General features: G+C 36.8%; 1 protein-coding gene across 1 annotated transcript; it reads left to right on the forward strand.

The window, feature by feature from the left end:
• The first annotated feature begins 28936 nt into the window (after nucleotides 1–28936).
• LOC121482448 (28S ribosomal protein S31, mitochondrial-like) lies at nucleotides 28937–90180 on the forward strand. The gene is made up of 2 exons (XM_041740370.1): nucleotides 28937–29142; nucleotides 89757–90180. Exons 1-2 carry the CDS (start codon nucleotides 28937–28939, stop codon nucleotides 90178–90180), a joined length of 630 nt encoding a protein of 209 aa, XP_041596304.1.
• The last annotated feature ends 53999 nt before the right edge of the window (nucleotides 90181–144179 follow it).

A 144179-nucleotide genomic window follows, 5' to 3' on the forward strand; every position in this document is an offset into this window, starting at 1 on the left:
ACGTGATCTCCCCTAGATCCTGGGGGTTCAGTGAGCAACACTAGAATCATCTGGACTGAGAATATGGGATTCATGAAATGAATCTCAAGAAATTTTGAACAAAGTTCTCTTTCAGTTAATCTGCTAAGTCTGGATATCTCCTTGCTTTTTAAAAGTTGTCTCATAAAAGATCTATTTCAGAAACGGGTAAAGCCTAGTATATTACATGTATCACTTCAGTACAGAGCAATAGCTTTTTTTGTTTCTCTTTGACTTATATCCTTTATAAGTCATAATGTTGGGAGAAATGGGTAGGTTTCTTTCTCCCTTCCCATCTCACCCCCTCTCTTCCTCAAGTAATGCCTTGAGAATATGTAATGTGAGTTTTAAAACTCTTATACTATACCTATATGAAATCAAATTGATAAGAAAAAATGAGGTCAAGATGGAGAAATAGATAAAAGCAGATAATACTATTATTTTTAATGCAGTAATATCCTAAACATTTCCTAATGGAAGATAATACACTCTGGATTCCAAGCATCCCATCAGACCAAAGAGGCCAAATAGTCACATGATTCAAAAGGTACAGATAGATGGTGGGATCCCTGGGTGGTTCAGCGGTTTAGCACCGGCCTTCAACCTAGGACATGATCCTGGGGTCCAGGGATCAAGTCCCACATCGGGCTCCCTGCATGGAGCCTGCTTCTCCCTCTGCCCGAGTTTCTGCCTCTCTCTCATGAATGAATAAATAAAATCTTAAGAATAAAAAAAAACAAGGTACAGATGGAGAGGAATCAAACAACTCCTCTGAAGAAATAGTTTTTTTCTGACTCTGAAACCATAGGTGTATTTCTTCTAAGAGTCTTCAGAGGGGAAAAAAGTGGAGGAATCATCATAGAAAGAACAACAAATAATGTAATGTACAATATTGTCAACATTCCTCTAGTAAATACAGCTATTAAATTTATAAAAATATTTGGTTTCAAGATTTCTACAATAAATGAAGCTACTGGGTTTAAAAAAACATTTTTTAGAAGCACACCAATACAAGTTAATATCATTTAATGAAATGTCATGTCTATAAAAACTGTCCTCAAGAGGGGTTAACAGAATACTGGTCAAAATCATAATAGTACTCATAAAGACTGCATTTTCTGCTCACATCTACTGTGAGCTATTGCAAATTTGTAACCATGGTAGTGATATTATCAGATTTGATTTTTGAAAAATTATTCCATTAGTTTTTAGAATAATGGATTAGGGTGTGACATTAGAGGTAAAGTCATAATTTTATTAGTCCAACCAGAAATGGAAATGGAGGAACTTTAGTAAGATATGCCTTTGTATACTCAATTTTATTCCCTCCGAAATGCTAACCTACTTCTTTCTGACTCCCTCTGGTTCTTCATACCTTGGTCTATATGTCAATTCATGTAGGATTTTCTCTAACTTTTATGCTTTCTCTCAAAAGCAAGATCCTTTAAAAAAAAAATGTTAGATCCTACTCCGATGTGACCCCCACCTCCTCTTGTCACATAGGAGTATATTTGGCTTATTGATTTTTCCTCCTAGAGGTTGTATCCATGATCTCTGTAAATATTAGCCCAGAGATGTAATACAGAATTATGAATCGATGAATGGACATACAAATGCATAAGAATGGAAGGTGTTAGCCATGTGGAAACCACCAGCCTGCCAGCTCCATAGATCACTGAATTTGAAAAGAGTGGCAAATCCCATAAGTGTCGTATATGGGTATCCTATTTGGAAAATATAAAAACATGGGAACAGTTTTAATAAACTAGACCTTCTAATCTTGTTTCTTTTAAACATCCCTTATCGAAAAAATGATTCAGAAAGTTGCTAGAAGGACAAAAATAACTTCACTGCACTTTAAGAAACCAGGTCATTTTTTAAAAAAGAGACTATCTATTGAACAATATTAGTGAAAGCAAAATGTTTCCCAGCAATGGAAAAAAAAAAAATCAAATTAACAGGGCATCTATTCCCAGATCTCCAAATCAAGCCCCTAGGCTTTTTTCCCCTACCAGTTCAACTAACAGTTCCTCTCAACCAAGAGGACTTTCTCCTATTAGTCTATGTATTTGAAAGCACAAGGCTTCATCTGACAGGATCACTCTTACAAGAGAATGAGTCAGGGGATCCCTGGGTGGCGCAGCGGTTTGGCGCCTGCCTTTGGCCCAGGGCGCGATCCTGGAGACCCGGGATCGAATCCCACGTCGGGCTCCCGGTGCATGGAGCCTGTTTCTCCCTCTGCCTGTGTCTCTGCCCCCCTCTCTCTCTCTCTCTCTCTCTCTGTGACTATCATAAGTAAATAAAAATTAAAAAAAAAATAAAAAAAAAAACAAGAGAATGAGTCAAAGTATAATTTTTTTAAAAAAGGTTATTACAAACTTTGTGTTTTCTGGGCAGCCCAGGTGGCTCAGCAGTTTAGCGCCGCCTTCAGTTCAGGGCCTGATCCTGGAGTCCCTGGATAGAGTCCCACATCGGGCTCCCTGCGTGGAGCCTGCTTCTCTCTCCGCCTGTCTCTGTCTCTGTCTCTCTCTCTCATGAATAAATAAAAAATAAAATTAAAAAACTTTGTGTTTTCTAATGTGTCCTTCAAATTTCCTTTCTTTAGGTTTTGGTGGTGATGGTGGTGGCATTTAAGGACATTTGGAAATGGCAATATAATATTCCACATAAATAATATAGCCAGATTGGCTCATGTACCTGCACAAGTGCCCAGGGTTGCATCACTTACAAAGGCTATTGATTTTAACAGCAAATTCAAGTGTCTTATACTTCAGAAGTGAAAAAAAAATATGACTGAGCAGGACTGCTATCCCCTTCTTAGAGACCACATTGATTAATCCCTGTCAACATTTATAGATTTCACCTTAAACTCTGCCGATTTTCCACAGCTATTAGATGCTAGGTCTTAAGAAGACAAAGAATGGGGAGACTTTGACATTGTCTTAAATTATGGTGACTCAGTTTGGATTTTAACCATTGTGTAAGAAACCGAAAAAAGGTGGATAAAAATGTCAAGAGAACTGGAGAACGTTTTTAATTAAAATTTCAGCACTATAGTACATAACCAAGATGTTCTAATATTTGAGAATTGTATGAAATGCTATATAAAAAAGTGCCATTGATATTATCATCTCTAAATTAGGAGACGAATAAGGACTTCCTGCAAAAAGCATTAATATATCTGTAGAAATAGATTATTTACCTCGTTACATAAGAAAGTTACTTTTTACAACCTAAATGTGTTTTACTTTTAACTTGTTAATTTGGTGTTTGCTAACTTTTCAATTTTAGAAATTAGATTTTTGGTTCCAGGTTAAATTTTTTTCTCTTTAGTAAACAAAACCAACTGCTGAAAAATTGTTGAAGCAATTATTTACTTAATACAATTAGATCCATAAACATTGCCATGAAAAATCTTGTCTCTCTCTCTGCTGGCTAAATCTTCCGTAAATTAAATTCTAAAAGCAGACAGAAAGACTTTCCATTTAGGGGCATGCTTTTGTTCGGTGCTTTAATTCTCATAAGAGAATGACAAGCCTACCTTTAGCTCTGTAGATTCCTAAAGGGCATGGGTCTGCCCCTGAGTGACATTACAGAGTAGCTGTGAGAGCTCCTCTGAGATTAACTTCAAATGCAATGCCATTTTTTAGAACTATATAAAGCCAAAACGAAGCACACAACATTTATGTAAGTTTGTCTGAAGCAGCCTCCCCTAAATATACTTGACCATGGAATTTTTTCTTTTGTAAGAAATATGCTTGGGGGCACAGTATGTACAAGAGTGGGCAGAGGATAGATGAGCCAACAAAGGAGGATGAAAAAAGGAACCAGGAAAGACGTCCCGAAAAAAGTGAAATAATGGAAAAATACAGAGGAGAAATTTCGAAGGAAGATGTTTTCAGGGGCCAAAGTTATATTCTTCCTTTTTCCTGACATCTGAGTTGTCCACACCATTCCTCCTCCAACATGGAAGGGAGGATAAGAAGAGGGACCCTATCCAAGAATGTGGTCATCTTCATCTTTAATTAAAATTTCTCATTGGAAAAATATAGTCTAACTTGTGCTCACAAACAGTAGCCATTCTTCTCTCTTGAGAAATGCAGTCATTTGAATTTAAGTCTGACTCATTTTGGGAGAAACAGAAGAAGGGATAGCATAAGTAACAGTTCCCTTTAGAAGCCAACAATAAAAATAACCTCACCGTTATATTACATACCTATGTGTTGCTAAACTGATTACGGATATTTTGCTAAGTATTTTACATGTGTTATCACATTTAGCCCTCAAAACAACTACATGAGAGAGATACTGTAACTCTTCTGTAAATATAGGAAACTACTTACTTAGGGTTAATAAAGCTGATAATAAAGAAAGTGGAGGAAACGTCATTCAAACATAGGTTATCTGACCCCAGAACATGTGGTCTTCTGGTTGTCTTCTCTCTATGTATTACCAAGGGTTTCTACCTGTACCAAGAGTTTTCAGAATGTTTTTCTTTGTATTTTCAATAGAGCTGATAAGAAAATCCACGTATATGTGTGCATGTATACACCTGCTCAATAAAAAGTTTTGTAGGGGATCCCTGGGTGGCGCAGCGGTTTGGCGCCTGCCTTTGGCCCAGGGCGCGATCCTGGAGACCTGGGATCGAATCCCACATCAGGCTCCCGGCGCATGGAGCCTGCTTCTCCCTCCGCCTGTGTCTCTGCCTCTCTCTTTCTCTCTGTATGACTATCATAAATAAATAAAATTAAAAAAAAAATTAAAAAAAAAAAAGTTTTGTGTGAAACAAGCCAGAGGTCAGAGTTCATAGATTACCTAAATCATATGCTCTCCAGCCCTAGATGGTCCTCTTTCAGTATTATAAATCAGGGATGTGCCACTCTTCCCACCCCACAATCTCCTTGTGTTCCAGGATTTTTTTGAACTAGCTTAATTGACCAAAAAGCCTTTTTGAAATTTTTCATATGCCTTCACCCCATGACTAAACTGAATTAAATATTCAAAAGGCACTTAAAAAAAAAAAAAAGCAGTTTTAACTCAATTTTTTTTGTGGATACAGACAAAACAAGAACCAAAGAGATGTGATAACATTTGCCCTTCTAATTCCCTTGTGGCAATGTCTAAAAAACGGTATCAACAACAGCAACGTCAACAACAACACAGTGATAGATTTTGAGTGTTTCCTATATTTCAGGCTCCATTCAATGGTCACGGTTCCAAGGAAGAATATTTTCCATCCTATCATTCTTTCTCAGATTGACGGGGACTGCTGGTGGGTGTGATATAACAGTGACCTGTTGGCCAGCTCAAGACTTCACTTTTTCTACATCTGTTCAACTCTGTTTTGTTTGTTTTGCTTTGATTTCTGCTCAAAGGCTACACCATGTGAGACAAGTTGCATCAGAAATGAAAATACACTTGCAATTCTCTTGTAGTTAACGGTTTTGTTCTCAGAACCAATAAATGATTCTTTTTCCTCATCTATATAAAATATATCATTTTACTGACACTAATGTTCCAAGGTCAGAATGCCCCAGGTGAAACATGTAATACTTATGTATCCATGTGGGTATATCCTATCTACAATGTGATTGTGATGCACAATGGGCTGTTTGTGATTTTTTTTTTGACATTTTATTTCTACTGTTTCATTAGATTTCTAGATTAATTGTGTATGAGCTTATTCACAAAACTCTATGAAGAACCTTAGGATCCAGTCTTGCTCAACTGGGACACGTGTCCTCTCTTTTGCCCCCAACCCCTTAAGACTCTAGGACAGACTTTAAATAATGGCAGAGTCTTGTTTCTCAGAGAACCACAGTTATTTGGGCAAAGGGGAAACCGGCAAAAGACGTAAGCTTGGTTTCAGGCACAAAAAAACCTGGGATCTTTCCCAAACAGCAATGCGAAGGGCAAGTATTGAGTCAGTTACCAGTTAGTATTTCCCAATGGGAAACAATAGTTCTCTTGGCTAAGGGTCCAGAAGTCTCTTCCCATATCTTACCATAGTTTATTACGTTTTGGATCAAATCTTTAAGGCTTTCTCTATTCATAAAAATCCAACACCATGATTTAAAAACTAAAAACTATCATTCTCTCAAAGTGATAACCACTGATCAAACTTCGGTAATACCAGATTCTATATGTCTACATGAGGAAGAATTAAGGGTTGCATGGAATAACAATAATTAAGGAACATACCCAAAGATAAGACCATCACACTTCATGTACAACCACCTGGTCACAGCTGGGCTAACTCTCATGTCCATAACTCTCCATTGACGAGATGAGGGACTTTTGAAAAAATATTACAGCTTCTATATTAAAAGCATGAAGTCAAATGCATATATCAGAAGTCACCAACCATCCATGTGTCCCTATAAAAGCTATTGAACCACTTTGTGTTTCAATTTTCGGGATTTTACCGGACTATTTGTTAGGGTTATTTTGAATATTAAAAATGAACACACACACACATAGCACTTGAAATAACACCAGGCTCAGGATGAGCATGCAATGAACGTCTGTGACTAGTGCTGCTGGTACCCTCAACTAACTGAACAATCTAAGACGGTATCGGATAGCACTTGACACTTTTCATGGACGTCTACATTTAATGGTTAATAATGTGATCAAAATGGTTCATGCCATTCAACTATTTTAGGTTAAGTGTTGCAATGTGCTATACTTCATGCTTTATTTATATTCCTTCAATATTGCTTAGCAGAAAACAGTTGCTACTTGCAACTCCCTTCACTTTTCTCTCCACAGTGTCTCTTTACTAGTTGTTGAATGACTGCCTTGGAGTCACTGCCTCCTTCTGACCCCGCAAAAGCACCCTACAGAATATCCACGTAGTATCTAGGTTAAAAGTTCTCTCGGTTTTCAGGCTCATGGAAGAGAAAATACCAATCAGGTATTAACCTTTCAGGGATTCATGGCACTTGAAGGTTATCTCATTTCTGTATTGCCAAATCCTTGGGATCATGAGCAATCTTCACATGCATGAAGTATTAATGTGGGCTTTAATACTTCAAATTACCTTAAACCACAAGTATTACATATGAATATATTTTGAAATCATTTAAAATACCATGGCAATAAATTCTGTAGCCCTCTTTTTTAAAAAAAAATTTTAAAAGACTATTTATTCATGAGAGACACAGAGAAAGAGAGGCAGAGACACAGACAGAGGGAGAAGCAGGCTCCATGCAGGGAGCCCGATGTGGGACTCGATCCCGGGACTCCAAGATCATGCCCTGAGCCAAAGGCACATGCTCAACCGCTGAGCCACCCAGGTGTCCCTCTGTAGCCCTCTTTATTGGAGATAACGTTTTCACAAAAATATATACTTTCTCAGCTACCCTTTACATTACTATAGTTATGACTTCTATTCAATCAGAAGCATTCGCTGGACTTGGGAAATATTAGGATTGTTGGAACAGGTATACAAAGAGAAACAGAGGATCAGCAGTCAGCTTTGGGAATCCAAAACTGACTTTGAGTTAAAAGCAGAAGAACCTTAAAAAAAAAAAAAGCAGAAGAACCTTAAAAGCTAGGTTTTATCAAGACAATAAAGGAATTTCTAAATTCATTTGGGTTCCATTAATATATTGAAAAACGGAATTTGAAAACCACATCATAGAGCAATCTCATATTTTGGAGAAGGTAACCCTTTTTCACTTAAATCCACTAAATCTGTGGATTTTGGAGAAGGTAACCCTTTTTCACTTAAATCCACTAAAATCTGTGGATTTTAGGTTCTATGGGCAAGAAGGAAGATACATTTGAGGGAAATCTAGGATATAAAGGAGTGGTAAGTCTGTCCTGCTTTCTCAGTCGTTTGTGAGAAGTAGAAAAGAAAGGTAGTGGGAAAGGTATGTTCAATCTACTCAGAACTCAGGGGAAACAGGCCAAGGGAGCACCTTAGGAACACCAAGATAAGTATGGGAAATCTTAAGAACAACAGGGGAAAAAGAGGTAGCCTTCCCTGGCAAAGCCTGTAGCAATCTGAAAGCCTTGGGTCTATCCAACAAGCCTCTCACCAGACCAAATTCAAAAACCTTCACAGTGATAGCACAGGGGTTATAAAGGGAGAAGACTAGACAAATGAGCCTGAAGCAGTTTACCTCTAAGGCAACTTTGGTTTCCTACAGCCTGGGTGTCTAAGTCCCCTTGTGAGAAGAGTCCGAGGGGCAAAGAGGGCCAGCAGACTGTAATGTAGACAAAGGGGCAATGCAGACAACAAGTGAGAGACATCATGGACCGATCACCCCAGATCTGGAACCTCTTTATTGAATGTAGTCACTAGGCCCAAAACTACAACAGATGAGTCACCGCGCATCGGAAAGCAGAGAAACCTACAGGAAAATAAACGAAAGCTAATTCCTCCTCTGCACTGCTGCTAGGAGAACCAGTCATCCATACTTCCATACACACAATCAATACAAGTTGCCCTTTTACCCCATGAGAGTAAGCTGAACCTCCCTAAATCCTCAGTTTCCTCACTGCAGAGAATCGGGAAAGGGAAGAGAAAATAGAAGACAGAAGCTTTGCTCAAATTACATTGATTTATAGCAAAGATAAAATTTAAATTGAAACACCAACGCGTTAATTTCCATTGGCAATTTTACATTTGTTCTTGAACCTGTGTGCACATGCGCACGTGGTCCTAAGAGGAATGGGCGGCTGAGGCGAAGACTGAACAATGATAGTATGGAAGGAAGAGTTTGCCACTGCTATCTGAAACAAACGAGCAAAAGCTGTATTTATTGCCAGTTAAGCAAGGTGGGCCTGTGTCAGTACCACACCATCTCCCTGTGCCCATCCACCATTTGACTACCCAGATGCCGTTATCAGAGGGTCTCAGGATTTTCTTCTGTCCTTGTCTGTCCCTCTGTCTCTCCATTCTCTGTGCCTGGGTGGGACTGTGGAGTTTGCTCACTGTTGCCTCCCCTCTCCCTGGTTTTGTTAATAAAATTTTGAAGAACCAAAAAAAAAAAAAAAAGCCAAAGTGATGATCTTTTATGGAGTTCAAAGCCAAAGCCAAGTGATGATCTTTTATGGAGTTCAGGGAAGCAAGAACTTCGGAGATTGGCAGGCCTCAGAAGCAGAGTATTTAGGCACGGGCTGAGCCTGATCTTTAGCCATGCTTCCATTATTACTGGAATGGGACTGTTGTTGATTAATAGCCTTTCAGAAGGGTGAGGTTATTACAGATTGGCTGGTTTTCAAAAGCCTATTTACTGGTCATCGATTCACTGAAACTTGTTTAATATGGGCTTTTGTCCACAGTTGTTAGTATGGCCAGAAAACAAGTCTTGTCCTAGGAAGAAAGTTCCTTTTGATTTTTGGTTCTTAAAATTCTCAGTAGAATAACCAACTATATTTCTGTGCCCTATCTGAGTACACAGTGTAAAACTGCAACTCTGCTTAGGAGAAATCGCTATTTTAATATAAATTACATTACAGGTTTGCAGGCAGTTTTTTCTTATAACCTTCTGTTCCCTAAAAACTCTGAAAAGTCAAGTGTCAAGAAAAACATCAAGCCTAAGCAATCCTGGAGAGGCTGGCCAACGATATATATAGCAATTTATTTTAGCATCAGGTATTTTTAAAACAATGGAGAAGTGAACAATGAAGATTTTATAAGATTAAATTAAAATAACCGGCCTGTATACAATTTTAAGAGGTTTATAAGACATAAAACAGCTTATTAGAGATTTAATCTTAAATTAAAACTGACTGGGAAAATATTAACCCCAATATTGAGAGAAACAATATCTTTATCATAGAAAAGTGATGATAAATATCAAGTCCTTTAAAAAATGAATAAAGAACATCACTTGATTCAAACAACATGAACATTTTTTTTTAAAAAAACATCAGAAAAAAAAAAAAAACATCAGAATTGGGACGCCTGGGTGGCTCAGTGGTTGAGCATCTGCTTTTGGATCAGGTCGTGATCCCGGGGTCCTGGGATCAAATCCCACATCAGGCTCTCAGCAGGGTGCCTGCTTCTCCCTCTGCCTGTGTCTCTGCCTCTCTCTCTCTCTCATGAGTAAATAAACCTTAAAAATAAAAAAATAAAAAAACATTAGAATAACTTCTCCTATGAAAGAATACTACCAGCCATGCAAATTATAATAGCCATCATCAGAGAAAATAGTTTCTTCCAATGTCACTCCATGAAAACGACAACTAAAAAGGTAACAGTTTTTTTTTTAATTTTTATTTATTTATGATAGTCACACACACAGAGAGAGAGGCAGAGACACAGGCGGAGGAAGAAGCAGGCTCCATGCACCGGGAGCCCGACGTGGGATTCGATCCCGGGTCTCCAGGATCGCGCCCTGGGCCAAAGACAGGCGCCAAACCGCTGCGCCACCCAGGGATCCCAGGTAACAGTTTTCTTAAGCAGCAGCTGGCAAACAAGTCAGCCTTGCTTACAGAAAGTGATCTCTCTGATCCTATTTGTGTGAGGTCTCTCTTTACAGTAGTCTCCAATTGGTACTGTAAGAAATTACCACATGGTGACTTATAACATCACAAGTTTATTGCCCAATATTCCACAGGTCATAGGTGGACACAGGTTTTACTGGGCTACAATGAAGGTGTTGGCAGGGCTTTGTTCCTTCTGCAGGCTCTAGGCAAGAATCCATTTCTTTGTCATTTCCAACTTCTAGAGGACACCATTATCACTAGCTCGAGGTTCTCTTCCTTCATCTCCAAAGCCGGGAGCATAGCACCTCTCCTGGCCTTTCTACCTACCATTCTCCATTCTCTCACTTTTCTTTCTCCCTTTGCACTTTTAAGGATCCTTGTGATTATATTGAGCACCTGTGGATAATTGCTCGATTATAAGGTCATAGGATTAGGGGAACCTGACTGGCTCAGTGGTTGAGCGTCTGCCTTCAGCTCAGGATGTGATCCCAGGTCCTGGGATCGGGTCCCGCATCAGGCTTCCCAGAGGAAGCCTGCTTCTCCCTCTGCCTGTGTCTCTGCCTCTCTCTCTGTGTCTCTCATAAATAAATAAATAAAATATTAAAAAAAAAAAAAGGTCATAGGATTAATTCCATCTGACAATCTAAATCTAATGCTCCTTTGCAATGTAAACAAATACATTCCCAGGTCTTGGGGATTAGGTCTTACACACCTTTGGGGGGGTGGTTTTTCTACCAACTACACCCTTTCTTGCCAACAAATACTATCCTGATCCCTATCAGAAAAGTGAGCAAGAGGGTAATTGAGCAAAATTAAATCTATCATCAGATTTTCGTTACTTGGTCATCAAACATCTGGAGAGGAGGGAGGTCTGTGACCAAAGTAGGAACTCACATAGTGGCAGTGAAATCCCTTCATGAGATTTCCATACTGGAGACTCAACCCGAACCTTTTAGAATGTAATCTAGGAGGTGTTGTGTTTCTAGTAAATTCTCTTTTGTTCTTTAATATAGTTCAAATTGGGTTTCCTTCCATGCAGAGTCTTCTGCATGATTTGCCTGAAAGTGACAGTATAGAATTCAGAATTCAGATACCAAGGGGAAAATTTTTTTTTAACCTGACTATCCAGCTCTTCAATTGGTACTACTGGAGAGTGATATGAACAATGATTTATTGTCTAATTTACTTTATTTTCTGAAAAAAAAAAGTGTGAAAACCTCAAGAAAGGAGTCATAATCTTATTTCTTAACTGAATACCCATCAGCAGCTAAAAAGCTGTGGCACTAGAGGGTAATAAATCAGCTTAATATGGTATTGACTAATGGTTTTGTAATTTTCAAAGTGCCTGTATTGTTCTAAATCTTGTTAGGATTTTACACCGCATTGGTATGATTTCTTTTTTGTAAAAAATAATATTCTCAAAACTTATTGGTGACCTTCCAATTTTGTTTTTTTGCTCAACTGAAACCATGGCAACCCGTGGATGGAGACTTTCATTTTTTGTCTGTGTTAAAGGGATCTCAATCTTCTAGGACTAACCTTCGTTCAGATAAAACTCACTTTACTACAGATATCTAATAGAATCGCATTTCCCTAAGCCTTGAATTAGATCCAAATACATTATTTTCCATATTTTAATATCATATAAATTTAAGTGGTTAAAAATATACAAGAAAGTGATTTCCTTCATTTTTTTCAAGTTTTCAACATGTTTTACAAAAGAAAATGACAATTTCTCTAACATGGCATATTATCTCTTTCCATAGTAAGCTACAAGAAGTAAAAATGGGTCCAAGTGAGTAAATTCTCTATTGTGGGTCATGATGTGGTTTAACTATAGTGTGAACCTGGGGATATTTTATGTGGATTACATATGAGTGTGCAGCAGCCTCTCAGTTACTCTAAAGCATAAAGGCTATTTGGTTTAAGTGTATAACTAATCTATGGGAAATACATTCAGAGTAGTATTTTAATAAAATGGTAATACTAGATGAAAAAATGGCATTATGATGTTGTAGATCGAGCCTCTGGTTGGGAATCCAGCTGTTTGGGATCTGCATAGATTTTGGTTATCTAGTCAAGAAATATTGATAGTGGGCTTGCTCTATGCTGGGCCCTTCACCACACACTGGAGTATAAATAGTAAAATCAACCAAAAAATCCTCAGTCTTCATAGAATCTAATGTGAGAAATAAAAAGCAACGACTATTAAAGGGAATGATATTTGGATACAATGAGGGAATAAAAGAGGTACAGAGATTTATATGTAGTTTGCATAAGGTCCCCCCACAAAAATGACCACATCCTATCTGCCAGAATCTGTGACTACATGCCCTTACATGGCCAAAGGGATTTGGCAGGTATAATTAAGGTAAGGATTCTGAGATGAGGGGGGTTATCTTGGACTTCCTTGGTGTGACCAGTGTAATCACAAGGGTCCTTATAAAAAACACAAAGGAAGGAGAGAGTCATAGACTGTAATGACTAAAGGAGGTCAGAGAGTAGAAAAGATGCTCAACAGGGGGCTTTGAAGGTGGTCAAGGAGCCATGAACCAAGGAATCTCTCTAGGCTTTAGAACTGGAAAAAGCAAGAAAACAGCTTCCCCCTTAGATCCTCCAGGAGGTACAAGGAGGGATCTGCTGACACCTTCATTTTAGCCCAGTGAGACCCCTGCTGGACTTCTGACCTCAAGAACTGGAAGGAAAAAAATGTGTTGTTTTAAGCCCTTAAGTTTGTAGTAACAAATGAGTACCACTGGTAAGCTCTTCCTAGAGTAAAAAGTAATCTTAGATATTATATGAAGAATTCTAAATGTAGACAATGGATTTTTAAGTGAACAAAATGAAAGTACATATACATATGTAATAATGTTCTAAATATTTCTTTTCTGCTTCTCAGTGATTCACTTTGATATGATCCTTTGGCTCTTCATTTTCCACATATGACCATCTTAATCTCCATTCATATTCAATTTGATTTATCTATTTGACAGAGAGAAAGAGACAGAGAGACAGAGACAGAGACAGAGAGAGAAAACAAAAGAGAGGACAAGCAGGGGGAGAGGGAGAAGCAGGCTCCTTGCTGAGCAGAGAGCCCAACACAGGACTGGATCCCAGGAACCTGGAATAATGACTTGAGTCAAAGGCAGACACTCAACCAACTGAGCCATCCGGGCACCCTCAGTGTACCTCTCAATATTCCAAAATTCCTCTCTTGCATCCTTACCAAGCCTTTGTAAATATATATGCATACACATACCCCTAAATACATATTTTAATGCTTTTCTATTCAGGGAACTTTTGTTTTTAGATTTTATTTATTCATGAGAGACAGAGAGAGAGCGAGAGGAGAGAGAGGCAGAGACACAGGCAGAGGGAGAGGCAAGCTCCATTCAGGGAGCCCGATGTGGGACTCGATCCCGGGACTCCAGGATCACGCCCTGGGCTGAAGGCAGACACTTAACCACTGAGCAACACAGGCGTCCCCCATTCAGAAAACTTATAGCAATACTCGCCAACATCTGCATTGGTAAGGACTTATATTTTCTTCCAGAATTTAAATTTTTTTTCTCTTTTCTCCTTTTCTGAGTTCAGTGATTTTCACTGAGTGAAGCCAACAAAAATACCTTGCTGAGTAGAGGAAGATCCAACAATGTAAAAAGAAAAATGGAAATGTCCTACATAATGCTTAACTAGTGTATATCTGGGAGCCCTCAAAGTACTTTCAAAATTATATTCTATAAGGACTATGCGTTAAGTGCCACATTTCAAAATTGAAATCCTTGGTAAATTGCTTTGGCTGATTTTTTTTAAAGAACTTTTGTATTCTATGTCCTGAAGAATCTCTTGATCTGAGTTTTTTTCTTTTTAAGATTTTATTTATTTATTAATGAGAGACACAGAGAGAGACGCAGAGACACAGGCAGAGGGAGAAGCAGGCTCTCCGCGGGGAGGCCGAAGCAGGACAAGATCCCTGGTGCTGGGATAATGCCCTGAGCCAAAGCCAGACACTCAACCACTGAGCTACCCAGGCATCCAGATCTGACAAGTTTTTAATCACACAGTCCAGGACCTGAATCTGAAAATCTCAAAAATGATTCCACCTAATGTGGCCAGTTCACACACACACACTCATGACACTGTCTATCAGATAAGTCTATGCATTAGAGTCACTTATGTGAAACAGGACGTTAAAAGAACCGTTTCCAAAAAATAAAAAATAAATTAAAAAAAGAACCATTTCCCCAAAAGAGCAACTTGACAATGTATTATGTATGAAACCCAGATGCCTCAGAGAAATCTCCTACAGAGATCACTCTGTAGTATCTCATCCAAGCAAAGAATTTCCTTCCTATACATGGGTTTAAAAGAATTTGTCTCAGGTAAAAGAAATGAGTATGTGATTCATTGCATTTGAATGCTATCGAGCAAATCGGACACTTGAGTAATTTGTTTCTTTCAATTCGGTAAAATGATAACAAAATTTTCAATGACCTCTTGAAAATAATAGAGAGAAAACTTTTCCCATTTAAGAAAAGAATACTTTTGAGGGCTCTGTGAATCCTTACAATATAAATGTCTTTTTTTTCCCCTCTCTTTGTCTCTGCCCTTTTATTGTTGCCACATTGTCAAGGTACACTGCTAACCAGAACAAAAAATTACTCTTAAAGTTTGAGGAGGGAATCTCTGGGTGGCTGAGTGGTTTAGCACCTGCCTTCAGCCCAGGGCGTGATCCTGGAGTCCAGCGATCTAGTCCCACATCGGGCTCCCTGCAAGGAGCCTGCTTCTCCCTCTGCCTGTGTGTGTGTGTGTGTGTCTCTGTGTCTCATGAATAAATAAATAAAATCTTAAAAAGTTTGAGGAAACATGTTTGGTGTTCACAATACAAACCTACCTCCTCACCTATGGAGAAACCTTCTACTAATTTGCGACATAGAGATAAATTAAGAGTTTATTACACCCACACTACCAATACATGGATAAAAGGTAAAACAACCAGTAAAACAAAAATTATTTCTAGTATTTGAGATGTGTAGAGATTTGATGCCACTTAATTTGTCCCAATGTGATAGATATTTTAAAAAATATTTTATTTATTTATTTTAGAGTGAGCAAGCACACACATGCAGCATGCAAGCAGGGGGAAGGTGGAGAGATGGGGAAAGGGGAAGGGTGAGGTACAAGCCAACTCTGTGCTGAGCACAGAGCCCAACACAGGGCTTAATCCAAGGACCCCAAGAACATGACCTGAGCTGAAACCAAGAGTCAGATGCTTAACCAACTGAGCGACCCAGGCACCCCAAGATGTCCTAGATATTTTAAACAACTGAAGTTTAGTCTTTCTCTTTCCTTTAAAAAACTAATAGGCACATTGAAAAGCACAGATCACTAATAAACTGGAATTTGTTGAAGATACTCCTACACAGAAAGAGAAAGTAAAATGACCATTTTGGCCAGTCATGTTTTAAAATTAAATCAAGTGTTAAAACCAATCTTGAAAAGGCTGCTGTGCCTAAATACAATAAATTGTGAAGCATTTGTGTGAGAAATATGCCATGCTTTTTTTGTTAAAAAAGCATTTTTAAATATTAAACAAATAGACACTCAAAGGCCTGTGACTTACTGCTGATATTTTCTAGGAGAAACTGATAGATTACTGCAGAATGCTAAGGAGCTGCTAGGCATCCTTAAAAACTAATTATTTTTTCAAATGTTGATGTGTGGCAGTTTTCCTAGATGGATTCTTAATTTGAATCCTACTCTTCATTTTTTTTAATTTAATAAAAATATTTTGCATTGCATCTGTCTTCTACTGGCAATATTTCCAGTTTGTACTGATTTTTGGCATATTTTCCCTCCTAATTGCCTTTCCGAATTCTACAGCATTATTATGCACTGATTTCAAATAAAAGTAAATGGTGATTAAACACTTTACACCCTGAAGAAAGGGAATTTGAAAGCCTTTCTGAAATGGAAGCAATCCTTGTAAACTCCATTAAAATATGAAAAAAAAAAAACCTTACTATTGGGCATTTTAAGAACGAAATTTATTCCCAGCATCTGTGATTGCAGTCTTCCTTAACTAAAAACTCTTGATTCATTTTTATAAAATGTTTGCCTTTGTGACATAAATTCTATATGATATTCATTATATTTCATTTCAAAATTTATGAAGGTAATTCCTGGGTATAGCATATTTATTTTATAACCACCAATGTGCAAATTCTATACTATTATTTCAAAAAGTTACAAATTTTTCAAAGTACCTATATGAACCCTTAGTTTTCCTTTGTTAACAAAAAGTAAATACCCTCAGCTGATTATCCAATGTCTCATAAAATTCTTATGTTACAGAAACTAGACCCAATAAACAGAGCAATTTATGATGAGGAGGCCCATAGCACCCTTTTTATTTTCTGTGAAGAAGAAATAAGCAAGAGTTGGTTCCCCAAGCAATTCCTTATTTATGTCAGAAACTTAAAAATTAACTGCTGGTTTTGAACTCATTGCCATGTATTTAAATCAATTAGGGAAGAATCAGAAGATCAAAGCAAATGTACTTAAGGTTACAAGTTAGGTTCAAAGATTTATTACTAGGACTTAAGTTTTCTATTAATTCAAGAATACTGTAATCAGAATTAGATTATCCTGGCCAACTGTGCCCTAATGGAACAGGTTTCTGATCCTAAAACTCTATGAAGAAAAAGGGAAGTGTCTATAAACATGCCACCATGACAGATTTGGCAATATATGAACTTGTCCTGTTAAATCTATGAAATTCGTCTTTATCTTTTCTTTCCACAATCCTGATCTCATAAAGTTTTCCTACTTAGTCTGACAAATCTTTTAGTCCATTTCACAAGGCCAAGTTTTAGTTTGAAAAACGTTTAACATAAATCTCTCTGGCTTTGGCAATTGAAGTAGTCAAATAGAGTAATTGAGTAGGTAGACAGACTTATAAATGTGTCCCTTCCAGGGAATTCAAAGTCTTGCCAAACATTCTGAGAATATTCCTAAAATGAGATCATAGGCCATAAGGAAAACCCTAATATAGTTCCAAATGCATATTTTGTACATTTATCACTATTGGAGTATAGTTCAATAAAACTAGAAATTATTTAAATTAAAATCAAAGTATCCTGGGGAGAACAGTGTTCTAAATACATTTTAGAACAAAGGGGAAATTAAAATAGAAATTTTGGACTATTTTGCATAGGTCAAAATGAGAAAATATACTCTGTGTGAAGAAATCTACTGAGGCTAAATTTGTACTCAAGAAAAAAAGTTAAAAGCTCTATGAATCTTGAGTTAGAAAGCAAAATAAGTGAAATGAATTCACTCCAAGAAGTTAGAAAAGCATCAATCAAATAAAAACAAGAAAATTAGGAGAGATAGCAAAGATATAATAAGATAAATTTATTAGAAGACAGAAACGTGACTTTTTAAAAAATACACGTAATTTTTTTTAATAAAGCAATATATTCATGATTGGCAAACTTTTTCTATGAAGGCCCATGGAGTAAGCATTTTTTAAGCTTTACAGGCCATTGGCCCTCTGTAGCAACTATTCAAATCTCTCTCATTGTAGCATGAAAGCAGTCATAGACAATATGTAAATGACTGGGTGTGACCATGTTCCAATTAAACATTATATAAAACAACCAACAGACAGGATTTGGTTTACTTGCATAGTTGCCTGACCTCAGAATTAAACCAATTTTCTTGGGACACCTGGGTGGCTCAGCAGTTGAGCCTCTGCCTTTGGCTCAGGGCATGATCCTGGAGTCCCAGGATCGAGTCCCACTTCGGGCTCCCTGCGAGGAGCCTGCTTCTCCTTCTGCCTATGTCTCTGCCTCTCTCTGTGTCTCTCATGAATAATAAAATCTTAAAAAAAATAAAATAAACCAATTTTCTCAACAAGGATCCCCATTAGTTTTTTTTTCTTTTTTCTTTGGAAAAGGACATATTGTCAAAAAGAAAAAGATCTGCAATCACTATCTGAATTCTAATTGTGATTAAATTACATTGGTATTTGAAGTTTGGAAAACTGATTCTAAATATAGTCTGAAGGAATAAAAGTGACATTAGCTTACATTTATGAAAAGATTATCTGACCAGCAGTAAGGACAGTGGTTAGCAGTGTCCAACTGATAGCTCTTTTAGGCTTCATCCTCAGTCTGTGAGTTGAGTTCACACTGTTCTTACATTACCCCTGGAAAATAATTAAGAAGTAGCTCTAAGGGATGCCTGGGTGGCTTAGTGGTTGGGTGTCTGCCTTCAGCTCAGGGCGTGATCCCGGGATCTGGGATTGAGTCTTGCTTCGGGCTTCTTCCATGGAGCCTGCTTCTCCCTTTGCCTGTGTTTCTGCCTCTTTCTCTCTCTCTCTAATAAATAAATGAAATCTTAAAAAAAAAAAAAAAAAGAAGCTCTAATTCCTATGTCTCTCCACTGCTGCCACCTTGTTCTTTTCTGACCTCATAACTATCTCTATATAAGAGGTCTTGAGTGACTCACTGAAATAAGAAAAACCAAGGCTTGTTCTATAGATGTCAGCAATTCTGGAAAGGGAGAATGGCTATACTAAAGGAACTCTCAGGAATGACTTTGAGAGCAGGGAGGGAAAATCTTCTCAATGGGTAGAACTTAAAACACACCTGGTCATTCACTTTACATCAAGGAAAAAGTGACCATATGTATTCACAGCTGATGGCAAATGGCCTCACCAGCTGATCAAGATCCCAGAAGGAGAAACAATGGGAAATTGGAGACAAAGTCTGGAATAATGGCATGTGGGTGGACAGGAAAGTGGGAATTAAATGAGACTATCTTTCTATCACTTGTTACTGTCCAGAAAGCAACCTCCATCTGAGTGGCACTAAACAACCAAATAGACAAAATGATTTAGCCAGTTGACATTAGCCAACCTTCACCGCTGGCAACACCATAACTGTCGTGACAGGTACACCAATGGAGTGGTCATGGCAAGCAGAGGTGGAGGGTAGTGAGGGCTCAATAACATGGCCCCCCTACTTACCCAGGCTAACCTAGCTGTTTCTGCCTTTAAATGCCAGCAAGAGAAACCAACAATGAGCCCCTGGTATGACTGTATTCCTCAGAGAGACTACTGAAACAACCAGAGGTATATTCATTCAGGTATAAACATCTATTCTAGGTATGAAATTTTATTTCTTGCCCACAGTGTCTCAGACAGCATCATTACTGGTAGCCATTGTTTTTAATCTTTTTAAAATTTTATTTGTTTAGTTTATACTGGTAGCCATTTAAATTACACTTTGGATATTTAGTAATATAAATAATGTGACAAAACATAATCCGATCCCATAATCATTGAACTATATATGTATGTGTATGGAAAAAATTGTCCCAAACAGATTACAGTGATGGTCTAGGTGATTGTTGTTTATATGAATTTTTCCTTCATTTTTTTTCTTCATACTACAGGCTGGTTTTTATGTAAGAAACATCAAATACCCTAATAAATATTTTTAAACTTAAAAATAACATTGTAAATCATTAGTTCTCAGTTAAACAGAGCATCAGTGTATACCATAAGATTCTGAATGTTCTGGGACGCCTGGGTGGCTCAGTGGCTGAGCGTCTGCCTTTGGCTCAGGGCATGATCCCAGGATCCGGGATCAAGTCCCACGTCGGGCTCCATGCATGGAACCTGCTTCTCCCTCTGTGTCTCTGCCTCTCTCTCTGTGTCTCTCGTGAATAAATAAATAAGACCTTTGGAAAAAAAAAAAAAGATTCTGAATGTTCCATCTCCTGTAACTGAACATCTTATTCTCCAAATTAAGTTGTGAATTTAATAGGAATCTCTGCACTGACCAGACTTAATTTTATTAGAACGTGTTGGATGTCATTTTTACATTTTCATTTGTAACTAGTACAGCCAATAGAGATGGAATGTGCAATGCAATAGCACTGGGTCTATTTGAAGGATTACTGCTAAATAAATAGGCAAGGGTGACATGTATAACTCCTCAAATTTTCTATAGAGCTATATATACTATAGAGCTATATATACAAGAGCTATACTATTAAATGAAAATTGACATTGCTTAAAAAAATAGTTCACATGTATTTTTTTTTTTTACCTTCTCTCAATCCTTTTCACAAAAGAAAGGGCTGGTGAAAAATAAAGCATTTTATCAATTGTATATAAAGTAAGCAATGCCAACAAACATATGTCCCGCGGGATCCATAGACTGCCTAACAGCTGTGAGATTCTGTGACTGTTATCTAAAAGCAACATTCAAAAGGCTCCTAGGGGACAAAAGAATATAGGATATGAATTGCTTGTTAGTATGTGTTTGTTGTAAGGGGTATGGTAAACCAAATACGAATTTCTTCTTTAGCAGCTTAACAACTAAATATGTTTGCTAATCAATGGCCAAAAACATTAGCATTTATTCACTCTTATATTGTTGCGATGAAAGGAATAGGTGTCATCTCATACCTATAAGTGTACATGTACAGCTCAAAACCAAAAGCGTATGCTTTGCATGATTTATCATTTCAATGTCTTTTTCTCTTCTCTTAACTGAGTTCATTTTAGAAAGATATAACTGAAATAACCATACACTCATCTTATTTTTATCTAAAACTCTAAAGCACGGTTAGAATAATGACGTGGATGGTTTTTATAAGTAGAAAAACAGACCAACTCTCCATTTCCAATAATCTGGTAAGTGCTTTCTCATTAAAGTGAATATATATAATTCAGATGACAGCACTAATATACCCTACCTGCCTCCATTATTTCATTATCGTGATGCAAGATAGTATTTCTCTTTCTTACTGACCTACCTTTTCCCCGACTAGATAAAATTACATAGATATATAGAGATAATAGTTTATTACTTTTGATTGGTGAAAAAAAAATCAAAATAATCTCAAGAAGCCTAAAAAAGAAATAAAAATCTGTAAACTCCCAGAATGCATATTCCGGTATTTACTCTTACTATCTAAAATCTAGAACATTTAATTTGTTCCAAATTTTATTCCTTTTTTATGAATTTCTATCACAGTATTTACAATATAATGCAAATATAATTTAATAAGTCTAAGTAATAGCCCCATTAAGGTCTGCCCACAAAGAGGTATTATAATTTTTTGGAAGAATGTCCTTATCTTTGCTACTAAACTTGATTATTAAAGGTTGAATTTTGCTAATTACCTTGCATGTCATCTCTCGGTAAACAATCATGATTATTTATTTGGTATACATTTATTCGGTATTAGTTTCTATAAATGGACATGATTTTTGGCAAACAAAAGACATGCTACTTCTTAAGGATTTTGATGCCTGATGGGAAAAAAATAAACACCCAGATATTTTTAAGAACTCGTTCCAGCAATGCATAGCAAGGTCTGTTACACAGCACTTTCAAGAGCCAGGTAGGAAGCTAATTAGTAATTTAACTTATTAATATAACTTAAATATTATTTGACAAAGTAATTTGCTACTCTTCCTTTCATTGGCATTTGATCACTAATATTTTTCATACACTTCAAGTTCTTTTAAAATTGTCAGAGCTTTTTGGTTTGCTGAGTTTCTGACTTTCCTATTTATAACACTGTAGCATACCTGTCACTTACATCAACTAATGAAGCCCTCCGAAGCCAACAGTCCTTATGAGATTTTTCTCTTCTATAACCTCAGGGTTACAGAATTTGAGAAGAAAATTTTTTTGTTCTTTTTAGCTTCGTATCAACTACTAAACAGATATGCTTCAGCAAGACACATACCACTTGATACCAGATGGAAAAATGACCATCCTGAGAGTGTGAATTAAGTTATAATTCCCAAACTTAGTTTGAATTACAGTCAACCAATTGTTCACTTACAGTAAGTTCAAGGCCTTGGTCAGTCAAGATGGCAAGAGTAGCTTCCCACCATTTCATGATAAGGCCATGGAAAAAGGCTGCACGCTGTACAAGGCTGAGCACCTAGGTGGTCATCAGGAACCCTAAATCTTGAATTGTCTCTACTGATAAAATACATGTGTTAGATCATGTAACTTTGAAAGTCTCCTTGCATAAATGAAATTCTATGTCCATAGTTGGAATAAATTAGAAATATGTTTTTACTCATTCCATAGGGTCTGTATAACTTACGAATTTGGAATATTTTAAATACAAACACCATTACATTGACAAAGTTTTAAAAAAAATCTTGCACTTTTAAGGATTTTTTTTAAAAAATAGCATGTTACTGATTAATCAACAAATATTTCAGTGTGTATTATTTGCCTACTGTACCATGCTTTGATTCTGTCATAGTAGAGGTCTATGGGCCATGACAAATGCAGGGGTCTAGGTCAATGATTCTCAGATTTTAATTTATACACAAATGAGGTGATCTTGCTAAAGTGCAGATTCTGATTCTCAGGTAGGGCCTGAGATTCTGCTGGTCTGACAATGTGGTGGGTGTGGGGTGTTGAGCTGGTCCTTTATTGCATATAATTTGAGTGATAATGTTTAAGGATACCTAGAACCAATACAACTTTATAAAAAGTATTTTACTTTTACCAGAGCATTTAGTAATGAAACAAAAGTCTGTACAGATATAAAATGGATGGATGCAATAATAACAGTTTTTAAACTTAAATATCCACATTATGTTTGAAATGTAAGAGCACTTTCAGTTTTAAAAGGGTTAGTGAATTATTTTTACTATTTTAAACCTGCAGAATAAACATCCTGCCATCCTCTGTGAGCTGGAGAAGTGCACCCAGTACACACCGGCCAGCTTCCTACTGAGCACAGCGCCTCTACCCAGCTTTCACTGCCTCCACGCATTTAGCCTTATAAAAGCCTGTACAAGCTATGGTCCATCTGCTTAGATTCATGAAGAGCGTTCACTTTGTTTCAGCCATACTAAAAAGGAACAATTTGTATTCTGATAAGACATCTCCATCAATGGTTTTCTGTTGTTAGTGTAGCTCAAGTATGGAGTATAAAGAAATTATAAACCTCTGTCGACTCCTCTGGGGGAATACCTGGACCTCATCCCAGACCTAGGCATGTCCTAGGCATAAATATTATTTTGAAGTTTTTTTTGTGGTTCAAATACAAAGCCAGGTTTTTAAGTCTCTATGCAAGAAGGAAAACACCTACTCTACCTCTCAAAGTAGACAATACGTATTAACTAGGGGTGCCTGGGTGGCTCAGGTCAGGATCTCAAGGGTCATGGAATCCAGTCCCATGTAGGGCGCAGCAGTTGTGGAGGGTCTGCTTGAGATTCTCTCACCCTCTCCCTCTCATCCTGCTCGCGTGCACATTCTGCCTGTCTCTAAAGGAAATATATTTTTAAAGAAAAGATGTATCAACCATACAGACAGAGGTATGAAGAGAAAGAAAGGAAAAAGGCCATCTAAACTCAACTTGGAAAAATAAATAAATAAATAAATAAATAAATAAATAAACAAACAAACAAACAAACAAACTTAACTTGGGGATTGGAAGGATCTGGGTGGCTCAGTGGTTGAGCATCTGACTTTGGCTCATGTCATGATCCCTGGGTCCTGAGATCAAGTCCAGCTTCAAGCTCCCTGTGGGGAGCCAGCTTCTCCCTCAGCCTATGTCTCTCATGGATAAATAAATGAAATCTAAAACAAAAAAGGAAAACTCCAACCCTCACACTTGGGGATTGCCCGATTTAGCAAGCTAAAATACAAGACACCTAAGTTTTAATTTCAGATAAACAATGCATTTTTTTAGACCCATGAAATATTTGACACTAATAGCACAATAACATCCATTGTTTATCTGAGATTGAAATTTAACTGGGTCTCTGGTATTCAACTGGCAAGCCTCCTCACCTTCACCTTGCTTGGGAAAAACATAGCTGAGAAATACTTAGGACAAAGTAGATCATTAGAGACTATTAGATAATTTATAACATTGATATTTAAAACCACTGCACTTAGGGGGAGGGGAAAAAAGGATTGATTCTTACAGTTAAGATTGTGGCAATAGCTTGACTGTTGGTACTAGTTTTAAAGTGCTGAGTTTTCATATTTTCACTTTGGGTAGGTTTTTTTTTTTTTTTTTTCCTCCCTGATATGATAGTTACATTGGTGTGAAGTTGAGAGCAGTCTCAGCCTGGGCTGCTGGCCAGATACCAAGGTAATGTTGGAACCCTGCTATGACCTTTTAACAGTAGTCTGAATCTGCCTTGTCGGAACATGGATTTGTAAAATGTTCTCCCGGACTTCTCACGAACCATGTTCCCAATCAATCTCTTCGGGCTGCATGACTCTCTTTGAAGAAACATCAAAGCACACGATGTGATTTGGATGACTTTGTGACTCAGAACCCATGATTCTATTCTCATCCACTTTATTACTATCTTTAGCAGGCCATACAGACCTAATAGAAATTGTTTGATTGTGAATCTGGTGAGACTATGACTGCTAGAGAGAGAAAATGTTATTATCCCATAAAGAATACGTACATGTTCAAGCAAAGAAGTCATGCTACATCATTGTTCTCCCTAACGTATAGCAATCTAGTACATGATGGAATATATACATAGGCATACATCAATTACTATAATAAAAGGTATAACTTCCAGAGATATAGGGTTTTTTTTTGTTTTTTTGTTTTTGTTTTTTGTTTTTTGTTTTACATTTCCTTAAGTCTCTTACACTGATAATTACAAAAGAATACACAGAAACTGGGCAGCCCAGGTGGCTCAGCAGTTTAGCGCCGCCTTCGGCCCAGGGCGTGACCTTGGAGACCCAGGATAGTATCCCACATGGGGCTCCCTGCATGGAGCCTGCTTCTCCCTCTGCCTGTGTCTCTGCCTCTCTCTCTCTCTCACTCTCTCTCTCTCTCTCTCATGAATAAACATTTTACAAAACTAAATAATATGCAAAAACTAAAATAAAAGGAAAAAAAAAAGCACAAGTACCTTTATTGAAGGCAGTTGGGGAAGTTCTAGAAATACTGCTACTTGACTACTCCTGGCCAAAGAGAAGTCCTAGTAAACTTTAATTAAAGCAGAAGAATAAATGGCCCAAGGACTCAGGATTGATTACTTCTGGTAAGGATTAACCTAGGAAACCTTTTTTTAGCAACATTTTTTTTATCAGACCTTGAAAAATAGTATTTTAGAGTTTAGATTAAAACAATAATTTCATGAGCAGAGCAGCTTAAAATTTTTTAAAAATTAAATGTAAAGATAATAGTATGTTCCTATTGAAAGGTCTGTAGTATAGGAACACCTTTAGATCTAAAAGAAGCCATTGGCTACCCTGATGCTTTAAAAGGCCCCACACGACATATATACACATAAAAATAAACTTGTTATATCACACCTGGGAGGCTGTGTTTACTCTGGGTTTAATGCTCAGTGCTAAAAGAAAAATTTACACACCTAAACATCTGTTCCCAATCAAAGAGGAAAACCCTTCCCCATATCTTGTCCTCAATAAAAAAAAATTTACAAATTTACTATATCCAAATGCCATAAAGGTTTAAAATTTGAGGTACTGCCAGCCAGTTTGAAAGATGAATATTGCTTCAGAGTTTGGAGAGAATTTGAGGGGCATAAGCATTTAAAGAAACTAATTTACTTCTTAAAATATTTCCATCAGCACGAATCCAGGCACATTATGCCTATTAAAATATAATCTCCCATTACGAGTTCCAAGTATCCATTTTTTGGTTCCTTTAATGTTTCAATTCATGGGTGCAGTTACCTATGAATTACAGTAGGATTTTCCAAAATTGCACATGGCAACAAAGGAATATTTTCCAATATTACAAAATCTGTTACCTTTAAATTTGTACAAAGGTAGCCTGAGATCCAACAGGATTTACACTGGCAAATGGACACTAAACACTAGAATTTCCAAAAGCTTATTTTGTCAATTTACTAGAAAATCACAATCCTAAAAATTAAGTTAAAACTGAACTTTAAATAACTTTCAAATAATTTTCATCACTTAACAAATTGTATTGTCTCGATTTTTCACCATAACAAAATGTATAATTGACATACAATATCATTTTCAGCTGAACAATACAGTGATTTGACCTTTGTATGCATTGCGAAATGGTGACCCTACTAGATCCAGCTACCATCTGTCACCATGTAAAATTCAGTATCAACTATATTCCTCATTCTGTATACTACATCCTGTTTTAAAATTGGAGTTTGTACTTGATCCCGTACACCCATTCCCACTCCAAACTTGCTCTCCTCTGTCAACCACCAACCTATTATTTGTATCTGTGAATCTGGGCTTTATTTATCGTTTGAGTCTATGAAAGTGAAATCATACAGTATTTGTCTCTCTGATTTACTTCACTTAGCATAAATCCTCAAAGGTCATTCATGCTGTTGCTAAAGTCCAGATTTCATGGTTTTTTTTTTTTTTTTTAAAGCTGAGTAGTATTCCATCGTGGGGTGTGTATACACATCTCTTTTTTTTTTTTTTTTTTTTTAAATTTTTTTATTTATTTATGATAGTCACAGAGAGAGAGAGAGAGGGGCAGAGACACAGGCGGAGGGAGAAGCAGGCTCCATGCACCGGGAGCCTGATGTGGGATTCGATCCTGGGTCTCCAGGATCGCGCCCTGGGCCAAAGGCAGGCGCCAAACCGCTGCGCCACCCAGGGATCCCTGTATACACATCTCTATCCATTCATCTACCGATGCGCATTTAAGTTGTATCCTATCTTAGATATTGTAAATAATACTGCATGAACATAGGGGTGCATTTATCTTCAAATTAGGGTTATTTTCTTCAAATAGAAACCCAGAAGCAGGATTGCTGGATCATACGAAGTTCTGTAATTTTTTTAGAAATCTTCATACTACTTTCCACAGTGCCTACACCAAATTTACATTCCCACCAACAGTGTGCGCAATGGATCACTTTTTTCTACATCCTCAACACTTGTTATTTTCTTTTTAATAGTCATTCTAATAGTAGTGAGGTGCTATGTCATCATGGCTCATGTGCCCTTGAGAAAAATGTGTATTCTGCAGTTGTTAGAATGTGCTGTATGGGTTAGGCCCATTTGCTCCAGCATTATTCAAATCTGCAGCTTCCTTATTGTTTTCTATTTCATGACCCTGAGATCCCAATTTAAGCCAAAACTGAGAAGCCAATGCTCAACTGCTCAACTGAGCCACCCAGGTACCGCTACAGTTTATGTTTTTGAGGTCACACTTTACATCTTTTCATTTTATCTATAGCTTCACTAGTCCTAGCTTTAATTTTATCTTTGACTTTTGGCCTCTTAATTTTGTGTTTTGGTGAACTCCTCTTTGGGTTCACCTTTTTAGGAACTCTCTTGGGCCTCTAGAACCTGGATGTCGATTTCCTTTTCTAGGTTAGAGAAGTTTTCAGATATGATCTTGCTCTTCTCCTTATGGGACCCCTTAATGTGAATATCATTTTGCTTGACATTGTCACACAGGTCCCCTAAGTTATCCTTTTTTTAGTTCTTTTTGCCTATGTCCATGTGAGTTCTATTGTTTTGTCTTCTAGTTCACTGAATTGCTCTGTATTATACAGTCTGTTGAACCCCTCTGCTGTATTTTGCAGTTCTACTTTTCTGCTCTGTCACTGCTGTTGGTGCTTACCTGTATATTCTATGGCTTCGTTGAAGTTCTCAATGGGCTGATCCAGTTTTCTCAAGACCTTGGTGAGGATCTTCATGACCATTACTTTGAACTCTTGATCAGATAGATTGCTTATCTTTACCATTAAAGTCTTTATTCTGAGATTTTGTCTTCCTCTTTTGTTTAAAACATACTTCTCTGGTTTCTTATTTTACTTTATTTCTATATATCTTAAGCAACACTGCTTCCTTTCCCAATCTTCAAGGTGTGGCGTTAGATAATGATCCTTCTCTTTCACCCTCGCCCTAGCCTCTTGGTTATTTCTTGAACCTTTGCGATGATCTAAACTACCTAATTTATTCTCAAGAAGGACCCATTGTTGAGGGGGCACCAAGACAGATCAGTGATCCAAGAGGAAGAATCTCCTTTAGCACCTAGTTTCAGGCTGATGGCAGTCAGGTGCTCAGGCAGCAGCTTTTAAAGTAAGCAAATATATAGACTATCCTTTAGGGCCACAATCCTGAACACTAACTAGCCTCCAACTGGGAGATCTGGAGGTATCCCCGTGAGAATTAGGGCACTAGGCAAGTGTATAAGGTTATTTCTGAAAGGTCTTGTTAAGCTGTAGCAAGGCCAATGGGGTGCACAATTTCTCTCACATTCCGTATCTGTGCAGTACCTTAGAGGTGATGACCTACCACGAATGGTCTTTTTGTTGTAGTCCCTCGGAGCTGAGGCCCACTAGGCACGGGTGAACAAAATGTTTCCCTTTATGTGGTCTGCCTGCAGCCAGGGGCTTCAGTGGGGCAGTTATAAAGTGTAGAGGGTCAGGGCGCACTCAGGGCCTCCAGAAGGCGGGAAATGAGGTATGGAAGCCTATGAGCTTCAGCAGCAGTGCTGTGTGACAGTGCCCTACCTGCATGAGCATGCAGGCCGCAGGATGGGCAAAGAAGGCTGTGACCACTCACACTTGCCAGCCCCATCCAGGGAGTGTGGAATCTCTGAACTGCCATGCTCAGGCCTCAGCAACACAGTAGGAAGGTGCCACACAGCCAACTCTGCTTCCCTTAACAGGTTAGATGGAGAGCACACAAACGGCCTCTGCCAATCCACAGAAAGCCCCATCTGTCCCTTGCACTCTAGCAGATGCCTAGGACCAGCAAATCAATCACACTTATATACAATCCAGGTGTTTTACAAACTGGTGCTTTTGCACAGGATTCCCAGGTGAGAGAGACAACACATGAGCACTTTAAAAGAAAACTTTTGAGGATCCCTGGGTGGCTCAGTGGTTGGCCCAGGGCACGATCCTGGAGTCCCGGGATCGAGTCCCACATCGGGCTCCAGCATGGAGCCTGCTTCTCCTTCTGCCTCTCTCTCTCTCTTTCTCTCTCTCTCTCTCTCATGTCTATCAGGAATAAATAAATAAAATCTTAAAAAAATAAAATAAAAAATAAAAGAAAACTTTCAGTTTCCTATACTACTTCGGGTCCCTTGGACATCAGCCCGGTTGTTTTCTAAGCCAGACGGAAGGGTTAGGGTACCTGATATGTGGCACCAAGTCCTAGCTCCTCTGGGAGAGATGACAGACTGTTGAGATTCTCCTTACTGTGAGACCCAGGGCCGGGGGTGGGGCTTTGGTGAGACTATGTCTCCGCCTCACTTACCTGTGTCAAAGTAGCCCTTTTATCTTTTGTTGTGGGATGCAGTTCATCTAGTTTTCAAAACTTTTTCAGAGAGAAATGATCCATAGGTAGCTCTAGGTCTCCTGTGTCCATGAGAGGAGGGGAGTTAATGATCTTATGCATCCACCCCAAACCATTCTGTCTTCTGAAGAGCTCCCCAGGGGTTCCTGGTCTTCTGATTTTAAATGAATATGATTACTTTTTGAAATAAAGACAACTTTTTATAAAAACTCACATGGAAAAGTAATTAGAATTTATCTATTTAACTTTAATTTTTGATGACTATATGCTCACACTATGTAAGCTTTGAATAAAATGTTTAATTCATCTTTTAGATCAATGCTCTCCATTAAAATTGTCTACTATGATGAAACTATTTTCTACCCACCTCATCCCATATAATACCTACCAGGGACATGTGGCTATTAAGTATTCATATGATTATTGTGGTTGATAACTATTCTTTAATTTGAATAATCATGTGTGATTAGTGGATACTGAATCAAGCAGTACAACTTTAGAGTATTACTTCCTACTCACACAAATTATGAAAATATTTTATGGTACATTAAATTAGTAATTTGCCAAAATAAACTCAGTAAACTTTTTCTTTTTTTTCAGAGATTTTATTTGAGAGCAAGGAGAGAAGAGAGCATGTACGAGTGTAGGGGGAGCGGCAGAGAGAGAAGTAAACTCCCCACTGAGCAGGGAGCCTGACACATAGTACTTGATCCCATGACCCTGGGATCATGACCTGAGCCAAAAGCAGACAGGTAGCCAGCCAACTGAGCCACCCAGGCACCCCAAAACATAATAAACGCTATAAAATAATTATATAATAATTATAACTCCAGAAGTCCCCATCTCATTTTCAGTACACCTAGAAATGTGTAAAATAATACTCAGTTACCCTTAACAGTTGGCCATTTTAAGTTTTATAAAAACATAACTTTGTACCTATTTTTCAATTTCACTGGTTTGAAAGCATATCAAAGTAGAAATAAAGTATATTTTATCTACTATATGGCTTAATTTACATTTTTTGAATACTTGAATACATGGCAAGTGGCCTTCCTTTTTTTCTCTTTCTTCTTCCTCGAATTAAGGAGGAAGATTAGATTGAAGGCATTGGGCAGCCCTGGGTGGCTCAGAGGTTCAGCTCCGCCTTCAGCCCAAGGCATGATCCTGGAGACCTGGGATCCAGTCCCATGTCAGGCTCCCTGCATGGAGCCTGCTTCTCCCTCTGCCTGTGTCTCTGCCTCTCTCTCTCTCTCTCTCTGTCTCTCATGAATAAATAAAATCTTTAAAAAAAAAAAAAAAAAGCAACCTAATGTACTTAAAAAAAAAAAAAAAGACTGAAGGCATTAATTAGATAAATACAGTTCTAGGCCACTACAGGCTTGAATAATATTTTAATAACAAGATTTGAAAGACTAGAGCTTTGTTGGAACCATGTTTTTTATAAAGCATGATCTGGTGTAGAACATGAAGGAAAGATCTAATAAAGATCAGACTAGAGAAGGAGCAGCAGCAGCAAGGTTCAAATATGAAATGCAAAAGGACCGAAATAGTGACAATATAAATGTGAATAAAAAAATAAAATACATCAAAATAAGATTTTACATGTTGTTCCTTAAAAAAAAAAATTATGAAGAGGTGCCTTGTTGGCTCAGTCAGGTAAGCCTTAATTCCTGCTCTTAGCTCAGGTCATGATCTCAGGGTCATGAGATGTGAAGTCTGCTTGCGATTCTCTCTCCCTGTCCCCTCATTTGCATGTATGCTAAAATTAATAAATAAAGTCTTTAAAAAAAACATGATGGAACCTCAACAGTATTGAAGAGAATGGTGTAAGAGGATAGCAACTGGAATTCTTTAAATCATCACTTTGGGTAAAGGCATGGCAAATGCCAAGAAAGTCCTTGAATAAACTTCTAGTTTCACTTTACAACTCTCTGGGAAACTAAGCATTATTGTTTGAATTCCTCGAGCATTCATTTTGTCATCTGCAATATGAGAACAATCACACACCTCAGTGGATAACTTTGAGAATCGAGAGATAGTGTGGGTGGAAGTGCTTACTGTAATCCTATGTACTGTGCAAAGTACAATAATACAAAATCATTTTTGTACTAATAATGGGAACTGTTAACCATTATATAATTCATCTTATGTTAAGGTTTTAATACTAATATAAATCATCCACTTAATTTTGTTTCATTAAAAATAAAAGCTAAACTCTTTTTAGATTCTAAGTCCATAATTCCTAAGGATTCCAAAACTAGGCAACCGTGGCTAGAAATATGACACATGATAAATTGTTCCAGAAAGAAAAACAGTAAGATTTGCAGTTTGTCATGCATTTATAAAGGCTATTATTTCAAGAAAGCAGGGTAATCCCATCGTTTCTATTCATACTCAGTTTAGGTAACTATTTGTCGTGGCCTAAATACTTAGCAACAAATGAGTGGGCAGCTCAGAAGACAGCGACAGAGAGAGAGTTAGAGAGAGATTTCTGAAGTTGCCCCACCTTTGAAGGTTCATTTCTTACAAATTAGTAAAATATAAGAAATTCTTAACTTTAATTCCCTTTAGGTCAAAATTAAACTATTGAGTCCAAATAATCAAACATGCAGAAGAAGCTAATTGAAAAATCAAATACCTGGGTTTAAAGTTTGAACTATTGCCAGAAATGACTTCTAGACATCATAGGGCTTACTTATGTTCATCTTCTTGATACACAGTATCCAGAATTATAAGTTATAAACTCTACTACAATTACATCAAAGACATGCTTTGTAAACAGCTTTTAAAATGCATCCTGACAAGCAGATAAAGTCGATAAATTTTAAGTATTTTTAATGCCGCATGCATCATCAGAAACTTTACCTACTTGCTTTTCCAACATACTATCTTAGGCTGTACATTTTAATAACTGAAAAAGCTCCCTAAAATCTAATTGTTAAAATCATTTTCAGCACTTTTAATAGCACCTGAAAGCTACTAGTTAATGATTATCTTCTATGTGCGAGATACATTAAATGCTTTATCAAAAAAAAAAAAAAAAGCAAAAGCAAAACCAAATGTTATTTAATGCTTGTAACAACCCTACATTATTTTTACCACCAAAAAAAATATTGAAACTTACATTTCAAATGACTTTAGAGATATGCACAGCTGAAAGTAATTTCAACACACAGCACATGCTCCCCACATCACCACTCAGCAGCCTTGTTCTGAGCCTGCTCACTTCAGGAACGAAGGGGGTATAGCAATCTACCACCTTCCTCCAAAATACACTTCACTACCAAAACTACTAGGAAGGCCATCAAAACTAAACTAGACATCCTCAAAATCCTTCTGTATGATAGTAACGAAAAGAATGCCAAGACCTTTAATCATTACTCACCATCACCAGGAATCCATCCCATCTTATGAGCATCTTTTGATATCACAAATTTACGACACCTTTCCAACTTTTAACCTTCTTTCATTCTGTTTCCCCCAGAAAACCTCCTCTTTTGTGAATATTCTTGCTCTGAGAGCACACATTCCACTGAGGATAATGCTCTCCACGTACTCTTCTCAAAAATGTGCTCTCCAGGCACTGGGCCTAGCATCATTGCTTTGTTTCTCATCACCACTCCCAGGCAATTGCATGGTTGCTTCCTATCTGCAGAAAGTTCAGCTTGAAAGCTAAGTACCACCTGCTATTCCTCTTTGATGCAGGCATCCATAAACCTCCAGGCTCTCCCCATTATTAACCAGATCTAGGGGCTAGCTCTCTCACATTCTCTCCAAAACCCCTTCTTTCCCAATTCCTGGTCATCTGTTTTCAAATAATTGCCCATGTACTTGCTGCTTCTTTCTTGTTAGTATGGATAAATGAGCTACATTCCTGGTTAAAACTAACACTTCCATTAGTGCTTAAGTTCATCTCTTATTTACTTACGGTCATTTCTTCTGCACTTCTCAACTTGCTATTATTCCTTTCTCTTAGTGTGAAATCGCTTCGATCACAGTGGAATTCACCTAGTGACATAAGTTCTCTTCTTTTTTCATATCATCTATTCTCACTTCTTATACTTCCTTTCCTTCAATTCTTTCTTAGTTCAGTGTCCAACAGGATATTCGGTTTAACAAAAACCTTTTTCTGACAAGGTCACATATATAACCTCAGCTTACTTACTGGCCAGTTCTCAGTTCTTAAATGACTGGACTTATTAGCAGCTTTTCACATCATGTTTGACACACTCCATTCTCAAACACCTCCTTCAAGTACACCTCTCACTCTGGGCTCTCCTACTGCCTCCTTCCTATGTCTAATTGTCTTTATTAATTCTTATCTTCCCTTCCTCTAGCTGATGGAGTGTCTTTGTACTTAGTCTTTTCATTACTTTGGTCTCCGTGCTAGGTAATCTCAAATAGACTCAGGCTGCTAACTTTCAAATTCATACATCCCTTGAATGTCGGACTCCTTGATTTAACTGTCTACTTGACATCTGAATTTGAATGTCTAATAGACATTTCAAACTTAACACGTTAAAAACTGAATAACCAATCTCCCCCTTCTTGGCAAACCTGTTCTTCCCATAGTCTTGTCATTTATTTCAGAATAGAAACAAAACCCGTACTCTGAACTACAAAGGTCTATGAGGTAGACCTCTGAGACACCCCTGACATTATATTCTACTACTCTGCTTTCACAGAGTCTACTCCAGCCAACTGGCCTTCATGCTAACTGTAAAAATATAAGAAAAATATTCAGCCCCTGACCTTGAGGCACTGGGCTGACACCACCAGGCCTCAATGCTACTACAAGCTGTCCTAATGCCAATTGAGGACAATTAGGCCTCAATATTAGGATAACTGGTGTGATGTTCACAGCTAAGCCATATTGTTTCCTTGATGACATCAATGGCACTATACAAAGTGCCAAGAATGTGGTCAATACTCAGTTGATATTAGCTGAATAAAGAGATTAAGTCAATAAATATCATAAACAAAGGCATATAATATGGATTTTTCTATTCTAATTACAGCATAGCTGAGATATATGGATGGTCCAAGTTGGAATAAGCCCAACTACACATGTCTGAGCATGTTTAGAGTAAATTTCTAATAATCATTATCTATTTCATTTAGCTTGCATTAACATCTTCTAATTATGTTAAAATTTGCTCTTCTCTGGTTATTTCATCTTCAAGAAGTATCTAGCTAACCACTGATTTGATCCTGTATCTACAAGAATAAGAGGATTTGATTTTGCTCTTAGGCTATGTTTCTTGTAATTTTGTTCCAACTTGAATTTAGCATCTTTTAACAAGATCAAGAGTAATTTTTCTCTCATTATGGTATCTATATTCATCCCAGCTTCATCTCTTGGTTGCAGGACGCCTGGGTGGCTCAGGGGTTGAGTGCCTGCCTTCGGCCCAAAGTGTGATCCTAGAGTCCCGGGATCGAGTCCCATATTGGGCGCCCCGAATGGAGCCTGCTTCTCCCTCTGCCTGTGTGTCTCTGCCTCTCTATGTGTCTCTCATGAATAAATAAATAAAATCTTAAAAACAAAACAAAACAAAACTCCTGGTTGCTATTAGTTGTCTACTTATACCACTAGCTCTAGATAAAGATTGAATATAGGGCTACATTGTATTTTTGATGATACGTTGAATTTAATTTTTCTCTCCCCCAGGGCTGTCACATTTGCTTGCTCCCTGTTTATTTTTTTTGACTTCCCAAACTTGTTATTTAGGGATATATGTAGGTAAACTAAGAACATAAGAAATCACATTGGTAAATATGTTTTTAATAATAAATTATATGTAATTCCTTTTCTAATGTATGAACGCGTGCTTAAGATTGGTATTAAATTTCAAATGTTAATTTATCTACTTCAATATTACATATTCACATTATGAATATCACATTATGATAAATATTAAACAATGAATATTAAATATTCCCATTTTAACACAGACCTTAATAGGTCTACGAATGAAGAACACAAATGTGTAACATTCATTAACTAAGATAGTTATACTTTGTGTAAGTAATTTTTAAAAACATTATCTGTTTGCAGGTTATTTCAATGGAGCATTATTTTTATTTAAATTTTTATTTAACTCATACTTTGTAAGGATGTATCATTTATTCTAAATACAGAATACCTGTAACTATATTTTTTAAACATCACATTCAGGGGGGAAAATGTGTGTTTATTTGCCTACATCTAAATGCAGCTACACTGTGAGTTTGCTTATAGAATATATACCATGAAGAACAGAATTTCTTATTAGTATTTTTTTAGAGAAATAGACTGAAAAATACCGATTTTAAGTTTATTAAATGATGGCACCACAGCTAGGTTTTTCATCCGTTAGATTCTCTAAAGCATCTTATCAAGTTCCCTTTGCCACCTTCAGGAATACCTTCATTTTTACCCCAACAGAATAGGGATAGTTCAATTTTTCAAATATTTTTAAAAGTGTCTCAATCTGATAAGGGGCATATTAAGTATTTACCACTAACATAACACTTAATCATGCTATATTGAACACTTCCTTACTAAACTTGAGAAAATGAGAGTATCTGCTCTTTGAGTTAACCCTGTTCAGAAGTCCCCTCACAGTCTCCGTGATCCATAGTTCTGCTTTCTGTGGTCAAGCTGTCCACAGTCAATAGAGGTCTGAAAGCAGATAATCCTCCTTCTCCCATATCATCAGGTCAGGAGTAGCCTAATTGTATGTCACCATTCTTCTGTCAGTCACCTCAGTCTCACTATGTGGTTATTTTATTATGTCACATCATCAGAGGAAGAGTGCAGAGGACAGATCAAAAATGATTTGAGGAGGGATCCCTGGGTGGTGCAGTGGTTTAGCGCCTGCCTTTGGCCCAGGGTGCGATCCTGGAGACCTGGGATCGAATCCCACGTCGGGCTCCTTGCATGGAGCCTGCTTCTCCCTCTGCCTATGTCTCTGCCCCTCTCTCTCTCTCTCTCTCTCTCTGTGTGACTATCATGAATAAATAAATAAAATCTTAAAAAAAATGATTTGAAGAGAAAAAGACCACATTCACAGAACTTTTATTACAGTGTATAGCTTGAATTATTCTATTTTCTTATTATTGTTAATTTTTCACTGTGCCTGATTTATAAAGTTATCACGGGCATGCACATTTAAGAATTTTTTAAAATTAAAAAAAAAAACCCACTATGTATGTTTTGGCACTATCCATGATTTCAGGCATCCACAGGAGGGCTTGGCATGTATTCCCCAAAGAGGAGGGATTACTATATTTTAAGTCCTGTCAAGTACAATTAGGCAAGAAAAATGTAATAAAAGGTATACGGTTTGTCACACAATAAGCAAAACTATCTTTATTGACAAACAACCTAATTGTCTATATGTAACATTCCTAAGAATCTTTAAAATCCTATTAGAATTAATAAATGAAATTTGTATACAAATATCAACTGTAATTGTTTATGAAAGGAAAACCTTGTATTTGAAATGACATAAAAATTTAGAGAATAAATTTGACAAAAGATCTACCACTCCTCTACCCTGATAAGAGAAAAGCTAGAGTGCTATACCCAAGTTCAAGTATTGGAGCACTTAATATTACTAAGATGTTCTTTCTAAATTGATATATAGATACAGCGCAACCCCAATCAGTATCTCAGCAGTCTTTATTGAAATATGTAAATGCAGGGGCACCTGGCTAGCTCAGTTAGTAGAATGAGCAACTCCCAACCTCAGAGTTGTGAGCTGGAGCCCCACTTTGGGCATGGAGTCTAGTTTAAAAAACAAAACAAATAAAAAACATGTAAATGGAAAAGACCTATCCTTGCCAGAACAATTTGGAATAAAAAGGCAAAATGGCAAGGCTCTTAATACTACATGATTTCAAGACTTACCATTAAGTTTCAGAAGTCCAGGCAGTGCAGTTTTTATAGGAAGTTATACAATTAGATCAATGGGACACAATTGAGTCCAGAAATAGACCTACACACTTATGATGAATTGATTTTCACAGAAGTGTTGAAGCAATTCAACAGGGAACAAAAAAATTCAACAAATGGTGATGCAGCAACTAAATATCCATCAGGAAGAACATGAGCCTCAATCTCTACTCACACACAAATTCAAGATGAATCATAAAGGTGAAAGCTAAAACTATAAAACTGCTAAGACACAACAATGAAAAATCTCTCCAATCTTGACAAAGGCAGGTATAGACAGACAATAAATGCACTAAACTTAAAAGAAAAATCTATAAATTGGACTTTGTCACAAGGAAAATATGCTTATCCAAAGACCATGAAGAAGAAAATAAAGGCAAGACACAAATCAAAACCAAGTATCTGCAATCCGTAGGTCACAAAGACCTTTTTTCCAGAATGTCTTAAGAAATCTTATATCTCAGAAGTCTGTTTTGTGAACACTCTTCACAAAATTAAAAAAAAAATGTTTTTGGACTTCAGTAATACAGCAATTTCCTTACCTGAATCATTGCAGAAATATTCTGGGAATGAGGCATGCTAATCAAATCTGTTCAGAAATACCTAGGAATACATCAAAGTAAAACACACTAAAAAAAAATCCAACCGAAAAACAAAGACAATAATCAAATAATAAAAATACTTGTTCTTTGAAGAAAAAAAGCATTATTTTATCAATGTTTTTTATGGTCTACTAACACATTCTTCTCATTTCCTTCTGCAGAGGGTCTGGGACAGGGGAAATTTCGGATCAAATAGAATTATAAAGTTATCAAGAACTATTCTCTAGTTATTCTCCCTTCCTCTGGCTCCTCTACACTTATTTACCAACTCTCAACATCAAAAATGATCTATTTACTTTTACCAAGAAATATCAATTTTCAGACTTGACATTTTAGGCTGGAACTTTTGGGGAAGGATTCCTTAGAAGAAAATATCAAAGTTTGTGGAAGACAATTTTCCCTAATTTCATCATACTTGACATTGACTCTCAAATGTAGAATATTGAAATTTCATTGAAATTTGTAATTCCGAACACCTATGATTGAAACAAGAGTCACAGAGCTACTTAATGACAATATTTCTTAGACTTTTTCAAAAATTACAAATTACAAGTATTAATGTTTGGATGTTTACATTCAACATGCAAAGTTTTAAAACCATCATGAATATGGTATTTAGCACATTTTCTCATTGATAAAATAAAAGATTGCATGTAATTAAAGGGGACAAGATTGCATGTTACGCATTTATACATATTTCCACAGCTGCAAATTTACAACTAACCTAAAAGGGCTGAAGTAAGTAATGAATATGTTACAGTGTCGTGGGTACTATTAACTGCTTAAATAAACTTTCTTGCAGAACATAGTTCATCACGGAGGGGAAATTGCTGGTACTATAATCCAAATTTAAGATGACAAGAACAATAGGAACAAAGAAAAAGTAAGTTTCAAATAAAATCTAAAGAATGGCATACAGAAAAAAATATTCTAAAAAATAGTGAAACACAGAAAAAGCAGAGCTTGGAATTTATGAAGCAATATTGTTTTGTTTTGTTTTTTTAAGATTTTATTTATTTTTTCATGAGAGACACACAGAGAGAGGCAGAGACACAGGCAGAGGGAGAAGCAGGCTCCGTGCAGGGAGCCCGACATTGGACTCGATCCCGGGACTCCAGGATCACCCCCTGGGCCAAAGGTGGCACCAAACCGCTGAGCCACCCAGGAATCCCTGCAGTATTCCTTATTAATTCATGACAACAATAAAGAGTAAAGTCTAAGGCAGCCCGGGCGGCTCAGCGCCGCCTCCAGCCCAGGGCCTGAACCTGGAGACCCTGGATCAAGTCCCACATCAGGCTCCCTGCATGGATCTGCTTCTCCCTCTGCCTCTCTGTGTGTCTCTCATGAATAAATAAACAAAATCTTAAAAAAAAAAAAAAAAGAAAGAGCAAAGTCTAGAATGATGAACTTAGGAAATCTATCCTTACCAGTTTGTTCTCTTAAAAGCACGAGAAAATAAATTTGATTTCAAAATGTCAAACCAACAAAAAATAGATCCTGGTCAAAACTCAATACAAAGTTATTATACGAAAAAAACCTAAGTACCAAAACAGTGTCGTATAAACACTTAATGAATACAAATGTATGCCCAGAAACTAGATTTTTAAAAAACAGTATTTAATTGTTTAAAGATTTTCTTTGAGAGCGAGACCCAGAACACAAGCAGGGAGGAAGGCAGAGGGAGAGGAAGAAGCAGGCTCCCTGCAATCCCAGGATCACCAGCCCAAGCCAAAGGCAGCTGCTTAAACAATTGAGCCAGCCATGCACCCCTGAAAAAAATAGTTTAAAATTGAAATATTAGTTCCTGGGCACCTGGGTGGCTCAATCAGTTAAGCAGCTACCTTCGGCTTGGGTCATGACCTCAGGGTCCTGGGATGGAGCCCCACATTGTCTTCCTGCTTAGTGGGGAAGTCTGCTCCTCCCTCCCCGTCTGCCCCTGCTCATGTTCTCTCTGGCTCACTCTAAATAAATAAATTCTTTAAAATATAATAAGTAAATAAAATTATTTTTGCAGCTGTGCTGAAATACAATTAACATATAACATTCTGTATATTTAAGGTATACTATGGGACATAATACACAGACATACCATGAAATGTATACCGTAATAAAGTTACTTAATCCATCCCCATGTATGATCACTGTTCTTTTGTATGTGATCAGAACATTTAAGATTTATTCTCTTGGGCAGCCCTGGTGGTGCAGCAGTTTAGTGCCACCTGCAGCCTGGGGCATGATCCTGGAGACCTGGGATCGAGTCCTGCGACAGGCTTCAGGCTCGCTCCCTCTCTCTCTCTATCTCTCTCTCTCCTCCCCCCCCCCCATGAATAAATAAAATCTTTTAAAAACAAAGATTTATTCTCTTAACAGTCAAGTACATGAGGTACCTCAATATTATTCAACCTGTTAAAGGGAATTTGTACCATTTGACTAACATCTCATTACCCACAAGCTCCCCCAGCCCCTAGCATCTACCCTTCTATATTGTTTTTTCTGAGTTCAGCTTTATTAGATTCCAAATGTAAATGAGATCATAGGGAATTTGCCTTGCTCTTACTCATTTCACTTAGCATAACGCCCTCAAGTTCTACTCTTTTTCTTCCAAATACCAGGATAGTGTTTTGTATGGCTAATATCTCATTGTACACACACACAGCATTTGCTTTATCCTTTCATATGTCATGGATACCTGGGCAGAGACTGTTGCCGTTATCTTGGCAACTGTGAAGAATGCCACAAATAAACAGGAGGGTGCAGATATCTTTTCCAGATACTGATTATATTCCCTTAAGGGTAAATATCCAGAAATGGGATTACTGGGTCCTACAATAGTTCTGACATCAATTTTTTGAGCAACCTGTGTACTGTTTTCCATAGTAGCAGCACCAATTTACATTCACACCAACAGTGCACAAGGGTTCCCTGTCTTCCACATCCTCGCCAACACACCTTATCTCTTCTCTTTTTGCTAAGGATCCTTCTAACAGGCTGGAAGCTGTATCTCATTGTGGTTTTGATTCGGAATTCTCAGGAAATCAGTGATGTTTCACCCCTTTTCATGTACCTGGTGGTCCTTTTCTTTGTAGGTCTTCTTTGGAAAGGGGCCCATACAGGTCCTCTGCCCATTTTTTTTTTAAATCAGATATGTTTTTAGTGTTCTTGATTTATAGGAGTCCTTTATTTATTTTGAGATTAACCCGTTATCAGACAGTTTGCAAATATCTCCTACTCTCCTATAGGCTGTTCATTTTGTTGAAGGTTTCTTTTGTGGCTTTTCAGTTTTATGTAGTCCCACTTGGGGTTCTTTTGCTTGGTCTCTTGGGCTCTGGGTGTCATATCTGAAACCCCGTCGCCAAAGCCAACATCAGGCAACTTTCCCCTACATTTTCTTTTTTTTCCCCTACATTTTCTTCTAATACTTTTATGCTTTCACATCTTTGGATCTGCTGCTCTACACTTCTTGTTCCCTATTCTGTCAAAAGCAGGGGGTTTCTTAAGATTGTAGGCCTTCGGGGGGGGGCACCTGGGTGGCTCAGCGGTTGAGCATCTGCCGCCAACTCAGGGCGTGATCCTTGGGTCCTGGGATCGAGTCCCACATCGGGTTCCCTGCATGGAGCCTGCTTCTCTCCCTCTGCCTGTGTCTCTGCCCCGCCCCCGCCATGTGTCTCATGAATAAATAATTTTTTTTAAAGGATTATAGGCCTTCACTCAATGTTGCAAAAATAAAATGCATGCTCACAGGCTTTTCCTTCAGCAGGGCTGAATTTCCAAGTTTATGTGCATTCTCTAGACCCCACAGATAGGGGCTAGCTGTGTGTGTGTGTGTGTGTGTCTGTGTGTGTGTGTGTGTGTGTCTGCACCTGCATGCCCACGTACTTGCTTGTGTGTTTACTAACCATCTGCAAAGTCTCACCATCACCACCCTTGTGGAGCTGTACAGGGAGCTGGCCATGAAGCGAGTGTATATGGTGATGAGGCACATTCCCAGCAGCTGGCAGGCCCATCTTCCTGATGGATTCCCTGAAGCAATTAGGAGGATCTGCCTCCCTTCTGTGTCTCTCAGAGCCCTGGCTGCTGTTCTCTCAGCTGCTTCCTGCGCCCCACTAGGGCACCTCTCCTCAGTGTTCTGGATGGGGCAGTAAAAACGTGGGCCTCTTGGGCAGAATTCCACACCACTGTGGAAGCCACATGCTTGCTCGTCACACACCCTCACTTCCTCTATGGGAGAAATCAAGGTCTGGGACTGGACTCTCGCCATAGAGCTGTGGAGCCTTGGAGTAGGGGTCATGTGGGTCAAGTGAAACAGTTCACTCTTATCCGCTTCAATTCATCTAATTTTGGTTTTGCTTTTCTCCAATGGTTGCTAGAACTTCTGTGCTGGATTCCCTCTCATCCATGAAGGATTGTAGGTTGGTGTTGTTGGCGGGGATAGTGGTGAAGACAATAGAAAATTCTTACCCTACCATTTCATCACTCACCTGAAGTTTTTTACCATCATGTCAGACGGTAAAGAACAACAGGAAGTAGAATTAGAAGAACTTGGTAACAAGGTGATTGGAGAAAAGGAAGATTTGACAAAAGAACCAGCATGACTAAGAATTATAACTAGAACAAAACTATTTCGGATCCAGAAACTAAAAGGGAAAGCAAATAAACACGAAAAATGATGTGTTATGGAAAAGAGTAGATGAAGAGGAACTTTTTGTTAATCACATGGAATTAAATGAAGGATAAAAATACATAGAAAAGTTATAGAGATGGAGAATATGTGATAAAGAATCAACACACATATAAGGTTCTATCCCTCCAAGTAAAGCAATCAAACAGAATACATTTTGGGGAGCCCGGGTGGCTCAGCGGTTTAGCACCGCCTTCAGCCCAGGGCGTGATGCTGGAGACCCGGGGTTCGAGTCCCATGTCAGTCTCCCTGAATGGAACCTGTGTCTCTGCCTCTCTCTGTCTCTCTGTCTCATGAATAGATAAATAACATCTTAAAAAGAATACATTTTAAATGCATTATGAAAGAAAAATTTCCTGAAATATAAAAAAACTCTCTCTATATATACTCCCAGATGCATGGGAAAAAGCTACACAACACATACATGAGGGGGGCAGGGACACAGGCAGAGGGAGAGAAGCAGGCTCCATGCATGGAGCCCAATGTGGGACTCAATCCCAGGACCCAGGGATCAACCAAAGGTATCAACACTCACATACATTTAGTACAACTTTAACAGGACTGTAAGAAAAAGGAAAAAAGTGAACATTTGGGAAAATGCAAAATTGCATATAAGGGGAAAATAATCAAATTGTTAATCAGATTTGCCAACAGTAATACTTCATGCCAGGGGCACCTAAGTGGCTCAGTTTAATGAACCTCTGCCGTCTGCTCAGGTCATGATCCAGGGGTCCTGGGATAAAGCCCAGCATCAGGCTCCTTGCTCAGTGAGGAGCCTGCTTCTCCCTCTCCCTCTGCAGCTCCCTCCCTACCTGCTTGTGCTTGTACCCATGCTCTCTCTCAAAATCTTTTTTAAAAATATTGCCAGAAGAGAAATGCCTAGTCATTATATGTTGATAAAGAAAATTTTAGCTAAGAATTTTATATCCAGCCAATAAGTAGTCAAGTGCTAGGCCAGAGGCGATCTTTTGCACATGCAAGACCTCAGCAAATATTTTACCATGAGACTTTACACCTAGTAACATTCCAGGGAATCCACCTTAGACCTGTGCAGTGACTAGAGAGATAGCAACTTCAACAGTGGTAATGAGAATTAAACATTACTATACTAAGCACCATAAGTTAGTTTTAAGGGTGATAATATATAAAAAAGCTGTGTGTTCTAGAAAAATAGACGGTCTCAAGTAAGAAAAATGGAGAATGGAGAAAGTACATGAAAAGTAAAATGAACTCGCAGATTGTCTTATAAGCATTAAATAAAAGAAATAGGACAGGCAGCCCTGGTGGCTCAGCGGCTTAGCACCGCCTACAGCCCAGAGCGTGATCCCGGGGACCCGGGATCAAGTCCCACATCGGGCTCCCTGCATGGAGCCTGTTTCTCCCTCTGCCTGTGTTTCTGCCTCTCTCTCTCTCTCTCTCTCTCTCTCTCTCCGCCTCTGTGTATCTCTTATGAATAAATAAAAAAGAAATAGGACTATTTCAAATCTGTTGCTAAGAGAAAGGGAAGAGATGAGGAAGAAGATATTAGCTGAAACTAATCTCATACTTGGGAACCAATAAATTACAGCCAAATAAAGAAGGGGCAAAGGAGACAATATTCATAAATGTAATCATTACTACAAAGATCCAAAGCTTTCCTAAATTCCAAAAGATCTGGCCAAGAGTCAGAGACACAAACATGGACAATTGTTAATGGGCTGTTTTCCCGTTAACACTGCTAAATCCAATAATAAGCTCAACGTAAGAGATAAATACATTCAGAAAACTAAAAAACTGTAAAGGATGGACATAAAAAGAAAAAGAATGTAGGGCAGCCCAAGTGGTGCAGCGGTTTGGCGCCGCCTGCAGCATGGGTTGTGATCCTGGAGATGCGGGATCGAGTCCCACATCGGGTTCCCTGCATGGAGCCTACTTCTCCCTCTGCCTGTGTCTCTGCCTCTCTCTCTCTCTGTGTCTATGAATAAATAAATAAAATCTTTAAAAAAAAAAAAAAGAAAAAGAATGTAGAGGTCAGGAGATTTTTCTCCCAATTTTCATTTTCCCATTAGAAATTGGGCATTCCATATATTGGTAAATTGAACTCCAGTAAAAAAAAAAATAAAGTGGATATAGGAAAATTAGGGGCGCCCAGCTGGCTCAGTCAGTGGAGCATGTGACTCTTGATCTGGGGGTTGTGAGTTCAAGCCCCACATTGGTATAGAGGTTACAAAAATAATACATACATACATACATACATACATACATACATACATAAGGCATTCCATAACATTGTGTACGGAAACCTAAAACTTCAGTCAGAAAAAAAAAAAAAAGAAAGAAAAAAAAATAAAAAAAAAATAAAACTTCAGTCAGAAAATACATTAAGACAATGAAAAATGCAATGATTCATTTAATATTGTTGGAATACATTGCTTCCAACATGGACATATAGAATTCTTTTAAATATCTTTTTTTTTTAAAAAAAAAAAAAAAATAATATTTTTTTTTTTTTTTTATGATAGTCACAGAGAGAGAGAGAGGCAGAGACACAGGCGGAGGGAGAAGCAGGCTCCATGCACCGGGAGCCTGACGTGGGATTCGATCCCGGGTCTCCAGGATCGCGCCCTGGGCCAAAGGCGGGCGCCAAACCGCTGCGCCACCCAGGGATCCCCGACATATAGAATTCTTGAAGGGCAGTCCTATCATTACTGTATTCTAGATTATCTCTCTTTTTAATGGCAATAAAGGGCCTACATACAATTTATTTTGATTCAAAAGCATTCTAGGGAAAACCTTTCATTAGTATCACAGCATCCATTTGCACTCCAAACACTAGTTAGTAATTGCCAAACTGTCACTGGGGTAGGGTTAAGGAAAGAGAGGACTAGAAATGAGAAATATCACGGGTAGTAATAACACAATATTTAAGAAGTTTATTTTAAAGACATCTTTTGAAAATGAATTTGCTTGTCTGATACGGCTTTAACAAATGGCAAACATATCAGTAAAATTCAAGTATTATTGAGAAACAGTAATTAATGCTTCTTTCTTACTCTTGAAGTTTTAACAATGCCATCTATCCCCAAACTTCCATCATAACATTTTGAGGAGGCTTAGGACTAAGAACCTATTCTCTTCAAGGTATTTTTAATTGTCATACCATTTTTTCAAATCTCCTATTAACCAAAATGTTTCACTTGCATTATAATTATTTCACAATATCTTCAAATTTTCAATGTGCCTGAAATTCTGTTTTAATTTACATCATATTAAAGCTTTTTGTCTTGTGAAGTTCTTCATCAGTGTTCTGAATTTCCTGTACTTTTAAATTTTGTCTTCCTCTGGGTTTAGCCATTTTTTTTTCAGCCCTTGTGTATCCAACCAAAATGATGAGCCCTCTGAAAACTTTTCTGTGACTCACTAGTCCTTTTCAGCAGATGGCATGGTTATTTAGGCTAGACAACTTGTCAAGGGGGCAAGGTAATTATTCTCGTAAGATTTTTTTTTCTAGAACAATAGTGTGTGTAAAATTAACATTGACTCATGCTGAAAAAAGGAAAATGAGCTGAACAAATTCTCATGAAACATAGCTATATTGAAATCATGAAAGTATCACAAAACACCCAGATGAACTGGAACATTCCATTGCCATTTTGTATTTTTGTTTGTTGTTAAACTCAAGGCCAATCTGGTACAAAAGCTAAAATCAAACATTCTCCTTTGCTCCTACTAAGGTTAGATGATCAATAAATTGGTTTTATAGAACTGATATAAATATTTTTCATTTATCTAATAAATAGATAATGGAGGCAAGGTTTCTATTGGAGCTAGGGTTGGAGAGGGGTTCAGGGTTAAGAGTTCTAACACCAAGCCAATCACTTGTTAGCTAGGTGAAATCAGGCCTTTGTGAGTCTCAGTTTTAGTCATAAAACTGAACTGATAATACTAAAAATACAGGGTTGTAAGTATAAGAGATAATATGCAAAATCATTATTTACCCACTAGCTCAAATAAATAAGCAAAAAAGGCAGAACACCTCAAGGAACATCAAAAGGAATATTCTGTTTTCTAGCAACAAAAGTGACTTCTACACACATTTTGACATATGCATTGCTGCATGACAGCAAAGAACACCAGCATTGGCCTGACAGCTTTCACTTTTGTATCTAGAAGCAGACTCCAGCTAAGCCAGATGATACCACTTTTTCCACTTGCCAGAGGGAAGCTATTCATTATCTCATAATCCAGCCATCTATATATACAGTGACCGTCATAGCAAAATCTCAAGGACTTTGAAGCATGTTCTTAAAACTATCTTTTTGTAAATGTAATTATATTGATGTCTCTCCCAGCATCTCATTACCCAGATCCTGACTATGCAAGCTGTTCATGTATTTGCTCCAGCTACCAACAGATAGAACTCAGCACTTACTGATTCTGACCTACCAAATTAAAAATAAACCAAAAACAAAAAAACTTGTCAAATAAAATGCTTAATGATCAATGTAGTATTTACTGATTTTATTAAAATTTTTCCCCCAGAGAGAATACGGAGTAGAGCTTTATGATGCCAATCACAGCATTGCATTCCAACTCCTCATCCTCCACGTTCTCCTCCAATCACAGTTCTTAGCAAACTGCAGCATCATCTGATTACAGGTGATATTCCCCTATGAGAGATTTTCACATTGACCACATTGAAAAGTAACTGCCTTTCTTACAAATGACTATAAAATGGTTTTCAGATTCCTTAAAGATGATCAACCTAACACCACACTATAGCGAACACCAAATATACTCTGGAATTGTAGTTATTCTCATAGTAAAGGGTTGTTAGATTGGAAAGAAATGATTTCCCCAGGGAACAGGAAGTGATGTTGTATCTGGTGAGAAACATCTTTAAAAACCCTTTCCCTAAGAGGGGTACCTGGGTGGTACAGTCAGTTAAGCATGTGACTCTTGATTTCAGCTCAGGTTGTGATCTCAGGGTCATGAAATTGAGTCTCACATCAGGCTCTGTGCTCAGTGAAGAGTCTGCTTGGAATTCTCTCTCCTTCCCCCTCTGTCCCTCCCTTTCGTGTTCCCTGGAGCTCTGCTCTCTAATAAATCTTAAAAATACCTGTCCCCTAGAGATGGCAATATTTGGTAGCTCCTAAGCAGTGGACTTCAGAGACAAAGCATGTCAGCACACCACTGAGGAGGCCTATTAATTCCTTACAGGTCTTATGGACTACAGAAAAGGTTGATATAAAACAGATGGGGAGTTGTGTGTGACAAAAATATCAGAGAAGCTTGTCTCAGTTTTGAGATCTTAAAAAGTAGTAGACTGTGATCCAATTGTTTAAAACCAGTCATGTTTTAAAAATGATCCTTGGGGAAAAAATGATCTTTGGGGTACCTGGCTAGCTCAGTCGGTAGAGTATGTGACAACCTCAGGGTTGTATATACCCCCATGATCATCAGAGATTACCTTAAAAATAAATAAATTAAAATGATCCTTAGCTTATTCTGACAAACTTCAGCTGGAAACTTGCAAGAAAGTACAGAAATGCAAAGCCAGAATGTAAATATGGCTACCATAACCTACATCAAGTAAGCACGAGGGCAGGGATTTGACTGTTTAGGGAGAAAAGTAAGTATAAACTATATAGATCAGACACAAAATTATTTTAATATTAATTTATAGCAATCTGTACTAAGAGTAACTCTTCAGATGTTTCCAGGAATGCTGGCATAAGAATAAAACGCACAAGCAATAGTCTATGAAAAAAAATTATCCAATGATATGACTGTTACTATCAATACACAAATGGCAGTCCATTGTTTTTAGATTTTACCTGGCTCTCATAGTTATCTTTGGATACTACTGCTATTCTTCACATTTGAGTAGATCAAAAAGTATTTCTAAAAAATACAACATAAATAATGGTGCTTCTCTTTTCTGGTCTTTGATGGAATTAGATTTATTGTGTCTAACCGAGAAAAAGTTCACCACCACCCTACGAATACCAACCCACCAAGGTCGGTCTCATCAGTGGCAGGTTTTGCTCAAATATATAAGAAGCTTTCTCCAGGTCAAAATACAACCACAGAATAAAAAATTAATTTTGATCTCAAAAACCTACATTTCTGAAGCTATTTCCAAACAAAGTGAGCATATTATTGGTTTCAATTAGAAAAACAAAACATTCACCTTCTATGGAGCATAAATTTAAACCTAAAGCAGGGATTCTATAAGTGTGTTCCCAGGACTCTTGGTGGTCCTTAAAACACTTGCAACTGCCTGCAAGCAAAACTATTTTCATAATAATATGGTGTCATTTGCCTTTTTTCCACACTTGTTCTCTCACAAGTATTACAGGGGAATTGTCCAGTAGTTCTAGGACATAGTCTTTTTCAACAGACACAGAAAAATGACAAAGTGACTCCATTCTACTAACGCCAGGAACAATTTCCTCTGAAAAGGACATGAAAAGTGGTTGAGCCGTTCCTTCACATCAACAACCCAGAGAAACAAAGGCCACATGGACGTGGGTAGGCTAACACCAGATTTCACCAAAAACCCTACCCCAGCTTAGGGCCCACGATTAAGAGGCTCTCACTAACTTAGAGTTTCTTTTTTTTTTTTTTTTTAGATTTTATTTATTTATTCATGAGAGACCCAGAGATAGAGTCAGAGACATAGGCAAAGGGAGAAGCAGGCTCCCTGCGAAGAGCCTGATGCAGAATTCGATCCCAGGACTCTGGGATCACACCCTGAGCCAAATGGAGATGCTCAGTCACTGAGCCACCCAGGTACTGCTAGAATTTCTTCTTGAGAAAAATATTTCTACCCCTTGTCAGACATCCCAACCTTTACGACTTTGAACCTGAGGGATGAGCCCCCCAAATAAATAGCTTTGAAACCAATGGGGCTCTTGTCCAAGAGACATAAGGATAGTAGGGATCTAAGAAACAGCTCTTCAAAGGCCAAGCTGACCCCAAGGCTCAGTGTTTGAAATGCGCAGGGACTTTATATGAAGTAAACTCCTAATCTTCAAGTGTCACTAAAGGGACAGGGACCTGCTGTCATATTCTTCTGGATGGAATCTGGTTTGGTGTCATTTCCATGCTGTCCCTCTGCCAAAACGTACAGAATGTTTTTCAATGTTTTTTTCTGAAAACAATTCAAGCTATTTAAAACACTTGCAGGAGGGTAACGCAGCATCATACTTCTAATTTTTATAATAGAAAATACAGTTTTTACCACAATATATGTTAGTTATATGTACATGTAATGGGTTTATTGTTCATGCATGTTTTATATTCTTTTCAGTTTTAACTTCTAATATGGTAATATTACATTGAACCCACATCAACATTTTTGGGATCTCCCATAATTTTTTTTAACAGTTTAAATGGTTTCCCTGAAACCAAAGTGTTTGGGGACCACCGATGTGAAGACCCGACTATTTCTATCTGTTCTTTATTTATCTCAAGAACCTGACCTAACAAATGCTTTCACAGTTCAAGGACTTTTGACCTTCTTTAAATAAATATGTAATTCTATTATTTTCAGAATGTGCCTTAGAAAATCTGATCCAAAACGAAAGTAGATATTGGAGTAGGTTCAATTAGCAGGAACATTTGTAATTTGCAATAATGGATCAAAAACTGAGAAATAACACCAAGAGAATCATTTCTGTCAAAGAAAAAAATGCTACCTAAGTTTAATTATTATCCTTAAACAGTTTTTATAGCATCTTACAATAATATTAAATATTTTTTATTCTTCATTTTTTAACCCATAAGGTTAAGCTTATGGACTTAAAAAAAAAACAGGTAATTTAAAAAATGTCAAAACAACGCTCTCCCTCCATGTGTTTCTCACTTTAGGATTATGAAAGAACCACTACATGACAACTACAACTCACCTCATTAATTATCTCATAAGATGGTCAAACAAAACATTGCATCTGGTGTTAAAGAATTGTGATGTATTTCTTCTTTTAAAATGAATTCTTTGGGAGAACTCAAATAAAAGCTAATTTTACCACCAAACTCTGACAAGACAGCTCAATCTTGTGCTGAAATTGCTGGCTCAGGGTTGGACTACTTCTGAGAAAAATCTGCCAATCAAGTTAAACTGTGGTGGTTTGTCAATCCTTGCCCACAAGCAATTAGAAGAAAATGACCTACAGCATTTCCATTTGTGCAGCGAGAATTTAAAGGCCTGTCTCCAAAGGTGAAAGGCTATTTTATTAAGCCATTGCTGACAGAAAAAAGAGACCCTCTTGATGAGGGTTCAACCCATAAATAACATCGTCCTGGCAATAAACAGTAGTAATTGTGCCTTGGAACTAAAAACGAATAGGGCAGACATCCTAAGTATAAAGGAACAAGCCTATATTACAGCAATTTGCTTTACACTATTTTTTTTTCCTCTTAAAATACCACTTTTGTAAGCCTCCCAAATTATGTAAAATTTGGTGTGTGAGTTTGGGCACTTGAGGGTTATGATAAAATAGAGTGAATATAAGTTGTTTGGGAAGTGAAAACTTCTTGTATATTTATTCTTTTTTTATATTTATTCTTAATACCAAATATGCTTGTTTAATTTTGTGATGAAATAAACAAAATTTACTACCTTGACCATTTTTACGTGCACTGTTTATTGGTATTAAGTACATTCATATTATTGTGCAACCATTACCACTACCTCTACAACACTGTCTCACAAAACCATAACTGTACCAATTAATACTCATTCTCTATGAACACCTACTCCCAGCCCCTGGCAACCACCATTCTGTTAAGACATGCATTTTTTTCCTCCAGATTCCACATATAAGTGAGATTATGCAATATTTGAATTTCTATGTCTGATTTCACTTAGCATCATGTCCAAAACGTCTAGCACATATCAAAGGCAGAACTTCCTCCTCCTTTATGCCTGAATATTCCACTGTGTTTATTTACGTACACACGTCCCCACCGTATTTTCTTTATCCACTCATCTGTGCATGGATACTAAGGTTGTTGCCTTATCTTTGGCTATTGTGAATAATACTGCCATGAACATGGGGGCACAGATCTCTTGGAGACAGTGATTTCATTTCCTGCAAAAACATACCCTGAAGGGGGATTACCTTATCACATGGTAGTGCTTTTAATTTTCTGAATGACCTCCGTACCGTTTTCCACAATGGTTATCCCAATTTACACTCCGACCAACAGAGTACAAGGTTCCCATTTTCCCCCATTCTTGCCAATATTTTTATCTAAGCCTTTTTATAATAGCCACTCTAAAAGGCAGGAGATGATTATCTCATTGTGGTCTTAACATGCATTTCTCTAACTAATAATGTTAAACATCTTTTCATGTAACTGCTTGCCATTTTTAGGTCTTCCTTGGAAAATTTTCTTCTCAGGTCCTTTGTCAATTTGATTGGGTGGTTTTTTGCTATTAAGTTGACCCTAATTTTTCCACCCAGTGTGATAGAGTTGGAACAATAGAGTTTCAAGATTCTCAAGACCTGGTCTATTAATACATGTCATCACCTTGAATATTAACACCTTTTCTCTTTGCAGAGGAAGAACAACAATGGACCTTATTACCTTAAAAATGGACATTCAGTGAGCATGTATGTATAATCAGTGAAAACCCATGCACATCATAGTACCTTTCTGGGGATCTGATTTAAGTGCGTAGAGGAAAGAATATTCTAACTACCCACTGTGATGGTTTTCTTACTTTATCATATCCCTCTTGTGTATAGGAGAAAAACGAAAACATGACTGAGAACAAGTGAACTATATAAACATAGGAGAAGATTATTGTGGCTGTTGGTAGTATCAACAGGTAGGAAACTATCAGGTGTTTAATCAAGGATTACAAGAGTTCAAATCCCACCTCCTTTATTTCCCTGCTTGATGATCAAGTTACTCAAGTTTTGTCAACTTCAGAATTTGCACCTGACCAGTAAGGATGACAATCATTACCTCGAAGCAGCCAATCTCAAGTGGGGGAAACTATTTCCTTAAAGGGACATTTGGCAACATCTGGACATTTTGGGTTTTCACAACTGGATGGATGGCTATTGGCATTTCATGGTAGAGAACAGGGTTGCTGCTAAACATCCTACATTGCACAGGATATCTTCCCCCCAAAACCAAATAATCTTGCCCAAATTGGCAGTAGCTTGGAGGTTAAGAAATCCTGCCTTAGTGGACCTACTGAAGACTCAAAAGAGATTCCCTACTTGAACACAACTAGCAAAGGATTTAGGACATGATCAGTGCCACCAATACTATTGTATCTCTTGTTAAATTCACCCTCCTTTGAGTACAAATGTATTACCTGCAGCCGTGACCTAAATTTGAATGTGCTGATCCTCCCATCTAGTTTATTAGCTAGATGTCCAATCCTTTCCCTGAGTTCTTCTACTCAATTCCAATGAAACCCCAAGAAGGCTTAAATGTGTTACATAAATACCTCTAGATTTCTTATATTCACTCCAGGTAAGATGGTTTTCCTTCTTGTCTACTGAGGCAGGGTGGGATAGGGGCAGAGAAAACCTATAGTGCTTTCTTCCATATTGAAACCCTCAGCCCACAACTCTGCCCATTCTTCACCCTATTATCTTCAAGTATACTGCCATTTCATTACAGGGAAAAATCTTAGTGACTGCAAAAATAAGCAGAAAGCTTAATAATTCTAAGTATTGGTAGATACGGGATTCAGGATGCTGCATTCATTACTGATGGTAGTATAGAATGACGCCATCTGACCTAGTAAAATGGAAGTATATGGATACTCTAAGAAGCAGTGATTCCACTCTAAGGTTAACAAGCATGATGGCGGGCAGCCCTGGTGGCTCAGTGGTTTAGCGCTGCCTTCAGCCCAGGGCCTGATCCTGGAGGCCCGGGATCGAGCCCCACGTCGGGCTCCCTGCATGGAGCCTGCTTCTCCCTCTGCCTGTGTCTCTGCCTCTCTCTCGCTCTGTGTCTCTCATGAATAAATAAAATCTTAAAAAAAAACACACACACTCACACACAAGCATGATGGCTTCCCTTGAATTGCTTTTGGTAGGGTCTGAGAATTGATAGAAGTTGGAGGTAATGAGGTATTATGATTGTCCATACCTAGAAGAGTCGATAGATAAAAAGTAACCATTCCATAACACTAAGTACATTGCACTAGTCAGGAACAATGAATTATGTCATAAGTACATGGCCAGACACTGAAATACAGTAGTTAAGAAAGTAACCCAAGGGGCACCTGGGTGGCTTAGTGGTTGAGCATCGGCCTTTAGCTCAGGGCGTGATCCTGGAGTCCCAGGATCCGGTCCCACATAGGGCTCCCTGCGAAGAGACTGCTTCTCCCTCTGCCTGTGTCTCTGCCTCTCTCTCTGTGTCTCTTATGAATAAATAAAATCTTTTAAAAAACAATAAAAAAAAACAATCAAAAACACCAGAATATATCACTCATATAAATTTAAGTTTCTTAAAATCAAGACCTTTTCTGGAAGCCTGGGTGGCTCAGCGGTTTAGCGCCTGCCTTCAGTCCAGGATGTGATTCTGGAGTCCCAGTCCTCCTTGGGCTCCCTGCATGGAGCCTGCTTCTCCCTCTGCCGCTCTCTCTCTCTGTGTCTCTCATGAATAAATAGATAAATTAAAAAATCTTTAAAAAAAACATTTTCTGAAAAATATAAAATATACATTATATTAGAATACATGTTCAAGAGCACCTGGCTGGCTCAGTGGGTAGAACACATGACTCAACCTCAGGGTTGTGAGTTCAGGCCCCACACTGGGCACAAAGGTTACTTGAAAAATAAATATTTTTAAAAAATGCACGTCCAGCTGTATAAAGAAAAAAAGAGTGGAATAAAGGGAAGAGAAAAAAAATCAAGGAAAGCAGGTAAGCAGGAACAAAAGGGTCTTAAACAGACTAATGGCAGTGTATTATTATAAACCTCTGGGTACAAAATTTAAATTTGCATTTAAGGTTAAAAAAAAGGTAAAACTTGTAGATCTTATAAATGATACAGAAAATAGGAATTCTAGGAAGGTGTTGGTGAAGAACTGCTTGAACCATACCCTAAAACATTTGACAGAATGAGATCAGTTAAAAATTGAAGAAAAGAAAAATTGACAAGGATTAAAAAAATGATAGGCACTTCAAAAAGAGTATTTGAATTTCAAAGAATCAAGAACTATCTGTGAGAAAAATCAATAAAGCCCTGAAATTACTTTCCCCAATGGCCCCATGATCAAGCCGTGGATGCTAGGAGGTTGGGGAAATCAACACATGATTTATCCAGGTTTACTCTAAGATTTGCTATAATTTAATATTTTTAAGAATGAGGTAAACTTGAGTTCCTTTTAAGAATAATAAGATTTTCTTTTATTCTCTCTCTCTCCCTCAGACCTTAAGAATATATTTTTGAAATAACTTAATATAAAACTTTTAGTCTAGATTTTAATAGGATTTTTTGTAGATTTTTGCCCATTTATGATTATCCAATACTAATGAACACCTGTACTGCTCCCTACTTCCATTCTTCTGTCATTGGACTCTGCTGCAACCATCAAGACCACCAACATCATTTTCCTTTCATCTCTAGTGAGAAAATGCTTTCTGTTTCATATGTCCAGACCTTTCAGTGAAGAAGCCTACAGTTGAGCTATTTGAGACCATACAAATAGAGATCTTTCAGGCCTCTTTCATCTGCTTCCTAGAATTCCCAGCCATGCTGGGGAGCATCCTGAGCAGGAGAGAGAGTGTGGGCCAAATGGCCATGCCTGAGTTCGGATTCCTGTCTTTCATCTATTTCCTCCTAACCCTCGCATTCCAATAGTTCTGTGATGCAACTAATGCATTTAGCCCATTGACCCCATCATATCTCAGTGCTCTTCACCATTTTGTGTGCTTACTTTATCATTTACTTAATTTGTTGCCTGCTAAAAAAAAAATGAACTCTCAAAATCTTAACTCAAATTCTTTTTTTTTTTTTTAAAGATTTTATTTATTCATGAGAGACACACAGAGAGAGAGGCAGAGACACAGGCAGAGGGAGAAGCAGGCTCCATGCAGGGAGCCCAATGTGGGACTCGATCCCGGGTCTCCAGGATCAGGCCCTCGGGTAAAGGCAGCGCTAAACCGCTGAGCCACCCAGGCTTGCCCTCTTAACTCAAATTCTGCACTCACCAGACAAAATACTAGCCCTAATCAAATACATCTTTTGTCTAATCATGCTTGCTCACAAGCAGGTGTATGACAGAAAAATATGAAGAACCAATCCCACTTTAACTGTATGACCACAACTCCCAAAAGATCTTCTAAATTCCTGGTGAATCTACTATACTTTTGGACAAATTGCTTTCTTATTCTTTGAGAAGATTATTTTATACCTTCCCCTGACTCCCTCTTTCCCCCCTAGTCATCATGCTTTACACAGCCAGCGAGTTGACTTCTCATCCAAATAAAAAAAAATGGAGAGAATCTCCTTATTTCCACTATAGATGTTCTAACTTACCAACATCTGTAAACACATTTCCTGCCTTCCCTTATTCAAACATTTGACCTGTACGAAGGGCTGATAGATCAACTCCTCCACTACACAGCCCATTCCACTCCCTTCTGACTCTTCAAGGGCTTTGCCTGCCTCTCTTGCACAATTTTTCTGCTCCACTACATCACTTCCATCATCACAAAGGCATGTTGTCATTTTTCCCGATCTTAAGATTTAAAAAAGCAACTGTCCTTGACTACTGATTTCCCCATTTCTGTGATTCCTTAACAAAAAATCCTTGAATATGTTGATACCATCTTGATTCATTTTAGAATATTTTCCTACGCCTTTACCAAAGAAGTGGCAAAGTTATTACTTTAAAAGGTTAATACAGGGGATCCCTGGGTGGCTCAGCAGTTTGTGCCTGCCTTCGGCCCAGGGCGTGATCCTGGGGCCCCGGGATCGAGTCCCACATCGGGTTCCCTGCATGGAGCCTGTGTCTCTCTCTGCCTCTCCCTCCCTCCCTCCCTCCCTCCCTCTCTCTCTGTGTGTGTGTATGTGTGTGTCTTTCATGAATAAATAAATAAAATCTTTTTAAAAAAAGTTAATACAAAGTTAAAATGGCAAAATCTTACTTAAAACTTCTACTTCTAGCTATGACAATGGAGCTTGCTTAAGTTCAAACATCTTACTAAGAACAATTACCAAATGTCAATAAATTTAAGAAAACTCTATTTGAAGAAATCAGAGAGTTACCGTGATGTCCAGGATTTGTCAACCAAGATTCAATAGAAAAGGGAACCACACTGCTTTTTCCCTTGAGGCATGTAAAACTTCCCAAGCAACCAGACAAGCCAGTGGTGGGAGTGGGGGTAGGGCAGCCAGCTGGCTCAGTCAGTAGTGAAGGGACTCCTGATCTTGGGGTTGTAATTTAAAAACCCAAACTGGGTATACAGATTACTTAAGAAAATAAATTAAAAAAAAAAAAACAGAAAATAAAGGGCAAGCTGAATAGTGCAAAGGACGTATTATGGCTGAGAAGTTGAGCATAGCTACACCAAGTTACATACAGCTCAGGAGTTTAGTGAATGCCAAGAAGAATGGCTCTGGTAATCACATTATAATTTGGTTTTGGCTTTGTGAAGGATTTATGAAAAACTGCCACCCAGAAACAAACCAGACTTCATTAATACTAAAACCAGCTTTGAATTATTTCAATCTTAGAATATGTCACCTTTACCCTAGTGTTGCTAGAAAGAAGTCAAAACACTCTGAAAAGGAAATCATTTAGAATCCTAAACTAACCCTACAGTATTTCATATACAACGTATGATAAACAAATTCATCATGAATACTAGAACACAGGGCAAAAAATACATTATTAGCAAAGCATGTATAATGCTATGGAATACAAATCTATTTTAACAGCAAAGGAATGAAGAAATAAAATCCTTAAAAACCCATCATTAAATGACTAAACTAACTTTAATAACCCACTCAAGGTAATACTATGCAGCTATACAAAGAAATGAAGAGCTTTCTAGGGGTGCCTGGGTGGCTCAGGTGGTTAAGCGTCCAATTCAGTTTTGGCTCAGGTCATGATCTCAGAGTCTTGGGATTGAGCTCAGCACAGTCTGCTTGTCCCTTTCCCTCTCCCTCTACCTCCCCACATGCACTTGCATTCTCTCTCCAATAAAATCTTATATATATAAGAGTATCTTCTAATACTTTCATGGAATTTTACCTAGAATATATTTCTAACTTAAAAAAGTAACTTTATGTGAGTAAAGTATGGTTCTACTTAATACAAAAATATGAAAATAAAAAAAATGAAAATCTTACCTAATCAAAAGGTCTACCAAAAAGTGACAAGGATAAAAAACTAGTTAAAATGCTGTACCTTGATTTTTTTATTTACCTTTGGAAGCATGACTATATTTTATGTAATTATAAATGACAAGGGCAACACCTAAATATCAAAAGCTATGTGAAAGTAAAAACTCAGTTCTACAGTGAGCTGGTACATTAAGGACAGGAACTATTTCAAGGGGGATCCCTGGGTGGCGCAGCGGTTTGGCGCCTGCCTTTGGCCCAGGGCGCGATCCTGGAGACCCGGGATGGAATCCCACGTCAGGCTCCCGGTGCAAGGAGCCTGCTTCTCCCTCTGCCTATGTCTCTGCCTCTCTCTCTGTGTGTGTGACTATCATAAATAAATAAAAATTAAAAAAAAAGGAACTATTTCAAGTAACTTTAAAAGAACAATGTAAAGAACAGCAAAACTGTACATCACTAGTGGCATGTACTCTAAGAACAAAAGGAAAAGGGGGAAAAAAACCCAGAAACTATTCTAATAGTAGTAGTTGTTTTAAGTAATGTTGTTGCTGTTATAGACAGTTGTACATTTTGTGATAAAAAAATTAAAAATTAGGAAATAATAAAATTACCATTGGCAACATTTTTTTTTGATGTGGGAGAAAAAGACATGTAAAATTTCTGAGGTGAAGTCAACCTTCCTATTATTATATTTGAAACAAAACACATGGCAGAAGATTCATGAAGAATCTCACAGTTCTGTCCACCAAAAAGGCTTAGGAACTACGACCAGTAAAAAAATTGCACTACCAGGGCCCAGACTGTGGTCTCTAAATACCATTTCCTATTAATAGGAATAGGGGTCTCTAAAGAAAAGGCTGATTCCAGGTCTGATGTAGAAAATAGAATAGCCGGAGTTCTTTTGTCCTACTGGAAAACATGAAAGATTTCAAAAATTGAGGGCATAGCAGAGAGCTTCAGGAGCCAACTTGGGTTGTCACCTGCTAGCCAAAGTTGCCACAGTTTAAGCAACAATAAAATGAAGACTGCACTGGATTTCAACATCTCAAGCACGCTGATGTTCAAAAATGTATAATGGCATTTAATAAAAATAAAGTCCATCAGCCACTTCTGGAGAATGTTAGGTAACCAAGTCACTATTTTGAAACTGATAAAAGCAAATACCCAAACATTTTTCCTGCTTCCATTACAAAGTATTGCCTGGTGTAACAAAATGTTGATGAAAAGAAAATTATCCATATAAATCTTGCACTAATGGTGGCAATTAAACAGAGTTAAATTGCCTAAAGATGACTTACACAACCCAAAATGGCACTGCTTATAAATCTATAGTTTATTACAGGAATGGGATTCAGTATGGTAAAATCATTAAAGTCAGTATATGCATGACAATTAAAAGCTATCTCAAATAGAGTCCAAAGAAGCCAGGTGCTTTATCACCTATAAAATCGTCTTAAAAATAAGTAAAACCTGAAGCTGATCTAGCCTGTCTCAATCTAACTACCACCTGTCTGAAAGTACTGAAGACAAAGGAATACAAAAAATGCTATGTGAATATAATCAGCCAAATCTTGTAAAAAAAAAAAAAAACCTACAAAAAATGTTGTTTTTGGTTTTTTTTAATATTTTATTTATTTATTCATGAGACATGGACAGAAGGAGAAGCAGACTCCTTGTAGGGAGCGCGATGCAGGACTCAATCCCAGGACCCCAGGGTCATGACCTGAACAGAAGGCAGACACTCACACACTGAGCCACCCAGGTGCCCCCCAAAAATGTTTTTTAATATAAAATTTGTAAGGAAAATAAATCATATGGACTTAAGAACATTATCAACCAATTACAACCTGCCGATGTTATTTTGGTTCAAACAAACTCCCTGTTAAAACTGAGGAGAGGGCAGCCCCGGTGGCTCAGCGGTTTGGCCCCGCCTTCGGCCCAGGGTGTGATCTGGAGACCAGGGATGGAGTCCCACATGGGGCTCCCTGCATGGAGCCTGTTTCTGCCTCTGCCTCTCTCTGTGTGTGTAAATGAGTAAATAAATAAAATCTTTTAAAAAAATAAAACTGTATTTTGAAATGGGGAAATTCAAAAACTGGATGGATATTGAACTACTTTAAGAAATTAGGGCTCTTAAAAAAATTAGATGTGAAGGTAATGTACCAATTCTTAAATTTTATCCTTTAGAGATAACACCTTAGAGTGTTAAGATTAAATGGTATAATGCACATTTACTAGCATGCATTAGGGGCACCTGGGTGGCTTGCTGGGTTGGGGGTCTGCCTTCAGCTTGGATTATGATCCCGGGGTCCTGAGATTTTAAGAGCTGCCTTGGGTTCTCTGCTCAGCGGGGAGCCAGCTTCGCCCTCTCCTCCCTACTTGTGCTCCCTTCTTTTGCTCTCTCTCTCTCTCTCAAATAAAATCTTTTAAAAAAATTTACTAGCATGCATTAGCACTCAAGAGATTCTGAGTATTTTAAAGTCAGAGAAAATATTCACCTTCACAAGTCCTTTCTACTTGATCAGGATTCCTTAAATACTGCTCATGAAATAATAATAAAGGCAAGTTTTTCAAAATATGCCAGAATGATGCCCAAAACTTCATATGGGTAGTACTAGTATCAGTTCCACTTCCTCAGATTTACATTGGCAAGGGCAACAGATCTTTACTTGTTCAACAATGACTTCAATTTTTTTTTTCTTTCTGTATTCAGAGAACAATTATGTAGAATCCTAAACTTGTGAAGACACAGAGATGGTATTTTAAAAATTATCATGATCATTTTGTATAATTTGAGAAAGTATACTTAATAATTTATTTTTCTTCAATTTTTAAAGTGGAGAGGAAATATCTTCGCCTGGAGCAGAACATTTAGCACGGACTGAGCTACCATTACTCTTATAAAAACCTATAGAACAAGTTCTGCCTTCGTGCAAAATTCATCATTTTTATATGAAGGACATATTTCTTAGGAAGAAGAAAATACTCATCTATTTGAGGCAACATTGCAGACACACTGTTGTGATCTTCATGCACACCGTTTTAACAAAATATATACTTTTAGTACCGTGAAATAAATTCAAAATTCATTTTTCACTCCTGGGTTAGATTTAACCACCTGAACCTTCCTTAAGGCAAATGAAAAGCAACATGTTTGATGAGATACTGGCATTCATAATTTGCTTTTTGATAGAACACTGTCAAGGGCTTTCATTGGAATCTCAAATTTTCACTTGCCTATAATGCAAAAAGGATCCTAATCTGATGTCCAGGTGGCTTTTAATCGTTACAGACATCAGAAGAGGTTTCAATAATAATCCAGGTACCAGGCACCAGGCACCAGGCTTTAAGTTATCCCTCAAGGTCTCAGCTTACTGGCATACACAACATGTATCATTCCTGAGACTGGTAATCTGATAAAGGATATAGCTGACTCTAACAAAGTTAGATTACCCAGATGGGCCTGATCTCTCACATGAGTCCTTTAAATCTGAGAGTAGAGGTCATGGGGAGAGTCAGAGATTTAAACCATATGGGAAGGGCAGCCCCGGTGGCCCAGCGGTTTGGCGCTGCCTTGGGCCTGGGGTATGATCCTGGAGACCCGGGATCGAGTCCCACATCGGGCTCCCTGCATGGAGCCTGCTTCTCCCTCTACCTGTGTCTCTGCCTCTCTCTCTCTCTCTCTCTCTCTCTCTCTCTCTCTCGGTGTCTCTCATGAATAAATAAATAAAATATTTAAAAAAAAATAAAATAAACCATGTGGGAAGATTCTCCACTGCTGACCTTCCAGGTAGGGGTATAGCTGTACTGCACATATAAGCAGGCTCTAGGAACTCTTGGGGGACAATAGAGGGCAAGAGATCCTCAGTCTATAGCCAGCAAGGCAGTAAATTCTTTTTTCCAGGTTATTTATTCCAGGTTTTTCCAGGTATAATGGACAAATAAAGTCCTGTATTTAAAGTGTACCATGTGAGGATTTGAAACACATACACTATAAAATGACAAGTTAACTCGTAACATCCATCACCTCTCATAGTTAAAGGTTTCATTTTGTGGGTGTCAATGCTTAAGATCTATTCTTCCAGCAAATTACAAGTATACAATACAGTATTATCAACTATAGTTACCAGGCTATATGTTAGATCCTCAAAATTTGTTCATCCTGTAACTCAATATTTGCACCCTTTGACCCTGGTCTCCCCATTTCCTCCACCCCACGGCAAACACCGTTGCACTATTTCTGTTTTTAGGTTTTTTTTTTTTTTTCAATATCCCACATGTAAGTGATACCATATGGTATTTGTCTTTCTGTCTGGCTTATTTCACTTAGCACTTGGCATAATGCCCTCAAGTTTCATCCAAGTTTTCACCAAAAACAGAATGTTCTTTTTGTGGCTGAATAATAAATATTCCACTGGTGCTTTGGTATATAGGTATACATATACACACATAGACATACACAACATGCATATACTGTGTCTATCTCCCATTCTCTTTACCATTCATCTGCCAGGACACAAGTGATTTCCATGTTGCAGTTACTGTAAATAAAGCTACAGTGAACATGGGGTGCAGCTACCTCTGCAACCATGAGTTCATTTCCTTCAGACATATACCCAGAAAGTGGAATTGTTGGATCTTGAGAGTTCTATTTCTAGTTTTGTTTTTTTTTTGAGGAACCTTCATACTGTTTTCCCTAACAGCTATACCAGTTTATATTCCCAAAATCAGAATACCAGTTTTCTTTTCTCCACATCATCACCAACATTTGTCACTTTTTTTTTTTTAAGATTTTATTTATTCATGAAAGACAGAGTGAGAGTGAGAGGGACACAGACAGAGGTAGAAGCAGGCTCCATGCAGGGAGCCTGATGTGGGACTCGATCCCGGGACTCCAGGACCACACCCTGGGCCGAAGGCAGGTGCCAAACCACTGAGCCACCCAGGGATCCCCACGTTTCCTTTTTTTGAGAATAGCCATCCTAACAAGTGTAAGGCTGCATCACATTTTTTATTTGCTTTCTCTGATGATTAGTGAAATTGAGCATCTTTTCATAAACCCGTTGACTATTTGTAGGTTTTCTTTGGAAAGAGGTCTGCTGAGGTCTTCTGCCCATTTTAAATCAGGTTGTTACTGAGTTTTAGGAGCTCCTCATTTTTTATATTAACCCTTTAGTGGCTAAATGTTTGCCGTTATTTTCTATTTCATAGGCCTGCCTTTTCCTTTTGTTGACTCTCTGCTGTGCAGAAGCGTTTTACTTTGATGTCGTTTTATTTATTTCTGCTTTTGTTGCCTGTGCTTTGAGTGTTAGAACAACAACAAAAAATCATTGCCAAGACCAATCTTTCCTAGGCTCTCTTCTAGGCATTTTATGGTTTCAGGTCCTAGGTTTAAGTCTAAATTCTACCAAACAGAATGAGGTTAGAAGAGAAGCCCAGACTCCAGGAAGCTATCAGCTACCTTGATTGCAGCCTGTACTACCCTAAGCAGAGAACCCAGCCACACTGTGCCTAGGCTTCTGACTTATTCAAATGTAAGTTAATAGATGGGTGTCATTTTTAACCACTAAGTTTGTAATGATTTGTTATAGAAATTAGAAAACAAATTCATGTAAGACCTGAATACAGGTAAGACCATGTAAGACAAATACAAAGGCGCACAAAAATCACTAAGGTAGAAAAGGCATTATGGCTTAAAAAAAATTACCTATAATATAGCATATTCTGAAATATACTTGTTTTTCAAAATTATAAACATATTTTTCCATGTACAAAACTGTGAGGATGAGTATTTAGCAAAGCAACAATTACATAAATTATGTTATTATCTTTGAAGGGCACTGATTTCAGAGCCTAGTGCATAGGAGGTCAGTCCCTAGTGCATAGCTACCGATTGCATTCCGCAAAAAGCTGGCCAATGGTTTGTTGGGAATCCCAAAGTTTGGCTTTTTTTACTTTAGGTTTAATTTTCCTTGGAGATCCATAGTTACTAGTAGGGATCAAAGGGTGACCTGCTTTGGTGTACTGTGTGCCAGAGGAGATTCACGGGAGGTTGAATACATCTCCTGAAGCTCCAGGGTTCTTTCTAGGAGTAACCTATTACTTTGTTATTAGCTGCTTTTTCCAAATGCCAAGTGGATGGGACAGGACTTGAGGAGATAAAATTCCTAGGGGGGCCTATCTCTTAAGTTTCGGCACAGAGGTAAAGTTTTGCCTAAAGAGTCGATCAAGAAAAACTTTAGATGAAGAAATACTCTTCAAAAAGCTTTCCAGACTACTCATGCAACTAAGAATTTTCTGCAAAGTGTATAGAATGTATATACAAGTGTTTTGTGAGAATATTAATTCATTACACTAAGCATGTTATTGTTCAAGCACTGGCAATCAAGATGTAAAGAGGCTTATGGGGTACCAATGATTAGTTTATTTTTAAGTGCAATTAATCTGGTGCAGAGATAATTCCATTTCTGTTTCAGACTCTTATCAGTGGTCACACAGGGACATGACATCAATGGTCTTCCCAAGATAATAAAACTTATTTCCATTAGCGAAGTATTGCATATTTGAGGGTTATAAGAGATCTTAATTCATAGGTTCCTTTTTACATGCCCATCTTACCTTCCTCCATTCTCGAGTCTGTTCTTGTGTTCATGTTTTTCCACGTAATTCCTGATTTAAATCAGAGCATGTTTAGAATGCATTCATGATGCAAAATACCTCTCCCCTCCCTTCTTTCATCCCTCCCTTTCTACCTCTTAACACCATATATAGAATTCCCATTATATATATGCCAAGTGGGTGCCATTATACGGGGTAATACCACTTAAATTTTACTTGATATTCTCATAATTGAAGACCAACAAATCTTGTATCCTGTCTTTTTTTTTTAATGTGTCTGAATCTATATTTTCTGCCTTAGATTTGAGTTCATGGTGTAGATAGTGTTCATTAAAAATATTCAGTGCCCAGCACTGTACATGGACACATGGCTGCTTACGAAAATGTGTTTTTATAATGATGATAAAACTAATGAGTGACATGAGAAGAGGGTAAGGAAAATCTTATTTGGCCTTTAAGCCCATCTCTGAAGCCTCCTGGCACTATAGCCTCTAGCAAATGAACCCAAAATCTCAGTTTTCTAATCTATAACTTTTTTACCTTAGAGGCATTTTTGTGGAATTAATAACATGTGAATCACTTTGAGATCCACAGATGAAAAGCCCTCTCTAAATGCTAAGGATTGGTTTAATTATACCATAGGGGACATTTGGGTTTATATTGTAAAGCATGCATATTTATAGCTCTTTTATTTTAATGCTGGTTATTTTAGCTGAAGAAGCTATTTTTACTTCTGAGGATGCTTGCTATTTTCTTGTTAATAACTTTAAGATATAAAGAGTATACTATAGCAGCTAAACCCAAAGGTCAAACATGCTTCACACACAAAAGGAATTTATCTATTATCAATCCTTTTAATCACAGAGCATATGTCTTTAGTGTCTTGCAGTTTATTTAACCCATGAATGTAGAAATTCATTTTAGAAAAAAAAAAGCCTAACATGGGCATATTTTTCCCTAAAACCCTGATATGTATAGCCTTGTATGGTCATTAAGAAGTGGTGTTGAGGGATGCGTGGATGGCTCAGCCGTTGAGCGTCTGTCTTTGGCTCAGGGCCTGATCCCGGAGTTCTGGGATCAGTCACGCATCAGGCTCCCTATGAGGAGCCTGCTTCTTCCTCTGCTATGTCTCCGCCTCTATCTCTCATGAATAAATAAAATCTTTTTTTAAAAAAAGCGGTATATAATATAGTTTTTTCTCCTATTTTCTTCAATCCCATTTTATATTCTTTGTGAAAAAAAAATGGTTTCAATCATCGTTTTTCATCTAAACCCCATACAACAACATACCATTACATGGAAGCTGATAATGCGCTGGGAGTATAAAAATACAGTTCTATTCCTATAGACCTCAATCCACAAGGGCAGTCGGGAAATGAACAGATCATTTCAATACAACTAGCTCTAAAATAGTGACTTGAACACAATGTTGTAAGTTCCCATAGAAGGGAGAAACTTTGATATCTACAAAGATTTCAAAGGGGAAAGATATTTGAGTTGGTACTTGAATGATTTAAGTAATTTATTAAGCAAAGTGGGCATCACATAGCTAAGCGTAACAGCCATTGGACTGCCTCACAGTAAGGGTCTTAAGAGGCCAAATTTCTGCACCAATTATCCTCCCTCTGTAAGGGCCATGCCAAGACACAATTTCTCTTAGGAACCATTGACGTGTACAGGACACTCTGGAACCAGGAGCCCAAAATGGACTCTCAGCTTGGGCCTCTTATACACTTCTGTTCACTTAGACACATTCTTGCTAGGTAACCAGTTCTGATGTCAGAGCCCTCTGCAAGTGCTTGGGGGAATGGGTGGGGAGTTGTAGCCTTAAGCCAGGTGTCAGCAAGTAATTTCTAGGTAATCGTGAAAGGATGCTGATGAGTTGGTATAAGCTGTCGTGAACTTCCACTTGAACCACAGTTCCAAAGCAACAGCATCAGTAAGGATGTTTCACACTTTAACCATTGGTCAGTGGTGGGTAGGTAGAGGTCTTACTCCAGCAAAACAGTTCAAGCCATTTTTAGGAGGGCTGGAATTAATCCTCACAGGATCAAAGCATTTGCACAATAATTTGACTTTAAAATGAATCAGTTTAACCACATTATACTTATCTGCAACAGATTCCTGTTATTTTTAAATTTTCTGAAAATCCAACAACATTTTAGGTATGAAAAACTATACAAATAGAACGTACCCTCCTCTTTTTTTTAAATTGCTTCTGCATGGTATACTATAGCTAGTTCTCAAATATTTGGGTCTCTGGACCTCTTTACACTCATACTATCAAGGACTTCCAAAGAGCTTTGAGGGGGGCATATTTATTAATATTCACCCTATTAAATATTAAAATAGAAATTTAAACTAACAAAATATGAAATATTTTACTATTATACCTTACTGCAAATGTTAAATGTCTAGCTTCATAGAAGACAAGTGGGCTCTCAGATTCTTCTATTTTCAATCTGTTACACGTCGCTTTGATAAAAGTACATGTATGAACAAAATATAGCCTCTCAGAGAAGAATTTGGAAAAGGGAGCAGTATTTTAGTAGCCTTTTAAGATACTTTTAGATCAACTATTGTAAAACTACACTCCAACTTCACTGTTTCATAAAAGTTTTTTTTTAGTTTCATAAAAGTTGTAACATGGAATCTCAAACTCTATCAATGGACTTTTTGTGCTGTTAAAATGTATTGATAAATCTTACAGAATTACACATGTGTAAAAGATACACTGAATGTGCAACTCTAAACTCTTGTCAAATTAGTGAAAGGGAATAAAGGGAAAGGAGAGAAAATGAGTGAAAATCAGTGAGGGTGACGAAACATGAGACACATCTAACTCTGGGAAATGAACAAGGGGTAGTGGAAAGGAAGATGGGCGGGAGTTGGGGTGCCTGGGTGACGGGCACTGAGGGGGGCACTTGGAGGGATGAGCACTGGGTGTTATGCTATATGTTGCAAATTGAACTCCAATTAAAACTCCAATTAAAAATTTTTTTAAAAAAATAAATTCTTGTCATTGGAACCTCTTGGCTCACTGGCACTTCATTATGTAATATAAAAATTATACTCATTAATATCACTACTCTTTTCATCAGAAAAGCAATCTTCAAAAAAGCCATCAAACTTAAGAAAGGATTTACAAGTTTTCCAAAATTCTAGTTTTTGCGTGAAACCTCAACATTTTTGCAACAAATATCATCAGTTGTTTTCTGTGAGGTAGCGGGCTCACCTGAATCGTCTTGAGACGTCTCCCAAATACACAGGTCTAAATAATCATTACTTAACTCTTTTTCAAATAAACTTAGTTGTTTCCATAAAACAAAAATCTACTTCACCACACAACTCAAACAACTGCACAAGTGTTTTTCTCTGAGACAATCATTTGCTGTAGTATGCAATCAAGATGTTGGAACTGGAATATTTTCCCCACTCTTACTAGGACGTTAAGCAAAAAAAACAAAACAAAACAAAAAAAACAAAAACAAAACAGAAAAACAGTGTGTCACTGTCTTGGTGTATCCTAAGCCCTTTCATGCACTGTTGCTTTCATAACATCAGTGCAAATATTAACATTACGAAAGAGAAAAATCATCTTTGGATTTTTATTTTTTTTTTTTTGAAAACTCACAGACCACTTTAAAGGGTCTCACTGATGCCAAAGATTAAGTGAACCAGATTTTGAGGACCATCGCCTCCCTCCTAGCCAAAAAATGGGGAACATAGACTCTAAAAATACACACTGATATTCTGGGTCTGAAATTTTCTGGCTGCAATGTTGGGCAAATCAATGAGCCATTCTTGGTATTCACAACCCCCCCCCCCCCCCCCGGCCAAAGTTAATAGCTTATGTTTTTAAGGACAAAATGAGATTATGTAAAAAACATTTTATGTGAAGTAATAAATGCTATGAAACAACATTTTACTTATCACCACCACCACTGGTTTTGCATGAACACATAAAGCAGAGTAGAGCATCCCTTTAGCATTTAGATATGCCAGTGCTGTGTTAGCAATACAATGTTATATAACTTTTTTGTGTAAACACTTTGCTCTTAAGTAATCAGGGTTGAAAGGATCAAGCAACTCCATTTATCTTGGCTCTGTTGATGCATTAGTAACTGCAACTCCTTTGGCATCCCTGTAACATTTGAAGTATCAGGAAGCTACAGACAGGCCATTACCAGGAATAAAACATTACTCTCAGAACATCACTGTATACGTGGAACTAGTAACACCACACACCGACCATAAGAGCCTACCTTCTAGAAGAACGGTGGCATCCCCCCTCTCTGGTTTTAATTTCTTCTGTCTTCGCAGGACAAGTGTTTTCCCACCTACTTTCCAACAAGAACTTTGCCCCTTAGCCAGCTTATTTCACTTAGTTTTATCCTGATGAAGAGGCACTCGCGTCCTCAGGAGGCTTTCTGAAAAGAAAATGTCTTGCCAGGCCAAGGCTTTTTAAACTTTAGGTGCATGAGAATAACCTGGGGAGATTTTGTAAACTATGCCTCCTGAGAGCCTCAGCTTCAGAGAACCTGACTCCTCTGGTAGGGTTCAAGAATTTGTATTTGCAAAACATCACAGGTGCTAATTGAAGTTGCCAATCTCAGGATCACACTTTTAGTAGACAATTTTTTTCTTGCCTTAATGCAGACCACCTGAGAAACAGAATTCCAGGGTTTTAACATGCTAACAACAGTTGTGGTCTTTTTTTTTTTTTTTTTTTTTTTTTTTTCTCACCTAGATCACCTGGCTTGTAGGGCAGAGAAGCAGAAAAAAAAACAACAACAACAAAAAAAACCAGCATTCCAGATTGGGGGGGGAGGGGGGGTAAGTGGATCTAAAAGCTGAAAACAAAACAAAAGCCAAAAAAAGTAAACAGTTCCCTAATGACATTGAATTAATAATTTAAATTTAGCCAGAAGTGAATGAAGGTAATAGCGTGCTTCTTAAACAGTTGATCATAATTAATTTAATTTTCCCTTCATCTTCGTCTTATGGCTCATGGGTTTATCCAGTTAATTGACACATAATGGGAGTTTCTGTTGACTAGACTTTTTTCCTCTTGAAATATTTGCTCTTTTTTATTTCTCTTATAGGTTGCATACTTTAGGGCTTGAATTTTCCTTTTAGAAATTACCCCTTTTGACTTTCATTCGTGAAGAAATGAGTTTTTGTTTTTGTTTTTGTTTTTTTTTTAGTGACAAACCACTTGCAGAAATGTGTTAGTGTAGAGGAAAACGGAAGCTTCTAAATATATTAATGGGCAATAATCAAAGATCTCTAGGACATCTTTGTCAGGGGAAAACTTGAGTGGCTCGGTTCTTCTAACCTCCACTTAATTTGGATTAGTGTTAGGAGAGTTAGCTATGGATGTCCACACGATAGTCTGTTAAGTCATACTGAAGAAAAAACAAGGTTATTTTAGGTTTATTTGTGAAATGTAAAGCACAAACTGATCATTGGAAGTAACTTTCCAGTAGAAAAGCTATGCCCAAGACCTAGCCCATCTTGCTGAAAAACTGTATACAAGAATACAGCACACTCACTAGGAACACCATGAATGAGATGCAAAAATGCAAGAGAAGGCGGTGGGAGATGAGCAGACAAAGGGTAGCTTACTCTGAAAATATGTTTTAAGGATGAGGCATGCACTAAAGGATGTTATTTAAATCGCTTTAAAGTCAATGAGGTTCTGAACATTGGGGTTTAGCTCTACTCTTAATGTGCAAGACAATGTTTAAAGTTGAGGCACCAGATCAAGGAGCCTCTTCTCAATATTGGAGAACACTTACACGATGCAAATTATTTAGTTTCTTTAGGGCTTTAGTAGCCAAAATTGTTTCCTATAATCCAATCACTATAGCATAGGTTTCTAGATCTCATTCTGTATCTCAAAGGTATTGTATACACGTGTTCTTTTAGAATAAAGACCTTTATTTATTTATTTTTTTTATTTATGATAGTCACAGAGAGAGAGAGAGGCAGAGACACAGGCAGAGGGAGAAGCAGGCTCCATGCACCGGGAGCCTGATGTGGGATTCGATCCCGGGTCTCCAGGATCACGCCCTGGGCCAAAGGCAGGCGCCAAACCGCTGCGCCACCCAGGGATCCCTAGAATAAAGACGTTTAAATGCCCAAGTGCTGTAGCTTCTCTGTGAGGGGGAGATCAGCAAACATTTTTAGGAAAGAAAACACATAAGCTAAGACTTCTCGTATTAACTGAAGTAATTCAGTTAACATAGCCAGTGTTACTAAAGACAAGGTACTTAAAATTCCTTGAAGGCACTCTAGACTCCCTTTTACCTTCCTCCTTGTTCCGTTTGCTGGAGCCACAGGTCTTATTCCTCTAATAGGGCCACGGAAGCGATGTCTTTGGTACTTTTGCCTTTGCTAGGGCAGAGGAGGGAAGATAATTACCCATTTTCCCTTCTAGGTTCTAGGCTGAGACTCCCCTGGGATAAAAGATTAACAAGAAAACAACCAAACACAAAAAAAAAAAAAAGAAAGAAAACAACCAAACACAAAAAAAAAAAAAAGAAAGAAAACAACCAAACAAGTTTAATAACATGTAGACCTCCTGTATACCTCGGAGATATCCCGGTGAGCTGGGGCTATATGATCAGGCTCGCAGAGATCCCAAAAATGCCAAGGCGTAAGTAAAACAGAGATAATGGAGCACACCAGACCACCCAGCCCTAGGTGTGGGCAGGAAGGGTGTCTTTTTATGACAGTCATCTATAATCAACAAAGAATAACCAAACCTCAAAGAAGAAGTAGGCCATTAAAGATGTTATCACTAGTCCTAACTCAAACCAAGACTGCACAAGAATCTCAAGGCCCCATGTTTCCCAGTCAGTTCTCAATAAAAGGCCAGCCAAAAGGCCCCAGTGGCAACCCTATCGGGACCCCTCTCACTTCTGACAGCTTTCTCTGTATCTTGGCTTAATAAACTTCTATTGCTTTACTCATTCTCCTTCATCCGTGAGATTCATTCTTTGATTCCGTGAGACAAGAACCAAGCTCTCCCCCATCACCCTGAGACCAAACAACTCTCGGAAATGGCCTGAATAACATCTTCCTGCTAAAGTCAAAAGAAAGTGTTGCAGGGGTGGAGAGCCAGTTACGGAAGGTGACCGAGAAAAACACAGTAAACAAAGGCCTGGTTGTTAGGCAGATTTAAATCCCTGCCTTTTCAATTGATAGAAGTTTCTAGAGACATCTTCCTCTTCCTGTTACAGAGTGGAAGACACCCTTACAAATGCAGATTTTCCTTCTACATGGAAATATCTCTTATAAAAGGGTAGCTTCCCTGGGTTTTCAGAGCTTCCCTTGTGTCTGCTGTTCCTTAAATAGAATCAGCATAAAATAACCCTTATGCCAAGGAGGCATATTTTGGATGACATATTCTGCTTCCCTTCTCTGGTCTTGCTGTCTGCAACACCCTTCACCATATATACACACGGATTATTGATCCCTGTCAGGGAGCACAAATTCTCCCCTTCAACATCCTTCTAGTCGGACTAAGAATCAAATTGACAAGAGACAGATGAACAGGAGAAAATGAAATATAATAGCATAACCATGGGTAATCCACACATACGGGGAAATTTCAAAGACAGGCACAATGAGGTATATAAGTCATCCTAAACTAGGAGAAGGGGATAGGAGTCCGGAACTTCTGAGGAAAGGAATGCAATTTACAGGAAGATGAAAAAGAGTAAATCTTTGATCAACAAATATTTGCCGGGCCACTCAGAAACGATGGGACAAAGACAAGACTCAATCAAAGTGGCCTTGCTAGGTCCTTCCAGGTCTACCACACCTAGTTCTATTATAATGTAGTTATCTCTAGTGGGAGCACTCGTCCTGGAGCGGTCCTGGATCTGAATTCTTTTAGGTGGTTTTGGGGAAAGTAAAGAGCTCTTCCGGATTCTGCCGGGTTTTGATTCCTTTGTAACTCAAAATAATCTTCATGCCATAGTGGCCCAACTTGGGGTGGCCTGTCGTCGGGCCCTACATCCCTGATCACTTATTCCCTTTGGTCTTTATTCAAGTAGGATCTCAGCGATCTCATTGAGACTTTCCCAGGACAACATAGGTTGAATTTCAAGCCACTGTCCCTTTGCTCTCATTACTGACTGGACTGCCATTTCATTTTTCCCTTGATTAAATGTAACTTTTTAATTACAAATTAAAGGTGACCTCCCAGGGGGCAAGAATTTTTGCCTCTTTGCTTCACTTGTGTTGCTTGGAAGAATGATTAGAAAATAGTATGCACTTGGGGCACCTGGGTGGCTCAATGCTTGAGTGTCTGCCTTTGGCTCAGGTCATGATCCCGGGGTCCTGGGATTGAATCCTGCATCAGGCTCCATGTGGGGAGCCTGCTTCTCCTTCTGCCTAGGTCTCTGCCTCTCTCTCTCTCTCTCTCTCTCTCTCTCTCTCTCTCTCTCTGTATCTCATGAATAAATAAATAAAATTTAGAGCAACCCCGGTGGCTCAGAGGTTTAGAGCTGCCTTCAGCCCAGGGTGTGATCCTGGAGACCCGGGATCAAGTCCCACATTGGGCTCCCTGCATGGAGCCTGCTTCTCCCTCTGCCTGTGTCTCTGCCTCTCTCTCTCTCCTCTCTGTATTTCTCATGAATAAATAAATAAATAAAAATCTTTAAAAATAAATAAATAAAATTTAAAAAAATAGTAGGCACTCAATAAATATTTGTGAAATTAAAGGAGTACTAACTGGATGAACAACTGTATTCATGAAGAAAGGACTGAATCTTTTAATATAAACTGAAGTCCACATTTGGCTGTTAACATGCTGGCACCCATTTCTAAGCCAGAGCATATTCTCCTACCCTTTGTATATTATGTAAGCACCAGAAAGATTTCAGCATTATTAACCTGAGTTTTGTGACATGGTATAAAATCTGCCTGAGTCCAAACACAACAGCCTTTCCAATCTCTTTATTACTGTTTTCCTAGGTATCTAAGAATGGGATTACTTTTCAGGGTGGATATTGGAGAATTGTTTTAATAAGACTAAGCATAGACTCAACTAAAATTAACCCAAATAATTGGTTTCTGGGTCCTTTTTAAAATTTTACCAATGTAGGCTTGTAGGTATGTATGTATGCATTACCTCTCTTATTTTACCATATGGCACAAAGCACTTGTAGTCAAAAGACTACAAATAGAATGTGTCTGCCTCTCAGGGCTACTGTGTAGGGCAACTCCAAGGAGCAGGTTAACATGCATGCCACATAAATGATGCCCTCCAGAATGGTGCAATGAATGCATAACCATTCATTCAGATTGCAAAGTTAGTTCAACCCTGCTATTTTGTAATACGGAGTCTATGCTCACCATTTCCACTAACATGACCGTGGACTAAACAACAGTACGTTTTTGCCTAGAATACTATAATAACATCCTAAAAGCCCCCACAAATCCATTCACACTCCACTGATAAAATATACATCTCATGATATCATTTCTAGTTACGGGTTTCTTTCTTGTTTCATGAATAAGCCTGTCATAATGGTTCTGCTGTCCTTCATTCTGAAATAATCTCACCCCAGATATCTGCATAATTTCCCCTCTTCATTCCTTTATGTCTTATATGTGATATGCCACTTTCTCAGAGGGGCCTTGTCTCCCATCTTATCTAACTAAAACCTCAACTTCAGTTCCCCCTTATAGTCTTTATACTCTGGTTGTTGCTAGTGATTATCGCCCTCTAACATACCACACATTTTATTTGTTTTTTTTCTAACTTCATAAGATGTAATTTCCATGAGGGAAGATATTTTTGCCTATTTCGGTCGATCATATTTCTATAGTATTCTTGCAGGTTTGCAAGGTTCTTATCTTGTGGAGTCAAAGAATAAATCTCTGGAACACAAAAGGGTGAAGTGATAGTTGATTAAGTGAAGGTGAAAACAGAAAAGAAAGCTCTCTAAAGTGAGAGGGGTCCTGAATGGGTTGCCACTGAGGGCTGTTATGGTCAATCTTTTATAGAAAACTGACCAGGGGGGCACCTGGATGGCTCAGTGATTGAGCGTCTGCCTTAGGCTCAGGTCGTGATCCCGGGGTGCTGGGATCAAGTCCTGAATCGGACTCCCCACGCAGAGCCTGCTTCTCCCTCTGCCTATGTCTCTGCCTCTCTCTGTGTGTCTCTCATGAATGAATGAATGAATGAATAAATAAATAAATAAATAAATAAATAAATAAATAAATAAAAGAAAACTGACCAGGGAACTCAAATCTTGATGTCACCACTGATAGCACCATGATTACTTCTCCTTTGAATATCTCGTTTCTGATGTTTAAGACACAAGAAATGGTCTGGTTATGTTCCCTTATCTCTGGTTTCCTTATGCTTCAGCATTTTTGGGATTTCTGTGAGCCTGATCACATAGCCCTCTACCTATCTTCCCTACCTGTCCCCACCTGTCCCTTACTCATTATGTAGAAGACTAGAAGACTATCTGCCACATGGGGTGCCTGGCTAGCTCAGTTGGTAGAACATGCAACTGTTGATATTGGGGTCTTGAATCCAAGACCCACATTGAGCATGAAGGTGAGTAAATAAATAAATAAATAAATCTGCTATAATTTTTTTTATTTGCACATAGTTGGTGTTCAGAAAGTATATGTTGAGGGACACCTAGGTGGCTCAGTCAGTTAAGTGTCTGCCTTCAGCTCAGATCATGATCCCAGGGTCCCAGGTTCAAGCCTGGGGTTGGGCTCCCTGCTCAGTAGGGAGCCTGCTTCTTCTTCCTGGCTTGTGCTCTCTTTCACTACTACCTATGTCTCTATCTCTGTCCCTCTCAAATAAATAAATAAATAAATAAATAAATAAATAAATAAATAAATAAAAACTTTTAAAAAACCCTGTATCTTGAGTTAAACAATGTTTAAAATTTTGTAAATATAATTTAATTTGTATTACATGCAGCCAAAAGGAATCCAAAATGATATAATCATCAACTTAGTAACCTGTGATACAATGATTTAAGTATACAAAGAATGAAATGGGTGTCGAATTTCTCTTGACTCTTGGAAAGAATATTGTCAGAGTAATTTGAGAAACAGCATCTACAAAAATAGTATACACATGTATTAGAATGACCGTTCCACAACCATATAGGTTCTTCTCTATCTTCACTCATTCATTAATTTCATTATTCCACAGATGTTTTGGCTGTTTGCTAGAGTGTCAAAGAAGAAACATCAGATGTGTATTCTAAAAAGGACGCTGAATCACATGTACAAGTATGAAATGAATGTTAGTGAGAAAACTTATAGGCAGAAAAGCCACAGTGAACACAATTTCCTATTCTTACATTATTCTGGATCTGGCATAGCTGGATGTATCATAAAAAAGTGTTTCAGCAGAAAGGGAGCCCCACCACAACCACCATCATGTTGCTTGATATATTAATAGGATAAGTACATAAGGGAGAGATTAGCTAGTCAGTTGTGTAATAATGGTAGTTCTGATTTGAATAATTGTAGGTTCTTGTCATATAATAAGTCTTTTTTTAAAATTTTTTTATTATTATTATCGTTTATTTATGATAGTCACAGAGAGAGAGAGAGAGAGAGGCAGAGGGAGAAGCAGGCTCCATGCGCCGGGAGCCGATGTGGGATTCGATCCCGGGTCTCCAGGATCGCGCCCTGGGCCAAAGGCAGGCGCCGAACCGCTGCGCCACCCAGGGATCCCCTAATAAGTCTTAGAGGAGACCTAGCCTCTTCTGAGCCAGCAGTTTGGGTAAAACAAAAGATAAGAGCCACACGTATTTGAAAAAGTAGATACCCACTAGTTTGGGTGATTGGATAAATGTGAACCTTGGCTGAAGTTCTATTACCATTTCAAAATGGAACTATCTGAGACTGATCTCAACCTAGAGGATTTTATTTCTTTTAAAGATTGTTTGTTTGTTTGTTTGTTTGTTTGAGAGAGCACATGTGCACGGGGAGGGGTAGAGGGAGAGGAGAGAGAGACTCTCCAGCAGACTCCCTGCTGAGCTCAGAGCCTCACACAAGGCTTGATCTCACAATGATCATGACCTGAGCTGAAATCAAGAGTTGGACACTTAACTGACTGAGCCACCCAGGTGCCCCATTAATTTAGAGGATTTTAACTGACAGAGAACTTAGGGCTGGTTGGAAATGATGGGTTGGTTAGTCAAAATTTTTCTTTCAGTGAGATGACATGTTTCTAGTGGGCCCATTAATATACAAACAATTTCACCTCAAAAATCATACACCAGGACAGTTTATTAAAGATATATATGAAAACACATATTAGAATGGCTAGTTTCTGATGGACATTCAAATAATTATGCATTGATTGTGAATTTGAAACAAAAGAAGTAGTGTTATTAATGAGAGTATGCCAAGGGCTATTGTACATGTTTCATATATATTATTTATTTCTCACACCAACTCTGATATGTCCCTTATTATTCTCATCCACACTTTTAATTTGATAAATCTGAGGTTCAAACAATTGTTCCATATCCCACAGTTGTTAAGTGGAAAATCATAAACCAAATCCTGGCATGTTTCTTCTAGAATCTACACTCTTAACCACTGGGCATGTTACTTCCCAATTTCCTTCCACAAATTTTGCACTAAGGTAATATTAAAAAGTGTCAAAGGAATCTTTTTTTCTTTCTTTCTGTTGGTAAAAAACATATACATTGATTTTGGGATTATGTGCAAAACAGAAAATGGTTTCTCGGGAATTTCATATTTGTATTATCCTATGCTATTAATGTGATGAAAATAGCAAAGAAATAAGGATCTGCTTCTGTGACTGTAGTAACTTAATTAAAGGAAAGTCATTTAAATTCTCTTTTCCCCTTTCTATAAAATTGGGGTAAATTGGCCACTTAACTTCTCAAGGGTATTGATATTAATGACTGACTGGCTGTAATAGGATTTGGAAGTTTAGAGGAAAGGCAGTACGCAAGAATGAATCATAAATTGCTATGGTTAGGAATTTTCATTCTCAGACAGATTTAAAATCCTTTAACAACGTGAGCAAGCACTGATAAAAAGAGCAGAGGACAGGAAAATGTTACATCTGGACCCAGGCAAAGAAAGTATAGGTGTAAAAATGGAAATTGTCACTGTCTTGGGGAACACATAATTGTATTTGGGAAGATTTTAATAGTTTAAGAAGTTTATTTCCTTTCTACTTTTGCCTTTTGGAGAACAAATTTAGATTACCGACATGATAGTTAGAGAATATATCTTAGTATCTGATGGGGTCATTAATTCAAAATTATTCCTATCTACATTAATAGAGAGATTTCTCAATATATTTCTACTTGGGTTTATAGACGTGCTGTGAGAGAAGTTGATTTCGATACAAGTAACTCAGATCATTCGTCTGTTTCTCTCCACTTACATGTCTAATTTTTCTAGGCCTGTTTAGTCACTTGAACACCTTGATCATACACCAGATATCTGATTATTTTTTTTAGCAGTAGTCACAAAATAGACATGAATCCCTATCAAAAGTCCTTCAAACATTTTTTAGGATGTCCTTTGCCTAACTTTGTTCTCTGTGTCTCCCTTCTGTCTTTGGAATTCAAATACAAAAATTAGTTACCAGCTCTGTTAAAAAGGAAACCATAGGCCCAAAATGGCATCACTTAGGCAAAGTGACCAAACTAGAGCTTAATACCTAACCTAATTGCACTTTCAACCTCCCCCAGAGACATAGTCTTGAACAGTCAATCAGGAATTTTCTGGCCAGCACCAATAAGGTAATCTGTTACATTGGCCCTCTCCATCCTCCAAAGGAAGATGAGGTAATCTGCCTACTAAGACCCTCTAGTGATGAGGCCACCTGAAATACACCTGTTTTGTTCATGACTTCCTTATCTTGCCTTTAAATACCTTTTCCTTTCTGTAGCTCTTTGGAGCTCTCCTCTACTTGCTAGAGGAGACGCTGCCTGATGCATGAATCACTTAGTAAAGCCAGTTAGAGCTTGAAGTTTACTTGGTTGAATTTTGTTTTCTAATAGTTCAAATGTATTTTAAAAAACAAATTAAAAAATGAAATTTTAACTATCTGGAGTTTCCAATTCACCAATGTGATTGTGGCAGGCGGGATAATGCCCCACAAAGATTTCCATAACCCAATCTCTGAAATTTGAGAATATGTTAAATTATGTGGCAAAGGAGAATTAAAGTTGCAGATGGAATTAAAGTCACTAATCAGCTGCCTTTCACTTGTGAAGATTATTTTAGTTTATCCGGGTGCACTCAACATAATCACAATGGTCCTTATAAGAGGAAAGGGTGGCAGGAGAAGAGAGAGAATAAAATGTTACAGAGTAAGAGGTCGGTGTGATGTGATTGTTCACTTTGTAAATGGAAGAGGCCATACGCCAAGTAATGCAGGCAGCCTCTAGAAGCAGGAAAAAGCATGAAAACAGACTGTCCAAAAAAAAAAAAAAAGAAAGAAAGAAAAAGAAAACAGACTGTCCCCGAGAGCTTCTAGACAAAAAAACTTTAATCCTGACAATATTGTGATTTTTAGCCCAATAAGATACATTTTTGAATTCTGACCTTCAGAACCGTAAGGTAATAAATTGGTGTTGTTTTCACCCACTAGCTTACTGATAATTTGTTACTGTAGCAATAGTAAACTAATAGAATCACTTAAGTCTTTTCGATGCCAAAAACACATACAAACAAAATGTTTTAATTAACTTCACTTGCATAAAAAAAATTGCTAACTTTGGGCTATCACTGTTGAATAGTTATTTTAAATACATTGGTAATTTGATTTTAGCAAATGTATTCTTTTTTTTCAGCACATCTTATTCTTTTAAAACCCATCCATGTACCTATTTATTCATGAACTTTGAAGAGGCTGCTTGCCATTATCTGAAAGTATTAGCATTGAAATGGATATAAAGTAACAAGAGAATAAAGGGGGAAAAAGTATATAGTTTGTATTAGAAAATGTATATTTAGGGACCCCTGGGTGGTTCAGTGGTTATGCCTTCAGCCCAGGGCATGATCCTGGAGACCTGGGATCGAGTCTCTCATCAGGCTCCCTTCATGGAGCCTGCTTTTCCCTCTGCCTGTGTCACTGCCTCTCTCTCTGTGTCTCTCATGAATAAATAAATAAAATCTTTAAATAAAATAGAAAGTGTATATTTAAATACAGAGAGGAAAGAGTAGAAGACATGGTGATGGTATAAACGGAGAAGATATGTTACAGAGGTTTATGGAATTATAGAAAATGATAGTTTTAAATTTTGGTATTTTTTCAACTGCTACAAAAAATAGTTATTGGATTTATGAGAGTAAGGAGGTATATTGTTTTCAAATTATTTATATATTTTATTATATAATATTTATTTATTATATAATATTTTATTTATTTATTCATGAGAGACACAGAGAAAGAGAGGCAAAGACAGATGCAGAAGGAGAAGCAGGCCCCACGCAGGGAGCCTGATGTGGGCCTAGATCTTGGGACCCCGGGATCACTCCTTGAGCAGAAGGCAGATGCTCAACCACTGAGCCACCCAGGAGTCCCTACTTATTTTTAATTGAAGTAAAATAAACATAAAATTTACCATTTCAAATATTCTTTTTTTTTTAGACTTAATTTATTTATTTATGAGAGAAAGAGAGAGAGCAGCTGTAGAGGGACAAGCAGACTCTGCACTGAGTGCAAAGCCCAATGCAGGGCTTGATCCCTCGACCCTGAGATCATGACCTGAGCCAAAATCAAGTCAGAGGTTAAACCAACTGAGCCACCCAGGCATCCCTATTTTAACTATTCTTACATGTATAGTTCTGTGGTGTTAAGTACACATACACTGTTCTACTGTTGTGCAATCATCAAAACTTTTTTTTATCTTATGAAATTGACTTTGTACCCATTAAACAACTATCTATTCCTCTCTCACCCCAAACCCTGAAAATCATTATTCTATTTTGTTCCTATTAATTCAACTACTCAAAGTACCTTATATAAGTGGAAACATATAGTATTTATTCTTTTGTGACTATCTTATTTCATTTATTTAAAAATATTTAATTTATTTATTCATGAAAGACACACACAGGAAGAGAGAGAGAGAGAGAGAGAGAGAGAGAGAGAGAGAGGCAGACACATGGGCAGAGGGAGAAGCAGGCTCCATGCAGGGAGCCTGATGTGAGACTTGATCCAAGGACCCCAGGATCACGCCCTGGGCCAAAATCGAGGCACTAAACCGCTGAGCCACCCAGGCATCCCTATCTTTTTTTTTTTTTTCCTATCTCATTTCATTTAGCATAACATCTTCAAGGTTCATCCATGTTGTAGCATGTGTCAGAATTCCCTCTTTTTAAATGCAGAAAAATATTCTGTTTTGTGTGTATACCACATTTGGTTTATCCATTCATCTACGATTAACACTTGGCCGTATGGCTATTGTGAATAATGCTGCCATTAAGAGGGGTGTATAAATATCTTCTCAAGTCTCTACTATTATTTTGGGCATATACTCAGAAGCGCAATTGGTAGATATGGTAATTCTATTTTCTATTCCATTGGTCTTTATGCGAATACCACACTATTTTGATTACTAACTTTGTTGTAAGTTTTGAAATCAGGAAGTGACTCCTCCACTTTTACTCATTTTTAAAGATTATTTGGCCTATGTTGGATCCTTTGATATTATGTATAAATTTTAGAATGAGTTTTTCTATTTATGCAAAAAACAAGGTTGGGATTTTGATAGGGGTTGCACTGAATTTGTGTATCATTTTGGGTAATATTGACATCTTAAAAATCTATTCTTCCAATTCATGAGTGTGAAATTTTTCCATTTATTTATTTCTTCTTTAATTTATTTCATTAATGTGTTGTAGTTTTCAGTGTACAAATCATTCACCCCTTTGATTAAGTTTATTCCTAAGTACTTTATTTTATTTTTTTGCTTGATGCTATTATCAATTGAATTGTCTTATTTTCCTTTATAGAAAGTTCATTATTAGTATATAAAAAGCAACTGATTTTTATGCATTAATTTTGTGTTCCACAAGTTTTGCTAAATTAGTTTATCAGTTTTGGGGCACCTGGGTGGCTCAGTCATTTAAGCATCTGCCTTTAGTTCAGGTCATGATCTCATAGTCCTGGGATTGAGCCCTGCATCAGGCTCCCTGCTAAGCATACTTCTCCCTTTCCCACTGTCCTTCCCCTCGGTTGTGTGCTCTCTCTCTTTCTCTCTCTCATAAAATAGTAATAATAATAATAATAATCTTTTAAAAAATTATCAGTTCTAATTGCTTTTTGGAATATTTAGGTTTTTAGGTATAGGACCCTATTATCTGCAACAGAGATTATTTTACTACTTCCTTTCGGATTTGGATGCCTTTCCTTTCTTTTTCTTATCTAATTGTTCTGGCTAAGACTTCCACTACTGTGTTGAATGGAAGTAGCAAGTGTGATATCCTTGTCTTCTTTCTGATTATAGAGAAACAGCTTTCAGTCTTTTACTATTGAATGTGATGTTAGCTGTAAGCTTTTCATATATGATCTTTGTTATGCAGATATTTTTCATCTGTTCCCAGCTTGTTGAATGTTTTTATCATGAAAGTGTGTCGAATTTTGTCAAGTGATTTTTCTGTATCAATTGAGATGATTATGTGTTTTTGTCCTTCATTCTCTTATTTTGGTGTATTACATTGATTGATTTTTTTATGTTGAGCCATTCTTGTACTCCAGGAATAAATCTCACTTGGCCATGGTATATAATTCTTTTAATGTGCCACTGAATTTTTTTGCTGGTATTTTTTGAGCATTTTTTATCACTATTTTTCAGGGATATTGGTTTATAGTTTTTTTGTAGTGTCTTTGTCTGGATTTGGGGAAAGTGGTTAGGGCATTTAAATTGAACTCAGTATAATTCCATTATTTTAGGTGGAATTATTACTTCATTATTCTCTTTATTTGGGATTAAGTATAGTTTAAGGAGAAGTGTATGGGTGCCAAGTGGACAAAGGGTAGATTTTGGTGGTTAATTTTATAATGTCAACTTGACTCAGCCACAATGTACCCAGACATTTGGCCAAACATTTTTCTAGGTATGTCTGTAAGGGTGTTTCTGGATGAGATTTTTATTTGTATCAATAGACTGTGTAAAGCAAACTCTCTTCCCTACTGTGGGTGAGCATTATTCAGTCAACTGAAGACCTTAATAGAACAAAAAACTGAGTAAGAGGAAACTCCTCATGACTGACCATTGAGTTGGGACAATGGTCTTTTCTGACCTTCAGATTTAGACTGAAACCCAGGCTCTCCTTGGGATTCAGGCCCACAGGCTTTTGGAGTAGTACTTAAGAGCATCAGCTCTCCTAGTTCTCAGACCTATACTTAGACACTACACACTGGCTCTCCTGGGTCTCTAGTTTGCTGACTGCAGATCTTGGGATTTCTCAGCCTCCACAATCATGTGAACCAATTCCTTATAAAGAGTAGGATAGAATATATAACATATATCTATATATATACATTCACACGCAAAATACATATACATATACATTTACATGTACATATGAATTGTTCTAGAGAACCATGATTAATACACTACACAAAAACGTGCACATTAATGTTTACAGAAGTTTTAATCATAACTGCCAAAGTTTGTAGGTGACCAAGATGTCTTTCAATAGGTTAACATATAAACAAACTGTGGTACATCCATGTAATGAAATATTATTCAGTGACAAAAAAAGAAATGAGCTATCAAGCTAAGAAAATACATGAAAAAAAACTAATGTCATATTGCTAAGTGAAAGAAATCAATCCTAAACGGGTATATACTGTATGATTCCAACTGTATGACATTGCGAAAAAGAAAAAAAAAAGACTATGGAGACAGTAAAAAGATCAGTGGTTGCCAGGAGTTCAGGAGAAGGGAGAGGGGAAGTGAATACCTGGAGTACAGGGGATTTTTAAGTCAGCAAAACCATTCTGCATGAAACTAATGGTGGATGCATTTATTATTACACATTGGTCAAAACTCATAACATGTACAAAACAAAGAGTGAAACTTAATGTAAAGTATTTACTTGGTTAATAATAATGTATCAATATTGGCTTATCAATTTTAACAAAAATACCACACAAATGCAACATGTTAATAATAAGGTAAACTGAAGAAGATGGGGAGGGGCATAAGGGAATTCTCTGTACTTTCCACTTAATTTTTCCATAAACCTAAAAACTATAGTAATCAAAACAACATGCTATTGATATAAAAATAGTTGTATAGAGCAACAGAACAGAAAGAAAGCCCAGAAATAAATCCCATGCATATATGGTCAATTAACTTATGACAAAGGACCCAAGAATATACTATGAGGAAAAAAAACAGACTCTTCAATAAATGGTGTTGGGAAAACTGTATAGACACATAGATAAAGAATGAAACTGGACTATATTACACTATTCACAAAAATTAACTCAAAATGGATTAAAGACTTGAAAGTAAGACCTCAAACCACCAAATTCTGAGAAGAAAACATAGGCAATAAGTTCTTTGGCATTCATCTTGGCAATGATTTTTGGATTTGACTCCAAAAGAAAAGGCAACACAGGCAAAAATAAACAAGCATATCTATGTCAAACTAAAAACCTTCTGCACAGCAAAGGAAATCATCAACAAAATGAAAAGGCAACCTGCCTTTCATGGGAGAAAAACATTTACAAATATGGGAAAAACTATTTACAAATTATAAAACTGATAAATATATAAATAACACCCATACAACTCACTACTAGAAAAATCCAAACAATCCCATTAAAAAATGGGCAGAGGAAAGAAAGAAGAAAGAAGAAAGAAAGAAAGAAAGAAAGAAAGAAAGAAAGAAAGAAAGAAAAAGAGGAAGGCAGAGGACCTGAGCAGTCATTTTTCCAGAGAAGACATACAGATGGCTAACAGATACATGAAAGGATGCTCAACATCACTAGTCGTCAGGAAATGCAAATCAAAACCACAATGATATATCACCTTATATCTAATAGAATAGTTATTATTAAAAAAAAAAACAAGAAATAACAAGTGTTGGTGAAGATGTGGAGAAAAGGGAATGTTCTTACACTGTGATTGAGAATGCAAAGTGATGCAGCCACTGTAGAAAACAATATGGAGTTTCCTCCAAAAATATATAATAGAATTACCATATGATTCAGCAATCCTACTTCTGGGTATATACCTGAAGGAAAAGAAATCACTATCTAAGGGAGACATCTACACTCACATGTCCATTCATAATAGCTTAGGCATGAAAACAGTCTAAGTGTCCATTGATAGAAACAAAGGTAAAGAAAATGTGATGTATATGTAAATATATAATTCAGCCATAAAAAAGAAAGTAATTCTATCATTTGTGACATGGATGAACACGTCACCAATGACATGCTACACAAAATAATTCAGACAGAGATAGACTAACAAATACTATATGATCTCATTTACATGTGGAATCTAAAAAATTAAATTAATGAGAATAGAGAACACATTGATGGTTGCTAGAGACAGGGGGTTAGGAGTGGAAGAATGGGGTGAAGTTGATCAAAAAGTACAAACTTCCAGTTATAAGATAAGTAAGTTTAGGGGATGTAGTGTACAACATGGTGACTATAGTTCATAATACTGTATTGTATATTTAAACTTGCTAATAGGGTAGATTTTAAAAGTTCCCATTCCAGAAAAAAAATTGTAACTATCTGATGTGATGAAAATGTTAACTAACCTTATTGTGGTAATCATTTCTAAATATACACAAAATCATTGTTGTATGCCTTTAATTTATACTATGTTATATGTCAATTATGTTTCAATAAAGCAGCAAAAAATAAGTTAAAAAAACAGAAATTCAGAAAATTAATTCAAATTTAATATAATTTTGATCTTCTAGATCTTTGGCAAAAACTTTATTTACATTCATAGGTATTTTTTCTGCTTCCTGCATACATATACTTTTGGTAGAAAGAAGTACATTAAAATCTCAGGAAAATGAATGTACTTTTTAAAGATTTTTTTATTTATTTGAGAGAGAGAGAGAGCAAGTGTGAGTAGGGGGAGGGACAAAGGGAGAGGGAATCTCAAGCAGACTGAGTGTGGAGCCTCGTGTGGGGGCTCCATCCTGTGACACTAAGATCATGACCTGAGCTGAAACCAAGAGTCAGATGCTTAACCAAATGTGCCACCCAGGCACCCCAGTGAGTGTATTTCTTATTTAAAGGTTAATAAAATGAAAGTCTGAATGAAATGTATTTTCTTAAAGGAACTAATTTTTTTAATGTTAAGACTATTCTAAGGCCCTTTTAGCAATTTGAAGCATGTATACCTTTCTCCTTCTGCCTCTTTCCTTCCTGATTCCCTCCATTTTTCTCCTTTTTTCCCTTCTTCCTTTCCTTCGTTCTTTTCATCTCTTTTTCTTTCTTTTCTTCTTAGCTTAAACTAAAATAATGAACCTTCCTCTTTACAGAGGCCAGGCTCTAAGTATCCTTATTTTGGAGATGAGACCTCTTTTATTCTAACATGTCACATTATGCAATACCTTAATATTGTTTTTGAGTTGCACTTTCAATTGGGGATGGTAGTAAAACAAATAAAAGATGTGAAATATATTAAGTGCCTAATATGTACTCAAAATGTTAATAGACTCAACAAGTAACTTAAGAGAAAAGTACTATGTCCACATCTAAAAACAGAAGGACCCAGTGAGGATTTCTTTATAATTCTCACTCAGAACATTGGTAATAACACTATATGATGCAAAAAGTTATCATATTGCATCTTATCCCAGGATAATTGGGAAATATGTCAGTATTAGTCCTTTAATTAATGACTTATTCAGAAATACAAGAAAAGTCGTCCACGAAAATGTGTGGAGATAGTGGGATAATCCTAGCTAGAAGACAGTTCCTGATAGAACACTTGTATACTATACACTTTGACTTTCGAATTAAAGGACTGTATTTGTAGTACAGGCAAACAGCACATTCTTAGAGTATGCATACAATAGAAATGCAAAATAATAAAGCAACTTCTTATTAAATTGTTGGCCAGGAATTGTTGTACTTACTTTCATTTGCTTGTATTCAGTATTAAAATCTTGACTTTTTTGTGATTGATTTGTTTTAAGGTTAACTTCCATACACAGCAGGTATTCAATAAATAATGTTGACTGACAGATGGTTAAATGTTAGAATGTGCTTCATCCTCACAGGCAAATAGACACTTGATGATTGATTAGGGTCAAGCATTCTTTAAAATATATTTTGTGCATGTTTCTGAATAATTACTTGATTTAATTCTGAATGTAAAATGGTGTATACAATCATTAATTAGTCTCATTTAGTTTTTTTTTTCATTTAGTTTTTATTATGGGGTTGCTGAATCCAAATTGGTTAAAACTTTTTAATGCCACACTATTTGCTGTTCAAATTCTATTTTTAAAATCTGTAAAGATATACAAGGTAGTTTTTCTTCTGCTACTGCAGTAGTAAATTCTAGGAGAGTACCTCTAAAAGATTGCTGCATTAAAAAAAATCACTCCTTAATTATTAATGAGAAATCAGCAAATTCTCTGTTCATTTCTTTTAACTCATGACGCTGAGGTCAGTTATATGAAGTCTGATTTTCTCACAAAGTAAGTTAATGTTTGATAACTTTAAAGGTGATTTTCCCCAACATAGCAATAACTATTTGATGACTCTACTCTTTAAAGCACTAGGAACCTATTAAGTCTATATTGTGAAGATAATTCATATGTATGTAAAAATCCTCATTTAAATGTTTCACTTCATTTCTTCCAGTATGCAGAATTAAGAGAAATTAGGTTTTTAGGAAATAATTTCATGCCAGAACCCCAGGTATAGCTATCCAAATGAACAAATATATTGGACAAAAAAAGTTAAAATGGGTGACTTGAACCACTCCATAATACATCTTAAGCACTTATTTTTATAACATTCAATGGCATCTTTTATCCAGACAGTTTCAACATTTACAACTGCTACTTAGAGATAAAAACAACATTGAGATAATATTTTATTTTAATCCATTGATTTAATAATATTTCATTTGAATAAAAACATTCTAAACTAAATGGTCAAGTCAGATCAGCTTCTAAACTGATATTAGAATACTAATGTTAAAACATAGAAATCTAGGTATATAATCAAAAGGCCATACTTGTGATGTGGAAACAGTAATATGTAATATGTTGGTCATGCTTATGTGGTGGTGTTTTGAATATTATTGAATGAGTGCTTGTTAACATAATATGTGACACAATAAGAGTCATTCTCTTTTTCCTCCCTTAAACTAATGACACGTGTTGAAAGATAGCTAACTAAAACTTTGCCTGAAATTCCCTTTCATGACACCAGGTGGGGGGGGCACCTGGCTGGCTCAGTCAGCAGAGCATGGGACTCTTGATCTCAGGGTCATGAGTTTAAGCCTCACACTGAGTGTGGAACCTGCCCTGCTTAAAAAAAAAAAACAAAAAAAACAAAAAGCAAATAATGCTAACCATGTTGGTGCTTCCAATTATGAATTGGTTCTAAATAAAGAATTCTTTAGAAATGCTATAGAATTGCACTAAAGGAAATTTTTAGTTTATCTAACTACTAATCTTATCCCACTCTTATATTTAACAGATGAAGAAATTCTACAACGTAAATGGTAAGTGACATTAGCAATGTCCTTCAAGTTTCTAATGATAGATATGGGCAGGAACCCAAGAATGTTGACACTAGTTGTTTGAATTAGTTTTTATTATTCTGCAGTAAAAATCTTGTTTCTGCACTAAAAGTTACAGGGAACTGTTTACACAATATGCAATAGGGAACTGCTCTATGTAGATGTATGTGTTCATGCATGAATGCATGTGTGTGTTTAATTACAAAAAATATCTGGAGTCTGTTCCTTCCATTATTATACCAATCTCATGTTAACCAATTCAATAATATTTTTTCTAATCCATTTATTCATAAGAGACCCAGAGAGAGAGGCAGTGACACAGGCAGAGGGAGAAGCGGGTTCCATGCAGAGAGCCCAATGTGGGACTCGATCTGGGACTCCAGGATCAGGCCCTGGGCCGAAGGCAGACGTTCAACCACTGAGCCACCCAGGCATCCCACTTCAATAATATTTCTTGAAAGCCTACATATTCTCAAAGGATTTTTTTTTCCTACTAAGTTGTGGCACATATCTTCAGATAACACTATTTTGTAGAATTCTATATACCAAAATAATTTATCTGGAATGTATAAATCATTTATTCCATATTTACTGATAAATATATCGTACTCCTGAAAATGTTAGGAATTGTCATGCAAGGTTTGGATTATTCTATATACCCTCAAAACTTTATGGTGTCTCAATGGAAACATCCAAAGGGATCTTGAAGGAAATTGGATGAGAGGAGGCATGATTCCCTGTGTCATTTTTGCAAGTAAAATATGTAGCCTTACAAACACTAGCTTACCATTCTCTAATAATGGGGCTGTACTACATGGATTTATCAAATACTTTTTAAAAAATTTCCATTTCTACCACTGCTTGTAATGATGGAGAATGCTCTTGCTGTCATTTTTACAAAAGATGATCTATCAGTTTGTTTTCTTCAGACAGCAAGCCTTAGCAAGTGTGTGGCTAGAATGAGCAAAAATTTGAGAAAGTATAGGAGAGGGTAACAAGATCCATGAATAAAACCATATGACATTATAAAGCACAGGTAGAGACCCAGTTCCAAGGAGAGTGGTAAGAAGACAACCCGATCCGGGTCTTCAAGACAAGATATTTTTGACCTTAAGGCAGTTACTGAAGAGACATCTGAAACAGAGACTACACCTTCACTCTGGGATATAGAATTTGCTAAGCAGTTAGCTGCAGTAAATGAACAGCCGCTTCAGAATGGTTTTGCAGAAATGATCCAGTGGACGAAAGATGGGAAGCTGTGGGAGTTTCCAATTAACAATGAAGCAGGTTTTGATGATGAGGGTTCAGAATTTCATGAACATATATTTCTGGATATACACCTGAAAGATTTTCCAAAGCAAGGACCAATTCGCCACTTCATGGAACTGGTGACCTGTGGCCTTTCCAAAAACCCATACCTGAGTGTTAAACAGAAGATTGAACACGTAGAGTGGTTTAGAAATTATTTTAGTGAAAAACAAGACATTCTAAAAGAAAATGACATAGAGTTCAATTGAAGACCATGGAAATTTTTATTTCAAGCTGTTGGAGATGGGTATTATAACTAAATAAAAAATTTAATTTTTTTTTACAATAAACTGTGTATTGAAATAGGTTTTGCAGGCTATTTAAAGATACTGAAATATTTTAAACTAGCAATTTTTTCATTCTGGCAATTTGGTGTATATAAGTCCTATTTGAACTATCACATTGTTTTGATAATTTGGTAATTAAAAAATTTTATTGTAATAAAAAAAATATAACGTACATATACAACCGCTATCCACTTAAGCAAAAATTAAAAACAAATTATTCTATGATTCAGCAATTGTGTTCCTTGGTATTTATCCAAATTAGTTACAAACCTGGCAAGAAAAATTCTGCATATAGATGATTAGAGCAAGTTTATTTGTAATTGCTAAAACTTGGAAGCAACCAAGATACCCTTCAATAGAAGGGATATACTATTGTACATACAAAAATGAAATATTATTCAACACTAAAGAAATGAGTTGTCAAACCATGAAAAAACACAGAGGAAACTTAAATATATATTACTATGTAAAAGAAGCCAGTCTGAAAAGGTTACATAATGTATGATTCCAACTATGTAACATGGAAAGACCAAAACTACAGAGATGGCAATATCAGTGCTTGCCAAGAATTAGGGGAGAGATGAATAGGTGGAGTTCAGAGGATTTTTAGGGCAGTGGAAATACTTGGTATGATACTGTAGTGGACACATGTCATCATACGTTTGCCCAAATACACAGAACACACAACACCAACAGTGAACCCTCAGGTAAACTACGGGGATGGGGACTTTGGGTGACGATGTGTCAGTGCGGGTTCATTCACTTTAACAAATGTACCACACTCTGGAGCAGGAGGCTGATTCTGGAAGGCAGCTATGTTTGGAGATCTATGGTGGTAACTCTCTTTTTTCTGCTTAGTTTTATTGGAAACCTAAAACTGTTCTAAAAAATAAAGTCTATTAGATAAACTTTACTTTCTAAGATGTTATCCTTTGGCATTGACAACATAAATACTGAAACAATACCTAAAAATTCCTACGTTTACTGACAAGAAAAAAATGTTGATTATCTTGTTTAGGCAAATAGCAGGTAATATACGTGTATGCTGTCAGTTACATAAAACTAATAGATACAGAAAAACATCTGAAGGGATACACACCAAACTGTTAACAGTGGTTTTATATATGTAGAATGGTAAGATTATGGGTATTTTCTTTTCATTTAGATATATATATATTTTTAAATTAACAAACTTCTTACATGAAAACAAATATATGCAAAGAGATGAAATAATTGGTATACTGAGTTACTTTTTCACCTCGTTAGTCTTTAAGTTGTTTGAAGACAACGGCAATAACTTGTGTAACTCTATCACTGATCCCCCGATCCGGGTCTAAGAGGCAGCCCAAAATAGTACAGCTTGTAACCTAATCACATGTTTGTAGGCTGGTAGTTTAGACTGTAAAAGCATGAGTGAATTGAATTAAATTAAAAAGTACTGATATGTATGCTTAATTAAAATCATAATATTCATTGTTTATCTAGTATTTATCATGGCATCATCAACTCCCTAAAGATATGTAATGATATTTTGCAATTTGTCAGATATTATATATTTTTACCAACTGTATGAATGGATTCCTAACATTTATTGCATGTCAACGATTTAAGAAAAATAGTATACATGCATTGACATCTTTGTGAGGCGGGGCACACATGCACTGCAACAATTCTTATGGATTGCCCATGACTGAGGTTAAATCAAAACACTCCTTTTGAAAATAACTAATTTAGCATCACATTAATAGTCATATTATAAGAAGAATGATGTCCAAATAATTTTCAGAAAAGGACACTCCTGTGTCATTAGGGAAGTGCCCTTTTTAAGTGTCAAATCATTATAGTTAGCAACTGTCACTAAGAAGGTAGCCATCTGTCACTATTTATTGTTAAAAGAAACATTCATTGACATTGCTTAAGTGAACTCTGTTAGCATTTTTCACTCTCATTTAGTTATTATATCTACAATTGGCCATTTGCATAAAAGCCCACTGGCAAAATCTAACAAAGAATTTATAAAATTTGGTTTTATTTCAAGCACTGTTTGGATTTCTTTTAAAGAAAAGGGAAGCAAGAGCTACAAAAAGTAATTTTTTTCTCATCAGCAATATTGCCTGGTTTATGACCATGAATATCAAATATCAGTAAATCACAAGTCAATAAGTTTTACCGTTTGTAGCTTCTAAAATCCATCATCAAATCTGAGAAATATCTGTGTGTATTACTTCAGTATATAGTGCCATCAAGAAATACTCTATTTTAGGAATAATATTAGCAAGTAGAGAAAAGGGGGGGGAGGATAATAAGTATAATCTTAACTTTAATATTGAAAACAGACTTTTTAAGATGACTGTAAAATATTCAATTATTTCCTTTTAATTATAGGATCCAAAATGGTTCATTTCTTTGCCTTGAGTACTTCTTTTTTCATTTGGAAGTCATTTGCCTTTCATTCTATTCATCTTTCCCAATTTTATACCCTTAAGATAAATTTTAGACATATAACAAATTGCTTGTTAAATAGTTGGCCTTGTCAAACTGATAGACAGGAAGGGAAAAAAATTGCTCACTTCTAAAGGTCCATTTACTTATTAATGACAGGGTAGGTTACTATATTTTCTATGTATGAATTACTTCATCCAAAGCAGAGCCTGGTGAAGAGAAGTGGGATGAAAGCTAGGCTTTTGAAATGCCACTTTAAAAACCTCTCTATGACTTAGATTCCATTTGTAATAGAAATGGTTTGGAATATATAACTTTTAGTTTACAAAGATCCTAGAGGAGGGCAAAACAGCAGATCCAGTAAGCATCCCTCCTGTGGATGAAACATTACTGGAAAATCTGTTCTATTACTTATAGCCTGTGAGATTTTGGGCAAGACATGTTATCTCCTTGAAACTTAGCTCTCTTTTCTAAAAAAGGGGTTGAAAATAACTACTCATGACATTATTTTGAGGATAAGCTATATAAAGTACTTAGAGTAGCACCACAGTTGGCATTACATAACTGGTAGCTATTTATTATTATTATTATTATTATTATTATTATTATTATTACAATGATAAAAATATTGGGTGATGTTCATAAATTACAGTAAGCTAATGGACAATATTATATATAGCCAAGAGTTCATATACAGTTTTGTGCTCTTTGTTATGAAGCTTATCATTTTATGGATTAAGAGAAATCTTATATTTTTGTCTTCACACTTTATAATTGATTTTATATTTGTGTAACTGTTTTGGTTAATTCATTGTCAAATATTTAGGGGTCACTCATTAGGTTTCTTTTTTTTTTTTAATTTTTTTAAATTTTTATTATTTATGATAGTCACAGAGAGATAGAGAGAGAGGCAGAGACACAGGCAGAGGGAGAAGCAGGCTCCATGCACCGGGAGCCCGACGTGGGATTCGATCCCGGGTCTCCAGGATCGCGCCCTGGGCCAAAGGCAGGCGCCAAACCGCTGCGCCACCCAGGGATCCCACTCATTAGGTTTCTAACGGTGACCTTTTTGGGGACAGGGCACATAACTTAATAAATTAATAGTCACTGATATGTCTTTTCCTGTCCAGGACATCAACATGATAAATAACTTATCAAAAAAAAAATCAAGTAAAAAAAAACAAAACAAACAACTCTGCTGGATTATAGGTGACCTCCCAGCATTCACTATGAATCCTGACTAATCACTATTTTCCTATGCAGACAAGACTAGCCAATTTTGTTACCTATCTGCTTAGATCCCAGTGATTCCCACTGATTATAAGAACAAGAACAAAATGTTGAAGTCCAAGACAACCAATCTCCTCATTGACATAATGAGGGTACATTATGCCAGACACATTGTCTTTCTTCCCATTCCTCAAAAATCATCATGTTCCTTCCTGCCACGAAGATTTTTACACGCTGTCCTCTCTGACTGAAATGTTCTTAGTTTCTCTTCATGTAGCTCTCTCATATTCATCTTCTGATACTGACTTAGGCATTTTTCCCCCACAAAGCCATCACAATCTACCACACTCAACTTGAGAAGCTTTCCCTCTCATAATATCACGTTCCTTTCCATCAGCAAAAAGAAAAAGGGCGGTGGGGTGGGAATGACATACAACAATTAGATTTCTATTAAATAAGATGTGTGCATGTGAGTGTGTATGTGTGTATATATAAATTTAAAATTTTCTAGGTATCCACAATTTCAGTTTGGAGTTCTATATCTGGGATAGCATATCAAGATGAATTTGGATTTTTTAAAAAAGATTCTATTTTTTTAGAAGAGAGAGAGTGTGGGCACGTGCACAAGCAGGGGTGGGGGCTGAGGGGGCAGAGAGAGGGTGAGGGAGAAGCAGACTCCCCACTGAGCAGGGAGCCTGATACAGGACTCGATCCCAGGACTCTGAGATCATGACCTGAGCTGAAGGCAGACACTTAACCGACTGATTATTTGGATTATTTAACTACAACCAGCATTTGTCTTGCTATTGAAAACAAAATATCTTTAAGAATACCACTGTTAGGGCAGCCCGGGTGGCTCAGCAGTTTAGCACCGCCTTCAGCCAGGGCCTGATCCTGGAGAGCCGGGATTGAATCCCGCATCGGGCTCCCTGCATGGAGCCTGCTTCTCCCTCTGTCTGTGTCTCTGTCTCTGTCTCTCTCTCTCTCATTAATAAATAAATAAAATCTTAAAAAAAAAAAAAACAGAATACCATTGTTAGACCAGACCACCCCGCAGTTCTATTCCTAGGTATCTACCGAAGGTAAAAGAAAACTTATGTCTACACAAAGATTTGTACAATATTCACAGCAGCTCTATTCAGAATGGCCCCAAACTGGGCAAAACTTAAATGTCCACCAGCGTAAATTGAAACAAAAAGCAGGATATCCATAGAAAAGAAGACTTTTCAGCAATAAAAGGGAATGAAGTATTGATGTATTGCATGTATTGATACATGCAGCACATGGGCACTTTTCCACCATCACATGCAGCAACAATGATGCACTTTAAAAACATGATGGTAAGTGAAAAAATCCAAATACAAGAGACTGTTTTGTAAGACTCCATTCATATGAAATGTCCAGAATAGGCAAATTCATAGAAACAGAATGTCTATTAGTGGTTGCCTGGGGCCAGGCCTGATAATAAGGATTAATGTAAATAAGCACAGGGATCTTACTAGAGGGATTAGAATGTTTTAAAGCCAGTTTATGGTGATGGTTACATCATTTAGCAAAGATACTAAATGAACACTAAGTAGGTATAATAATGAAAAAGTTAAGGAAAAATAGTGGGACTAACACAATACATGCAAAGCGTTTTGAACAATATGGTGCACAGAGTAAAAAGTTAATCAACCTTGGATAATGGTATTTTTAAAAAACAAATCCACTGTTCATATGTGCATACCAGCTTTGCCACTAAATGTCAAGATTTGATAAAAGAATAAATGCTACTTCTTCAAGCTGACTCTCCATTTAATTCCTCATCACAAATGTCTTTCTTACATACCATGCTGTGGGAGATATAAAGATTAAGCCATTCAAATATCTTGAAGGAGAGAAGGGAAGACACGTACTCATTTAACCATAACACAAAACAGTTTATGATTGGGACCAAGAGGGTGGTTATTATGCTTTTTATATTTTTAAATGCCTCCATGCATCAGCTAAGACTAAATTGGAGCAACATCATATTTGAACTAAGTCCTCTAATACGTACATGCATATGTACATACATACACAGCTATGTACATATATTTGTTCATTCATACACAACTCTGTCCACTCACTAACCATATGCATGACACTCTCCATAAAACCTCTCATAATTATTGGTGACTTTAATATTAATGTAGATAAATTCTTTAATGACCCTGGCTTCTCAGTTTCTGGACCTCCTTTCCTTTCATGAGCTTCTCCTCAGCCAACCATTCCGTGACCACACAGGAACTTAGTCAATACCAATATATGCAAGCTTGTCCTTCAATAATATGAGTTTCAAGTATTTTACTCTCTGGAGATCACTCCCTCCAGTACCCTGACTTCAACAATTCTTTGACCTTTGAAGGGCCAACAATCTATTAACGCTCCTAGGTTTTTATATGCTTCCCACTCCTCCAAAGCCTCTCTGGTATCCTTACTTTTCACCTTACTCAGATTAGATTTCACCTACAACATTCTGACAACTACCTTACATGCACCCTCAGTGTAATCTTCTCTCTCTCTCTCTCTTTTTTTTTTTTTTCAATTACACTTGGCTGAAATCTTGAGCTGTTATAATTTGAGGTAGGACCTGAAACATGATAATGTTGATGGAGGTTTGGAACAGACTGGAAATAGTCACTAAAATAAGTAGAGGAATTATAATAAAGTACCAGAAAAAATATCTGATTCAACTGCTACAGTGATTGAGAAACAGTCTATGAGAAGTGTCAGAAAAATCAAACATGGAGAAGATTCACATTTCTAAACTATTTCTGAATTTTGCATCTTGATCAGCCACAAGGCTTAAGAGCCTAGTACTTTGACAAAGAAGAGCCAACTAAAAATTTAAATTGTCATTATTTCTTTTTAAGAAATAACTTTTAAGTTATTAGCTTAACCTTTATTTCTTATAAGGGTGAATAACCTGAGAAATATGAGCATGTTCTAAAGAGTCACCAAATTAAGGATAGAAATCGAAGGTTTAGTCTCAAGTGTACAGTGTTCAGGTATTATACCACCATCATTTTGATTTTTACTTGCTTTCCTCCGGGGTAACTGGTTTCAGGTTCTGATGTGCATTATCTAAAAGACTGCCAGCACCATATAAGTATTTTGCTAAAATCTGAGAAACTAGCTAAATATATTTGTTTCTTGACATCTAGTATGCAGCCAACAATGAGTTAGTTCCATCTGCTTTAGGCTTGTGCCGCATAATGAATGTCATTCAGTGACAGCTGAATTCTGTTGTGCTGATTATCTCAAACCTGAATTTTATGGCAATGCAGACTTGCTCTCTCGTTTACCTTTATATGCCTGATAGGATGTATAATTACAGTTGGGATTAGCCTAATCCATTCTCTACCTAATGAGCTGAACTAATATTAAACCCGAAATGGAAAGGAATTCAGCATATTTTAACTCTTCTTCGCTCTGGAATGATTTCATTTTTACGGCTTCACTTAGCTTGATCCATTACCACCCTCCCATTCTGGCGCACACTCTAAATTAATTCATTTCATAATCTCATGAGTTGAAGTCAGTGGCATTTGACCTGGAAATAAAAATGTTATGATTATTAAACCACAAGAAGGCAACTGGCAATTTGAATTACAGTATTTGCATTATAATGCACATGTAGAAAGGACATTTTGATAATGATTTATCTTTGGATGAAGCAGTTTCTTTAAAGGAGACTGAATAAAAAGAGTCTAAGATGGTTGAAACAGATTACTTTTATTATTGATATCAAAACTCATATTCCTCTATGAATTTTATAGTAAAATTCATATAATAAAGAATAAATATACAATGTACTTATGTTAAGATGTATCTCTTTTTTTCTGGTGCATCCATATCTTACAGAATATGATTCTGATAGGTAAAAAGGAAAAATCTGAAATTGATCACAAAGAAAGCATTTAGGTTCTGGAAGCAAACCAAAAAATGTTTATTTAATGAACATGTATGCGTAAAGTGATCATCTAAGCATGGCAGGAATGACATTACTATATTTGTTTCATGTTTCAACTAAGTTTTGAGCTAGTTGTGCAGACAAGACAATACATACAGAAAATTCAGGGTAATTTAATAGAAGATGCAAAGAACTTAAATAGCGTAAAGGAAAACACTACATCATAAATGAATAATCAATACATTAGGCTAGATTCTTTCAGAGTCACCATCCTGCAGACCCATTATATATTCTGATGAAAAATTACTCAAAAGCATTTAAGAATGGACAAAAAAAACTAGAGTAAAAGCAAATGCTTTGAGGAAAATTCCTGGATAATAGGGCTTCTTGGCTTGAGAGCATGCCCCAATTTTTGTGAGGCTATTATCTAAAGGAGAAGGCTGCAGTGCAACTGGCTGTAGGAGTCAGAAGACAGAGCTCAGGTGTGCCAGAACAGTTGGAAAGTGTTGGAGAAATCTGGAAGGAGAGAGACAAAAAGAGTCTTAAAATATGCCTATGAATTCTGCCTATATTCTTGGATAGTGTCCGGACGCAATAGGAGGTAGGGAACACACAAGAGCTAGAAGGCTGAAGGAAATGAACCATTTCAGCTGGAGGTAGGGGTTGAGGAGTGTGATATGGGCAAGCAGAGAGTTGGGATTCAAATGATTCAAATTAACTTCCAACTAGAACAAAAATAAGAGAGAGAGAGATCAGAACCCAGAATTCCTACAACATCTCATCCAGGATGTGCAATATATAATAAAATTGCACTAACTATGTATGGAAACAGAGAAATATGACTCCGAAGAAAAAACCCTACACGTATTTGTACACTAACGTACAAACATCATTTGTACTTTTATCCACGAGCAATGAAAAATGAAAAAAAATCAATAAATCATTTACAATAACATTGAAATGTTACGATATCATTCAAAATACTGAACATTGAATTTAATCCAAGCTTTCAATCGTGAAAACAACAAAGCATTAAGGAGAAAAATTAATGGAGATTAGAATACATGAAAAGAGATATTATGCGAGTGGAACACTTAATATTGCCAAACTGTCAATTCTCCTCAAGTTGATATAAAGTAGATACAGTCTGAATAATAATCCAAGCAGGGTATTTTAATAAAAATTAATATGTTGAATCTAAAATGTATATGAAGATGCCAAGGACTTAAAATAAACTTATAAAGGATAACTACGCTGAAGGATTTATACTACCTGACTTTAAGACTGACTATAAAGTTAAGGTAATCCTTGCATAATGACACATAATAGTTCAGTGCAATAGAACAGGAGTGCAGAAATAGACCCTCACTTATACAGATAATTGATATCTGACCAAGGTGTGCACATGTGCACGTGTGTGGGTGCACGCACACATGTGCTCACCCACGGAACAAAGGGAAAAGGAAAGTCTTCCCAACGAGTGGTGCTGGAATACCTAGGATATGGAAAATAAATGAACTTTAACCTTTACCTCACAATCTACACAAAATTAATATAGGATGGATCCTGGAGCTAACCATAAAAAAGCTACACATAAAATTTCATGAAGAAAACAGTAATTCAGAGTAGGCAAGTCTTTCTTAGCCAAACAGAAAAAAGAACCCATAACAGATAAAAAATTATGCTTTAGGGACGCCTGGGTGGCTCAGCGGTTAAGTGACTGCCTTCAGCTCAGGGCATGATCCTGGAGTCCCAGGATTGAGTCCCACATCAGGCTCCCTGCATGGAGCCTGCTTCTTCCTCTGCCTGTGTCTCTGCCTCTCTCTCTCTGTGTGTCTCTCATGAATAAATACATAAATAATCTTAAAAATTATGCTTTAGATTTCATCAAAATTAAAACTTTTGCTCATCAAAAGACACAATTAAGAAAATTAATTGGTAAACCAAAGATCTGGAGAAATTATTTGCAAATCGCGTGTGTGACAAATTATTGGTGCCCACAATACATAAAGAATTTCCTAATCTCAACAATAAAAGGAAAACAATTGAATCAAAACAGGCAAAAAAAATTAAACAAGCACATCACAATGAAATCTACATAAATAGTGGCTAAAATGAAAAAGACTGACCTCACCAAATATTGGAAAGGATATGAAGAAACTGAAGGAAATGAAATGTGATGCTTTTTGGCTTATAAAATAACCATTTAAAAAACTATGAAAAAGTTTCTAATAAAGTTAATCATAGGGGATCCCTGGGTGGCTCAGTGGTTTAGCGCCTGCCTTCCGCGCAGAGCGTGATCCTGGAGTCCCTGGATCGAGTCCCACGTTGGGCTCCCTGCATGGAGCCTGCTTCTCCTTCTCGCTGTGTCTCTGCTTCCCTCTCTCTCTCTGTATCTCTCATGAATAAATAAATAAAATCTTTTTTAAAAAAAGGTTAATCATACATATATACTATGATAGAGCAACTCAAATTCTAAGTACTTCTCCAAAAGAATTCTTTTTAAATGTCCACTAAAAGGTTTGTGCAAGAACGTTAAAGAGGCTTTATTCATAATAGCCCCAAACTGGACACAATCCAATGTCCACCAACAGGAGAATGGATAAACAAATTGTGGTATATCATGTAAATATACTACACAACAAAAAGAAATGAACTACTGAGAGATTCAATATCATGAACATTACAGTGAGCAAAAGAATATGGATACAAAAAATTATATGCTATATAACTTTATTTATATAAGGCTGTAGAACAGAAAAAAATTAACTCATTAGAAAAAAAATTCAGAAAAGTGGCTGTTAGAGTTCTGTGGAGCAGCCAGGAAAGGGGCATGAGGAAAATTTATGAGATGATGGAAATATTATACATCTTGATAGAGATGTAGGCTTCACGACAGCACACAAGTGTATGCATTTGTCAAAATCTATCAAATCTCACAGTTAAGATCTTTGCACTTCAGAGTATGTAAATTTCAACACACACAAATAATGACAAAAATATTGAACTAAATTTGGGAATCATACTTTTCACAGTCGTGTGGGTTAGCAATTCTGAAACTATTTTACATGTATCTGGGCTTGAGAAAATGGCTTAACACTCTGAAGATTCTGGGAGATGCTGCAGTTTTCCAGAGTTTTTGCTAATGTATACTCACACTACTGGTGTACGACAGTACTCCTTGTACAACATCCTCATCAAAACTAGAGATTTCTTATCTTTGTATTTTATTTTGAATTTTTAGCCCCTACCCCACCTTTGGTCAGGAGACTTTGTGTAGGATAGAACTCATATAGAGCACAGAGCTTAGAAATTAGTAAGTGTCAATGAGAAGAGCCACTAATAGGATAGAGGAACAAATACGGGAGAACAGCAGGATGGATATTGAGTGAAGAAAGAGTGCAAGGAAGACTGGATCTGCAGTGTCAAAGCTAGACACATCTCATAAATTAACAATGGGAAAGTGTTCATTGGATTTGATGTTTAGAAAGCCAAGTCCAGAGGATCCCTGGATGGCTCAGCGGTTTGGCGCCTGCCTTTGGCCCAGGGCACGATCCTCGAGTCCCGGGATTGAGTCCCACGTCGGGCTCCCTGCATGGAGCCTGCTTCTCCCTCTGCCTGTGTCTCTGCCTCTCTCTCTCTCTTTCTTTCTCTATAACTATCATGAATAAATAAATAAAATCTTAAAAAAAAAAGAAAGCCAGGTTCATTAGTGAGATGAGTAATTGAGAGAGAATGTGTGGGGAGATGGAAGGTATGTCAGGTTTAAGTGGATTGCTATGAATTGAGGAAATACTGAAATGTGTGAATATAACAGATACAAAGTGAAGAACAGAGTTAGAGTACAACTGAGAGAAGGATTTGGGACCAAGACCTTTTTTTTTTTAAGATTTTATTTATTTATTCATAAGAGACACACACAGAGAGAGAGAGGCAGACACATAGGAGACATAGGCAGAGGAAGAAGCAGATTCCCTGCAAGAGCCCAATGTGGGACTGGATCCCAGGGCCCTAGGAGTTAAAGGCAGACACTCAACCACTAAGCCACCCAGGTGCCCCAAGACTTTTTTTTAAGGATGTGTTCACTTGTTTATAATGAAGACAGAAAGCCAAAAAGGGATACAGATTTTAAAAGAGTTAAATAGGGATCCCTGGGTGGCGCAACGGTTTGGCACCTGCCTTTGGCCCAGGGCACGATCCTGGAGACCCGGGATCGAATCCCACGTCGGGCTCCCGGTGGGGGAGCCGCTTCTCCCTCTGCCTGTGTTTCTGCCTCTCTCTCTCTCTCTCTCTCTCTCTCTCTCTCTGTGACTATCATAAGTAAATAAAAATTAAAAAAAATAATAAAAGAGTTAAATAGAGTAAAAATGATTTTTTATGAACTATTGTAGGAAATAAGAGCTAGATGACTGTTTGGGGCTAAGAGTAAGAATGCCCGTTGTAAAATTATGATGGCAAACATTTATTTATCACTTATAATGTTCCAGGCACTTACTATAACTATGTTACTTATAATTCTTAACATACCTAGATGGAAGAGCACTGTTACCCTGTTCATATAGATAAGGAAACCAAGACAGAGTCATGCATGAACCTGCATGGGAATTAGAACAGGGGCCCAAAACCACACAATATGGCTCTGGAAGGCAAGTTTGTAGTCACTACTCTACATTGCCCTGGGATTGAAGGCAAAAGCAAAATATATGAATTGCTGGCAAAACTTGACCTTCATTTGATGCAGATAATTCCAGATTAAAATTGTTATTCAAAACCTCTATCCAAGATTTGACCTCTGCACGTTTTATAATACATTGCTAGATATCTTTTTTTGGTAACACAGCTCCATAAAATATACCTATCAGAGAAGGGTTCCCTGCTTTTAACACAAGAAAATTTCCTCAAATGTTAATAAAAACATTGTACATTATTATTTTATTTTTAATGAACCTCCATATTGTTTTCCGAAGTGGCTGAACCAATTTACATTTCCATCAGCAGTGCACAAAGATTCTCTTTCCTCTACATCCTGGCCAATGCTCGTTGTCTCCTATCTTCTTGATGATAGCCACTTGAACAGGTATGAGGCTTTGATTCTGTTTTTTCTCCTTTTTTCATTATGGTTTTGATTTTCATTTCCCTGATGATTAGTGATGTTAAGCATCTATTCATGTATCTGTTGGCCATTTGGATGTCTTTTGTGGCAAACTGTCTATTTAGTTCCTCCATGCATTTTTAATTGGACTTTGGAATTTTTGTTATACAGTTGTATGAATAGTTTATATATTTCAGATATCAATCCCTTATCTGATATATGGTTTTAGCAATCTTACTTCTGGGATTATATCCAAAGTAAATGAAATAAGATATTGAAAACATCTGCATTCCCATGTTCACTGCAGCAGTATTCACAATAGCCAAGATACAGAAACAACCTGTGTCCCTCAATGGATGAAAGGATAAAGAAAATGTCACACACACACACACACACACACAGGAATATTATTCAGCCATGAGAAAGAAGGAAATCCTGCCTGCTATGCTACTGAATCATTCTTCTAAAATTTTTACAGAAATTTAGTTAATTAAAATGTATACTTAAATGGCCACATGTGGTTGGTGAAATTATACTAAACCATTCAGAAAATCAAAGTTGATAAGTTTTATGAAGAAAAATACAAAATGGAGTGTGTGCCTGGCTCAGTAAGTTCAGTATGTGACTCTTGATCTTGGGGTTGTGGGTCTGAGCCCCACACTGGGCATAGAAATTACTTAAAACAAAACAAAGTAAAACAAAATATTTAAAACCTTTTAAAAAAGAAAAATATAAAATGTAACAAGAACAGGATAAGGGGAGTACAGTGGCAACATGGTTCAAAGAGAGATTAGTACTGTAAACAAGACGGTTAGAGTTTATCACATTGAGAAGGTGACAATTGACATGACAAGGATCTAAAAGAGGGAGAGAGTTGGCCATGATAAAATCTAGGGGGAAACAATTTATGCATATTTCGTGCAAAAAATTCCTTTTGATGAATTTGTCCCCAGTATGTTGAGGTAAAAATCCCTATATCTTCAATCCACTGAATCTAGGTCTTTTTTAAAATAAATCCCTTCTTACTTTCTTTTCAAAATGGCAATCTCTTCAAATATTTGAAGAGTACATATTTATCATGCTTCCAGTTTTGTGTACTCCCTACTAAATTTTCTTTTTTTTTTAGGATTTTATTTATTTATGTATGAGAGACACAGAGAGAGAGAGAGGCAGAGACACAGGCAGAGGGAGAAGCAGGGTCCATGTAGGGAGCCTGAAGTGGGACTTGATCCCAGGACCCAGGATCACGCCCTGAGCCAAAGGCAGATGCTCAACCGCTAAGCCACCCAGGCGTCCCTAAAGGAGGATTTTAAAAAAGGTTTTACTTATTTATTTGAGGGAGGGGAGAAAACAGGAGAGTGAGAGGGAGGAGCAGACCCCTGCTGAGCAGGGAGCCCATTGCCGAAGGCAGATGCTTAACTGCTGAGCCACCCAGGCACCCCAGGACACTTTTCTATCTAAAAGAAGGTTATGATAAATATCAAATAACAGATATTGTGGAATTCTTGAAATTTAGACCATTTGAATACTAAATTTAGGCAGTGAATTTGCCTCCAAAATCCTAGAATTTATGAGACAAAAGTAATGGAAAGTTATATAGTTTGTCTAGTATAAGAAAGGAAAATGTAGTCATCACTTTCCTTAAACAAAGAAATATTGTTCTTGTCTCTGGGAAGGAAAAAAGCTCTTTTAATTTTTTTTATTTTTAAGTAATCTCTACACCCAGTGTGGGGCTCAAACTTAGGACTCCAAGATCAGAAGCTGCATGCTCCACTGACTGAGCCAGCCAGGTGCCCCAAGAAAAAAAGTATTATGTGACTCTTTTTATAAGTGCAAAATAATGTTGACAGTATCTATAAATACATAGCTATAGTGAGTGGAGTATTTTTACTTAATTTATAATTGCAAATGCAGTATATAAATATATAAATATATTAATAGATATTTTAAATTTCCCAAGGAACTCTAATGTCCCCTCTGACTACCTTGTCTGAGCAGTTTCCCCTACTCTTCTGCATACTCATATCCTCTTTCCTGGAGGTAACCAGTAATAGAGGTTAGATATAGAATATACCTGAATTTGGGCTATTCACTGGCATAAATATCTATTTATGTACTGATAGAAACTCAGAGTATTGTTTTTCTGTGTGTTTTTAATACATTATGTTATTTTTTCAACAAGTTTTGTCTCTAAGCAATATGTCTTGAAGTTCTGTCCATGACATGCATTTTGGGCATTTATTCTAATCACTACACGGCATTCCACGAGATGGATATTCCACAGTTAAATGAGCTATAGCATTTTTGATGGTCCAGTAAGTGGTTTTCATTATAAACAATACTGAAATGAGCATCCATGTATTAAATCCTCTTCATGTTCTTGTGCAACTTTTTTCCAAAATACAGGTGCTTAGGGAAGTAATTTCTGCATTTTGTTTTTAATATAGTCTGTTGAATTACATTTCAAATTGTTAAGAATTGTGTACACACACAGCAGGATTATAGGTCCACATCTCTTCCCTGGGGCTCTTATCAATATACATATTTTCCAGTTTCTGAATGACTGCCAACCTAATGGTTGAGAATAATCTCAGTGTTACTTTCACTTTACCTTTTTGTGATGACCAATGGGATTGACTATCACTTCATATATTTATTTGTAACTTAAATTTCCCTCTTTGATTCTCTTGTTCTTATTTCTTACCTATACTTCCATTCATTTACTTCTCTTTTCTTCTTTTGATTTGTAAAAATTCCTTAGTTAACACAGAATATATATATGTGTATATATATATTTCCTTTCTGCCTATTAAATTATTCAAATTGTTTAGCATTTCTATTTTCATATATGTGGTTAATTTTGTAAAGGATTTTATTTATTTATTTATTCTTGAGAAACAGAGAGGGAGACAGAGACAGAGGGAGAAGCAGGCTCCCCAAGGAGCAGGATGTCCAACGCAGGACTCGATTCCAGGACTGTGGGATCATGACCTGAGCTGAGGGCAGATGTTCAACAGACTGAGCTACCGAGGCACCCATATATATCGTTAATTTTTCTAAAAAAGGTTTTATTTATATATTCATGAGAGAGAGAGAGAGAGAGAGAGATGGAGGGAGAACACAGGAGGCCTGATGTGGGACTTGAACCCCAGACCCAGAATCACACCCTGAGCCAAAGGCAGACACTCAACCACTTAGCTATCCAGGCATCCCTATATGGTTAAATTTAACGAAGTCACATTATCAAAGTTTTTCAAGTCTTTTGTTGTTTGTGTCTGCTTAAAAATACATTTTTGCAACCTAAGATCATAAATATATTCACCTATGTTTTCTATTAACCTCTGTGTGTCCTTTTGAATTTATTTTTCTAAAGGGAAAGGTATCAAATTCTTTTCCACAATAGTCAACTAGCCTACACTCTCTGTTCAGTAGCCTGTGCTTTCTCTCATTATTTGAAATGTCGCCTTTTCTCATATAATACATTTATTATATACAGAGATCTACTTTGGGACTCTATTTTGTTCCATTTATTACTCTGTCCAGTCCTGCACCAAGACCACATGATAGCCTTCGGTTTTAGTCTCTTACTACTGCCTTAGCAAATTACCACAAATTTAGTAGCTCAACACAATACACATTTATCATCTGACAGTTCTTGAGGTCAAAAGTCTCACAGGGGTCTTCCTGGGCTACAATCGGGGTGATGGCAGGCTGCCTTCCTCCCTGGAGACTTTAAGGGAGAATCCTTCTACTGATCTTTTCAGTTATTGGCAGAATTCAGTATCTTGCATTTGTAGGACTGAACTCTGGTTTCTGAGCTGCTGCCAGGGGAGGGCTGTCCCCAGCTTCTAGAAGCTCAGGGTCTTGTTCTTCCATTTTCAAAGCCAGCATGGCAGGTCAAGTCCCTGTCATGCCTCAAGTCTCTCTTCCTTATTCTTCAGGCTCTATTTCTGACCCTGTGGCAATGGTTCTCCCTTCTTAATGGCTTCACTTTGTCTGGCACACCCAGATATTCCAGGATCGTCTTCATCTAGTCAAAATCCTTCACTTAATCATATCTGCAAAACCCTTCTTGTCATGTCAGGAAACATACACGAAGGGTCCCATTTTTGTTTATTTTCAAAGCTCTTCTTGCCTAATCATTCACATGTACTCGACTGCATGAAATTGAATCAGCTTGTTCAGTTTCATGAGCGATCTTGGCGTGGCTTTGATTTTTACTATTTTTTGTTGTTGTTGCTTTAAAGATTTTATTTATTTATTCGTGAAAGACACAGAGAGAGAGCAGAGACATAGGCAAAGGGAAGAGCAGGTTTCACGCAGGGAGCCTGATGCGGGACTCGATCCCAGGACTCTGGGATCATGACCTGAGCCGAAGGCAGATGCTCAATCGCCGAGCCACCCAGGCATCCCTGATTTTTACTATTTTAATGATCACTTTGAGAAAACCTGGTAACTTTATGATATTGAATTTTTCCAGGAATGAAGTTGTATAGCTTCCCACTCTTAAGGTCTTCCTGTAGGTTCTTCAGCAATATCTCATGATTTTCCCCATAAAGATTTCGATAATTATAACTTCTAACCGTATATATGTGTGTGTAATTTTTAATAAGCTCTTTCTTAAAAGTTTATTTTTTATTTTTTTTTTATTTTTTTTTTTAGGGGCAGCCTAGGTGGCTCAGCGGTTTAGCGCCGCCTTCAGCCCAAGGCGTGATCCTGGAGACCTGGGATCGAGTCCCACCTCGGGCTCCCTGCATGGAGCCTGCTTCTCCCTCTGCCTGTGTCTCTGCCTCTCTCTCTCTCTCTCTCTCTCTCTCTGTCTTTCATGAATAAATACATAAAATCTTTTTAAAAAATTTTATGTTTTGAAACTTCTTCAAACGATTCTCACCCATCTATAGAAACACCTGTGTAGTTCTTTATAAAGGAACTTTATAGTTCTTTATAAAGCATTACAAAGAAAACGTTATCCACTGATGATACATAAAAGTTTATCAATGGATTATTTTGTATCTTGCCCAGCATATAAACACTCTGTAAATTATAAATACACATACTTCTTTAAAAAATGTTTAAATCTATTTCCATTATGTCTTATTGTAATCATCAGCACTACCGCTCTGTTGGAAAATAACTGATGAGGTGTACTTACTTACCAGATTTGGGACTTGGATAAAAATGAATCTAACAAAAACATTTTTTTTTAATGAATCTAACATTTCACTGTGATTCACCACAAACTTCTAATTGTTATCTCTCATCATGTTGAGGGACAAGGGCGTGTTCAGTACCAAGAGAAAAAGACTATGCAGATCCTTTCAGCTTTCTTTCCAGAAGTCATTCTTTCCTTCTTTTTGACAGAATCCCACTTGTTTGTTTGTGTTTGTTTTTTTAAAGGAGTAAGCAGCTACAGATTTAGGGAAAGTAGGTCTGGCTTCAGACCTTTGGGTTCACTGAAGAAGTAAATTATTTTGGTTTCTTTTTTCCCCCATCACATATGATTTTGATTTGGTTTTACGACCTAATCCAGGCCTATGGAAGCATCTTAGTGGCTTTAGGATGAGATTTGCCAGTCTTTTTTTTTTTTCAGCATTGTGTTAACCAGTGTCCATTTACAAAGAGCACAAACCTCCCAAAGCATAAAGTTGTTCTCCAAAGGTTTCAAATATCAGCTTTTGTTTTTCACCCAAATTTACACTTATCCTCAATGGAAAGTTTGGTCTGATACAAATTACTCCATTATACCGGGAGGCCAATGTTTGTGCATAAAAATTTAATACAACTGTACACTAAAAATCACAAGCAACTTCTATTTTAGTTTTATTATTTAAATGTAACTCGTGTCATTTTATTTGTTTTAAAGGCAAACAAAAAAATTATAAACAAAGTGAAAAATTAAAGCTTTGAAACAAAAAATATTGTGTTGAAAAATAAAATAACACCTGTAGAAAATGTGTTAAAAGTGATAAAATTGCATTTCTCAAAGAATTAAATACACAATTCAAGTTTGTTAGAAATTATAAGAATCTAAAATTAATTTTTTTACCTCTTAAAATGTGTGGGTTATGAGACTCTAAACAAGCATAATACTGTGGACTGGTGTGGATCGAGTCATAGAAGCATTTCTCTTTATTGTCAGTGATTGTGGAACTACACAGAATGTGCCTTGAAACTACTTTTTAGTGCATCAAGAGTTTCAATTAGATGAAGTGACCTTTAATAACATCATTTCTCTTTTTAGATTATATCCTAAGTAAATAATAGGAGTGACAGGCTATGTACACACACACAAACACACACTTTAAAGTACTTCAAAAGGTAAAAAAAAAAAAAAAAAGAAAAGAAAAAAGAGGGGGGCGCCTGGGTGGCACAGTGGTTGAGTGTCTGTCTGCCTTTGGCTTGAGTCGTGATCCCGGGGTTCTGGGATCGAGTTCCACATCAGGCTCCCCTTAGGGAGCCTGCTTCTCCCTCTGCCTGTGTCTCTGCCTCTCTCTCAGTGTGTCTCATGAATAAGTAGTCTTTTTAAAAAAGTACTTCAACAGGAAGACAGTTCAATACTAATAGACTGATATGACCGGATATTAGACATTACAATATGTATAATATTGCTCATTTTCTTCATTTATGACATTTTAAAAAGATTTTATTTTTAAGCAATCTCTACACCCAATATGGAGCTCAAACTCAAAAATCTGAGATCAAGAGTCACATACTCCACTGACTGAGCCAGTCAGGTGCCCCTATGCCATCAGTGACCTGCAGCAAGTCATTTACCCTCTTTTTCTCAATTTCCTAATATGTAAACAGGAATATTGATAACACATACCTCAGGGATTTGTTATATAGATTACAAATGCTCATCACAGTGCTTATCACACAACAGGCCTCCTACTTAAAAGTGTTACCTAGTATGTATTTTCATACATTGAAATAACATAAATACTTGGGGTGGGGCAGTTAGTAATCCCTTAATCCTTGTACTAGAAAACCACTTTCATTCTTAGAACTTTTGATGCTTAACAGAATGTAGCAAGCATAAATAATCTAAATAATCTATCATAGAGACCACTCCTTCTCAAACTTTAATGAGTATATGAATCACCTGGGATCTTTTTAAACTGCAGATTTTAATTCACTAATTCCAGTTTGGAACCAGCATTTCTAATAAACTCCCAGGTAATGATGATTCAACTGGCCCACATTACACACTTTGAGTAGTGAGAATATAGATAAGTGGTCAGCAAATAAAGGACTCCAGACCAAATCCAGTCTGCTATTTATTTATTTACTTATTTTAATATATTTTATTTATTTATTCATGAGAGACACACAGAGAGAGGCAGAAACATGGCAGAGGAAAAAGCAGGCTCCCTACGAGGAGCTTGATGTGGGACTTAATCCCAGGACCCTGGGATCACAACCCAAGCCAAAGGCTGATGCTCAACCACTGAGCCACTCAAGCACCCCTGCCATTTATTTTTGTTAATAAAGTTTTATTGGGATACATTCTGCAGTTGTCTGTTTCCATATTGTTTATAGATGCTTTCATAAGATACAATGGCAGAGTTGAGCAGTTGTAACAAAGATCACATGGTCAACAAAACCTAAAATATTTACACTCTGACCCTTAATAGAGAGTTTGCTGATCCTTGGCATAGATCACATGCTTTATTAGTATATTTTATATTAAGAAAATATAGAATGCATATAATATATTAGAATAAAAAAGTCATATTTTACAAGAATTCTAAAATAGGGAAGCAAGAATTAATGATTATTATTATTTTTTAAAAGATTTTATTTATTTATTCATGAGAGACCCAGAGAGAGAGGCAGAGACATAGGCAGAGGGAAAAGCAGGCTTCACACAGGGACCCGATGCGGGACTTGATCCCAGGACCCCGGGATCTTGCTCTGAGCTGAAGGTAGATGCCCAAATGCTGAGCCACCCAGGTGTTCCGAAAATTAACAATTATTAAACATAAATTACTAACCGGAATTTGGAACTTTCCCTCCATCTCAATACTATCAATCCTCTAGTCCATCATATAAACAAAAACCCATGGATTAAAGTGGAAAAAATGTGTTGTTTCTGCCAAGTCCAAAAAGATCATCTTTTTTTAAAATGTAGTTTCCTTCCCCAATGTAGGGCTCAAACTCACCACCTCAAGATCAAGAATCGCATATTCTACTGACTGAGCCAGCCAGGCACCCCTCCACAAAGACCGTCTTAAGAAAGATGAGGACTGGGGGAAATCATACAGTAAAATATTCAAAAGAAGCAACTTCTCACTAATCTCTTTAAATAATGTTTAGGTCTGTAGGCCAGATGTAGTCAACCAAAGATGTTAACACTAAGATGTACTAAGATGTTAATAGTCTTAAAAGTGTTCCCACGTGGCAGATCCCTGAGTGGCTCAGCGGTTTAGCACCTGCCTTAGGCCCAGGGTGATCCTGGAGTCCTGGGATCGAGTCCCACATCGAGCTCCCTGCATGGAGCCTTTTTCTCCCTCTACTTGTATCCCTGCCTCTCTCTGTCTCTCACAAATAAATAAATAAATAAAATCTTTTTTTTTTAAGTGTTTCCACATGATAGTCAACGTCCTATTATAGAACAACATCCAGAAAACCTGTGGCAAGTCCATCTCCATAAAAGGTGTTTGCACTTCCAGAGGATATTATCTGCTCACATGGCTACATAGATTAAGTAACATTCTTGATTTTTGGATCAGGCTTCTAGAAAAATGCATGCCTTTCCAGGAGAGATAGTAAGTTGAAGCTATAAACTTCAAGTTTATGACTAAAGTAGATGAAAGAAAGAAGAGCTGAGTTACTATGGATATGCGAGTTCAGCAATGATCTCTCCAAGTCTGCAAAGACCAGACTAGGTATTCTCTTCTTATGTGCATGCATTTTTAAATATTTATGCATATAGTGTTGGATTATGTATGTCATGCTTCTTACCTTTTTATTTTCCACGCAAGTACACATTATATTTTAAGATCTATATAGCTTCCTCTGTATCTCATTTGTTGCTTCAAACTGCTGCATATTCAGGATGAGCTATCATTATATTTCCTACCCACTACGTCAATTACGGTTACCCAGACTGCCTTCACTTATCCATCTCCAGAGAAAATACCATAATAAAAATCCTCATGGATGTACTCATAGAGTCCTTTGAATATAGTAGGTTTTCAGTAAACATCTGTTGAATTCTACATGTTTGAAGAGTATTCAATTATTTTGAAACATGATATATTGTTAAGTGATAATGTATTTACCTTAACAACAGATATAGTTTTTATACATGTACATATGGATGTACATATATTTGTGTATATGTAGGAATATATGCAATAATAGAATTAAATGGATAAACAAATTGTAGACTTTTGCTTCTTTTTGATTACCTATATATCCCAATATTTCTACAGTAAATGTGCTATTTGTAAATAAATAAAAGAAATAATCAGGACATTAAAGAAAGATGGCAGGTTCTATGTGAGTATGATTGCTGGTAAATTTAAGAATAATACTTTATGTATGTGCATTCTAAAACTGGAATTAAGAAATAAATTAATCTGTATATGTATGTATTTGTTTTTTCATTTTTTCTTTACTTTCCCAGGATTTTATTTATTTATTCATGAGAGACAGAGAGGCAGAGACACAGACACAGGCAGAGGGAGAAGCAGGCTCCATGCAGGGAGCCCGATGTGGGACTCGGTCCTGGAACTCCAGGATTACGCCCTGAGCTGAAGGCAGACGCTCAACCACTGAGCTATCCAGGCATCCCTGTATTTGTTTTTTCAATAATTTATCTGTTTATACATAACTATGTGAATATATGTGTATATATGTGCCTATGTATATCTGTGTATGCATGTATCCATGTGTGTATAAAACATATACTTTATTTATTTTTTAATTTGTTTTAATTAATTTATTTATTTCCATATACTTGCTTTAAAGAGTGACCATATCCTTGTTCTCAGTTAAGGGTAACTGAGCCAAGTAGAGAAGCCTGGGTTAAAAAACAAAAATCAAAACAAAACAAAACATTGTAAATTTTGAAGAAATTTGTTCATGGGATGGCTAGTGACCAATCCAGTTGTTCCTCTGAATAACTTGCATGCTGCCCACCCTCACTCAAGGAATTACCCTCCCTACCTATATTTATGCCATTTTGACTGATATGATAGACATGGTATAGGGATGCTATCCATGACTGTAGGCAGAAAGAATTAGGGATCTCTGGAAAAAGAAAGACAAGACAGAGTTGTCTTTACATAGGAAAATCACTTCAGGTTCTCCACCATATTGTGGTCTATACCTGACAGGCACGACTAGCTCAAAGCACATTTCTCACGGAACTTCCTGGGATATGTTGAAATTGCAGAAGAATAGACCTCAGTAATTAATGATTTTAATGGAATAAAATAATGTAAGAATATACAGGCCAGGAAATAGACTAATTAAATCAGGGACAACAAATCAAGATAAAACTCCCAGTATGGGTAAAGACTGACCCCATGCACATTCTTGAGTTATCTTTGCAGGATTTAAACTCCTTTGGGCGCTCAAATATCTGACCACCTGGAGACAGATAATTGTTGTCATGGACTCTTGCTGACTCTTATAACTCTCCCCCAACTAAGATCTGGGTCTGTCACCTTCAGATGATTTTTGCTCCATTTATACTCTCAATTCCCTATTGTGCAAACCCCTTTATGAATGTGTATACATCTTCAGCTTAAGAATCTCTCAGTTTTGTTGTTCAAGGAGACTCGCTTTGGGAAATAGCCCAGGTGTTCTCTTTCACTTGTTTCAAGTGAACCCTTCGCTTTCCTAGTCTTTCCTTGGTTGTATCTTTTGGCTTGACACCCATCAAGAGGCGAATCCAGTTATAGCTAACAGTACATTCACTCTCTTGGGCACTAAATGGGCCCTTTCATATAAAAATTGATGCAGTCCATTCCAAAAATGGACTTGCTTTTCCTCCATTTCCCCCCTCTCCATTGCTAAGACTCCTCTTATCTGGTTGTTGGATATTCTGGACTCACCCTTCCATCTTCATTGCTTTGATCTGCTAATTCTTATCTCTTTTTCCACTTCTGGGGAAATGTTCTCAACTTGATATTTTAGCCCCTCTATTTACTTCCATTGTTGGCTAACCATCTCCAATTTCCAAGAGCTCTCTCTTATGGTAATTTCATCAAAAATATTTTAATTCCTCTTTCATTTATAATATCACAATGAGACTACAAATTATTTAAAAAAATATTTTATCTTCTCTATCACTTGTTTTTACCAACTCTTTTTTTCCCCTTTGTTTTGTTTTCGGTTTTTACAGGTGCTTGTCTTTCACCTTAGAGGCTTTTCTCAGAAGTTTAATCATCTTTGGTTGAAAGGTGTGTCTACAAAGAGGCTTATTTACTGATAGAATTCCCAATGTAGTGAATGGGTGATGAGTTTTAAATTGGGGAACCCTCAAAATTTCAGAAGCTGAAGTCTTATCTCTAGGGTTGCTGAATATCTGTAGCATATAATTCTTCAGGATCTTGCCTGAAGTTCCGAGTTCAAAATGCTTCCCGAGCTGGACAGTGGAAGGGCAATGGAGACTTTGGCATTCACCATACAGATGGCCCCTGGCTGCCTCTATTCCTCCTCTTATCCTTCCCCACCAAATTCTGCCAGACAGGAAGGCCTCCTAACCCTGAATCAGGAAATACTTTAGGTCAATTGCTCCAGAAAATAACCCACAGGTTTCCTAATTGGGAGAATGGTAGCCATATGCAGAGGGTCAGAGGGAGATAATTAATGGGTACTTAATTCACCCAGGAGAAAGATTTTAATTACATAACTTAGTTCAAATAGAAAGAAATTACCATTTTAAGCCCTTAACTCTGCTGGACATTATGTTTTCAATGTCTTTTGCACTTACTTTTAAAATTAATTCAAACCGTTTTTAAATTTCTTTTTTTTTTTTTAAAGAATTTTATTTTATTTTAGATAGTCACAGAGAGAGAGAGAGAGGCAGAGACACAGGCAGAGGGAGGAGAAGCGGGCTCCATGCACCGGGAGCCTGACGTGGGATTCGATCCCGGGTCTCCAGGATCGCGCCCTGGGCCAAAGGAAGGCGCCAAACCGCTGCACCACCCAGGGATCCCCCGTTTTTAAATGTCTTTGTCATATTGTTACAATTATTTTCTGTATTATTTCTGATTACACAGAGCATGCTTATGAAATTACAAGGCAAATTATGACATCATCTCTTAACTGGGTGATCCTTAAAAATTCCTTTTGGCATTAAAGGAAGACTATATTTATATTCTGTGTTTTTATTTTCAGTGGTTCTTGAATCAATAGATTTTACAGTTGTTTTCTTTTCAGATACAGATATATTGAGTTATAGCTGCCACATTCCTTGAAGGTATTATAAAGTAACTGAAACCAGAGGTTTCTAAAAGTCAAATCTGGTATTCTATTACCCCTAACCCTGTTATATTAGTCACCAGGGATTCAGTATTCTGGATCTTAACTGAGGTTTTGAGGAATAATAATACCCTAAAATATCATACCAAACTAAATAACTTTCATGAAAGGAGATAAAAAAAAAGATAAAGACAATGATTCTGTTACAAAGAACACCATAAGTATTCAAACAATGTTTTGAAAGAGTTGATAAGGCAGTAAAATGAATGAAGACATTTCAGAGGCTGCAGTCTTCTTCATGGTCGAGGTGAGCAAAGAGTGCAACAGGATATAATAATCTGCTAGCAGATCAGATGAAGAGAGGAGTGGGAAATACAGAAATACAGGCGGCCTAGAAGTAGATGAATAGTAATTCCCCGTAGGAATGTTGAGTAAAACATGACAGAATTAGGAATGGGCTCTGTGTTGGCTGTTCTAGTTTGAGGCAATCCTTTCAATTCATATCCTTCTTTCATTATCTTTCTCATTCTTTATTTTGGTTTCCCTTCTGAACTGCCTTGGACCTTACTTCACCATCTAATAATCTCTTTACAATTTGCAACATTTAATAAAAATTCTGTAGATAATTCAGTCTACAAATGAGAAAGAAGTCTTCTGAGGCTTGATGTAAGGCAGGAGTTTAAAAATGAATTGCACAGGTTTCAAAAGAGGTTTGGCATAGGATAGCCCAGACTGTCTTTTTTTTTTTTTAACTGTCCTGGTTTTGAAGTTGAGGGTCCTATGTCCCAGGGAACCCCTCAGTTCTGGGAAAACCAGGATAACTGGTCACCCTAGTTTGCAATATAAATCGACCAAAAAATGTTACAACAAACCATGAGGCAAGGCTAACAAATACTAAATAGATAACAAAAATCATGTCATCTAGTTAAAATATCAACAGTTTATTTTATCTTGTATTTTACCTTCATCCTCAGACAACTTTGGAAGAGAACCATTTGACTTATTTTTGCAGATGAAGAAACTAAGTGACCAATATCACATAGATTGCCATGGTCAGAGCGGCACCTGTGTAGCTCAGGTGTGGTTATGTTTCTAATGTCATTCTCATTTCTTTACTGGTCTAACCAGTGGTTCCCAAACTTTGCTGCACATTAGAATCACCTTCAAGTCATATAAAAATATATTTTTTTAAGATTTTATTTATATATTCATGAGAGAGAGAGAGAGAGAGAGAGAGAGAGGCAGAGACACAGGCAGAGGGAAAAGCAGGCTCTATGCAGGGAGCCTGACGTGGGACTCGATCCCGGGACTCCAGGATCATGCCCTGGGCTGAAGGCAGGCACTAAACCGCTGAGCCACCCAGGGATCCCCAAGTCATATAAAAATATTGATTCTTAAAAAAAATATATATATATATAGATAGATAGATAGATAGATAGATAGATAGATAGATTCTTGACTCCATCCCAAGACTTTCTTTTTTTAATCCCAAGACGTTTAACCTAAGGTCTCTTGGATATGACCTGGGCATCAGAATTTTTAAGAGCTTTCTAGATGATTCTAATATGAGCAAATTTGGGGGCCCACTGCTCTAACCTAATAGTGTACAACTAACTGCACGCTAGAATCATCTGGAAAAACTTAAAACCTAACAATATCTTGACTCTGCCCAATTATATCAATTTCTGGGGTTGGTATCCATGTTTTTTAAAAATCTCTTTTAATGACTCCAATGTGTACAAGGGCTGAGAACCCTGCACTATAGGTTTGTGGATTATTTATTTCTCTCAAAACAAGAAATAACACTTCTTTGCCCTGTTCATATACCTTACCCACAACATCTCCTATTACTTAAAGCAAGTGCTTTTGTGCCCAATTCCATTCCACAGGAGGCCTTAGATTCTCAGAAATTCACCATTCAATAGAATAGCTTATTCAAATTTACTCAACAATAGTTTTTAGGGACACCTGGGTGGCTCCGTGGTTGAGCTGGTTGAGCGGTTGCCTTTGGCTCAGGGCAGGATCCGTGTCAGGGATTGAATCCCACAGTGGGCTCCCCACAGGGAGTCTGCTACTCCTTTTGCCTATGTCTCTGCCTCTCTCTCTCTCTCTCTCTCTCTCTCTCTGTGTGTGTGTGTGTGTGTGTGTGTGTCTTTCAAGAATAAATAAATAAATCTTTAAAAACAAAACAATAGTTTTTAACTTTCAGGACTTTTGCTTTGATCATCCTATCTGGTCAAAAAGTTTCATAGGTTCCCACCACCAAGATCTGAATTGATAAACATCATTTTGTTCCAGCAGAGTTAGAGCTTCAGATTCGATTCAGTCATTTTATAAAGACATTTAGATTTTACTCTCAACAGCTAATGGAGTTTACTTCCCAGAAGCTTTGATTGCTTAGCTTGGAATGGGTTGGAAGTAGCACTAAAAATCTATCTTAAAACATCTACATGGACTTTGAGATTGTGTGTCTATAAGAGTTATGGATTATTGTCTTTTAGACTCTTATTTAGGAGTGAGGGGAAACATAATTGATAGAAAATAGCAGTCTCAATCCTAGAGATTATTGTTTATGGTCTCAGCAGGGTGTGTATATGTGTGTGTTCCTACCCTAAACTCCTAAGTAAGACTTCCCTGTAACCTAGTTTCTGAAAGTCTCAATTTACTTCAAAATGAAGAAAGAGAAATTTAATTCAAATCATTTAGTATCTTTCCTTTGTTGTTACTGTTACTTCTCAGTTTGGATAGCTATATTATTTTTAGTTCAATAATTGGTTATTATCACAATTTTGTTTCTTTTTCTTCAATATCCTCCAGATAGATTTTTACATATATAGACAAATACATCCTAACATTAATTTTTTAAAAATTATAGTGATAACTAACTCTTCTGACTCTTTTTTTTTTCATTTAACAATATATTGTGGAGATCATACCATATGCATAGATAGTCTTCTCTATCCTTTAAACAGTATTCTATCGTATGGGCAGGTATATCACTGTTTATTAACCAGATCCTCACTAGTGCACATTTAGGTTTTTCCCAACATTTTGCTATTATAAAAGAAAATGTAGCAATGCTTAAATACATATTGACTTCACACTCCTCATATTCTTAAGCCCAAACTAGATACTGAAACACTCCTACCACAGCCTGCATTCTCAGTTCCTGCTCACAGTCTTTTTGCTTCTTCGTGAAATCTAGAGCTAAGATACTTCTCACTCACTTTCACCTCTGCCTGCACTCCTCTGCATTTGGCGTGCCCTACATTTATTTTATGGATTAGGGCTTAGTTGTCTCATAGGTCCAATAAAATAAAAAATAAAAATGGAGTTTGTATTTTCATTAGTTCCCATTGTTGCTCTTAGATGATTTCAAAGGATAAGAAGAAGGAATCCTGGTTTTACACCACCACTTTCAAAGCAGAATTTCAAGTCACTGTAATTTTCAAAAATATATGAAAACCTCATTTGCTTGTTACAGAAATATTAGACGATGACTGTTGATGCTCCATTACGTAAGTGGTGGTAAATGACTGTCCCTATAGAATCTCCATCTTGCCCATCCCCACCTCTATCTTTGATAAAGAATACTTAGTTACAGGTCAATATAAGTATATTGATATACACTTTGATATTTGAGAAATAATTGAGTGAGAACATAGTTAAGATGAAGGTGGAGAGAAGGAGAGGTAGGCATGTTTTCTTTTTTTTTTTTTTTTAACAATGGAGGGGAGTTAAGGAAGAGAAAGAGGTAAAAAATGAGGGAAGAAAGAGAGCCAGGCATGTCAGTGTAATAGGTAACCTTGTTGCGGTGACCCTGACTGTTACCGCACACCTTGGGGGAGTCCCATGGGAGCTGTGGGACTTGAGAGTAGCAAGGGCCTCTTGAAGACAACTATCCGACTAGAGCTGCATCCCCATCCTGTCTTGACATTTGCCAGAGTTCTACCTCAAATCTGTCCTCTTTGACTACTAGCCGCTCAGTTTCCTACATCCTTGGGAAGTGGCCACAAGTTCACACTGGTGACAGTTGTTCGAAAACAGCCTCTGCAAGACTCGCATGTCTAATTTCAGCTGCCATGTTTCTCATCAATTTTCAGTTCTAGCTTCCCAACTTTCAGTTTTAAAGATACATAAAAAGGGGGCACCTGGGTGGCTCAGTGGGTTAAGCATCTGCCTTCAGCTCAGGTCATGATCTCGGGGGTCCGGGGCCCCCATTGAGCCTCAAGTCTGGCTTCCTGCTCGGCAGGGAGCCTGCTTCTCCCTCTCCCTCTGCCCTTACCACCCCCCCCCCCCGCTCTCCCTCCACCCCACTCTTGTGTGCACTCTCTCTCTCTGACTCTCTCAAATAAAATCATTAAAAAAAATAAAGATACATAAAAAGTCTTCTATGGTACCTAATTCATTATTTTGACAATTGAGCACTTATCCACAAGGAACTGAGTTAGATATTCAAAGGAAAAAAAAATAAAACCAGGGCAGGCACACGTCCTGCCTTCAAGAAGGCTACAGCTTCATATTATTTAACAGGACTAATTGTGTCTAATTAAAGGTTAAAAAAATAATATGATTGAAATTCCACTATAAGTGCCTAATTAAGCAAATTTGTACCCAAGGACATTGGCCACCTGCTCCATCCCAAACAATCTTTATATCGTTGAACCTATGATGATTATTATTATAGTAAGAAGACATAAAAAAAGGCCAATAACGGATTGCTTTATGCCTACATTCTGGGCTGAGTTTTAGTATGATATTTATTATGACTTATCCACAGTAAATGTCAATTCTTACATTTACATTTAATAAGGAGAACCTATCATTCAGTGTGCAATTTGAAAATGAATGCAAATCTTTTAATTCATCCTACTGAAGAGGGCACATATCTAGCCCTCTGATCTGCCCTGGTTTAAATTTTTTAATGTTTTTTAGACGTGACGCATTTATAATTGCATCATCCTTGAGCTATTATGTTTGCAAAAATGTGATTATTTTTTGTGATAATGTTTGCAAACATAACATACTAGCTGTTTTACAATAACAAAAGAATGTGGCAGTGCATTTTTATCTATTTTATACTTTCATTAATCTATTTGCCAACTTATTCATTCATAATTTTTATAAACCAATAGTCAAGAATAATAGCTGTCATTTTTAGTTCTTCCAGAACTCCAGACATTCTGCAGGAGACTTGCATTCAGTATATCATTTCGAGCTTTTAATCATGTGTTACTATCATTCTCACCGTACAAATAAGGAAACTAAGACTCAGAAAAATTAAGTAACATATCCTTGGTCTCATAGCTGTTGAGATTCTGCACTAGGTCCTTTTATTTTATATAATTATGCCCATCATGTTGTTATGGCCTTCTCAGGTAATTGGGACGCTAAATAAATAAACTACCTCAGTTCTTGGATTTCTGAATTGGTATTATAAATTTAGTTATTTTTCAGTTTAATATAGAAAACAAGATTGTAAAGTATTCGGGGAAATAATGAAATGCTGTAAGGAAAACACATTTATCTGATTTTTGAGGCTGTAGGAGGTTATGATAGGATGTTTTTCATTAGAGAGAAAGAGAGTTATACCAAAATTGAAGAAGTGAAGCACTCTATATGTGTTAGAGAAACTATGTTTATGCATACATACATATACAATTAACCCTGGATCAACGCAGGTTTGAACTGTGCAATTCCACTTGTATGTGGATTTTTTTTAAATAAATACACTACAGTACGTAAATGTATCTTCTCTTCCTTATGAGTTTTATAAGAATTTTTTTATTTTCTCTAGCTTACTTTATTGTAAGAATATAGTATATAATACATAGCATAGAAAATATGTATTGTTTATATTATCAGTGAGGCTTTTGGTCAACATTAGGCTATTAGTAGTTAAGTTTTGGAAGGGTCAAAAGTTATATGCAAGTTTGTGATTACACAGGGGGTTGGGATTCTTAACCCCCATGTTGTTCAAAGGTCAAATGTGTATACATATATATATATAATCACTACTCTGTAATTACTTTTTAATCACATTTATTTTTAATGACTGTATTATTAATTTTCCCTTTTAAAGTAAATTCTACTTTAGATTATTTGTGATAATGTCTTTTAACTTTACACTGTATAATCAATGCCAGGGTTTTTGTGGTAGTCATTTCCTCTTTAAATGTTATGTGATTAAATCAATACTCTGGTGTAATTAGGTTATCTGGAAGAGTTACATTGAAACTAATGTTAATTATTCAGTTTCCTAAGAGAAGAAAAATATATATTTCATCTATGCATAATTTAAGTGAGAAAGTTTATTCTATAATCTACATTTGTCTACCAAAAACTCAAATAATTCCATAAGAATATAAAATATACATTTTGGTGAACAATGCTACAATGTATTTACGTATTGCATTTGCTGTTGTAAATTTTCTTTGGCTTTTTAATCATGCACAGAAATGAGCCTCAATGTTTAAGGATGCAACACACTGGAAATAGTTTTAGGGAACAAATAATTAGCCTTTTGGAAGTGTGTGTTCATTTCACACAGCAATCTGTTCCTTCATCTCCTCCTCCTTCCTGTTTAGAAGGCAATCGTGTGTGTTACGTGCACCATCTGCAGCCTTACTGACAGGTGCAGGGTCAGTATTATCCCTCCAAGCATGGAGTTTAGTGCAAGCTGGAAATTTCACCAAGGCAATTTAGGAGATTTCGAAACCAACCAAACACTGACAGCCTATTTTATCTGTACATATGAGTGCTTGTTAGAAATGCTCATAATTGTGCTTTCAAGACCACATATACATAGGCTTGCTTATCTGGTTTAGGGCCTTATTCAACAATAGGCCCATATCAATAATGCATCTTTTTACTAAATGTAGATTAGAAATAATATAAAGAGAAAATCTGACAACATGTCATATATTTAGTAACACAAATTATTTGATTAGAGTAACATGAACAACATTTTGACACCTCTCTACTAAGGCCCATTTAGTTCTTACTACACTGGGATCCGTGTTCTGACAAGTTAGGACAGAAACCATCCCTGTGAGCCTGTTTACAGTTGTCAAGAGGTGAGGAGATACATTTGGGAAGCTCAAATTGGAAATGATCATTTCCCTTTGGCTTCAGGTCATACATAAATATTAGCTTATATAAATCAGTTATATTATTAATGAAATCAACATTTGTGAATTAATCTAGGTGGTTAACCATCATTTTTGAGATCAATTTAGTTAACCCCAGCAACATTCTTGAGATTTCATATACTTCATCACAGGTACTTAGTCATTACACTGAAAAAGATCTGTGTTTTCAGATGCAGTCACATATTAATAATTTTTGAGACAATGAATTAAAATATGTAACTCAGTTTATTATTTAAAAATTAGTAATCCTGTCCCTAATAAAACCTAAATTAACTTTGCCCATCAGCAGGAAGAGGCATGATGAATTAGGTTAGAGCCATATCATAGAACACTGGTCATCAAATTATTAAATAGTCTCTGAAATATGAGGATAAAGAAAATGTCTGGAACTATATACAAAAAAAAAATTAAAAATCGTTAGTGCTCCTGCAAAGGAGGTCTGAGTTCGAAAAGACTAGAACTGCCATGGCATAACTATATTCCTGTAACCACCAGTATGTTTCCATGTAGATAGATTTATGCTTGATACCATCTATTCTCAAAAGGTTGCTTAGTCTGCAGGGAATAAAAGAAAACTGATTTCAAAATACTTTTTAAGATGTTTAATTTATCATATTAAAACTATGATATAATGAAATTAGGAGAGATAGCTTTGCTTTGAGATTCTACTACTCAAAATATGCTGGTCAAAACTTCTCCCCTGGGGGTGCCTGGGTGCCTAGTTCATTGAGTAGCCAATTCTCAATTTTAGCTCAAATATTTACAAATTTGTTTATATTCATATGTGCATAAAGGTACAGTAAAAATAAGATTAGCTGAGTTAAAATGAACATGACAATTATGGCTTGTTTCTTATTTACTTTAATGTTCAAACCCTACACTTGAGCAGCAAATTGATCCTAAATACGATGTGGACAGATTAGTGATCAGAAAAATACCTGTAGTATAAATATTCAATCATTTCATGGTAAATACATTATAGTTTGTGCCATGCAAAAATGATGATCCTCTAGTAGATTACAAATGTATTTGTATTTGGGTCACGATTTCAAGGTCCTGGGATTGAGCTCCACTTTGGGCTCCACACTCACTGGGGAGTCTGCTTCAGGATTCCCTCTCTCCCCCTCCCTCTGCCTGACTGCCCCCTTCCCCGGCGTGTGCACATGCACACTCTCTCAAATAAATAAATAAATAAATAAATAAATAAATAAATAAATCTTTAAAAAACAACAACCAAAAACTTCTCTCCTGGATATTGCTTTGATGAGTTCTATCACTATTTCTTTTGCTATTTCAGCTCCTCTGTGCATTCATGGCAAATTGAGTCCTTTTCATTAATATATTCTTTCTTTAGGTAGGTAATAAATTTCTTTTTTAAATTCATTTCTCTTTTTAAAGATTTTATTTATTTATTCATGAGACACACAGAGAGAGAGAGAGAGAGAGAGAGGCAGAGACACAGGCAGAGGGAGAAGCAGGCTCCATGCAGGGAGTCTGATGTGGGACTCAATCCTGGGACTCTGGGATCACGTCCTGGGCTGAAAGCAGTGCTAAACCGCTGAGCCAACTGGGCTGCCCTAAATTTCTTTTCTTTTTTTTTTAAGATTTTTAAAAAATTTATTCATGAGAGACACAGAGAGGCAGAGACATAGGCAGAGCTCAAAGCAGACTCCCTGTGGGGAGCCTGATGCGGGACTTGATCCCAGGACCCTAGGATCACAACCTGAGCTGATGGCAGAAGCCCAATCATTGAGCCACTCAGGTGTCCTATTTTCTTTTTCTTTCTTTGTTTCTTTGTTATTTATTTATTTATTTATTTATTTTTTATTTATGAGAGAGAAAAGGAGAAAGCACATGAATGGGGGGCTGGGTAGGGGCAGAGGGAGCATGAGAGAGAGAATATCAAGCAGACTCCCCAGTGAGTGTGGAGCCCGACATGCAGCTTAATCCCTTGACCCTGAGATCATGACCTGAGTTGAAGTTGGACACCTACTGAATGAGCCACCCAGGCATCCCTGTAATAAATTTCTATATAGGCGAAGGATATCTTATCCAGCAGAATATCTTACCTTGGATACTGCAATAAATAGTGTGTTTCAGTTTGAATATTCATTTAATTTTGATTCCATATAGTAATAGAAAAAAGTATATTTTTTTCTATTACCACTACATAAATACACTATTACTATACATTAATGTATTTTCCTTCACTTTCTTATCAAGGGGACTTTTGACTTATCTTAGATACTAATCTTCTTTTAGACAACCACTTTTCTTTCCAGGTTCTTTCATGCTAATTAGAATCTATTGTACTACTCCCTGTGTCAATTTATGCTTTCTTTTTTTTTTTTTTTAAGATTAAAGGTAACTTCTATTTCCATACTTACATTTCCTTTAGTTTTTAATTTCTTTGAAATACATGCATTAATTTTATAAGCCAAAACAGTATTGTTTTAAAAACCATATTAAGTAAGTATTCCAACTGCCAACTGCTGGTGTTGAGGAAAAACAGATCTCATGGTCCTCTGACAGCATATTTATACACAGTGCCACAGAACTAGTCCATTCTCCTGTCCCCCTAGTCTATGGATAGTAGCTATTCAAGCTTGTTTTCATGTAACACAGAATGACTATATTGACCTTTATCACTTCATATGAAGTCAGAATTTTGCAAATAACTCTAGGGTAAACTTGACCTCAGTGATGTGTACTAGCAGATTGTCCATTAATTTGATAACACTAATAAATCATATATATGTGGTATAAACAATTTTGTGATTTTTCATTGTTTCAGAAATTCTAGGGTGAATAGATTGTAAAGCCTAGAAAAGAAAGCAATATTCATTCTTGTTCCTCTACCTCATTTTTCTGTGTTTCATGGGACCATGTTTTAGTATCATTTTTCTCTTGTTTCCCTCTAGGTGTAAAAAATAAAATTAAGTCAAATATTTACAGATGCCTGCAAATAACCACTGCCAGGCAACTTGATTTTTAGAAGTAATTTGTTAAACAGCCCAATGTACTATGATTTTTTAACCAACAGCTCTCTTCAAGAGTCTTGCCAATAGTTCTTACACAAATTTACATTTGTACAAGAGATAATGTTCTCTTCCTTCACCATATACTACAAAATGAAAATGTGTAATTACCTGCAAGAATACCTCAAAAAAGGAAGAAGGCATTTTGAGACCTTTTGTCCTCAAATTTGAATATGATGGATGCTTTTAGTCATAAATGAAATCAACATTTTAGATCTATGTTGAAGATTATTTTTTTTGCTATATCAACTTAACAAAAATTGTCTGAAACAAAAAAAAACAGTAAAAGATATCACTTGGTATGTAGAAAAGGGTATATGTAGCTAAATATGACCTAACGTCTGTTTTTAGTCATGCTATATAGGTACATATCTGAAATGTGATTTTAAAACAACACTGTCCTATTCTAAATCATGATTCTACTTACAATAACAAGAGCTATTTTTTCTTGAGTATTATCCTAAATTTTTGCATTCATTATCTTACTTCTACCTAATAATCTAATGCAGTGTTATTTCTTTGTGCTGATGGAAGTGGAGATGGAAGGAGAATAAGTGATGGAAAAGCAAAGATTTTCTGAAGATTCTCTTAATACAGCATTTTTCAATCTATGCTGTCTCAGGACACCTTCACACACCTAAAAATTATTGAAGACCTTCAAGAGGCTTTTGTTAGTGTGGGTTACACATATCAATATTTACCACATTAGAAATTTAAAAAATTAAAAGTACATTATTTCATTTAAAATGGCAGTAATAAATTATTTACACATTAGCCAAAAACATATTTTATGAAAAATACACATTCACAAAAAATTTAGTGAAAAGAATGGCTTTTTATATTTTGCAAATCTTTTGAATTATTGGTTTAATATAGGATACCTGGGTTCTCTTATCTGCTTCTGTGTCCAATTTGTTGCAATGTCATTTCAGGTAGCCTTTGGAAAACTCCACAGTACACTCATGAGAGAATGAGGTGAAAAGGCAAATAACATCTTAGTATTACTGTGAAAATAGTTTTGACCTCACAGACCACCTGAAAAGGTCTCAGTGGCCCCCAGAGTTTCCCGTAGTACACATGGAGAACTGCTAACTTAATAGATTAGATAATGAATCATTCCCAGCTTTATGCTTTGGTTCGTGAATTGATTTATGAATTCTCCCTACCTAAACCCTTGGCAACTCAATAATTCGGAGTGAAGTTTGATTACTGTTTGGACTTAGGAATTATATGAGGGCCTCTTTAATAAGGACTCGGTAGTATGGGAAAAACATTTGTGATTTTATGTATAACATGTGTCTACAACTCAGGTCTCTGTAAATTGGTCTAAGCCATAATTTTTATTTCACTGTGTCTATAAAATTCTTCTGCGGAAGTCAGTACCCTGGCATAATGATGATGATGATGATAATTATGATGTTTTGTTCACAACCTAATACATACAAAATTATATCATTTTATAGCATAAATACTAGGATAAGTTAAATTAAAATGTGTTAGGTAATTTGATGTTAACTAAATAAGAGATAAACTTGCCAAAATTCACATTTAGACATAACTATGTTCCCATTCACTAATTCACTTTTTTAATTTAATTCATGTTTATTGAGCAAGTAACTCATGCCAGGGACTGTTATGGCACAATACATACAGCAAGTGAATTAAAGAAAGAATGTGAATGTGAATGTTTGTGCACATGTGTATATATATAAAACAACTTAGTCCAAGCTCATATTTCTAAAATCTAAAATCTTTAGATAAAGTAGACTTATTGAATTTTGCTCTTTTGAACAATAAAAAAGGAAGTATTTTATAGTATGATATAAGAGGCACTGAAATCTTGATAAACTCCTGGGATATTTTAAATATTGTGGAAAGCCATTATTAGGTTATATGTAGAGGACAAGAGTAATCTAATTAAAGTTTTTAAAAGGCCAATGTGATTTTGTAGTGAATGGGTTATAGAGGAGCAAGAATTGCATGCAGGTAGAAAGCTGTTGCAATTGTTCAGGCAAGAGCTAACTAGGATTGAAAATATGATTGTTGTGAGGCAGCTTATAAGAAGTGACTGGATTCAGAGGGTATTTTAGAATAGTCCTACCCAAATATGGTGAGGATTTTATGTAGTCGGTAGGGAAAAAAATTAAGTAAGCCTTCTAAATTAAATTAGGGACTGTTCCTGAATAACCAGGAAGACACATATTGGTAGAGCTGCAGATAAAGAAGTTAAAAAGTAGTATTTGGGACATCTTAACTTGAAATTGCCTGTTCGGTAGCTTTATAACATGACTGCCTATAAGACCAAATGATCATTTGCACTTAAATGATGAATTTTGCTTTGTTGCTAATGTAATAAATACTAAAAACTTATTAATTCAATTTCAACACTAGGCCATTGTATTTTTAAAAATAAACTCTTCATTAACTTCCAAACTTTCCAAAATTCATAAGACACTATTAAGATATTTTCCTTTAACTATCACCAAAAGTCATGAATACATTCAATGAATCCAGGGTATGCAAGACATCCACATATGTAAATGTTTCTTCTCTGTACAATTTCAGCATAACGCTCTGAGATCTTTTCATTTTCAAAGTGTGTCATTTCTATATTTAATCTTTTCCATATTTAATTTTAAAATCAACTTACACAAACATAGTTTATATGCAAAAAAGTCATTAATTTCATGTATGAAATTCAGTGAATTTTGACATCTATTTGATTGTGAGATGACCACCAATATCATAATATAGAATATTTCCATCAGCCCAAAATGTTCTATATTGATCAACCAAAGTCAATTCCTCCCTGAAACCATTGGTTTCTGGTACCTACTGATATACTTTCTGTAACTATAATTTTGTCTTTTCTAGAATTTCATATATATTATATCAAACAGTATACTTTAAGTTTCATTCATATTTGTGTATAAATCAGTTTATCACATCTTATTGCTCAGTAGGATTCTGCTGAATAGAAGTACCAAAATGTTTTCATGTATTTTTTTGACTATTATTAATAGAGCCGCCATAAATATTTAAGTACAAATCTTTGGGTACACTTATGTTTTCATTTCTCTTATGTTCATACTTAGGAGTGGGATTGCTAAGTCATTGTGAAATCTATATTTAATTTAATATGAAACTATCAAACTGTTTTCTAAAGTTGTACAATTTTGCATTCTTATCAGTAAAGTATGAAAGTTTCAGTTGCTGTGCATCTTCACCGAAACTTGCTATTATCAGATTTTAAAATTTCAGTCATCTTCATATGTATAATAATGTAAAACTGTGCTTTTAATTTTTTTTCTGATTAAGGGAGTCCTTCAAGTTGAAATGAACAGAGGCTACCAGCAGCACAAAGTCATGTGAAAATATAAAACTCCCTAGTAAAAGTAAATATAGAGACAATTATAGAGTCCTGTAGTAATATAATATAGGTGTATATGTCAGAAATGAGAAGGGAATCAAAACTTATCATTACAAAATAATAAATGAAACACAAATGAAAGCAGCAAGACAGGAAAGGAGGGACAAAAAAGGCTACAAGGCACATGGAATATTAACCAAATGTCACTAGTAGTTCTTTCCCTATCAGTAATTACTTTAAATGTAAATGGATTAAACTTGCTAATTAAGAGATGGGGGTTGGTTGACTGGATTAAGAAAAATGAGAATTAGTTGCATGTTATCTATAGGAGACCCACTTTAGACCTAAGGACATACATAGGCTGAAAGTGAGAGGAGAGAAAAAGATATTTCATGCAAATGGGAACCTAAAGCAAACAGTAGTGGCCATAATTACATCAGACAAAATAGACTTAATGCCAAAACTGATATAAGAGACAACATTATGTAGTGATAAAAAGGTTAATTCACCAGGAAGATATAACATTTATAAATATATATGCGCCTAAGAGTAGAGCTCCTAGATATATGGAGCAAACATTCATAGAACTGAGAAACAGACAGCAGCATAATAATAGTAGGAGAATTCTATACCCCTTTTCACTTATGCATAAAACAACTATATGAAAATCAATAAGGTAACAGGACTTAACATCTTAGACCAATTAATTGTACCTAGTAAACATGTACAAAGTACTCCACCTAATGACAGCAGAATAAATATTCCTAGCAAGTGCACACTGAACATTTTCCAAAAGAGAGCACGTTAGCCACAAAACAAGTCTTAACAAATTCAAGAAGATTGAAATCATACAAAGTATCTTTTCTAACCACAGTGGAAGGAAACTAGAAATTGATAGCAGAAGGAAAATTCACAAATATATGGAAATAAAAAAACTCATTTTTAAATAACCAATGAGTCAAAGAAGAAATTATAAGGGAATTTAGAAAATATCTTGAGAAGAATGAAAACAAAACTTATGGGATACAGCAAAAGCAGTACTGTGAGGCAAGTTCACAGATGTAAATGCTTATAAAAAAGAAAGAGAAAGGAAAGAACGAAAGAAAGTGAGAGAGTGTAAAAGGAACAAAGGAAGAAAAAGAGAGAGAGAAAGTAACAGAGGAAGGAAGAAAGAGAAAAAGAAAGGAAGAAAGGAAGAAAGAAAAAGAAAGATGTCAGATCAACACCCAGCTTTATACCTCAAGAAACTAGAAAAAAATGAACAAACTAAATTCAAAATTACCAGAAAAAAAAAGGAGGTAATAAAGATCAGAGCAGAGATAAACAAAATAGAGAATATAAATACAATAGAAAAACTGAAGAAAGCGGAGTTATTTTTTTCCTCCGAAGATCAACAAAATTGGCTCTTAGCATAACAAGGGAAAAAAAAAAAGAGAAAAACACAAATTACTAAAATTAAGAATAAAAAGGGGATGTTATAACTGATGCCACAGAAATATAATGAATTAGAATAGTATGAACAATTATATGCCAAAAAATTAGATAACCTAAAAGAAATGGACAAATTCCTAGAAACGTACAACCTACCAAGCCTGAATCATGAAAAAATAAAACCTGAACAGATCTACAAATATTAGGGAGATTGAATCAATAATCAAAGTACTTAACAAAGAAAAGCTCAGGGCCATGTTTCATTGGAGAATTCTCGCAAACATTTAAGGAAGAATTAAGACTAATCCTCAAACTTTTCCAAAAAATTAAAGAAAAGAGAATACTCCTAAACTCATTCTATGAGGCTAGGATTACCCTAATACCCGAACCGGACAAACACAATAAGAAAAGAAAACAATAGGCCAATACCCCTGAATATTGATGTAAAAATCTTCAAGAAAGAAGAAAAAAACCTACCAAAGCAAATTCAACAGCACATTAAGGATCATACACCATGATCAAGTGGGATTTATACCTGAGATACAAAGATGGTTCAATGTTTGAAACAATTAACACCATACCACATTAACAGAATAAAGAAAAAAAAAAACCATGATCATTTCAATTGATGCAGAAAAAGCATTTGACAAAATTCAACTCCCTTTCATGAGGAAAACTCTCAACAAAGTAGGAATAAAAGCAAACTATTTCAAAGTGATAAAAGCTGTATATGGAAAAGTGCATAGCTAGCATCATACTCAATGCTGCAAGATTGAAAGCTTTTACTCTAGATGAGAAAAAAGGAAAGGATATTCACTTTCACCACATCTATTTGACATAGTACTTGATGTCTTAGCCAGAAAATTTTTACAAGAAAAAGAAATAAAAAGCATCGAACTTGTAAAAAAAGCAAAATTATCTCTGTTCACAGATGACATAACCTTATATCTGGAAGGCCCTAAAGATACTACCAAAAAAAAAAAAAAAAAAAAGTTAAAACTATAAATTTCAGCAAAGTTTCAGGATACCAAGCACATAAAATCAGTTGCATTCCAAACACTATCAATGAAATTAAGAAAATAAGGGACACCTGGGTGTCTCAGTTGGTTAAGTGTCTGCCTTTAGCTCAGGTCATCATCCCAGGGTTCCGGGATTGAGCCACGCACTGGGCTCCCTGCTCAGCAGGGAGTCTGCTTCTCCCTTTCCCTTCTGCTTGTGCTCTCTCTTGCTATCACTCTCTTTCAAATAAATAAATAAAATCTTTGGGAAAAAAATAAATTAAGACAATAAGAAAACAAAAATCCAAAAAAGAAATTAAAAAAAAATCTGTTTACAATAAAAAAGAATAAAATTCCTAGGAATAAATTTAACCAAGGAGGCAAAAGATTTGTACACGGGGCAGCCCGGGTGGCTTAGCGGTTTGGCGCCGCCTTCAGCCCGGGGCATTATCCTGGGCTCCCGGAATCGAGTCCCGGCATCAGGCTCCCTGCATGGAGCCTGCTTCTCCCTCTGCCTGTGTCTCTGCCTCTCTGTGTCTCTCATGAATAAATAAAGTCTTAAAAAAATATTTGTACACCGAAAACTACAAAACATTGATAAAAGAAAGAGAGAGAGAAAGAGAGAGCTCAGTGAAGCCTGCCTGGACTTCTGACCTACACTGTAGCATAATAAATGGGTGTTACTTTAAAAAAAAAAAAAAAGAAGAAAGAAAAAAAAGAAAGAAAGAGAAAGAAAGAAAGAAAGAAAGAAAGAAAGAAAGAAGAAAGAAAGAAATCAAAGAACATAAAATAAATGAACAAAGAATATAAAATAAATGAACAGATATCCCATATTTTTCAGTTATAAGATTTAATACTGTTAAAATCCATATTACCCATATTACCCAAAGTACATATTCAATGCAATCTGTATCAAAATACCAATAGCATATTTTTTTGCAAAAATAGTAAAAAAAAAATACTGACATTCATATGCAATCTCAAGGGTCTCTGAAAAGTCAAAATAATCTTGAGAAAGGAAAAGTTGGAGGCCTCACATCTCCTGATTTCAAAACATTACAAAGCTACAATAATCAAATAAATGTTACACAAGCATATAAATAGACATTTAGACTCATGGAACAGAATGGAGATAAGAAATAAATCCTTGCATATATGTCAATAAATCTACCAGGTTGCCAATGGTAAACAATGGGGAAAAGATGTTTGTTTTTTTTCAGTAAATGGCAGTGGAAAAACCAGATTTCTACATTCCAAAAAATGCAGTTACACCCTTAACTTATATTATATACAAAAATAACACAAAATGGAGTGAAGGCATTAATGGAAGACCTAAAACTATAAAGTTCTTAGAAGAATATACAGGGGAGGGATGCCTGGGTGGCTCAGTGGTTTAGAGCCTGCCTTCAGCCCAGGGCGTGATCCTGCAGTCCTGGGATCAAGTCCCACATGGGCTCCCTGCATGGAGCCTGCTTCTCCCTCTCCCTGTGTCTCTGCCTCTCTCTCTCTGTGTGTCTCTCGTGAATAAATAAATACAAAATCTTTTTTAAAAAAAGAAAATACAGGGGAAAAACTTCAGGATTTTGAATTTGGTAATAATTTCTTGGATATAACACCAAAAGCACAGGCTACAAAAGGAAAAATAGACAAAAGGCACTAAATCAAACTTAAAAACTTTTGTGAATCAAAGGAAACAATCAGGAGAGTGGAAAAGCAACCCACAGAATGAGAGAAAACACTCACTAATCATAGATCTGATCCGTGGTTTATATCCAGAATATGTATATAAGGAACTCCTATGACTCAACAACAACAAAGCAGTATGATTAAAAACGGGTAAAGATTTTGAATAAACACTTCTCAAAAGAAGATATATACAAATAGCCAACAAACATATGAAAAGATGCTCAACATTAATCATAAGAGAAATGCAAATCAGAATTACATTTAGGATGGCCATTATAAAAAGAACAGGAAATAAAGGTTGATGAGGAGGCAGTGAAACTGCACCTTGTTGGCAGGAATGGGAAATGGTGCAAACACTATGAGAAGACAGTATGGAGACTCCTCAAAATATCAAAAATAGAATTGCCATATGATCTAGCAATTCCACTTTTTGTCGTATATATAAAACAATTCAAAATAGAAACTCGAGGATATATTTGTACATCAATGGTCATTGCAGTATTATTCAAAATAGCCAAGAGATGGAAGCAATACACATGTGGATCAAAAGATAAGTGGATAGAGACAAGGAGATATGTATACACGATAGTACATAGTATGCAACCTTAAAAAATAAGGAAATCTGGGCACCTGGGTGGCTCAGTGATTGAGCATCTGTCTTTGGCTTGGGTCGTGACCTCGGGTCCTGGGATCCAGTCCCGTACCAGGCTCCCCGCAGGGAGCCTGCTTCTCCCTCTGCCTGTGTCTCTGCCTCTCTCTGTGTGTCTCTCATGAATAAATACATAAAATCTTTTGTTTTTTTTAAAGGAAATCCTACAACATCCTAAAACATGGATGAACTCCCAGGGACATTATGCTACATTAAATAAGGCAGTCACAATAGGATCCTGTCTGATCTCACTCACCTGAAGTATCTAAAATCGTCCAAATTGGAGGTGTCTGGCTAGCTCAGTCTGCAGAGTATGCAACTCTTGATCTCCAGGTCATGAGCTCAAGCCCCACATTGGGCTTAGAGCCTACTTAAGAAAACAATAACAACAAAAACAAATAAAAAACAAAAGGAGAAAAACAAATGCAAAAAAAAAAGTCTAAATCATAGAAAGAAAAAGACATGTTTGCAAGAGCTGGGGGGAAGGGAAATTAGTGCTTCATGGGGCTTAGTGGGTATATAGTTTCAGTTTTGCAAGACAAAAAAGTTCTAGGAATCTGTTGCCTGACATTTTGAATATACATTTTTTAAGTGGCATAGTCACCCTTGAAATGGGGAAGGGAGAGGGGGGAATCACCCCAGTCCCGCTTAGTGCATCCAACTGCTGTAAGATGGGTACCATCAAGTTCCAAGGCCAGGGAGAAAGGGGTCAGAGGGGATGCTCCGTATCAGTCCCACTAGCTGTCATGGCAGAGGTGGGGGTGGGGTTTGGGGGGGGCAGGTGGAGCCACACTCACTCTCCCTTGCCTCCCTACGCTTCCCTGCCAGGGACTCCCTTCCACCAGGGGCCCATTGTCAATATACTGAACACTACTTAAATGTACACTTGGAAATGGTTAAGATGGTAAATATAATATTAAGTGATTTTTACCGCAATAATAAAAAAGTGTCTGCAGCCTTTAAAAACAAGGCTAAAAGAGGAAAGAGTCTCATAACACTTACAATGAAATAAAATTTTAATCCTGAAAGCATGATGAACTCTTGCAAAAACAATAAGACGTGTATCCCCTAGAAACTAATAAAACTTTTCAGCAGACATTTTGTAGACGGAAAACACAACCAGTAAATATATGAAAATATGTTCAATTCTGTTAGTAATCAGGTAATGAAAACAAAGACACACACATGATATGATGTAATTTTATAAGATCATAAAGCCTTAATAAGAGTTGTGTAGTATCTTGCATTGCCAAAAATATTGCTCATCAGAAACTCTCATAAACTGGTATACACACTTTTAAAACTGTTTGGATATCAGCTGTTTCAATTTTATACGTCTATAATCTAGATAAATGTTTGCACATTTGCACAAAGGAAAAAGTAAACATTTTGATAGTACCATAGTTTGTAATAGCAGGCAATCTAAAACAATCCGAATGATCATCACCAGAAGAATGGATAAATACATGGTGATATGTTTACTGGATTGATAACCACTTGAAAATGAGTGAGAAAAAAATAACAAAGCAAAATGGATGACTATATTACTAAACTTAAAAGAAAGCTACAGAGGGGTGCCTGGGTGGCTCTGGAAATTGGGCACCCGACTCTTAATTTCAGCTCATGTCTGATCTTGGGCGTCATGTGATCAAGCCCCTTGTTGCACTCCATGCTCACTGGGGAGTCTGCTTCTCTCCCTCACCTTCCACCCCTCCCCCCACTCGCATGCATGTGCTGTCTCTCTCTTTCTCTCTGGGGTAAATGAATACATCTTTAAAAAAAGAAAGAAAGACAGAAAAAAGCTACAGAAAAAGAATAATGAGAGTCCATTTACACGAGGGTTCAAAACTTTCAAAATTAATGACACATTTTAAAACTGTGAAATAAAATATATAATCCATTAACAGTTTTGGGTAGTAGTTATCTCCAGAGAATAGGGAAGATTTACAGTGGGGTTTCAAAATTATTGATCATATTTACTGATATTGATCAGTGGGATTTAAAAATATTTATCATATTCACTTTCCTAAGCTGAATGGTAGAGACCAATCAATGTATCTATCTGTGTGTGTATAACATTTTCCCAAAATTGATCAATTTAATGTATTTCTAAAGCGTATTAGCATATAGTGCACTACCACTGAGCATTCAGTGAACACCTGAGGGAAAATTGAGGGCAGATGGGTATATAGTTGCTTTGGGGCTGGGGCACCTCCACATTAGAATCTGTCTTATTGCTCATTATTAAAAGTTCTATACAAGTTCAGCTAATACTGCCTCACCCTATAATTATGTGGATTCCTCTCCCTCCTTTCTAGTAGGCATGAGAACAGCTGCGGGTCTCCTTTCTGCTAAGAAGAGCTTTTCACTCTGTGGAGCTTAGCTCACAGAAGTTTTTCTGTGTCTTCAGTTTCTGGTTCTTAGAGTGAGGGCACCACTCTCTTTAACTTTCTTTCTTTCTTCCTTTTTAAAAAGATTTTATTTATTTGAAAGAGAGAGAGAGAAAGAGATAGAGCATGAGCATGAGCAGAGAAAGGAGGCAGAGGGAGCAGCAGACTCCCCTCTGAGCAGGGAGCCTGATGTGGGACTTGATCCCAGGGCCCTGAAATCATGACCTGAGCTGAAAGTAGGTGTTTAACCCATTGAGTCACCCAGGTGTCCTTCTCTTTTAACTTTCTACATCCAAACTTAAAATGAAAATCTTTTCATTTTTGTTTTAAGCATAGAAAGTTTTATCCCTTAACAATTAGATATTTAAGAGGCAAGTTCTTAAATATGTCCCTTTTATACTTGCCCTTGCAATTCCCCATTATGTTAATTTTGTCTGCATTTTTATTTCTAGGTTGATATTATATCGTTTTCATCCCTTTGAGGAATCAGCTTTTATTTATTTTCAAGATCACAGAAAGTCTACCAAAAGATTATTCCATTCTTATATCTCTTACATAATGAAATGTATTTGTGGGTTTTTCTCTTATAATTTTTCCAGGTGTATATATAATTCATTTTTTGGCAAGCATTCTGACACTATTTGTGAAAATTATTTTTTATTATCCTCTCATATTTAAATAATTTTGAGGTTAAATATTGCATTCTTGATTTAAACATATTTTCCTCTAATTATTTCATAACATTTCATTTTTTTTGCGTTGAATTTTGCTGTTGATAATTCTGATACAATGATTCAACCTTATTTTTCTGTAAATTATTTTCTTTCCAACTAGTATCATTTAAGATTTGTATCTGTCATTGGTGTTCCACATTTTAATGTGTCTAGGTGTGGATTTATTTCCTCTTAGCTCTCTAGAAATACTGTAAGTCTAGTTTTGATCCATTTTTCTTAAATTCTGGGGAATTTTTAGACATTAGGTCTTCAAACATTAATTTTATATTTTGACTTAGTTTTTAAATTACCAACTAGATTCAACTCATTAATTCTCCATATATATCTATCTTACTATTTTTTAAATGCTTATTTATTTTAGGGAGAGAGAGAGAGAGAGAGAGAGAGAGAGAGAGAGAGAGCAGAACCTGGGAGAGGGGCAGAGGAAGAAGATCTCAAGCAAACTCTCTGCTGAGTGCAGAAGCCCATGCAAGGCTCCATCCCAGGGCCCTGAGATCACGATTTGAGCAGAAATCAAGAGTTGGCCACTTAACTGACTGAGCCACCTAGGTGTCCCTCTATTTTATTATTTAACTCACTATAGTACTCTTATTTCAAATACTGCAAATTTTATATCAAATGTTCCCACTTGGTTCATATTGAAGTTTCATTGTTAATGATTTGTATTGCTTATATCATCTTCTAACTATTTAAACATGCTTAAATGTTTGGTACTTCTGTTTCATATTATATCTTTTGCTTAGATTGGTGCCTTTTTTGGAAATGACTGTATTTTGGGTATCTAATTTACTTGGTCCACAAGCTCATGTTCCCTGATAGTGTCAGCTATCTGGAACCCCAGAAGCACCGTATGTCACTCCCAACAGCTGCCACTCAACGAAATAACCCCTCTGGACAGTATTTCACTTTAAATTCTTCAGAAAAAGCAGCATGGGTGGATGGTCTCCCTTGGTTATAATCCACTGGCCTTTAGGCTTGGAGTGTGAGAGCATAGAGAAGTGAACTCCCCTAAGTGCCTGGTTAGTCCACATCTGTTCTTTTGAACTCATCCTTGCAGGACTTTTGTTCGGCACTGTTATTTTCTACACTAGTGTTCCATTCTTTTGCTGCAGAATTCTTTGCTAAAGGGTTGATGGCTGTTGTTTCAACGTAAAAGAGAGAGGCAAAACAGAACTTAACATATTCTTTCCATCATTTTATTTTATCTCTGTCTCAGGCCACTGTCTGCCCCAAGCTGCAGCACACCTGCTAAACACACACACGCCATTTAAGAGAGCCTTTGACTGCCCAGGCATTTCCCAGCTTTCTGTCATTGTTATTTTTGCTCAAATCAGTGCTACCTTTTTATCTCTATCGTGTCCTCAGAGTTGATTTGGGGATAAGATGTGTGGCAGACACACTCTAAGGTGAACCCCAGTGAGTCACACCCTTATATAATCCTTTCCTCTTTATTGCAGGCAGAATCTGTAACTTAATTCTAACCAATAGAATATGACAAAGATGATAGAGGGGCATCTGGGTGGCTCAATGGGTCAAGGGTCTTGAGTCTTGGTTTTGGCTCAGATCATGATCTCAGGGATCCCTGGGTGGCGCAGTGGTTTGGCGCCTGCCTTTGGCCCAGGGCGTGATCCTGGAGACCCGGGATCGAATCCCACATCGGGCTCCCGGTGCATGGAGCCTGCTTCTCCCTCTGTCTATGTCTCTGCCTTACTTTCTCTCTCTGTGACTATCATAAATAAATAAATAAATAAATAATTTAAAAAAAAAAAGATCATGATCTCAGGATAGAGAGATTGAGCCCCACATTGGGCTCCACACTCAGTACAGTCTGCTCGACTCTCTCTATCTCTCTCTCCCCCTCCCTCTCTCTCCCCCGTCTCCCTGCCTACCCCCACCCCCGCTGCCTCTCTCCTTAAAATAAATGACACAGATGATAGGATGTTATTCTCATGATGATGTTTTATTATGTATGAATCTGATGAGAGTGAAAGAGACAGGCAGAGAGAGAGAGAGAGAGACAAAGACATTCTCCTGGTGGCCTCAAAGGAAGAGAGTCATGTTATGAACTGCCTATGAAAGGGGCCATGTGGCAGGGAACTGTGGTTGTCCACCAGCCAACAGTCAGTAGGCAGCCAGAGACCTCAGTCATACAGCCATGAGCAAATTAATTCTGTCAACAGCCTGAATAAGCTTGAAAGCAGATTCTTCTCTAGTCAAGCATCCAAAAAGACTCCAGCCGGCCAATATCTTGATTGCAGCCTGAGTAGAGGACCCTGCCAAACCATGTCCAGATTCTTGGCCACAGAAACTGGGAGCTAATAAACATGTGTTGCTTTAAGCCACTGTATCTGTGCTAATTTTTTGTGCAACAAGTAGAAAAATAATACAGTAGGAAATAGCCTGAGGTAGTTCTAGAACTTGATAGGAACTAGAAGCTAGGGATGGGTGGGGAAGTAAAAAAATGTGTATACTTTTATCATCTCACAATGAGGAGAGAGAATCATTTAGAAGGTAGAATTGCCAGAGTTAAATAAAGATCATCTACTGCAAATTTTTTAGGATTACAAATATTTTTAGATCTATTTTTTTAAAATTCAACTGAATAGCTACGGTCTATTATAGATTGTTAAGGAAGACTATCAATATTTCTTATGTTCCACTGCTCTGTAGAATGTCAATAAAATGGATTAACTTCAATGTTATTCATCCTAATGTTCAATAAATTAATACGCCTTTTTTCAACAGGAAATTTCCCCAACTGTCACATAAATTTATGATATGTGGAGAATCATAATTTTTATTGAAGTTTACTATCTTTAAAATAAAACTAATTTAGCATTCATGAAGAAGTAATATATCAGCCTAATAGAATTCAGTCATAGTTTATCAGAACCGATTACAATGTTGGCATTGTAGTTATTTTGCCCATATTTCTCTTTTAAAACTATCCTGGGCAGGATTTAGCGGTTTAAGCACCGCCTTCAGCCCAGGGCCTGATCCTGGAGACCCGGGATCGAGTCCCACATCAGGCTCCCTGCATGGAGCCTGCTTCTCCCTCTGCCTGTGTCTCTGCCTCTCTCTCTCTCTCTCTGTCTGTCTCATGAATAAATAAATAAAATCTTTAAAAAATAAAATAAAAACTATTCTTAGGAGAGGCTCACTTCAGTCTTTCAGGGTATACCTTATGAATGGGTACAAAATGAGTGAATTAAGGAATTTATGATCTTTACATAGGTAATTTCCTGATAAATAGATAAAAAAGCAGGGGATTTGCTCTACCTGATAATTATCAACTTCCTGGAAAGCTTAAAAAATGTTGATTGTTTTTCTCATTAATACTCATTGATTATATTAAAGAATGTGTACCAATTGGATTATAGCAAGTATCTGCTGAAAGTATAACCTTTTTCTTCCTGCTCTGTCATCAGACAGACTCTGATTACCATTTCATATCTACCAGTTCTCATTTTTACCTGTATCTTTTTGTTCCATTAACTTATTTTAAATACTTTTTATGATGAAGTGGAAGGCGCTGTTTGCAACAAAGACCCCACTTACAGTACTCAGCTATTCAGAATTTCAACTCTTAACAAGCCTTAGTTTTTAGGATATCAACAAAATTTGTAGATATGAATATTCAACCTGTGTTATCATGGAAACTTACTTAACTGTTTTGGTGTCTTTCTTTCCTTCTTTCTTTTCTTTCTTTCTTTCTTTCTTTCTTTCTTTCTTTCTTTCTTTCTTTCGTTTCTTCCTTTCTACAGAAGAACAAATAAAATTATTTTCCCTTGCATTCAAGAAAGATTGGAAGATTAAATAAATCCCTATTATTACCAAAAAAAAGAAAAGAATTTGTCAGTTGTTAGTAATTTGGTCTTTGAAATAGAATGCCATCATAATTTATTATGTAAAGGAAATAGGGGAATAAAGGAAAAAGGGATAGGGATAGAGGGAAAGAGAGTGCTTGTAGGATAGAAGCCAGGAGGACATTTCAGAGAAGAGGAACAAATGTTGGGAGTTATTAGAAATGTTGTGGCTGCTTGGTTGTTGATTCTGGGAATGTTACTGAAAAGGCAATATAGTTTACTGTCTGGGAAGACAGAAATGAATAGAAATAAAATGAAATATCTCATGGAACAGAGTTTCTTTCTTTCTTTCTTTCTTTCTTTCTTTCTTTCTTTCTTTCTTTCTTTCTTTCTTTAAAATATTTTACCCACTTACTCATGAGAGACCCAGAGAGAGAGCAGAGAAGGTAGAGGAAGAATCAGGCTTCCTTTGGGGAGCTGGACACAGAACTCGATCCCTGGACCCCAGGGTCACCACTTAAGCCAAAGGCAGACACTCAACCACTGAGTCACCCAGATGCCCTCATGGAGCAGAATTTAATGCATAACAACTATGTAGAAGCTAATTTCTAACCTGTTAATCAGCAACTTTTTCCCTGAATAAGAATTCATGCCACATTCTCAAAATCTAGTTGATCTCTGCCTCCTCCAAAGCCCAATATGCTCTGTTTTCATCAGTATCTTACTTGTTGAGGGCCCAGAAGGAAATTCTTAGCAATACTGGCAAATTCTGTTTAGTTTAATGTCCTGGGACAATTGTATCATAAAATGAAAGACTCTAGATACTTGATATGATGATTTTTTAAATGAGACTTGAGACCATCTGTCTCAATACAGTTTAATAATTAAGACTGAGAAGTGAGTCTACCTTTACCAAGATGATCTCAATATTTGTTCCATGGAACTTCTTGTCCTAGAAAATAAAGCTTTTTTTTTTTTTAAGATCTTATTTATTTATTCATGAGAGACACACAGAGAGAGAGAGAGGCAGAGACACAGGCAGAGGGAGAAGCAGGCTCCATGCAGGGACCCCGACATGGGACCCAATCCCGGGACTCCAGGATTAGTCCCTGGGTTGAAGGCAGCGCTAAACCTCTGAGCCACTCGGGCTGCCCAAGCTTTTAAACTAATACATAACTTTGACCTTTGCTTCAAAAAATTGTTACAAACCAATTTGTGCGTGCAAACAATTTATTCATTTGGACAAACAGAGTTACATTGGGACAAATGTATTATTCACATTAGCAAACAATTCACTTATCAGACAAGAGTTGACTCATCAAGACTCATGTCAAAATGCTCGCATATGAGTGTTCATCACTTGTAACTTGTAGCCAAACCTAGGAAATCTCCAATTTCCTGCCTTGGAAGACCCACAAACCACTTGATTTCACTTGGTCTCCTGACACCCTATTCTAATATAATATTAAGACTCTATCAAGGTAATGTCCTCCTTTCCAGAAGTGTATCTAATTAAGTTTATTTTATTTGATTAACAGGTTTTCTGCTAGTCTCTTGGGGAATCAATAGTACCAAAGCCACTGAATCTGTACTTGGGTAGTGGGGTTGAATGAAACAGTCTGAGAATACTTTCATTATGCTTCATTTTCATATGGATAATTTAATGTCAATTCCCTTTTGAATCTATTTTTTATGTGACCCATGATATATTCCATGAGACAATAGGGAGTGAAGACTAACTAGGATAAAATATAGGTGAACAATAAAACCCAGGAATTTATCATGAAATAATAATATATGATAATACACCTCTAGTATATCTCTGTAAAATAGAAAAAGAAGGATCACTCCTTGGTTGATAACATGTGCAATATGTTGCACCTCAGAAACTTACCAGGCCAAATACTAAGCTCTGTGAGTATATCAGTGAGGTGTGTGTTTGTGTATGGATGAGAGAAGCATGTGTCTCACGCACTCCTTACTAAGCATTTCAAATAGGCTTTTTTTCCACTGGGTTGTAATTATTGTTTTTCATAATCAGTTTATCAAAACTATGCTTTGCATATTTTATGTGATTTTCCTTTGTCATTATCAGAGAAACAAAATTACTTTATAAAAAAGCATCTGTGTTCCAGTAATTGCTCTTCATAATCAATTTATCACTTCTTGGCCACTGTAGTGGCAGTTCACTTTTCAGGTTATCCTTTTACTTATTCCAGATGATTATTGTTGATGATTTGTTCCAGACACCAATACCTAAAAACGTACCTGTAGTAATGATTTTAACTCAGAAATTCAAAATGTTAAACAGATTCTAGCAACCCAGTGCTAGCCTCAGAATTTCCTCTATGAGAAGCAGTCAGAGGTGGCAATTCACATCTGGAATTAGTAGAATGATCTATTGTTCTATTAGTGCTTACAGGACTAAAGGTAAGATTGCTTAAAATTGTTGGAAGACCTGCGCCCAGGATAGATTCCAGAAAGGATTACAACACCTCTGAAGTCTTCAGATGTAGGCTAGGTAAAGAATCTCAGGTAAGATTATCTTGAGGTCATAACTCAAATTGTCCAACCAGCCTTGTGTTTCCTTTGCTAACTTCAGTCAAAGAAGGAAAATAATATTTGTTTCTAACTTTAGTGGCGATGTTTTGACATGTTACCATTGAAGTAACTCCAAGAAACCCATTTCTGGTTGCTATGTTGAATAGATATTTTTGAGTTAAATGGCTCATGGCCATTTCTTTATGTCAAAGTGTAAATAAATGCCATTATTACTATAGTGAATTTGCTATACTTTCATTTTTACATCTTTGTGATATGATACTTATGTACCCGCTAACAACTACAAACATAAGCGTAGTTTTGTAAATAAGTTTTGGGCAAATTTAAAGGTGTTGTGTACTTGCTATACAGATATAAAAATGTATAACACTTTTTGATTCTCATGATCCATTATACAACATTGTGACCCATTCTTCTCCAAATTTTCCAAAATGTTTGCACAGTTCCTTTAGTGCACAAGAACAAACTAAGTTCAAAGTTAGTAGAAGGAAGAAAATAATAAAGATTTGAACAGAAATAAATAAAATGGAGACTCATCAGAACATAGAAAAGTTATTTTCCTTAAAAAAAGATAAAGAGGAGCACCTGGGTAGCTTGGTGGTTGAGCGTCTGCCTTTGACTCAGGTCGTGATGCCAGGGTCCTGGGATCGAGTCCTGCATCAGGCTCCCTGTGGGGAGCCTGCTTCTCCCTCTGCCTAGGTCTCTGCCTCACTTCCTGTGTCTCTCATGAATAAGTAAATAAAATATTTTTTTAAAGATTTTATTTCTTTATTCATGACAGACAGAGAGAGAGAGAGAGAGAGAGAGAGAGAGGCAGAGACACAGGCAGAGGGAGAAGCAGGCTCCATGCAGGAAGCCCAATGTGGGACTCGATTCCGGGTCTCCAGGATCACACCCTGGCTGCAGGCGGCACTACTAAACCACCATGCCACCAGGGCTGCCCCATTCAATACCATTTTAAAAGGAT

This window comes from Vulpes lagopus, chromosome X (genome assembly GCF_018345385.1).
Source record: "Vulpes lagopus strain Blue_001 chromosome X, ASM1834538v1, whole genome shotgun sequence".
Taxonomy (NCBI): Eukaryota; Metazoa; Chordata; class Mammalia; order Carnivora; family Canidae; genus Vulpes; species Vulpes lagopus.

What these genes read in the sequence shown, in the direction of transcription:
- LOC121482448 (XM_041740370.1), top strand. Translation starts at nt 28,937, where the DNA reads ATGGAAGCCTATGAGCTTCAGCAGCAGTGCTGTGTGACAGTGCCCTAC. An exon ending in AACTCTGCTTCCCTTAACAG is followed by an intron (nt 29,143 to 89,756) that starts GTTAGATGGAGA and finishes CGGGTCTTCAAG; the next exon opens with ACAAGATATTTTTGACCTTA.